A 142,796-nucleotide genomic window follows, 5' to 3' on the forward strand; every position below is an offset into this window, starting at 1 on the left:
GATATCAAGATATTACACAAATATAAAATTACAGTACCAACATTTTTCAGTCAGAACCAAGACTGAACTCCATCCCCAACATCAATGTAGGGATGCTGTGCTTTTTTTTTTGGTAATTGCAATTTTAACCAAATAAATAAACAAACACCTGTGAGTATATATGCAATTTGACTTAAAGTTTGAGAGAAATACATAATACATTATTCGATACGTTCTAAGTGCTTTGCAGTTTGCACCAATATTACCATCACAATGAAAGTGGGTGTGACTCACACTTGTGGAAGAAGTGTGCAGTGAAACCAGGCTCAGCAACTATCAAAACACCCAGCAGTAGTCGTAGTAGCAGCAGCAGTAAGAACCAGGAAATTACCACTCAAGAATATCTCCAGGCTCTCTTGTGCTCGTCCTGTTTTGAGAAGTAAATCAGGTTCAGATGCTGAAAGACAAACAACTTTACAATAAGGACCACAATGTAAATCAGTCATACTGGCTATTAAAAGATCTTCAAATGTGCTTTCAATGTAAAGTGATGGAGGACAAAATCCACAGTGTGTCCACACAGTCATTTAAAAGTAGATCATCAGCTTCTATTGAGCTTCATCAGTCTGAGTTAGTCATATCAAGTGATATCTGACACATTTACAGTCTTTTTAGCATCAAATTCCCTCTTAGTGTTTCCCTGTTGAGCTGTGATGGAAGTATAGTAACAAAAAGACAGAAAATTGTAGTAAACTGTCCTTCAAAATCTCCCAGAGCTCAAGTTGACACATTTAAATGAAGTCCACAATCAAAAGATATTCAGTTTAAATATCACACAAGATCATAGAAGAACAAGAAAAGCTTCAAACTGAACCTGGAGACAAGAAAAGGACTAAAAACAATTAATTTATCTGTAAAATGTTGCTTATTAATGTCCCATTGATGGAAAAACCAATAATAAATAATTTAATCTCTTTGTGTTTGTATCTTTATCTTCCTGTACTTGCATTTTAACTGTAGACGAACTAAATGCATTTAAAAGTAGATTATCAGCTTCTATTGAGCTTCAGCAGTCTGAGTTAGTCATATCAAGTGATATCTGACACATTTACAGTCTTTTTAGCATCAAATTCCCTCTTAGTGTTTCCCTGTTGAGCTGTGGTGGAAGTATAGTAACAAAAAGACTTTGCTACTAAAAACACTGTAACGTTGCAACATAGAAGACTTGATTTGACTCATTTTAGCTTCAGATCAACTTTTAATTTAACTTTTTTTTTTTGGGGGGGGGGGGGGACTGAAGGACGACTGTGGATTTAGTCCTCCATCACCTACATTGTAAGTGCATTATGAAGGGATCTTCTAAGGGTCAGTATGAACAAGAGAAATCATTACAGCAAGAAAAACATTTTCATTTTAGCCAAATGTAAAAAAAAAAATGTGTTTATGGGGTATTTTAGCACCTAATTAAAGTAATTGAGTCACTACTTTAGATGGAAGTTCTTCTAATTCATTTATTGTATCTATATAGTTTTTGGGAATCTTACAGTATCTTCAGGGTTCAATAGTTTGCATGACGCTTTGATATCATATCTTCTTTTATGTTGTCTGTATTCATCATTGTTGCTGCCTCTTGAAAAGTTGAATAAAGCTTTTTAAATAACTCATATGTGTATGTGTTAGAGCAGTCAAAAATAAATGCACTGGATTTAATGTATAAATTGTAATGCTCCTTTAAACTGCACTTCATTCGAGAACATGTACTTATGGTATCGACCTGATCTGCACTGCTGCTTGTAAGTAGATTAGGAAAAAACCCTTTAAGTGACAAATGGAGCTATCATCTGACTACAATGTGACTACCCCACAAATTAGCATGGTTTTTGGACAGAAGTGTATGAGATGCAAACACGCCCTTCAGAGTGGGGAGGGGTCTGCAGACTATAAACAGCCGACACGCAGGAATGCAGCTTCCTCTCCATCCATCACTGTTCATGGCGGGACTTTAACTCAGCAGCACCTCATCACATTTCAACCTGTTGCATCTGCAGACACAGAGGCAGCTGGGGAAAAAAATAAATAGACATTACTGTTATTATCAAGCGGCATTGGTCATTATTAGCAACTATGGCCATCAATAAATCTAAATTAGCTATTGGATTTATGGTGACAGGGACTCTGACGGTGATTTTTGGAGCGATTCTTCTGTTTGTGGGATCAGCAGTAATGAAGGACCAGATAACTAAAGTAAGTCATCATCGTATTTCCTGCATTTGGATGAATAATAATTTCTTTTTTGGTTGTTTTTTGTAATTTATCCACTGAAAAAAAAACTAAAAGAGCATTCAATAGACTCTGAAGTTGTAGATTTGCAGGTTTTGCGCTCAATCTTTGCGCATTATAGACTAAAAATAAGATCAACTCATGTGCTGAGCTTTGAGATTTCTGCAGATAGCAGCGTGGACTTCCGCACCTAAAAGTAAATGTCTGTTTGTGTGTCTGTGTGTAATTCATCCACTGAAAAAAAGCAGAGGAGCATGTTCCACTCTGGTGACGACGCAGATTTGCAGGTTTTGCGCTCAATCTTTGCGCAATATAGACCAAACAAAAAAAGATAAATTCATATTCTGCGCTTTGAGATTTCTGCAGATAGCAGCGTGAACTGCTGCACCTAAAAGTTAATGTTGACTGTTTGTGTGTCTGTGTGTAATTCATCCACTGAAAAAAAAGCAGAGGAGTATTCAATACACGCTGGTGACGACGACGCAGATTTGCAGGTTTTGCGCTCAATCTTTGCGCAATATAGACAAAAAAAAAAAGATAAATTCATGTGCTGCGCTTTGAGATTTCTGCAGCTGCACCTAAAAGTAACTCTGTGCAAGTCATTTGGATCTATTGTTAAAATGTTATCTGTGACAGCATGGTGCCTCTGGATGAAAAGCGCAACTTTGACTAATATTTGACTAAATCCCATTGAGATATCCTCCTGCTCAAAGCAATGCAGCCAGAAATGGCGAACCTTTAATATAGATCCTCCTTATAATAATAATAAGATAATCAAAATAAGAAGTTTTAAACAAAATAAGGCTTTGTTGACATTTGAATTAGGATGACATGCCATTTAATATCACTTTCTTAATATTATGAGTCATTAAGAGTCACACAGTCTTGTACTAATCTAGAACCGCTATAGTTTTTTGTGAAGAGTGTTTGCATTACAAGTAAAAGTGTCTTTAAAAATACATTGGTGTTTTCATTAGTGGTGGAAGAAGTATTCAGATTATTTACTCAATTAAACTCAATTCCATTAAATCCTGCATTACTTTTTTTTTTTTAAATTTAAGTAGTAGCAACAAAATTCACTTAAAATGACACATTATGCAGAATGAGTTCTCGGTGTTATATTACAACAACATGTAAACAGAACTTTCATGTTGCAGCATTGGAGAATGAGAATAAATGCAAAGCAGCAGTTTTTCAAAGTCTCACACTGTGGGTCTACCCTCAGGAAAAGTTTGGAAAAAGGCTCCGTCCCCCACCCTTCCTTTTAGTTTATCTGCTTTGTGTTGGTCTATTCCAGGGTCAGGATAATGTTACTTGATCCAACTCAACAAATCGAGCTAAAATAGCCTGATATTGGTATGCCAAACTTCAGACTACACACAATAGTGTTTGACTCCCCAAAAACGTCTGTATCTCTGAACTGTCTCTTCTATCAAATCACATTTAGGCTCAGAACCAATGATAGTATATAATATAATATTCAGATTATAAAATGAAGAAGAGGGCATGTTTTTGTTTGTTTTTTTTAACGGAAAGTTCACATTAAAAAACAAAACTCTACTCAGCCATAACAATTTGTTTATTATTGATGTTTATTATGTGAATTTGAAAGTGTCATAGTAAACAAATGCATAATAATAATAATAATAATAATGATGATAAGGTGCGATCTAATGTGATCCAGTACAACAGCTCTGCCATAAAATCTACTTTTATGAAGCTTTTTTTCAGTTTGTGTTGATGTCAGAAAGGTGATACTTCTATTTTGTTTATCTCTGAAGTCGTGGTGGTGGTGGTGGTGTTGTACTGGAGAGCATTATACTGAGAGTGTTTTTATTTAATTGCATTAAATTGCACAGATGTTTCTAATAAAGTCCTCAGTGAGTGTATAACACTGAAGGAAAGGCTCATTCTGTGTAGACACTACAGCTCTTATTCCCAACACTTTTTAAGTAAACTGATTTTACTTTACAAAAATTCACTTAATAAACGTCAAAAATCCACTTAGTAAAGGTCAAATGTCAGAATTTACTTAGTAAAAGTCAAAAATGTGATCATAAGTAAAATTCACTTGGTAAAAGTCAAACATTTACTTAAAAGTAAAAAAAAGAAAACTTAGTAAAAGTCCAAAAAATTTGATTAAAAGCAAAATTCACTTAGTAAAAGTCAAACACTTGCTTAGTAAATAGATACAAGATTCAAGATTCAAGAACTTTATTTGCCATTTTCTGCTTTCACACATAGGAACTTTTGTGCGGTTTGTTCAGAGAGTCAAGACAAAATTTAAAAAGACACACAATAAGTACAGTATGATATGCTGTGAGGTAGGTCATTTTGTTTTGGCCAAGAGTCTCACTGTGGCAGGGAAGAAGCTCTTAAAAAAGCGTATACTGTTTGTGGTGATGCTGTCCGCTTACAATACATTATTAAGTTAGAGGATTACTCTTCTTAACTCCCAGGAGAATCAGCATGGCCCTGTAATGGATGATTTCGTGTCCTGGTGTGATGATGCCTTTCTGCATCTAAACATCACTAAAACAAAAGTCCATAGATTTTAGACGCCTTCCCCCTGCCCCTCAATGTAGTGTAATTAAGGGACAGGATGCCGACTTGGTGACTTGCTATAAATATTGAGGCACTAAAGTTTGATTTGAACACTTCCTCTGTGTGCAAGAGAGGACATCAAAGACTCTCTGCACTCAGGAAACGTGCCAAGTTCCATGTGGAAGAATCACTTATGACCGTGTTTATAGAGCTCTTATTTTATTGAGTCAGTTTTGACATTTTCTGTAATTTGCTGTTATGGAAATCTCCCAATCAGAGATAAGAGTGCACTGATAATAGATTGGGAAGGTCTCCAGCAAGATAGTGGGAGTGGAGTTTAGCAGTCTTGCAGAATTTTATAACAAGCAGGTGTTAAACAAAGCAATTAACATTTATCAAGACAAAAGTCGCCCCCTGCATGGAGAGTATACGTTTTTACCATCTGGCAGGCGCTTCAGCACTCACATAGCTTTTAAACAGCGGTACAAAAAATCCTTTATCCCTCTTTCCGTCCAAGCACTGAATGCACTTTACAGAGGGAGATAGTCCTTGTCCATCCGGCTTGGACGTATTTATTAGTTTTTCTTTTATAAAATTCATGTTTTTAACTGCAATTAATTAATGTTGTTGTTGTGTTTAATCTGTTGTGTGGTCTGTGTTGTTTTTTCTGTATTCCTGCTGCAAACTAATTGCCCTTTTGGGACAAAGAATAAAATGAATCTGAATCTGAATCTAGTAAAAGTAAATAAAAATAAAAAAACTTAGTCAAAATTCACTTAGTAAAGGTAAAAAATGCGTTTAGTAAACATTTTCTTTTTCTTTGTTTTTGTTCCTTCATCATCTTTTTGTTTCTTTTCTTTATGTCGTCCCTGGTCTACAATTGTTTATGTATTATTATCATAAATACAGTTTGATTAATTGATTGATTGATTGGTTAATATTTAGTATTTTTTATTATGTAATACTTTGCTTAAGGAAAGGATTTGAATACTTTTGCATGTTAAACCTAAAACATTACAGCCAGATTGTGTCTATGTGTGTGTCTATGTGTGTGCGCGCGTGCGTGTATGTGCGTGTGTGTGTGTATGAGCCAGAGCCAGAGAGCGCGAGGAATCCTATAGTATCACCTAACACTACAACTCCCATAATTCTATGCGCGTGGAGGAGGCGTTGCCGGCCGACTATAAATACAGCGACAACAGAAGCAGGTCAACCTCCATCGATCAGAGAGAATAATGATTGATCAGAAGTGAAGACAGTAACTCAACCTGACGCGTGTTAGTGCTTCAGACACTGCTCAATCCTTTGACAGTCAGTTTAGCTATCTGTTTGCTGCGTAAGATATTTAAACGTCACGTAAACAAGCTCAGTGACATCAACATAAGAAGAAGAAGAAGAAGAAGAAGAAGGAGCTATGGCCATAAATAAATTCAAACTCGCTATAGGTTTTATAGTGGCAGGTGTCCTAACAGTGTCTTTCGGGTTGGTGCTTCTTTTTGTGGGACCTTTAATTATCGACGACCAGATAGTGAAGGTAAGCGGGGACTTTGCACTTCTTGTTTAGACGTTTTGAGCATGTTTAAAAAGGCTGTGTGTGTGTTAATGTGTGTGTGTTAATGTGCTGAGTCAAGTTGTTTTGGTTATCGCACAGCTGAGGTGTCAAAGGGCTCCAAACGAGCTCATGATTAAGGAAAACAGTACTTATATATATGATAATGTGTGCAGGCAGGGAGATAAACACCTGATGATTGTATTAGCTCACGTTATATATATATATATATATATATATATATATATATATATATATATATATATATATATATATATATATATATATATATATTATTGTGTTTTTCCTCTGTTTGAAGCACTTTGGAACAACTATGCTGTGTTTTAAAGTGCTATATAAATGAAGTTGAAGTTATCCTGCACAGAAAAGATGATCAAAACTGTGCATATCATCACTTAATTGCAAATGTCATTATGTAATGGTATGTGTCATGCCACAGAGTACATTCCTATTAAGTAATCAGATGCAAAAGAGCTAATTTTGTATTCTTAGTGCTGAAGATTTGTTGCTTTTCTTTGTTAAAAAAAAAAGTTAAATTAGGTTTCTTATCATTAGTCAAATGTTTTGGGGGTTGGGATATTAATTGTACAAAACAAACAATTTAAAGATGACACAGAAACTCTGAATGGGCATTTTCACATTTTTTTGACATTCTATACATTAAACAATCATTTACAAGCATTAAAAAAAGATGAATTGTAATGAAATCAAGTTCTAATCACATTTACTGTAGACTACTTATTGTCTTTCCACTATGGCTGATTTCATCAATCAATCAGGCTAGTGTCAATATTCAAAAAGATGCAGATTATACAAACGCTACTGAGGAACAGAGATGATTGTGGAAGAAAGAGGAATTTAACCATTGGGAAGTGAGATTGACTCGTGCTGACTGCTGCAGCAAAGGTCATTGACTCTGTCTGTGCCCAGAATCTTAAGGATCACATTGTTCTAATAATGTAATATAAGTGGATATTTAGTCAATAATAAAGTTGAATAATCCTTTGAGTTACTTTTTGAGCTAAAATGCCAGAAACCATCTGGTATCAGCTTCTTAAAAGTGAGTATTTTCAACATTGTAACATTTAAAACTGAATATTTTGCAGGTTTTTGACAGATTTCTATCAACAAAATGATTTATTTATTTGAGATGTGACACTGCTCAGCTCCACATATGTAAAAAAAAAAAAACAACAACATTTATTTAATGTTTGTTGGGTAGATATAATTATTTTTCTTTAATTATTATTATTATAAAAAATACAAAATTCACTTAGTAAACGTAAAACTTTTTCTTTTCTTTGTAATTTGTTCTTTGTTTTTGTTCCTTCATCATCTCTTTGTTTCTTTTCTTTATGTCGTCCTCGGTCTACAATTGTTTATGTATTATTATCATAAATAAAGTGAGGTTGATTGATTGGTTAATTGATATTTAGTATTTTTTATTATGTGATACTTTTGCTTAAGGAAAGGATTTGAATACTTCTGCATGTTAAACCTAAAACATTACAGCCAGATTGTGTCTGTGCATGTGTGTCTATGTGTGTGTATGAGCCAGTTTATGTAGATTTAATCTATTTTTCTTTAATTATTATTATTTTTCTCCATTTTCAGAACACCGTGATCGACCCAAACAACGACCTGTCCTACACCATGTGGAGGGACATTCCCGTTCCCTTCTACATGTCTGTCTACTTCTTCAACGTCCTCAACCCGAAGGAGATACTGAACGGAGAGAAGCCCATGGTGGAGCAGAGAGGACCTTATGTGTACAGGTATAGAGTGTGAACATACATTGAACCGTACATTATCTATACTATATTGATATTGCATTTCCCCCACTATCAGTACACTTTGTCCTGCAACCTGCTAATGCTGCAAGATGCATTTATCCAGTCATTCTCTCTTCTGGACTCCTTTTCTGATATAATTTGACTGAGCTGAGAGGCTGCATAAAGAGCCAGTATAAAGATAAATGGGTTAGGAGCTAATGGCTTTGGTGCTGAAAGCCCTAGGCTATAGGGAGAGTATTTGAGTGATGGACTAACACACTGTTGGTTGCTGACAAAAAGAAAAATATATAATAACACAAGCCTTTTCATTTAACCCTCCTGTCGTCCTCCCGGGTCAAATTGACCCCATTTCTTTTGACTGTTCCTTCTTTCCTTCCTTCCTTTTTTCCTTCCTTCCTCCCTCTTTCTTTAAATTGTCCTTTGTTCTTCCCCTCCTTCCCTCTTTCTTTGCTCCCTCCTCCTTCCATACTTCTTTACTCACTTCCTCACTTCCTTCTTCCTTTCCTTCCTCCCTACCTTCTCTCCTTACTTCCTTCCTCTTTTACTCCTTCCTTCCCTCCCTCCTTCCTTACTCCTTTCCTTTCCTTCCTTCCTTCCTCCTTTCCTTCCTTGCTTCCTTCCTTCCTCCTGTCCCTCCTTCCTCATTTCCTTCCTCCCTTCCTTCTCTCCTTACTTCCTTCCTCTTTTCCTCCCTCCCTCCCTTCTTACACCTTTCCATCCTCATTCCTTCCTTCCTTCTTCCTCTCCTTCCTTGACTTGAGGACAACAGGAGAGTTAAATAGGACATATAAGGTTTTTTTATTTTTATTTCTTTTATGATGTTGGACACTAAACTTGGTCTTAGTTCCAAAACTTGAGGTGAACATATTGTAGAAATACTTCTTAAGAGTCTCAGCTCTGTTTCAGAAAGAGGCTGAACTGAGCGGCTGCATGAAGGGACCGTATAAAGAGAAATAAGGAGTTTTTAACTGGAAATCATGCAAAGATATTCCACCAGAAAAAGTGCAGAATATGTCCCCTTTCATTCTTAAAAACATGTACATGCATGTTAAGCTTTTTATTTAACATTATGCATTGAATGTGAAGGTGAAAGTGAGCAAGAATCAGATGTATAAAATCTTTCTGTTACTGCTGCAAATTTTTTTTCACCCGCCTCATTATACAAGTTAAATAATGTAGGTCACATATGGTGAGCATGTTTTAGGTAACACCCCCCCCTCCAGCTCTCCACTATACAGAAAAATTCTGTCACAGTGTTTTGACTACATCGCTCTGTGTTAGAGGAGAAAGGTTATCAGAACACTTTGTCCTGTGTGTTGTAAGATGCATTTACTGAGTCATCTTCAATTGGAGACTTCTTGCCTGATATCTTTTTACTGAACTGAGCTGAGAGGCTACATAAAGGGTAACATTGCTAAAAGATATATAAGAGTTTTTAACTGTAAATCATGCAGATATATTCCAGTAGAGCTCCAGATTTAAAATATATACCTGGAAATGTTCAGTATATATGTGAGGCATGTTGCAATAATCATAATCAACAGATAAAAGCAGGTGCAACTTTGTATCTTGAGCTGGACATTATTGACAGAGATTAGCATCAAATATTACTTTTTAGATTCACAGCAGCCTGCTTAATATTATTTGATGAAGTTTTGACAATGACCTCAGACTGATCATCATTAGATTTAAAGAAAACTTTGGGACATCCAGGATTTAATGAACTCATCTTAAAGTGAGCAATAATCTGAATTACATCATCTTTATGTTACTGCTGGGACTTTTTTTCCATTGACATAACAGTAAAATCTAAGTCAATACATGCTGCCAAAAAGCTGTGGTAAGTTATGTGTTGTGCCCCCCACCCCCAAACATACAGTATAGTTATGTAACAACATTTGGGCAGCATCACACCATTTTACCTGACAGAAGTTCAATTGCATAGATCACCGTGTCCCACACATTTGCAGAGCACATAGTTTATGACACAGTTCTGACTAAATCTTTGCCCTTTTTTTTATTGCATCACATCACACGTTCGTCCATATGGCCCATAAGCTGCAGACTTTGCAAAGCGGAGTGCAATTTGTGTGCAATTGGCTTACTTTTTGGGAACACTATGTGCTTTGCTGCAGATGTTGGTCACTGTAAAGCCAATGCAAATTAACCTTTTCGCCACATCCAAAACATTGTCGTAACTATTCCATATGTGTAATGGAGGGGGATTAGGCTTGTCACTGTAAAGCATCATTCACCACATCGTAAAAACATTTGTTGACCTAGATTTGATAAGAATTGTACATTGTCGTAAATTTAAAAAAAGAAGTTCCAGCAGTAACACAAAGATTTTATACATCAGATTCTTGCTTATTTTCTTCTTCATGTTCATCTGCCTGCTGCAACTTGACTAACTTTGAGCTGAGTTCATTTCAGATGTTCAATTAAAAGCTTAAAGTGTGTGCATTTACATGTAATTTATAATAAAAATAATAATAAACTCTATTTCTATAGCACCTTTCCAAACCGACGTTACAAAGTGCTTCATCTAATACAATATTTTTTTTTTTTTTTAAATTTACAATTTTTATTCAATGCAAGGTACAGTACACATATGAAACATCCATTACACTTGTTAAAGGAAGTACATGTAAAGAACAAAGTCTAACAGTGGCGTACTGAGTATTTTCAAAACCACACAGAACAATTTATACTGTATTATTAACTCTGTAGTGCTTTTTTTTCTTTTTCTTTCTTTACCCCCACAACAATAAAATATTTAGTTAAGATATGGCACAATACCAGCAATGAAAAAATATATATATTTTTTTTAGTTAACTTCAATAGAACAGAAGAAACATAAGAACTGGGATGTATATTAGAAAAACACAGGTTGATTAGAGAATATCAACACATATGGGAGGTTGAACTAGCAGTAGTAGGCCTATATTCTTTTTGTGTGTTCAGATAAGGAAAGACCCCAATGTTTTGTTGTTTAATGAGGATCATTCTGTCGTGTCCCTTCAGTTAGGTCGTCTTTTTTCAACAAAGGAGATCCACTTTGACCATATTTTATTAAATCTGTCCATCTGTAGATTAAGTGAGTGTGTGACTTTTTCCATTCGATATATGTCGTCAACCCTGTCCATCCATTCACTCACTGTAGGAGGTTTGGGGTGAAGCCAGTGTCTAGTGATATTTTTCTTAGCTACAGTTACCATAATTATAAAAAGATATCTATTAGTGTTTCCAATAATAAAATCTGATTTGCCTAAGATAAAGGTTTCAAATTGGTTGGGTATCTGTATATGAAATATCTCCTCCATTGTTTTATGAACATCTGACCAAAAATTCTGCAACCCTGGGCATTTCCAAAATATATGCCAATGATTTGCATCTCGACCTCCACATCCTCTCCAGCATATGGGGTCTTCCCCTGTGTAATGAATTTTCATCTTTGGAGTAGTAAAAAATCTTATCAAACACTTCCACGCAAATTCCCTCCATGTATGTGCACTTGTGCATCTCCACAGAATTTTGCAGTAGTTAAGCCATTCTTCTTTGGTTATGTCAAGTTATCCTTCTTTTTCCCATTTATTTTTGATATATTCTGTGGTGTATGGTTTTTTTGTTATGAGGCCTTTGTACAACCTTGAGATGGCGCCTTCAATTGACTCATTTGAGTATGACCTCAAGAATTCTTTTACTATTGCATCCTCTAGGTCTACGGGAAGTGATTTGTTGCATTTATCAAAATAATTACGAAGTTGCAAGAATCTGTAAAAGTCCTGCTGTTCTAAGGAGAATTCTCTTCTTAGCGTTTGGAAGTCTTTTAGTATTCCTTTATTTGTAAGTGAGTAGAATGTTGAGATCCCTTTGCTTGTCCAGGTTTTGAATCTGAGGTCTAATTGGTTTGGTTTGAAGTCAGGATCATATGCAATCCATCTGATGAACCATAATTTATCCAGTAATTTATATTCTGTTTTGATTGTGTTCCAGATTTTAAGTTGGAACTTCAGCCATGGGTTTTTTAGTTTACTTATTGTTTGTTTTATTTCCTTATTACCTAACACTGCTTGAATTGGGGAATCCCTAATTAAGGTCTTTTCTATATCCTTCCATCTTGCGTTATATTCCTGATTACATAAATTTAATAATGGCTTGATCTGAGTTGAGTAAAAGTAATTTCTTAAATGTGGGACTGCCATTCCACCCTCTTTTTTGGGGAGTTGCAACGTTTTAAATCTTACTCTTGGTTTTTTCCCTTGCCAGATGAATCTTGAAAGTATTTTGTCCCACTCATTAAATTGTTGGGATTTAATTTCGACGGGGAGAGCCTGAAACAGATATAAAATCCTAGGAAGGATGTTCATTTTAATTGATTCTATTCTTTGTGTTAAACTCAAATGGATTTGAGTTCCATCTTGCAATATCTGCTTTTAATTTGTTTATAAGTGGGTCATAGTTAATTTTTTTAGTTGTGGTTATATCTTTTGGCAATAATATTCCAAGATATTTTATTGCTTCTTGGTCCCATTTCATATGGAATCTCTTTTGGAGCTCTATTGGTGGGTTGTAATTAAGTTTTAAAATTTGTGTCTTTTGGATATTTAGCTTGTACCCTGTATATTTACCATACTGTTCTAGTAATTTAAATAATTTGGGGAGAGATTTAGATGGTTCAGTTAGGAACACCAAGATGTCGTCTGCGTACAGCGCCACCTTGTGATTGTCATTACTTATGTTAATTCCTTTGATGTTGTCTGTCTGCCTGATCCATTGGGCTAGTGGCTCTATGAAGAGAGCAAAAAGAAGAGGTGACATCCCACAACCTTGTCTTGTACCTCGTTCTAGTTTAATGGTCTTTGATAGGTGCCCATTTATTTTAACTCTGGCAGTAGGGTTGTTATATAATGAATTAATTGCATTAACAAAACTCTTGTGAAAGCCGAATTTCTCAAGGACCAGGTATAAGAACCCCCAGCTCACTGAGTCGAAGGCCTTCTCTGCGTCCAAACTAACGAGTAAAGCCTGTAATTTCTGTTCTTGAATATGGCTTAATACATGTAGTGATCGTCTTATATTGTCGTGTGTTTGTCTCTGTGGAACAAATCCGGTCTGATCTGTATGGATGAGCTGGGGTAGAACTTTTTCAACTCGTCTTGCGAGAATCGATGTGTATAGTTTGTAATCGATATTGAGAATTGAGATTGGTCTGAACGAGCCACATTCTAATCTATCTTTTCCCTCTTTGGGTATGACTGTTATAGTGGCCTCCTTCCATGTTGGTGGGATTTTTCCTTCTTTCAAAGCTTTATTGAATATGTGAAGGAGATATGGTTTTAGTTCGGTCCTGAAGGCTTTGTACCATTCGGACGAGAATCCGTCTGGTCCAGGTGACTTGTTGGTTTGTAGCCTTGATATGGCTTCGTCTAATTCTTGTTCTGTTATTTCTGCCGTTAATTCTTTATTTTGCTCTTCGTTTAAGATAGGTAGGTTAAGAGAGTTTAAAAATGTTCTAGTATTCTGTTCTTCCTCTAATCGTGATTGGGAGTATAGTTCTTTGTAATATTTTTGAAAGGCTGATTGTATTTCTTCTCTTTTATATACCAGATCCTTTGTAATTGGATCCCTGATTTTGTGAATATTGCTGTCTGCTTTCTGTTTTTGTAGTTTTCTTGCTAACAGTTTTGCGAACTTTGAGCCCGACTCATAGTATTTTTGTTTTGTGAAGAACATTTTTTTTTGAGTTTCTTGGGTGTACCAGGTGTTTATCGCCTTCCTGGTTTCTTTAAGTTGCAACTCAATATTCCGATTTAAGTCCTTTTTGTGTTTTGTTTCAAGCTCTTCCAGTTCTCTAGTTAATTTTGCTAGACTTTCTTGTCTTTCTTTCTTTTTTTTTGCACAATATGAGATTATTTTCCCCCTGAAGACAGCTTTAAGTGTATCCCATACTATTTCTGAGGTAACTTCATTATTGTTGTTTTCTTGTAAAAACTGTTCTATTTCTCTTTTTATTTGTGTTTTGAATTGCTGATCATTAAGGATACTGGAGTTTAGTTTCCATAATGTATTTCTTGGGCTGTTGTTTATTTGAATTGTTAACAGGATAGGGGCATGATCTGATAAGTCAATATTTCCATGTTCACACTGCTGTACTCTATGGCGGTCCCTCTTATAAATAAAAAAGTAATCAATTCTCGAGTATACATCATGTGGGTTAGAATAATGAGTGTAGTCTCGTTCTGATGGGTGAACATCTCGCCATAGGTCAATCACCCCAAATTCTGACATGAGAATCTTAATTTTTTTATGGGTTGAGGTTTGTGTAAACATTTTGGAAGAGTCTAGCCTTGGGTTAATTCGAATATTCCAATCCCCTCCACAAATAAGAATGCCTGTTGCTTCTGACATTAAGTCAAATATTTTCCTATAGATTGCTATATTACTGCCGGGGGGGATATAAACATTCAGTATCGAAACTTCTGTGCCCTCTATTTTCCCTGAGACCAGTGAGTATCTCCCTTCTTTATCTTTAATCTCCCGGGTCTTCTCAAAGGGGAGTCTTTGAGACATTAGGGTGGCTACACCTCTTCTATGACCAGATTTGTATGATGAGTGGAACACTTTTGAAAAACCCAGCCTCCCCAATTTCTCATGTTCAATTGAGCTCAGGTGCGTTTCCTGTAACAATGCAATGTGTGCTTTTTCTTTTTTCAGTTTACTCAGAATCTTACTTCTTTTCACTGGATTCAGGATTCCGTTTATATTATATGAAATAATCTTAATATTTTGGTTGTCTGTCATTTATTTTGCAGGTTATTTGTGTCGTCTTTCTACCTGTGTTGTGCTGTGTTGTTTAAGACCTTAAACATCCCGAAAACATTCATGAACTTAGTGAACAAAACTTTGTACAAATGTAAAAATAACTTACATCTAAATGAGTCTTTTTTATTTACTTTGGTGTTTGTTGCCTCCATCGATGAGGCTCGATCGAATCAAGCCTTTCGGGTGCTTCTGGTGTTTAAGCACTCCTTGAGGGAAAGTCCTCTCCTCACAGAGAGAGGGGCCCTGGAAGATGGGCTCATGTCTTTGACATGCCTTTTGCGTTTCCGTGTCCCGACAGTGTTGTATAGATGGTTATAGGAGACCTTGATCAGTCACCGTAAGTGTTTGTTTTTTTCCTGATAAATCCCTTAATTCAAGACTGAGAGGCTTCACTCGTGACCCCATTTCTCAGTTTATGTAGTATCTGAGTCTTACATCATGGGTTGATCCTTCAGAGTTCAAAATCAAAATAATTAACAAAACTTAGAAGAGACTGGTCCCATTTAGTCCCGTGTTATGTGTTAGTCTTTTTTCTTTTAAATGTCTCAGATCCAGGTTAAGTCCTTTGGAGTTCAAGATCAAGTCAAAATAACGGAGGGGGAGGGAAAGTAGCTAAAGAAAAAATAAAAAATAAATAAAGTAAAACAAAAATAATGGGGGGGGGGGGGGGGGCGGTATGGGGGGTAAGGGTTTTCCTCTTTTCCTTCTAGATTGGGTCTCTGATTCCAAATCAAAGTAAATTAAATGTATCCCCCTTCACTTAAAACTGACTAGTCGCTTGCCGTCTCTTTCATCCCCTTTCTCTCTCTCCTCCCTCCATCTCTCCCCCTCTTAGCTTAAGTTATGTTTTACATATCTTAATTCCTGGTAAACTCTTTCTGAGACCAAAATAAAATAATATGCTATATGAAACTAAATAAACATAAGTTACTTATCTGGGATCATATGAGTACAAGTCATCGTTGGGGTTCACTTTGTTGAGTGTGTGTGTTTAAACTGCTGTAGCTTCTCTCTGTAAGATCTGTGGGAGGGTTGTCGTTGTGCTCCTGCGTCCGCGTCTGATGTTCCCCTCGGGTCTCCGGCCATCTGCCATGATGAAAGGAGTTGCAGCTCCCGGTGATCTGTGTCGATTGGGGCCGTGATGACGGTGACAGGGAGTCCTCGTTTCGCCATGTCTGCTGTGGCGTCCCCTGCGTTCAGATATGTCTCTGTGCCGTCGTCGTAGTGGACCCGTAGCTTGGCCGGATAGGGGGTTTGAAATTTAATTTTTTTCTCCCTCAAGATCTTTTTCGCTTCATTGTACTCATAACGTTTCTTAAGCACCGCGGTCGGGTAGTCGTGATCCACGAAGAAGCGGGTGTTCTTGTAATACACTGCCTTTTTCTGCCAAGCTCTGCGGATAACTTCTTCCTTGACTCTGTAACTCGTGAACTTTGCGATTATGGACCGGGGTCTCGCCTGTGGTTCCTCCGGTGCAGGTGCTTGGCTCCGGTGTGCTCGTTCGATCCTGAGTCCGCGGATATCCAGTGTATCACTCAGTAGTTTCTCCAGAAAGGCGCACATGTTGTCTCCCTCCTCCTTCTCAGGTATGCCGTGTATCCGGAGATTATCCCGGCGGGCTCGCCCCTCCTGGTCCGTTAGCTTAGCCTCCATGCTAGCCTGCCGTTTCATTAGCTTTTTCATTAGCGTAGCCATGGCCTGCAGTGCTGTCTCAGTTTCTTTGATCCTACCCTCAGCCTCATCCAGTCTGTTGTTGGTGCTGTGCAATTCCTGCTTAATCTCCGCGAGTTGTTGTTTGTTGTCCCGTCTGAAGTTCTTTATCTCGCTTAGGATGGAGTGCAGGGTTGTGTCTTCTGCTTCGTTTTCCTCGTGTAGCGTTGGGGAGCTACTTCGGCTAGGCTGAGTTAGCGGGGGCCATTCATCCTCATCTCCTACCGCTGCGGTGCTTCTGGTCTTCCTATATGGTCCCTTATTAGCCCTATTGTCCGTCATATTTGCTTTAACTCGTTGTTCAGGGTATTTTCAACTTTTTTAGGGCTGTTTTCTGTGTCGGTCGGGGAGCGTCAAAACTAGGCTGCCATCTTGTAGCTACGTGACCCCGGAAGTCTCCATCTAATACAATATTAATAGAATAACATGCACAGAAACACAATAAAAACAATATAATAAGTATTATATTTATTACATTTTCATGTTTTTTAATTATTTATATTATATTTATATAGCATTATATTTATATGGGACACATTCTGCACATTTCCAGGTATGTATTTTAAATCTGGAGCTCTACTGGAATATATTTGCATGATTTCCAGTTATAAAAAAGCTCCTTATTTATCTTTAAATTGGCCCTTTATGCAGCCCCTCAGCATTTCTACATATGTTCACCTCAAGTTTTAGAACTAACTGGTCTTTTCCATAGTGTTCTTTTTTAACCCTCCTGTTGTCCTCGAGTCAAGAAAGGAAGGATGGAAGGGAGGAAGAAGGAAGGGAGGAAGGAAGGGAGGAAAGAAAAGAAGGAAGGAAGGGAAGGAGGGAAGAAGGAAGGAAAGGAGGGAGGAAGGAGGGAGGAAGGAAGGAGGGAAGGAAGGGAGGAAGGAAGGCAGGAAAGAAAAGAAGGAAGGAAGGAGGACAGAAAGAAGGGAGGAGGGAGGGAGGAAAGAAGGAAGGATGGAGGGAGGGAGAAAAGAAAAGAGGAAAGACAGAAGGACAGAGGAAAGAAGGAAGGAAGGGAGGAGGAAAGAAAGAGAGAAGGAGGAAGGAGGGAAGGAAAGAAGGAGGAGGGAGGAAGGAAGGACAGAAGGAAGGAAGAAAGGGGGACGGAGGAAGGAAAGAAGGAAGGAAAGAAAGAGAGAAGGAGGGAGGAAAGAAGGAACAGTCAAAACAGATGGGGTCAATATGACCCGGGAGGACGACACAAAGGTTAAATAAGAGAAATATAGAATATCTTATCCTTGAATAATAACACAAGTTATAAAAGCACAGTGTCCTCACAGTTCAGGGGTCAAGGCAGTGGCGGCCGGTCAATGCGGGGCGCTGGGGCGCCGCCCCCATCAAATATCTGGCCAAAATCTACTTAAACATATTAAACATAAATGAATTAGAAAATGCTAAATAATTATGAAATAAATAGTATTTGTTAGCAAGATGGTCCTGTTAGCCTCTAAGCACCTGTCATCATTCATTTTAAATCGATTCCAAATGGTATTTTATTAATTTCTATATGTACTTCCTGTATGCGGGGCGCCGGACTAATGGAAGTCAATGCAAGCCCTCAAACTTTTGACAAGCATGTGACCTGAGGCTGCTCTCTCATTGGCCTGCGTCACGTTTCCCACGGGGCGCAGCTCAGTGCGCCCCGGACACGCCCACTTTTATTGGCAGCGAATTGTTGTTGTTTCATGCTTTTTAATCTACTGTGATTGGACAGTTCCGGCTGTCATTCACGCCCTCTCCGTCAGCTGCTGTCACCCAAACTCCTGCTGACGGTAGGTTCAGGAGATGACGTTAAAGTGGAGCCGCGGAAATTAAAGAAGATTATTTTGTAATTTCTCTACAAAAACAATAATTTCACAAGACTTTCACTAGAAGAGAGAAAGAGGATAAAGCAGCAGCAGGTGATGGAGGAGCTGAGAGTTTCTCCTGCTGCTGTTATGATAAACGGAGCTGGCTAGCTGGATGCAGTGTGAGTTATTCCTTTTATTGCTTAATCTGTTTTGCTGTTTCAAAGTGTCAGCACCGAAACGTTGTGGACAACGACAGGGGAACGAGACCTAAAACATCTCTCTGAAAAAAATCAAACAGAAAGCTGCAGCCATCGAGACAATAGCATGGAGCTAAGTTGTTTTTAGCAGACTTAGCATTGCTGAGCTCTTTCTGCAGCTGTTTCACCACATCTGGCCACATGTAGACCTCTGCTATGCCAAGCTCCAGAAGAGGAACATAGATTCAGTCAGTGGCTGCATCCAGCAGCTCCAACAGGACATATAAAAGATCAGGTAGTAGCTGCATTGCTGTTATTAATATTGTAAAGTGTTAAAAAATACTTTATAAAAGACATAACTATGAAGTGTAAAAAACTAAAATGCATAAATGCAGGATAAGAAATGATGGAACTAATTTTGACTATTACAGTTGATTTGGGTACATTTCATTATTAAAATAAGTTAAATAAGTTATGCTTAATCACAGCAGTGTATAGTGTTTAATGCGCCATCTATTGTCATGTTTAGGTATTGCAACAACTAACAGATTACAGTGAAATCAGGACTGAAGACACAATAACTAAAATATAGGTGGTGTCTCTTTTTAAGCATATTACCTTATTGGTAACTCTGCTTTAACTGCTGGTATCTTTAGGTGATGTGAGTGAAATGGGCATTTTATCATGTCTGGTTATAATTTTTTATTCCTCTCTCTGTGGGTCAGAGATACCATACTGGGACAAACCAGGGGACATTATAGTGTGTTGTGTTGTTTTTAGATTAGTTTTTCTTTCTTATTTATATTTTTTTGCTGCGGTATGAAGTGGTGCTACGGCTAATTTGACACTAACCCTAGGACCACCAACCATCAAACTGCGCCCCCCCAAACATTTTTGTCACCAGCCGCCACTGGGTCAAGGTAATGTTTTCATATCTTGTATCACATCTTCAGATAGCTTTTCTTTCGTCTTATCTAATTTCTGGCTGCAACAGAACACCATGAAAACACAAATATCCCTAAATGACTGACTGACTGAATGATGAGGTTACAACATTGGTCGGTCGAATGCTGCTACTTCTTGTATCCATTTCACTTAAAAACCCTCCAGAGTCCAGCTATAAACTTGGTTTTGCTGTAGTCTTGTTTAAGTTAGACCAGTGATGCCTTTTGCAATGTATATACAGATTCTTAGATAAAATACTATAAGGCAAGGCAGTTTTATTTATATAGCGCATTTCATACACAATGGCAACTCAATGTGCTTTATATAAAACAAACATTTAACAGAAAAAATTGGAAATAAAAAAAAACCCCATATAAAACATGGAATTTGAGAAATAAAAATAAAAAACAATAATAGTAAACACATACATACCCCCCCCCCCCCACACACACACACACACTAATAATAAAAACAAAGTACAGAAACATAGAATAAGAGAGAAATAAAATACTAGAATAGAGCATTAAATATAAGGTTGCAGCATAAAATAATGACTTGCTTTAAAATCATTAAAAGGACATACAGTGCAAATGAAAGATTAAAAGGTAAAGTGCTTTGAAAGAGCTCAATCATAAGCACAGGAGAAGAGAAGTGTTATTAACCTGGATTTAAAAATGATTTCAGTTCTGCTGGTAGTTTGTTCCAGTTGTGTAAAAGCTGCTTCACAATGTTTAGTCTGAACTCTGGGCTCCACTATCTGACCTGAGTCAGTAGATCTCAGAGCTCTACTGGGTTTATATTCTACTAACATGTCATTCATGTATTCTGGACCTAATCCATTCAGTGATTTGTAGACCAGTAGCAGAACTAAAATCTATTGTATAGCTGACTGGGAGCCAGTGTAAAGACTTAAGAACTGGAGTAATGTGCTCTGATCTCTTTGTTCTGGTCAAAACTCGAGCTGCAGCGTTCTGAATGAGCTGCAGTTGTTTAATGCTTTTTTGTGGGAGAAATGTTAGTTTTAAAAATGAGTAAAATTATATTTTTCTTAAAAAGGAAATGGTCCAAATCCACTGTTGAGGTACCAGTACAATTGTTATCCTTTATCATAACCATTGCAGCACAGGCACAGACATTTATAAGACAAATATCACATTTACATAAATACATAATAGTATAGAATTGACTCAAATAATAGCATTAAGCCTTATCTAAATATTGTTCTCCCTTTCATTTTACTTTTAGTAGCTGACTGAGCATTTGAAGAAACAATGTCAAACATACTCATCAATCCATGAAAACATGATTCTTATATCACAGTCCCTGCAGTAGTCCATTGGAGATGACAATGACCATTTAAAGCAAGTCAGGTCCCCGTCTGTTGATGTACTTAACCCACACAAAATACTTTTTACAACTTCTTTACACCTATGCAGTCATACCCCAACACCTGGAAACACAATTTTAAGGTGGAAAATCTGTTGAGTTCCCATTTTTAAATATTTAATGTCGTGTAAACACAAACAGCTCTACAAGAAGTATGTCTAAATATGTCTAACACCTTCATTTTTTAAATTAAATATCAGCAACTATCTGATCACAGAGTACATTTTGGTCAGTACCAAAAAGTATTTACATTTCCTTTCAAAAGTATTCATACCCCTTGAACTTTTCCACATTTTGTCACGTAACAACCAAAAACTTAAATGTATTTTATTGGGATTGTATGTGATAGACCAACACAAAGTAGCGCATAATTGTGAAGTGGAAGGACAATGATACGTGGTGGTCAAGATTTTCTACAAATAAAAATTAGAAAAGTGTCGCGTGCATATGTATTCAGCCCCCCTGAGTCAATACTTTGTCGAACCACCTTTCGCTGCAATTACAGCTGCGAGTCTTATGTATGTCTCTACCAGCTTTGCACATCTACTGCAATTTTTGCCCATTCTTCTTTGGAAAATAGCTCAAGTTCAGTCAGATTGGATGGAGAGTGTCTGTGAACAGCAATTTTCAGATTCAAACAGATTCTCAATAGGATTTAGGTCTGGACTTTGACTGGGCCATTCTAACACATGAATATGCTTTGATCTGAACCATTCTATTGTAGCTCTGGCGGTATGTTTAGGGTCGTTGTCCTGCTGGAAGGTGAACCTCCGTCCCAGTCTCAAGTCTTTTGCAGCCTCTAACAGGTTTTCCTCCAGGATTGGCCTGTATTTAGCTCCATCCATCTTTCCATCAACTCTGACCAGCTTCCCTGTCCCTGCTGAAGAAAAGCATCCCCACAGCATGATGCTGCCACCACCATGTTTCATGGTTGGGATGGTGTGTTCAGGTTGATGTGCAGTGTTAGGTTTCCGCCACACATAGCGTTTTGCATGTAGGCCAAAAAGTTCAATTTTGGTCTCATCTGACCAGAGCACCTTCTTTCACATGTTTGCCGTGTCCCCTACATGGCTTGTGGCAAACTGCAAATGGGACTTCTTATGGCTTTCTTTCAACAATGGCTTTCTTCTTGCCACTCTTCCATAAAAGCCAGATTTGTGGAGTACACAACTAATAGTTGTTCTGTGGACAGATTCTCCCACCTGAGCTGTGGATCTCTGCAGCTCCTCCAGAGTTACCATGGGCCTCTAGGCTGCTTCTCTGACTAATGCTCTCCTTGTCCAGCCTGTCAGTTTAGGTGGGCGGCCATGTCTTGGTAGGTTTGCGGTTGTGCCATACGCTTTCCATTTTCGGATGATGGATTGAACAGTGCTCCGTGAGATGTTCAAAGCTTGGGAAATGTTTTTATAACCTAACCCTGCTTTAAACTTCTCCACAACTTTATCCCTGACCTGTCTGGTGTGTTCCTTAGTCTTCATGATGCTGTTTGTTCACTAATGTTCTCTAACAAACCTCTGAAGCCTTCACAGAACAGCTGTATTTATACTGTGCTTGAAGTATACACAGGTGGACTCTATTTACTAATTATGTGACTTCTGGAGGCAGTTGGTTGTACTGGATTTTATTTAGGGGTATCAGAGTAAAGGGGGCTGAATACATATGCACGCCACACTTTTTAGATTTTTATTTGTAGAAAATCTTGACCACCACGTATCATTGTCCTTCCACTTCACAATTATGCGCTACTTTGTGTTGGTCTATCACATACAATCCCAATAAAATACATTTAAGTTTGTGGTTGTAACATGACAAAATGTGGAAAAGTTCAAGGGGTATGAATACTTTTGAAAGGCACTGTAAGTTAGGTACTGAGCTGTACTAATAATAGTAGTTACCCATCTCTTAATTAAATGGTTTATTCTGTCTTACTTTAGTCTATCTTATCTACACTAAATCTTCTTCACTTTATCACATTAGTAGTATTCTGTGAACCTTGAACCTCAGCTTTTGCTCTCCAGTCTACCTGAGCTGTTACAGAACAAAGATGTGTATCAATGTATTTTTTTATTTTATTCTTCTTTTTTTGTTTCAGAAAACGCTGTCAGAAAGACAACATCACATTTCATCCCAATGATACGGTGTCGTACAGAGAATACAGACAGTACCACTTCGAGCCTTCGATGTCTGTAGGAAACGAGTCGGACGTGGTCACGATTCCTAACATGTTGGTGCTGGTAAGATGATTATTTACACTCCGTTTGGTTAATTTGGTCACAGTCTTTTCCTCAGTCACTGTTTTAACTCATAAAAATTGCCCTCAGGGTGCAGCCGTGATGATGGAAAACCTGCCCTATGCTGTCCGTTTAATGATCAGCGCCACCTTCAAGACTTTCAACGAGGGGCCCTTCCTGACCAAAACAGTAGGGGAACTGATGTGGGGTTATGACAGCGGACTGGTCGATTTCCTCAATAAATATCTGCCTGGGATGCTGCCCTCAACGGGGAAGTTTGGCCTCTTTGCTGAGGTGGGTGCTTTAATGTGGTTCATGATGCTCTTAGGAGCCTGAATTTATGGCCCCTGTGCCAGAGAAGACCAAAGGGAGACTAGGAACATATGTCAAGTGCACAAAAGTGTTTCAAAGATGTTGTATAACCACATAAAAAAAAGACTGAATGCCTTAACCTTGGTGGTCGAGTGGTTGCCATGTAATCACAGCGTCCCTGGTTCAAATCCAGCCAGGGACCTTTGCTGCAGGTCATTCCCTTCTCTCTCTCTCTCCCTGTTTCCTGTCGGCCTCTCTGCCAGTTACTATATAAATAAAGACAATAAAGACATAAAATGTTAGTATGCATGCACTATTTTCCAATAAATATTGATTTTACTTACAGATAGACCCAGCTTGAGATTGTAAAAGTATTTCGGTAGTATTTCGATTTTTTTTTTTTTTTTTTGCTATTACAGGAACTGCGTGTTGCTTCAGGCATGGTATGAAGAAACAGTTATTATGTAATTTTTATTATTTGTTATTGAACCTTTATTTTACCAGAAAGGTTTAATAGAGAGACCTGGCCAAGATCAGCAGCAGAATATACAGTTTCAAGACATAAAAGGTTGCAACATCACAAAATAAAGAGTTCGACAATAGACATGTCAAAGTGCAAGTCAATTAAAGTGATTGGAGAAATACCATTATCAGTCAAAAACATTTGCAAGTTTATATAGACTCAACAACCATTGACTTGAGAATGCTTTTAAACTCTGTATATGAGACCAGGTCCTAGTTTAAGCTGATTCTGCAGAAAACATAAATGCCTTCTTGCTCATCTCAGTCCTAGCATTTAGGGACAGTCACAAAGGTAGTAGCCTGTGACGTCAAACCCTATGTGCCATACTTTTGAGACATAAAGACAGTTAAATAAGTTAGAACATATGATGTCTTTTGCAATGTTTGTGGTGATGGTTTCAGCTGAATCAGCATCAAAACTCATGATCATGTGAATAAAACTTGTGCTAAAGATGATTATGTATATACAGATGTTTAGATAAATAACCAAAAGGAGAAATTAAAGTTGTGAAAGTAAATTGTTCTTAAAAAAAGGAAATGATCCAAATCCACTGTTGAGGTACCAGTACACTTGTTATACTTAAATATAATCAGTGCTGCACAATTTTTCAGATATCACACACAAAAGGCTTTAAATTGATTTTTTTCATACTTCCCAACACCTGCAAACACAATTTAAAGGTGGAAAATCTGTCGAGTTCACCTTTTTAAAATGTTAAATATTCTTTAAACATAAACAACTGTACAATAATTATCTTACACTCAGGAAGTATCTGATCAAAGAATTCATAAACAAAGTACAGTAACAGTACATTTCGGTCAGCAAAAAGTATTTAGGTTAGATACTAAGCTGTACTAATAAGAGGGCAGTCTACCTTAAAATTGCCTTTTTATAGATAAAAACATACAAGCGACTAAGCTGACGAGTTGACAGAGAAGTCCAGTTGAGTGAGGGCTCTACAGTTTGGTATGAACCTCAAAGCCCCATGATACACAGCATACAGCATGTGCACACAGGATTTTACAAAACTTAAGTTATCATGACAACAATCAGCAGTTAAATCAGCAGTAGAAAGATGTTGCTAATATAACAGTAAACTACCAGGAGTCTTGTAGAAATGACAAATACATCACCTTGCCTGATGTTGCATTGTTTTGCCAGATGAAATTAAATTCTTTGCCAGAGCTTCTGCGTCCTCGCTTTGCCAACACTGCTGCTCTATTAAAATTAAAATTGATTAATTAAAGGAGGCTGACACATTGTGGTTTTCCTTTAGGTCTAATAAACCGGTTGAAGGAAGTTCCTTGAATTGAATTTCTCATGCAGATAAAAAAAAAAGTGTAATGTTCATCTGTGTATTTATTTGTTCAGTTTAACAACTCCAACACCGGCCTGTTCACCATCTTCACCGGAAAAGATAACATCAGGAATGTCCATAAAGTCGACTCCTGGAACGGTCTGACGGAGGTGAGAACACGACACCTACAGTTATTCATGGTCACATTACTTAACTTGAAGCTCTTCATTGATTTAGTAGATCATACTATCTAAAACCAGGCGGGGAGTTCCGGTCCTCTGAAATGAGGCCAACGCGGAAGTAACTTAAAACTGCATTCTATCAAAAGGCCACCAGGGGGCGACCGTTTTGGTGTCAACAGGACTTCCGTCTCTATACAAGTCAATGGAGAATTCACCAACTTCTCACTTGATTTCTAACCTCAGTAAACGTTTTCAAAATATGTTTATGGTCTCAATCGCTAGTTTAAAGCCTTTCTTTAATGCAGTATGATGTTCATTTGTGAAATTTTGGCCTACCTGATTTTATATTTGATGATAAAGCAGGGTATGCATTAGGGCGTGGCTACGTTGTGATTGACAGGTTGATTGGTTCACAGGTTCAGGAGGGCGCCTCATGCCCCGCCTGATGCCCATATAAGTACAATCCGGGTTTTTATTTTTCCCGGCATGCACCTGAAATGTTCAAGATGGCGCTGCTCAGATCCGATACTATTGGCTTCCGAGCAGCAGTCCACAAACCAATGGGTGACGTCATGGATGTTACGTCCATTTCTTATATACAGTTTATTTCTAAAACACATTGTAGGAGTTGCATGTTCCTACACATCGTCTACTGCCTCTGAATTGTGGAGCACCTCAAGGGTCTTTCCTAGGTCCCCTTCAACTTTGTATCTACATGCTTTTATTTTTCCCCAGAATTGATTATTATAACTCTCTCTTTACCTGTCTGAGTGGCTGAAAGACCACATTTTTGTCTCGTTGCATTGGCTTCCAATAGATTTTAAGGTTTGACTCATTACTTTTATTTATATAAAAGTGGTGCACTCAGCCTCAAATCTTTCAAGGAGACTCTGCTAGCTCTCCCCCAATTTAGATCTCAAACTAAAGGAGATTGTGCATTTACGGTCAGGGCCCCGAAAATCTAGAATAACAAATTTGTTAAAAATTTAGGTTTGTAAAATTCTGCAACTCTTCTGCAAATCTCTCCATACATCTCTGCATCAATTGTTCTTTATGTCACTTTTGGACTTCCACTTTGTGTTGTACCAATCATTTTAGAGCATGCTAATAAAAGTCAGTCAATTGATTACTGACTGATTGAACCGAAAAAATATTAATCAACCATTTTCAAAATTGATTTATGTTTTTTAACCCTCCTGTTGTCCTCCCGGGTCAAGGAAGGACAGGAGGAAGGAAGGAAGGAAGGAACGAGGAAGGAAAGGAGTAAGGAAGGAGGGAGGGAGGAAAAGAGGAAGGAAGTAAGGAGAGAAGGAAGGTAGGAAGGAAGGAAGGAAGGGAGCAAGGAAAGTTGGAAGGAGGGACAGGAGGAAGGAAAGGAGTAAGGAGGGAGGGAGGGAGGGAGGGAGGGAGGGAGGGAGGGAGGAAAAGAGGAAGGAAGGAAGGAAGTGAGGAAAGAAGGTCAATTCTACCTGGGAGGACAACAGGAGGGTTAAGTTGATGACAAAACTTTAGTCTGAGAAGTTTCTGATGTTAAAAGTCCACACGAATAATCCTATTAATGAATAATGAAAATAATAATTTCTTGCATTATTGTTTATTTTCAACATTGCTTTGTAATGCGATATAGAAATAAATGTTACTGATGTCCTTTCTGTCACTAGCTGAACTACTGGAGGTCCCACCAGAGTAACATGATCAATGGAACAGCTGGACAGATGTGGCCTCCATTCATGACCAAAGAAAGCACTTTACCTTTCTACAGCCCTGATGCCTGCAGGTAAAAATGTGTTTCACTCTTCTCTCAGTTCTTTCTTTGAGGTAATTCCTTTTATATATTTAACCATTGTGTCGTCCGTTTTGACTATTCCTTCTTTCCTTCCTTCTGTCCTTCCTTCCTTCCTTCCCTCCTTCCTTCCTTTCCTTCCTCCCTTCATACCTTCCTCCCTCCCTGCCTTCCTCCCTCCTTTTCTTCCTTCCTTCCTTCCCTCCTTCCTTCCTTCCCTTCCTTCCTCCTTCCTAAATGTCACTAAAGTGTTAAATTAACCCTCCTGTTGTCCTCCCGGGTCAAATTGACCTAATTTCTTTTGACTGTTCCTTCTTTCCTTCTTCCCTTCTTTAATTTTTCCTTCGTTCTTCCCCTCCTTCCCTCTTTCTTTGCTCCTTCGTCCTTCCATACTTCTTTCCTTCCTTCCTTCCTTCCTTCCTTCCTTCCTTCCTTCCTTCCTTCCTTCCTTCTTTCCTTCCTCCTTTCCTTCCTCCCTCCCTGCCTCCTTACTCCTTTCCTTCCTTCCTTCCTTCCTTCCTTCCTTCCTTCCTTCCTTCCTTCCATCATTCCTTCCTTCCTTTCTTCCTTCCTTCCATCTTTCCTTACTTCCTTGGCTCGAGGACAACAGAAAGGTTAAAATCTCTTCTTTGTTCCACTTTTTAGATCTATGGAGCTCGTGTACCAGCGTCCTGGTGATTTCAAAGGTGTCCCTCTGTATCGATATGTTGCACCCAAGACGCTGTTCGCCAACGGGACCGACTACGCTCCCAACGAAGGCTTCTGCCCCTGTAGACAGTCTGGCCTGCTTAATGTCAGCAGCTGCCGCCACAGTGAGTAAATACTCATTTATTTACACAAATAACAAAACACAAAAACCCCTTAATACATTTGAAAAGTAAAAAAAGGGTTGTGCATTAAAGTAGCAGGTTCTGACTGAATTCACACATACTTAAAAATCAAAGGGTTTTTTATTGAGAGATTTGAATTTGCTCCAGTTTATATCAGATGGCGTTTCATTTATTCTTTCACTGTCTCATTTTACAGACTCTCCGGTCTTCATCTCTCATCCTCACTTCTATAATGCTGATCCAGTGCTGCTGGACTACGTGCAGGGCCTCAGTCCCAATGAAGAAGAGCATGGCCTCTTCATAGACATCCACCCAGTGAGCATTTACACACACACACACACACACACACACATAGGGCCTGATTTACTAAGATCCCAAATAGAGGTACTAAATTGCGTGCACAGTGCAATAGATTGCGCGTTTCGTTTGCGTGCGTTTTGCAGGTGATCTACTAAGAATAACTAAATGAAAACAGGTGCAACAGGGTGGAGACAGCAGTATTTAAATAAGAGTTTTGTGTCTTTATGGAGAGTTTGGACGAGCAGAAAGCTGCAAGCGCAAAATGAAATGTGATCAGGTTCTAGTGGAAGAGGTTAACAAATATATTGAGTTATAACAAAAACAAATATTACCAGAAAAACCCACATATGGGAGAGTATTAGTGACAAAGTCAATGCTGTTAGTAAAACCAACAATATTCCACTCCAAAAATATTAACACAGGTGGAAAAACGTCCTGTGTGTATTCTGTCGTTGTGCCTCCGTCTCCTTGTCTCCATAGTAACAGCCGGTTAATACCTGCCCTTCAAAAGGTATTATTTGTAGACGCAGTTAGCGTCAGAAAAAATACCTTCAGGTTTGTTAAATCACAATGCGTGTGCTAAATAACATATTTGCATTTTTCTCCTCCCTGTATTTTGCACACTGGGGTTGAAACGCCCCACATTACATATTCATTATGGTAAACGTACTTAATGGACGGCACGTACTATCTTGCACAGTTGAAAGACGCAAACCTCAGCGCGCTGCGTTAGTAGATCAGCTTGCACATTTTTTGTGGGTGATGTCAAGTTTGCACACGTTTTTACACACGCAAACCTTCAGGCCCACACACTCTTATACTAAGTGATGCATCGTAAAAATCTCATCCAAAGAAATAAACACTATAAAACTTGGATGTAAAGTCCAGTGTTGCTTTAGATAAAATACTGCAGTATAAAAAGTGACCATTACGACTTCAAGCAGCATTTCTTCAAAAAATAAAGTAGCACACAAAACAAGAACATTTTTCAGATAGTTTTTAGTGCCTTAAGGTCTGATGTGGTTATCTCCAGCGGAGGTGGACTGATTGCATATCACAGACTTTGTATTCTGCTTCATGGTCAAGTGTGAGTTTTTATCTGCTGTAAACATGTAAGAAGAGTTTTCCCCTACAGTGGGTGAGGGATCACTTATGTTGCTTTTATAACTGACCTCGAACTCTAAAAGTTATAACAATATGACCTGTTTTATGAAATGTGTTTTGAATATTAAATTGTTTAAGTTGCTGGCTGCTGCAGGCTTCAAGTTGCCACATCGCACATAAGTTTAAGTTGAATTGAGATTGAGAAAAGGTGAAGCTCAGAGAAACTTTCCTCCAAACTCTTCATTTCACCTCTTCTCCACATCTAAATGATTTGATTTCTACACAAATTCATTTTGAAATTCTTCAAATTATTAATATTTATAAATTAAAGAATGCTTGCGTTGATTGGCTGTCAGCAATTCCATGTAAATAGTCATATTTTCTAGCTCTGGGTGCAAAAAGGATCGATTGCAGGTATCATTTGATGGGAGACGTTACTGTATCATACTACTTGGTATGAATTTATTTTGGTCGATACCTTTAAAGATATCGAGCACCAATACCCAGCCCTATAGAGGACTGAAGAAACCATAAAGTAATGTTGAATCAGAGAATTCATCAGAGATGATCAATAGATTTTTAGAATATAAAATGTCCAAGCAGCAATACCGCAATACATGGCACAAACATGGCATAAAGACAACAAACATAGAAATCACACAAAATACCTAAGAATATAAAAACACAAAAACACACCCTCCCACCCTCAGCATTGCTAGAACCGAGTATAAAAACGCAATGAGTATATAAATAAAAGTGCATGTAAAGGCACAATAAATACATATGTAAAAGTGCATGTAAAGTAGTTAGAGTCAGGGTGCATTTATGTTAGTGAGGCATTGGGTAAGAAGGATCTTTTGTAACGTTCTCTTGAGCAGCGGGGGAGTCTGAATCGGTTGCTGAATGAGCTCCTGAGATTTTCTAGTAATATGTTGTAACTTTAACTTTTAACTATGACTATAACACAGATTACCTGTTTTTGTTTCTCTGTGCATACAGTTTAAATATGACAATGCTGCATACTAATTTATGAAATTGGAAATTGCTGTAGTTTTATGTTACTCTACACACTCATACTTAAACAGACACACAGGTCTATCAGCTCGAGGCATGTTATATGTTTATTTGCTTTGCACGCATGTAAACGAGACGTTATCATCCTGCAATCTTACAATTATCAGTAAGTCAAACTAACACTGACAATCATTAATGTGAGGATGAGGTTCCATTTACACGAAAAGTCAGAGATAAATACTTAATTACTCACTTATTTTAATGCTGTGCAAGAACAGTAACATCAATGAACTGAGGATAATTATGTCACTGTTGCAGTAAAGTGGACATACAGGGAACTGATAAGCCCGATGTCACATGATTCAGCTCTTTCTAAATGACTTATGCAACTCTCCGGCAGTAGAGTTGGCAGTAAGCTAAGTTGTGATAAGGTAATTGGAAATTGAGCTATTTCGCCATAAATGTTAGATGTTTGTGAGTTAAGGGCTGTTAGAAACGTTATATAGTCTCAATAAAAGTAAAGAAAGATAATGCAGCAGTGATTCCCTGTGCAGATTAAAGACTGTGATATGAGAGCACAGCGTTCAGTCTAATCAAGCAGCTTGAGATCGATATCGCGTTAATCATTAAAGGGAAATTACTTGGCGTGGGATTTTATTACTTAACAGAAAATGACGAGATCATTTTCACTTCGTCTCCACATTCCTTAATGCATCGAGTATAAGAATAGATTTATTTATTATAGCACCCTCCTGTTGTCCTCGAGTCAAGAAAGGAAGGGAGGAAGAAGGAAGGAAAGGAGGGAGGAAGGAAGAAGGAAGGAAAGGAGGTTGGAAGGAAGGAAGGGAGGAAGAAGGAAGGAAAGGAGGAAGGAAGGAAGGAAATAAGGGAGGAAGGAAAGAACGAAGGGAGGAAAGAATGAAGGAAAGGAGGGAGGGAGGGAGGGAGGAAGAAGGAAGGAAAGGAGGAAGGAAGGAAGGAAATAAGGGAGGACGGAGGAAAGAAGGAAGGAAAGGAGGGAGGACGGAAGGAAGGGAAGAAGAAGGAAGGAAAGGAGGGAGGAAGGAAGGAAGGAGGGAAGGAAGGAAGGAAGGAAGGAAAGAAGGAGGGAGGGAGGAAGGAAGGATGGACAGAAGAAAGAAGGAGGGAGGAAGGAAGGACAGAAAGAAGGAAGGAAGGGAGGAAAGAAGGAACAGTCAAAACAGACAGAGTCAATTTGACCCGGGAGGACGACATGAAGGTTAATAATAGCAATTATCAAACTTCTTAGCAATAATAAATGCTTCACAACAGGATTAAAACACACAAAATTAGATTAAAACAAAGAAACATGAGTAAAGAGAAGCAAAGGAGTGCGGCTGGGTGTTGAGAAGATTGCAAGTAAATGGATTATGTAATCAGTGGTTCCCAAAACGCCCTAAAGATACATACTTTGACTTCAGGCGGAACGAAGCGGAGCGAGTCAGAGCAAGTCTCGATCAGTCGGCAAATTAAATCTTTTATTGTGTGATATGTAATTTTACCTGAAGACGCTGTCAGTCGTTCTTAAACCTGTGCACGTGCCTCCTCTTTTGATGAAGGGAGACTATTAAAATAAAGGGAAAATTTCAGTTTCAAGGTGCTTCACAGCTGATTGACGAGCTGATATAAAGACAGAACATACAGAAAAGAAATCAAAAGAAAAAAAATAATAGAGAACTTTCCTTTCCTCCTTCCTTTCTTTCCTTCCTTCCTTTCCTTCCTCCCTCCCTCCCTCTCTCTTTCTTTCCTCCCCCCATCCTTCCTCCCTTCCTCTTTTCCTTTCTCCCTGCCTCACTCCCTCCTTCCTTCTTTCCTCCTTCCCTCCCACCTTCCTCCCCTCCTCCTTTCCTTTCCCTTTCTTCCTCCTTCCCTCCCACCTTCCTCCCCTCCTCCTTTCCTTTCCCTTTCTTCCTTCTTCCTTCCTCTTTTCCTCCTTTCCTTCCCTCCTCCCTCCTTACTCCTTTCCTTCCATCCTTCCTTCTTCCTCCCTCCCTTCCTTCCTCCCTCCCTCCCTCCCTTCCATCCTTCCTTCTTACTCCCTTCTTTCCTTGACTCGAGGACAACAGGAGGGTTAACATTCATTTACAGCCCATCTCACACAAACTCTCACCCTCTTATTTTTTTCCTTTCAGTTACAAACTACACTGCTTTTATTATTTATTTTACCCCTGGATGTTTTTAGTAGAAGCAGCTGGTCGGCCGCCTCACGGGTTTCGCCCTCCATGTGTTGTTTTGTTGCAAAAACGCGATAATTGGTATCGTTCTTGTCCCACCAGAGCTCCAGTGGTTTACGGAGCGGAGAGAGCCTCAGTGTTGTTGTCTCAGCTGTAATCTTCATGTTCATGCTCTTTTCCTGAATGCCAAAGAATTAAAAAAAAAAAAGAAAAAAGCTGAGGCCAGTGGAGGTGGTGGTTGGTAGATTTCAGCTCGTCTATATTATGTCCTCAGCTTTAGTGACTTTCCATGTTGTGGTTGGAAAATAGCCCTAACCCTCCTGTTTTCCTCGAGTGAAGGAAGGGAGGGAGGAAGAAGGAAGGAAAAGAGGAAAGAAGGAAGGGAGGAAGGAAAGGAGGAAGGAAAGGAGGAAGGAAGGAAATGAGTAAGGAGGGAGGAAGGAAGGAAGGAAGGAAGGAAGGAAAGGAGGAAAATAGGAAAGAAGTAAGGAGAGAAGGAAGGGAGGAAGTAAAGGAGGGAGGGAGGGAGGAAAGGAAGGACGGGAGGGAGGGAAGAAAGGAGGAAGGAAGGAAAAGATGAAGGATGTAAGGAGGAAGGAAGGAAGGAAGGAAGGAAGATTAGAAAGGAGTAAGGAGATAGGGAGGAAGGAAGGAAGGAAGGTGTGCTCCAAATAAGCACACGTCATGATTTATTTACTAAATATGATACTAAATATTGATTTCAAAGAGTTAAAAACAGCAATATATGTATTCAGTAACATGTTAAATATCAAAAAATGAGGAAAAAACCTTCCTGAGCAAAATCTTAAAGGTCTGACTTCAGCGTCCGATCTGTCAGTGTGTAATATGTTGATTGTGTTTCATAGTGATGAACCTACAGATAATGATCAGAAACTCCACAGCTTTACGGAGCTTCATAGTGAGTCTCAGCTCATTGTTTAGTTGTCCAGCTGTAACTGTTTTGGTTCACTCTCATTTTTTCTCAGTAACTGTTACATTTATTTTCTAATTAAATTAAGTTACATGAAACTATTTACTCCCCAGCACTGCTCATTTTTTAGTTAACCCTCCTGTTGTCCTTGAGTCAAGGAAGGAAGGGAGAAAGAAGGAAGGAAGGGAGGGAGGGAAGAAGATGGAAGGGAGGAAGAAGGAAGGAAAGGAGGAAGGAGAGAGGGAGGGAGAAAGGAAAAGAGGAAGGGAGGAAGGAAGGAAAGAAGGACAGAGGAAAGAAGGAAGGTAATGGCGAGGAAAGAAAGACAGAAGGAAGGGAGGGAGGAAAGAAAGAAGGAAGGGAGGAAGGAACGAAGGAAGGAAGGAAGGAAGGAAGGAGGGACGTAAAAAAGGAGGGAGGGAGTGAGGAAGGAAGGACAGAAGGAGGGAAGAAAGGGGGATGTCGGAAGGAGAGAAGGAGGGAGGGGAGGAAGGACAGATGGAAGGAAGGAAGGGAGGAAAGAAAGAGAGAAGGAGGGATGAAGGAAAGGAGGGAGGAAAGAAGGAACAGTAAAAACAGACGGTGTCAATTTGACCCGGGAGGACGACACAAAGGTTAAATTAAGTTACATGAAACTACTTACTCCCCAGCACTGCTCATTTTTTAGTTAAGGCCTGTTGTTCTCCCGGGTCAAAATTGACCTGAGGACAATATAAGGATAAATACTTAAATTGCTTGAATCTGCAAAAAAAACTGCCAGTGCTTCTCTGTGTAATATCTGGACGCCTTTCCCCTCACTCCCCTAATCACACATGGACTGAGTTATGTCATCAGAACATAGCCCCCCCCCCAAAGCGCCTTCTTTCATAATTGTCCGTGTCCAAGCGCTGATTGTTGCTGCCCTGCGCCTCGTCTTGTGTTCCCCTCTGAAACCGCTGACCTCCTAAGTTTAGATAATCACAACTGGAGCGATTGTCTGTAGATTTGAGCCAGCTCGAAAGTCATTCTTTTTGTTTTTCTGAAAATGTCCTCATCCCAAGCTGAGCGCTCAAGTGTCTCTTTTAAAAAAAAAAAAGTTTTATATATAAATTCGACGCTGCTACAAATTAGTCTCAGTGCTGCAACGCTGGAAAGGAAATTGGTTCTAGCCGCTGCGTGCTTGATTGACAGCTCGGTCTTGAAATCGGTATTCAAAATGGATAAATGTTATATTGGAAACATACCAACTTTATCATCTTTTTTTATCATCTTTCACTCACATTTTTTCACAGAGGCATGTCCATGAAACAGATTTCAGAGCTCAGCTGTTGACATGTGGCTCTGATTTAAATAAAAGAAGGTTTATACAGGCTGAAGTTTGGAGGACAAAGATGATTGATGATAAAAAAAAAAGTGCAGCTGGTAGCAGTGCCACACAGCAGCAGTGAACATGTGATGACATATGACTGTCATAATTCGACAATATTGTTTAGGATATACACGTCTATACAGTCTCGTCTCCTCTGAACTCAGTTGTGACTCATTACTTTTATAAAAATGGCAGCTCAGCTCTTCTCTTGTGAATATTAAAAAGGACACATTCCCAGTTTTTTAAAGTCTGTGTAGAAACTGCACTGTCAGCTGCAAATCATGCAAATTATAAGCAAACTTCCGGAAAATCTGCTAAAGAAAATGGGAATTAATGCAAGTTTCTTTAGGGGAAAGTATGTTCATTTTGCTAATAATACTTGTGTACCTCTACTTCATAAAAGTGAATGCAGGACTTTGACATCTTTGTATTAGTACTTTTACTTAAGTAAAGGATGGAAGTACTTCTTCCACCACTGGGACTTGAGACTTTAATTTCCTGAAACAGTCAAAAGTTGATTTCCTCTTCTAACTTGCCTGAGGTCACCAAACAATGAGAGTCTGATGTTGTGTAAAGGAGAATTGTCGTATGAAGGAGCCGCTAGAGAATGTACATAATATCATCCATTGCTATTTATACCAAAGGCTCTTTCTGCTGTGAACAAGATTTATGGTCCTATTATCTCGTGACTGCCAGCAAACATGCAATAGAGAGATGAACAGAATAACTTGCATGCATGACGTGTTTTGTCAAATTGGAGAAAAAGAGCAGTGCCAGACACACAAAGCACACCCTGGTAATTAGTGCTTTCAGCCCGCTGGGTCTTAGCTGTAACTCTGGACTGAACCACATCACAACTTGTCCTGCCAGAAAAGCACTCGGAGTCAGAGGAAAAACAAAGACTCTTAAAACAGATTCAACCCTTCTTCTTCTTCTTCTTCTTCTTCTTCTTCTTCTTCTTCTTCTTCTTCTTCTTCTTCTTTCTTCTTCTTCTTCTTCTTCTTCTTCTTCTTCTTCTTCTTCTTCTTCTTCTTCTTCTTCTTCTTCTTCTTCTTCTTCTTCTTCTTCTTCTTCTTCTTCTTCTTCTTCTTCTTCTTCTTCTTCTTCTTCTTCTTCTTCTTCTTCTTCTTCTTCTTCTTCTTCTTCTTCTTCTTCTTCTTCTTCTTCAGTTGTTGTCAGTGGTAATTATGATGCAGCTAAAGAAATATCTGTATCAGAAGCAGCTGTTGATTGTTTCAGTTTAACAAGCAGATTTTTGATTTACACTGTTTTAGTTTTCTGCCTCTTCTAGATAGTTTTTTCTTCTGTTTGTGTGTGCAGGCTGGTTCAGATCCAAGAAGAATTGAACAAAAAGACATTTTAAATCCCACACTGGCACGGCCCAAATAATATGGACATACAAGTTACAGCACACAATGACATTTAGGATAATCCTCTGACTTTGTGTATGGAGGCTTTGTCTTGTTTAAATTGAAACAGCCCAAATATAAACTTCTACCACAAAGCAACCTCCATAAACCAAAGTGAATGTCTTTATCATCAAAATTTTCTTTACACCGCCTACAAATGTCCAAAATGCTGCTCCGAGGCTCTTAACTACCTGTTAATTTCATAAATTCATTTAAAATTTTGGGTGCTCACTTATAGAGCCATGCATGACTCCACAGGCTACACAGTATATTATAGACCTTTTAGACGCCCGCACCACGAGCCGAGCCCCTCGGTCTTCTACTCGGACATGTTTATGCATATATGAGTTGACAGTTCATAATAAGGATGGAGACCTTTGCCTGCACCTTTAGGATAAAGATGACATGTAATACTTTAACTACATTACTCATAATACTGCAGTACTTTTACTGTAATACTGCATACTACATCACTCATAATACTGCAGTACTTTTACTGTAATACTGCATACTACATCGCTCATAATACTGCAGAATCCTGATTTTTGGTGCTATTACAGCCATTGGACGACTGTAAAACCACACTCTTTTAGTCATGTACAGTAAAGATGTAGATACTGTTATTTAAGGTTGAACTCAAGTAACCTGCAGCAAAGAGATCATTCAGAGCCTTGACCTGAGTACAGACTTATACAACAATGCCGTTTCAGCACTGTCGCTTTCCTTCCATGACAGCTTGGGGCTTATTTGATGCTAAATTTATGTATTTTATAACCGTCCATCAAAAAATGGTCCCCAAAAGAATCATTCGCACACGCATAAGGATTTCCTCCTTTTGTTTCCTCTTGTTGTGGTTACATGGGAACAGGTTTTTATGGTTGACTCGAGACGTTCCCGAGCTCTAGTTGAGATGTCAATGTCATTTTATCCCCCCCCCCCCCCCTCCCCTATGTGAGGTTTGAATAACCTTTTGTGTGCGTCTCTTTGCAGCAAACAGGTGTCCCTCTGAACGTGTCCATCCGCCTGCAGCTCAACCTTTACATGAAGAGAGTGTCAGGAATTACGTAAGGAAGATATTCCCCAAGCTATTATTATGCCGTTAACGTTTTTAACTTGTATTGTGTTTTCTATCCATTCATCATTCAGTATGAAAGGCTGCTGGATATTTCCTGCTTTCCATGCCGTTCACTATGAAACCTTGGAAGTTGACTGACTGCTCTTGTCATTGTAGAGAAACTGGCAAGATTTCTGAGGTGGTGATGCCCATGATCTGGTTCGAGGAGGTGAGGAAAATAAGGATCAATTATGGTTTTTTTTGTGTGTCCATGTGGTTTAGTCAAATTTAAAGGGGTTAAAATAAACGTATGAATAACTTGCACACATTCTTTTTTTGTGGACCCAGCATCAAATTTCTGCTTTTAATATTTTGAGAGAATATATTAGAGGATTATGGCAAAAATGTCTAAGTGGTGTAACCATAAAAACTTTGTACCAAATAATTCAACTTGCTTAAAAACAGTAAATTCTCAATAAAACACCATATCAACTAGTTTGGAATGATCTTACATTATAACTTTTATATTAAATAAAGGTAATGGAATACAATTGTTCTAAATATTACATTTCATCTGGGGAATCATGGAGATCAGGAAACATTTAAGTAATTATTAGTATAAGTCCACTTAAATACACTGTAGGTGGATAAAATATGTAATATGTTTGTAATCATTCTTTTGTGGTTACCTCTGTTACTTTCCTTTTTTCTTTTTCTTTCTTTCTTTCTTTCTTTCTTTCTTTCTTTCTTTCTTTTCTTTCCTTTTTTCTTCCTTTTTCTTTCTCTTTCCTCTTTTTTCTTTCTTATTTTCTTTCATTCTTTCTTTTTCCTTTTTCTTTCTTTCTTCCTCTATTTTCTGTCTTCGTTTCTTTCTCTTTCCTTTCTTTCTTTCTTATTTTCTTTCTTTTTCCTTTTTCTTTCTTTCTTCCTCTTTTTTCTTTCTTTGTTTCTTTTTTCTTTTCTTTCCTTTTTTCCTCCTTTTTCTTTCTCTTTCCTCCTTTTTCCTCCTTTTTCTTTCTTTCTTATTTTCTTTCATTCTTTCTTTCCTCCTTTTTCTTTCTTTCCTCCTTTGTCTTTCTCTTTCCTCTTTCTTCTATCTTTTCTTCCTCACTTGTTTTCTTTCTCTTTCCTCCTTTTTCTTTCTTTCCTCCTTTTTCTTTCTCTTTCCTCCTTTTTCTTTCTTTTCTTTCTTTCCTCCTTTTTCTTTCTGTTTCCTCCTTTTCTTGCTCACTTTTTTTCTTTCTTTCTAGGTGGATAAAAATATGTAATATGTATCATTCTTTTGTGGTTACACCATTTGACATTTTCAGGAGCATTCAGTCTTACTTTTGGTTAAAAAATGTAAAACTGTTTTTAAAGATATTTTTGAATTGCTCATCTTGCCAACCCTTATAACTCTGCAGATAAGTGTTCTTAAAATGTGTTTGGAGTTACATTAAGGCAGTTTTGTTGCCCTGAAAGTAAGTTAGTACCTATTTCTATTAACACACCATAATTTACTTGTATTCTTTCTTGTTTTTAATCTTCAGAAAGGATATATAGACGGTCCCGTCCTCACCACGTTCCACACAAACCTGGTCATTCTACCGGCTGTGATGGAGTACATGCAGTACGGCTTCATCGCCCTCGGACTTGCGACCATACTGCTCGCCAGCCTGGCTCATTACAGACTGAAGGTAAAAGCTGCCTCTCAGCATGCAGAGGGGAGTGTTTATGTTGTTTATTGTTTATTTTAACTGCATGCAGCATGTCACACAGCCACGCACGTTCACCCACAAACAGATGAAAGAGGAGACTGTGCTGAGGATGCTCCGATTGATACTCAGGCTGAATTTATGAATTTATCTTGGATACAGCATCTTATACTTCTTAACCAGAGTTGGAGCCAGATGCATTGCTAGAAACATAATGCTGACTCAGCTGTTTTGTCTCTGCATAATGAGAAATTGTTAATGAACATATTGGGCAAGTTGCAAAAATACTGAACGAATAAGTGAAATGTTCTTTTTTTTTTTTAATTCTACTAAAATATCTTATTTTTGCAGCAAAATATCCAGAAACTATATTGTGCAATATTAACCTTTCTTATGGTTATTTTTAGACACTGGCAACACTTGGTAAAGGTTAGAGAAAGATAATCTTGGTTAACCCTCCTGTCGTCCTCCCGGGTCAAATTGACCCCGTCTGTTCTGACTGTTCCTCCCTCCCTCCCTCCCTCCCTCCCTCCCTCCCTCCCTCCCTCCCTCCCTCCTTCTTTCCTTCCTCCCTCCCTCCTTCCTTCCTTCCTTCCTTCCCTTCCTCCCTTCCTTCCTTATGTCTGTCCTTCCTCCCTCCTTCCTCCCTTCCTTCTTTCCTCTGTCCTTCTTTCATTCCTTCCTCCAATCCTTTCTCCCTCCGTCCCTCCCTCCTTCCCTCCCTCCCTTCTTCCTTCTTTCCTCCCTCCCTTCTTCCTTCTTTCCTCCCTCCCTCCTACCTTCTTTCCTTATTTCCTCAGTCCTTCCTTCCTTCCTTCCTTCTTTCTTCCTCCTTTCCTTTCTTCCTTCCTTCTATCCTGTCCTTCCTCCCTTCTTTCCTTTCTTCCTTTCCTTCCTCCCTCCTTTCCTTCCTTCCGTCTTCCTCCTTTCCGTTCTTCCTTCTTCCTCCCTCCCTTCCTCCCTCCTTTCCTTCCTTCCTTTCCTCCCTCCTTTCCTTCCTTCTTCCTTTCTCCCTCCCTCCCTCCTTTCCTTCCTTCCCTCCTTCCTTTCCTTCCTTTTTCCTTTCTTCCTACCTTCCTTCCTCCCTCCCTCCGTTCCTTCCTTCCTTCCTTCCTGTCCTTCCTCCCTTCCTTCCTCCCTTCCTTCCTTCTTCCTCCCTTCCTTCCTTCCTTCCTTCCTTTCTTCTTCCTCCCTTCCTTCCTTGACTCGAGGACAACAGGAGGGTTAAATACAGAAGCACAACATGTTTATTAACACTTGACTAAAACCTCCGTCTTTCACTGAGCTTAACCGAAGTTGCTTTCATTGTATAAACCCAACCACAGCCATGACTCAGGATGTGAGCTAACCCTCACTGCAGGATAAATGTTATTTGCTTTAGCGTAGTGTATTTGTTGAGACGCTTCCTGTGAACATAATCCAGGCAGCAATTAAGTAATATACAGGTGTGTTTTCCAGGAGACAGCTTAGCACCCGGTGCAGCGGTGCGGCTCACTGAGGTGTTTTTAATAGTTTTATATCTTTATATGATCTCTCAGGATACACACACAGTATTTGCAGATCACCTAATTGCTGGTTTTTAGTCTTTTTTTGTTGAGAATAAGAAGAAAAAAAAGGAAAAAAATAATATATAAAATCGCTAGTCATCCTTTAAGATAAGTAAGAAATTTGCATTATTACAGCAGCAGGTGGACAGTAAAAATAGAAGAGCAGCAGTAAGAAAAAAGAATAAAGAACAATAAAAAGTACAAAAAATAAGAATATAATAGTACAAATATATTATTAAATATAATCGTGACATTATTTACATTATTTGCAAGAGTAATATTGGTATTGAGTGGTAATATACCAGAGGTGATAGTCTTATTGCACAGATTAAAGTGAAATATATACATAGATATTTATTTATTGTCATTGCATATAAAACACTGACAATGAATAAATATCTATGTATATATTTCACCTTAAGCTGTGCAATAAAGTAATAAGGTAATATACCTTAATAATAAGGTATATTACCACTCAATACCAATTATTAATATATAATTACCAACCAGATTAAGGTGAAATATATATGTATATTATATGTATATTGCACAATTGAAATTAGTAGTATAATGTATAATTAGTAGTATACATTAAATACTATAAATTAAATTAAATAATAAACCAGAATTATCCTTTTAATATTTTATAGTCAAATGTTGTTTTCAGACTGATCAGTTCGAGCTCCTCCACACAGTCACTCTTCTCCTCTGCTGACATGCATTTATATATCAGCACCAGACTTTAATACTCACCACCTCCAACCTCTCACCGACTGGATGAATCTGTCAGCCGCAGCAGCAGCTGGACGAGGAGCTCCTTCTGTTTTTGCTTTCACACTGAAGGCACCGTCACCAGCCGTGGCATTATTGGTTATGACACATTACACAGCAGTGCTTATCAGTAAGGAGAAGGCAACAGGTCATCCATGTAGTGCAGTTTTTGGGTCATTCTGGTTGTTTTGAGTTAAATCAGCGAGTATTTAACCTCATTGACACTTGAACTGGTTGCTCACATAGATTCAACTGTTAAAATTGTTGTTGTTTTTTTGAGCTATCAGATGCATATATGAGCCGACTGTATCACAATTAGAGTAGTTATGCAGCAGCACTCAACGTTCTTAATAAGGCTCCTAAAAGATGACATGAAATCTTTAAAATTTCATTTTCCAGATGAATCATCAATGCAAAAAATGAACAACTATGTTAGAAAATATCAGCTTCTTAGATTATATAGTTTAAAGGCAAACGTTTGTGTAGTTAAAATCTTTCAGGTAGAAGTTAATTACGACTCCCAAGGTGCATTTTGGCAAGAAACAGCCAATCAAAGAGCTCTAAACTACTGTAATGTGCTTACAAGCAAGAGAAAGCTAAAACTGCTGTTGCTCTGATTCGCACCTCTGGACTGGTTCTATCGCCATAGCCACATCGACCGAGACTCATGGGTGATGTAGTATTTAGAGGCATCCACCAAACTGATTGGCAAAACATGTTTTTTTAGAAACTTAAGTGCCATGTTTAGTCCAGTTGAATGGCTTTTTCCAGGTACCAGGTACTATCCCTGATGAAAACGCAAAAAGAGCCGAGCCGAGTCGTGCTAGAACTGTTTTGTGGAAAAGCGCCAAAAGTGTGTGACACCATTTTCCTACTCAAGTCGACTTCCAGTGATCTTTACCTCGCTACAACCCCTAGTGTACTTTCTTTTTTTCATTATGTAGGCAGTTTTTTTTTATCAGTTTTTATTCTAAGCTAAGCAAACTTCATATTTCCCAAAATGTTGAAATATTAACCCTCCTGTTGTCCTCGAGTCAAGGAAGGAAGGAAGGAAGGAAAGGAGGGAGGGAGGAAGGAAGGAAGGGAGGAAGAAGGAGGGAAAGAAGGAAGGAAGGAAGGAAGGAAAGGAGGGAGGGAGGAAATGAAAGAAGGAAGGGAGGAAGGTAGGAGGGAGGGAGAGAGGAAAGAAGGAAGGACAGAGGAAAGAAGGAAGGGAGGAGGGAGGGAGGACAGAGGGAAGGGACGTAGGAGGGAGGGAGAGAGGAAGGATGGAAGGAAGGAAAAAAGGACAGAGGAAAGAAGGAAGGTAGGGGGAGGAAAGAAAGAGAGAAGGAAGGAGGAAGGAAGGAAGGACAGAAGGAAGCAAGAAAAGGGGATGGAGGAAGGAAAGAATGAAGGGAGGAAAGAGAGGAAGGAAAGAAAGAAATAGAGAAGGAGGGAGGGACGAAGGACAGAAGGAAAGGAGGAAAGAAGGAACAGTCATAACAGACCGGGTCAATTTGACCCGGGAGGACAACAAGAAGGTTAAATGATGAAAAGAAAACCACCAATGTTTACTACGACCATTTCAGAATCAAAAGTGTGTGTGTGTGTGTGTGTGTGTGTGTGTGTGTGTGTGTGTGTGTGTGTGTGTGTGTGTGTGTGTGTGTGTGTGTGTGTGTGTGTGTGTGTGTGTGTGTGTGTGTGTGTGTGTGTGTGTGTGTGTGTGTGTGTGTGTGTGTGTGTGTGTGTGTGTATATTAAGCTTGATGGTTGTATAAAACCATAAAGCAAACCAGTTAAAGTTAATGAGTACATGTGTTCTCCCAGCCGGCGCTCTCACTATCACAGCGGACCATAAAGCAGACTGAGGTGAAACTGTTTGCTCTGCCGTTCAGATTCCACTCTAATGGATTTTCAGAAAATAACGCTGGCAGATTTTTAAATGTCAGGACTGAATTTTGATTTTTTAAATTTATTTATTTTAATATTTTTTGTTTTCAGAGGTCTAGTAGAAACGCTGCGTTCACCTCCAATGTTATCGACGAGCCCAGGGTTTGTAAAGCTGTAAAACAGTTTGGTTCCAATCATCCAAAAACATTACTTTGATCCTCATTTGATTTTATGTGCATCAACTTGATTTTTTTCTTTTTTGACAATAATCAGCGCAGCAATAATATCTGCAACATTTATACCAAATTAAAAGTTTCAAATCAGAGTTTAAATTACATCAAATCTAACTTTTTTAGATTTACTGCTACTGCTCTCTGGTTGTTTAATGGGTTATAATCTGTAATAATTAAAATTATAATATATGTAAAAATATAATCTACAATAAAAAATCTTTATAGTATGTCAAGTATTTATTTTTTAGAATAGGTTTAGTTTTTCTGTAGTTTTGTTTTCCTCTTAATTACAGCTAATTGAAAGAAAATTAACAATTTTTTAAGGTAGTTTAATTTTTTAGGAAAAAATTGCTCAATATTTCCCATAAAGTTCTCTGGTTTCAGCATCTTAAATGTGAATATTTGCTCTCTATTTCTATTATAATAAACTAATTATCTGTGGGGGTTTTGTATTGTTTGTTGGACGATACAAACGATTTGATAACTTTGACTAAAATTGTAAAATTAGATTTTTTTCGAGGTAGTTTTTGCCTTTTTTAATAGATGGCAAAGCTGCCGTAATCGAATGTTGAGTGTATTCCATTAACTTAACCCTCCTGTTGTCCTCGAGTCAAGGAAGGAAGGGAGGAAGAGGAAGGGAGGATGAGGGACAGAAAGAGGAAGGGAGGAAAGAAGAAGGAAGGGAAGGAGGGAGGAAGGAAGGAAGGGAGGAAAGGAAAGAAGGAAGGAAGATAGGTAGGAGGGAGGGAGGAAAGAAGGACAGAGGAAAGAAGGAAGGGAGGGGGGAGGAAAGAAAGAGAGAAGGAGGGAGGGAGGAAGGAAGGAAAGGAAAGAAGGAAGGGAGGAAGGAAGGACGGAGGAAAGAAGGAAAGAAGGAAAGAAAGAAGGAAGGTAAGAGGGAGGGAGGAAAGAAGGAAGAGAGGAAGGAAGGAAAGAGGAAGGTAGGGGCGAGGAAAGAAGGAAGGAAGAAAGGAAGGAAGGAAAGAAGGAGGGAAGGACAGAAGGAAGGAAAAAAGGGGGATGGAAGAAGGAAAGAAGGAAGGGAAGAAAGAGAGAGGAAGGAAAGAAAGAGAGAAGGAGGGAGGAAGGACAGAAGGAAGGAAGGAACAGTCAAGATAGACGGGGTAAATTTGACCCGGGAGGACGACACGAAGATTAAGGAAAAAAAGACATTCACAATCACTAATTTATGTGTATAGAGAGTTTTTACCTCTTTTAAATGTAAAAATGAGTCAAATTTCACATTTAACAGTATTTAAGAGTTAATTAAAAATTCAAATAAATGGTAGTTGTAGGCTCAAATATGCAACATGTAAACCACTTTCTAGAAACGTGGGAGCAGATTACCAGAACAATTAGTAGTATTATGTTTCATATATTGAGGATTTTAGTCAATTTTGTAATGTTTTATGCTACAAAATGCTACTCACGCTACCACATCGTCATTTATACAGATGTTACTTCATTGATCTTCATCATGTGTCTTATTTCAGAGTTATTTGATGCTTTCTTATCTTTCCTATCTGTTATATATACACAGTGTGTGATAGTCAGTGCATCAAAAGGGCCGTCGAGACAAACAAATTAAACGCCTCCTCGTTTTAATTGTGTGTGATCATGTCCGAAAAAACACTGAATTAACCAATCGCATGTCGTCCTTTAATTAACTGCATGGTTGAATCGATCCGAAGCAGAAATGACTGCATGAAAAACATCACGATGTAGAATTAAAAACGTGCTGCTGCTGGTTTCACTGCACATAACAGCACCAATCAGACCAGCAGCAGCTTTTATTTAAAAAAAAAAAAAAATGTTTTAAATGTATTATATTTTTTGCTGATTGGCTGATGTTTTAAGACAATTTGGTCATCTTTTAGGCCTCCAATAATGAGCCGGTAAAAGGCTCACATGACCATGATACACAGGAGAAATGTAACATGACTAATTCAGGTGGGTGCACACAAAAAAAGGCACACACACACACACACACACACATATAAAATGCACACACATTCATTCCTTATGTTCATGTGTTCACGTTTAACAGAGAATTATGATTAAAATGCACAAATAATTGTATTTAAAATGTAGAAACAGCAGTGGTTAGGTGGTTTTAAAAAGGTTCAAACTGCTAAAAGGATGATGCGGTTTGTATGACTTTAATTTTGTGGTTGGTTTTATTTAAATACTGATTTATGACTTCATCCATTTGACGCTCATGTTACTTCTTTTTTTTAAATGCCTAAACGTTAACATAGTTTTTGTGGACTGAAGCTGTATAAAAGTATAATAATGTGATTTTTATACTTTTATTCTTTATTAGGAAAGTTGTTTTGGGGTTTTTTCACTTTAAAATCTGTGCACTAACAACATCAAACTAAGGTATATTATCATCCAACACCAATATTACTCTTAGTACATATTGTTTATTGCTTGTGTACTTATTATTTATTGTTCTTTATTCTTTTTATTGACACTCTTTCTATTTTTTTTTGTCCACTTTGCTGCTGCAATAATATACATTTCCCCACTGTGAGACTAATAATGGAATATATTATCTTATCTTTAGCTTCTACAAAGTAATCGCTATACTCTTTTCTGGAGTCGACTTAAAAACAACAGGAAGAACAAACAAATAAAATCATAGTGTCAAGAATAAAAAATAAAATAAAAAGGTAAAAAAGGCCAGAAATAAAGATCAGAAAAATAAATAAGTGGAAATAATTCTGCACATGAAACAATAAAAAAATAGTAACTTACAATGAAAAATAAAAACAACATTTTCACAAATAATCAACATCAAAAAGAGACAAAACAATAAAGACCACAATAATATATAATATAATAAGTAACTGTGAGAGAGTACAGTAAGATCAACAGATATAATTCATTACACATTAGACAACACACTTCTAGTTATCGTTGAGCTGCAGATTAAACTGAATTCAACATGTTTTTATAGACTAAATAAAATCACTGTTCCACTGATCTGCATCGTCATGTGACTATTTGCATGAGGCATGTTAGAAACACAGCCTCAGTAAAACCAGTTTAACAAGGATAACGAGCTGTGTTGAGTCACAGCAGACTTCTGGCTTAAATAAGTGAAGTCTACGATGTGTTTATTATCTATGAAGTGCATTAATGAATAAGATAAGATAAAATATTCCTTTATTAATCTCACAGTGGGGAAATTTACATGATTGCAGCCGCAAAGTGGAGAGTAAAAAAAGAAAGTTGCTTTAACCCTCCTGTTGTCCTCAGGTCAAGGAAGGAAGAAGGAAGGAATGAGGAAGGAAGGAAGGAATGAGGAAGGAAAGGAGTAAGGAAAGGAGTAAGGAGGGAGGGAGGAAAAGAGGAAGGATGTAAGGATAGAAGGAAGGGAGGAAGGAAATGAGGAAGGAAGGAAGTGAGGAAAGAAGGAACGGAGGAAGGAAAGGTTGAAGGAAGGAAGGAATGAGGAAGGAAAGGAGTAAGGAGGGAGGGAGGGAGGAAAAGAGGAAGGAAGGAGAGAAGGAAGGGAGGAAGGAAATGAGGAAGGAAGGAAGGGAGGAAGGAAAGGTTGAAAGAGGGATGGATGGAAGGAAGGAAGCGAAGGAAGGAAAGGAAAGGAGTAAGGAGGGAGGGAGGAAAAGAGGAAGGAAGGAAGGAGAAAAGGAAGGAAAGGATGAAGGAAGTGAGGAAAGAAGTATGGAAGGAGGAGGGAGCAAAGAAAGAGGGAAGGAGGGGAAGAACGAAGGAAAAATTAAAGAAAGAGGGAGAAAGGAAGGAAGGCTCAAAACGTCACTCTGAAGTATCTGCATCGGGAGCTACAGTGTGCAGACTTTCGTTGTCTCTTGTCCAGCACCTGGTTTAAGTTTCTTGTTCGGGATGTTTGCATCTTACCACACAAGTTTTTCCAGTTTTTCAACCACAAAAAAAATTTCCCACCGAAGAAAAGAATTTGAGCTTGTTGCTGTCAGAAAGCATCAGACATATTTTTTTAGTGAAACATGTGAATCTATCAGAGCAGCTGGAACGCTTCGATGTGGAGTTAGATGCTAAAAAACGCTCCGTGAATAGTATGAGAGGAGTCATGTGACCATCACAGAGATATTAAAGGGGGAAAATATTACAGCCTATTATAGTAGGTGATGTTACAGTCAGCTGCAACACAACATCCTTCTTGCATGAGGCCCAATATCTGTTAGGTCAAATGACTCCACGAACATGTGGTGAATATTTGGCATTATTTTCTTATGTTTATTAGAGCATGTTTAATGAAATAATCAATATATGTGTGTGCAAAAATACACAAAATATGAAATAATTACGTTATAAAACAGATAAATTTGATTTGATTTGAGTAAAAACCATTTCAATGTAGGAAAAAAAACATATTTAACCTTCGTGTCGTCCTCCCGGGTCAAATTGAATCCATCTGTTTTGACTGTTCCTTCTTTCTTCCCTTCCTTTTTTCCGTCCTTCCCTCCTTCCTTCTTTCCTCCCTCCCTCCTACCTTCCTTCTTTCCTTCCTTTCCTCCTTCCTCCCTCCCTCCCTCCTTTACTTCCTTCCTTCCTTCCTTCCTCCCTCCGTCCTTCTCTCTTTCTTTCCTTCACTCTCTTTCCTCCCTTCCTTCCTTGTTTCCTTCCTTCCCTCCTTCCTTCCTTCCTTCCTTCCTTCCCTCCTTAATTCCTCCCTCCTTTCCTTTCTTCTTCCTTCCTTCCTCCCTCCCTCCCTCCCTCCTTTCCTTCCTTCCTTCCCTCCATCCTCCCTCCCTCCTTCCCTCCTTCCTTCCCTCCTTCCTTCCTCCCTCCCTTTCTTCCTTGACTCGAGGACAACAGGAGGGTTAAAGGAGATACAAGAAGGGACATAAAAGAAATTATTCGTCCTGAACATCTAGATAAAATATTAAAATATTTTCTATTAAAGTGTGAGCTGCGATCTACTTTGATTATATTGAATTTTAAAAGTTCATAATTAAAAGTTTAATATTTTAAGCTGCACCAGACTCCAGGAGTTTGTGGTGAATATTTGGCACTATTTTCTGATGTTTATTAAAGCAAATATTTAATGAAATAATCAATATAGGTGTATGAAAATGATCTAATAATGATAAATAACCTTTTTTTTTTTTTAAAGTTACAAAATGCTTCACATGGCAGCAAAAATACACAAATCATGAAATAATTAAGTTATAAAAGAGAACAATTGGATGAATTTGATAAATGAACCATATTCTAACCCTCCTGTCGTCCTCCCGGGTCAAGTTGACCTCATCTTTTTTGACTGTTACTTCTTTCCTTCCTTCCTCCCCTTTCTTTAATTTTTCATTTGTTCTTCCCCTCCTTCCCTCTTTCTTTGCTCCCTCCTCCTTCCATACATCTTTCCTCACTTCCTTCCTTCCTTCCTCTTTCCCTCCCTCCCTCCTTACTCCTTTCCTTCCTTACTCCTTTCCTTCCTTCCTTCCTTAGTCATTTCCTTCCTTCCTTCCTCTTTCCCTCCCTCCCTCCTTACTCCCTTACTCCCTTCCTTCCTTTCTCCCTTCCTCCTTTCCTCCCTCCCTCCCTTCTTACTCCCTTCCTTCCTCTCTTCCTTCTCTCCTTACTTCCTTCCTCTTTTCCTCCTTACTCCTTTCCTTCCTTCTTTCCTCCCTTCCTCCTGTCCTTCCTTGACCTGAGGACAACAGGAGGGTTAAGGAGATACAAGAAGAACTAGCTCATGTTTTGTTATGTTCAGTTTTAAAAGAAGTGGTAGAACGTTTAAAAGTGAGTTTCAAGCTGCACGTTTTTATCTTCTGAACACTTCTTAAATACTTTCTCTCTTCTTCTTCCGACACAGAGAGATAAACACGACGGTGACATCACACCAGATGAAAACGAGAGCACTTCAACCGAAGAGAAAGACCCTCTACTCCACGATGAAATGGACTGACCTGCACACACATTTATATATATATATGTACATTATAAACACTCAGCTGTTGTCGTCGGACCGACAGTGTTTCAGTTGAGGAAGTGAGATGAAACACTCCCTCAGTATATTTTAATGATACTTTATACTGTAAAGTTTATGACACTCTCAGCCTAAAGACTCACTTCATTAGACAGGTTTTGTGTCCAGGCTGTTCAGGGGAGTCGAGACTGTCTCTGAGTGGAGCGAGGGAAGCTCAAGTCACACACACACAAAAAAAATAAGAAAATAAACACTTTTTTTGTAGCAACCAAAAAAATCATTGTGCTCTGCTCGTCAGTGTTTATGGTTTTATCACTACATCAGGATCAGGAGCAGCAGTAGACGAACTACTGTGGTGGATTTTTTTTTTCACTTTTTTTTTTTTCAAGAAATGTTTCTGTATAAACCCTGCTGTTGTCCTCCCAGGTCAAATTGGCCTCATCTCTTTTGACTGTTCCTTTTTTCCTTCCTTCCTCCCTCTTTCTATAATTGTTCCTTCGTTCTTCCCCTCCTTCCCTCTTTCTTTGCTCCCTCCTCCTTCCATACTTCTTTCCTCACTTCCTTCCTTCCTTCCTCCCTCCCTCCCTCCTTTCTTTCCTTCCTTCCTTCCATCCTTCCTTCCTCATTTCCCTCCTCCCTTCCTTCTCTCCTTACTTCCTTCCTCTTTTCCTCCCTCCCTCCCTCCTTACTCCTTTCCTTCCTCATTCCTCCCTTCCTTCTCTCCTTACTTCCTTCCTCTTTCCTTCCTTCCTTCCTTCCTCCTGTCCTTCCTTGACCTGGGAGGACAACAGGAGGGTTAACAACAAGGGAACTAACTAACTAACAGACAGAGAAGCTCTTTGTATGTCTAATGACTGCCAGGTGTACAGTATTTCAATACCAATGTGCCTTCATTAAAGGGGAAAGAAAAAGAAAGAAAAAAAAGAGAGAATTAAACATTCCTCGGAGCGAATGTACTCCTATTTGTATACTACTGTCTTCTCTTAAGGTGTGAATGTATTTCATGAGATGGATGTGAATGATGCCGCTTGGTGTCAGTCGCCTCTTTTATGATAAATAAGTGATTTAAGAGAAAAATAAATAAATAAATGTTCCTTTGTTGGAAATTCAATTAATCAGTGTGTGTGATCTCATTTTATTTTTTAATGATAATGTCCACGAAATTTAACCTTAAAGTCCATGTAAAGTAAGAATAAATATGTGTTCTGAGTTTGACATACCACAGAAAAGTGTGTTGTTAACCACCCTGCCAAATTTGAATGATTAAAAAAAATCGCCAAACATATGAAATTAGGCTTCAAAGTTGTGTAAAAGTCATCCTTTTTCTCAGCTCCCAAACGCTGTGGGAGTGCCCACCTAGTCTGCTGAAGCCCCGCCCCCTACCAAGTGTCACCTGTCAATCAAAGTCACCACCTCTACCAGAAACATGGACGCTAGGCCTGAGAGCTTTCTGCTGCTAATGTGGCATACAGAGCCATCAGTGGGTTAATATACCTACATTATTATTATTATTTACATGTTTAATATAATTTACATTCAGTACAGCTCATGTTTAGAGTGTGGTAATAATTGTGTGTGTTTATGGTGAGAAAAGAGTGGTTTATTGTCTGAAAAATGTAGTTACCTAGCAGTATGCAGTACCTAACTCCGACCAGCAGAGGGCGCGTTCGCTACACGGTGTGTTCAGGAATAAGGAAGTCACGCGTGAACCTGTTCAGTGAATGAGAACACACACTTGAGTCTGAAGTTTAACATGTGTGTGTGGCGAACTGTGATGATAAAATACCTATTTTTGCTCTTTGCAGGTAAGAAGGGAGAGTTAGAACTGTGTAACGAGTGGGTGAATGTGTTATGTGCTGGTTTATTATCCCGTTCGAGACGTTATGTATTGTTGTTTATAGACGTTACTCAGCCAATGTACCGTATGGAAAACGGTTAGCCTGTAGTTAGCACTGGTTGCGTAGTTACCCGCAAGCAACAGGAAAACTATGAGCCGGTCAGCACGGACTGCTCGTGTAGTTCATAAATAAATACATAAATAGGTTAAAATAGATACATGATTAATTGGACAATGTTTAGACATGATTGATACTGTGTGTTTGCTAAGTAAGTTGATCTTGAATGTACATGATGAAACTGGTTAAGAATAGTGATACAGCAGTCACATGATTTATTGTTTTGAATGTTGGTACAGATGTTAATGAATTTTTCTGTGTTAAAACAGTGAATATGTTCAGTGAATGAGAACACACACTTGAGTCTGAAGTTTAACATGTGTGTGTGGCGAACTGATGATAAAATACCTATTTTTGCTCTTTGCAGAACAAAGTAAACAACTTTCAAATTAAATGTGTAGTGGAGGGTAGCTTCACTCTGCACCACGCTACACTAACTCGACGGCTAGCTTGGCGGCTAGCTCTGCGGCTAACTCAGCTAACTGGCTACCTGTAGACCAGGGGTAGCAACCTTTTTGACATAGAGTGCCAGTTTTAATTTTCTTGATAATGAGTGTGTCATAATCAACAATAAGTTAAAACCTTAAGTTAAATTATGATACAAAATACAAAAACATCCATAAAGGCCACATGGATGGAAGAACATTTTAAATATATTTTTCCATTATTTACAACAAGGGTTTAGGAATTATGTATGGATCCCATTTTCAAAACACTGCTTTCAGTAACTCATTTAAAAACATATTGCATCGGGAGGACATGTCAAAATGGAGACCACAGTGCATCAAACAAAAAAATTATATTATATCAGAATGCTGCTATCCACATGAAACATCTACATCAACATTTTAACTTTGGAAGCTGACTTATGAAGAAATAAATAAAAAAAGCTGCACTGCTCAAAATGTTAACTTTTCTGTCTTAATTTCTGCCTTTATGTTTCATTAAACTAATAAAGTCATACAATAATCATTTACAGGATGATTTTAATGATACATAAACTGTAAAACTAGCACAAAAAGAAATTAAATCTGCAACCTGTTCTTTAAAAGGAATTCACTTTTTGACCACTTTTGACTCTTTTCCTTCACATTTTGACCGACCACTGCCCGCTAAAGATCTGCCTACAGGAGTCTGCTGGTGCTCCAACGCCCTGCTGATCTCTGCTAACCTGCTGCGTGCATTACATTTCCTGTCTGAAACTCCTCTTTTTGTGTGTGTGTGTGTGTATGTGTTTTCAGAGCTATGAGACGATATTTTGCTCCTGAATACAATGACAGGCGCCCTGGGGTTTTTGATTTTTGTAAATAAGAAGCTGACAAGGAATTCCTGCTGGGTTTAATGAGTGACACACAGCACTTTAACATCCAGACTGTGGAGGTCTGCAGAAGTTACGTTCCTGTTATTTCTCCCCGAAGCCAGATTTTAAATCAAATCCACATGAGCGCATTGAGACTGAAACACTGACACAGCAGGAATGTTGGCGACACTTCACAGCAACAACACATAAATCGTCCTCTGGTTTCATCCAAACAGCAGATCCATGAGAGATAGAAACCTATGGAGCGCCTGTGCTGCTTAGTTTAACCCTCCTGTTGTCCTCGAGTCAAGGAAGAAGGAAGGAAGGGAGGAAGAAGGAAGGAAGGGAGGGAGGGAGGAAGGAAGGAAAGGAGGGAAGAAGGAAGGGAGGGAGGGAGGGAGAAAGGAAAAGAGGAAGGGAGGAAGGAATGAAATAAGGACAGAGGAAAGAAGGAAACACGGGCAGGGTAAAAAAAAAAACCAACAAAACCAACAAGTAATGTGGAATCTTTTGCTCCTCTGCTGCCACACTTGTTCTTCATTATAACTGATTCGCCTCATGCCAAACGTTTCTTTCAGCAATGCATTCGTACTCAATCAGTTTTATAGGCCTTGTCAACATTTCGACAGCTTTCACGTGGAACTAATTTCACAGATCACAACACATTGTAGACGACGTGGGAGTGAATATAAAAAAAATCCTATTGATCTGTCTTTTCAACTGAAACTTAAAACTCTATACTATCAGTATCAAAACTGTCTTCATGCTTACTTATTTCCAAATCAAATCATGTAGACAGTTTTTAAAGGATTATTTGTTCATTTAAAGCATCCCTTCCCTTCATTTCCACTGCTCCCCTGTGAGCCTCCCATGTTAAACGTGTTATATATAAGCATACAGCTGCACACAGAGGTAATCTGATTTAGAGGAATTTGACCTCTTTATCTGCTCTACAGCCTTTATCTCATGTCGTGATGACTTCTACATGGGCGTAGGTTTGGTTTTAACTGTGGGGCCAATTTGGGTCAGACATATGCACACAAACACACACACACACACACACACATATATATATACACACACATATAAAGAGCCTATCTCTGCAAAGTGTTTACTTTACTAAATATGCATTAGCTGACTTGCTGAAATCAGACTTGAATCATGATTTTTTACATTTTATTTTATTTGATAGACAACTTAACTATAAACCTGAGACCAAAATTAATATTTAAAATAATGTGTCATGAACATTATGTCAATGTTTATGATTTTTTTCATTAAGTGTCATTCGGTTTTTGTAATGACAAGTTGACATTGTTTGGGTTGTCTTGATTATGACAATTTGACATTAATCAAAATGACATGACCAGAAAATGTCTTTCTCATGACAACTTGAAATATGCACCTATTGTTGTGTGTATGGCAAGTTGACATAATGATTATTATAATTAGATGTGCAAGGTTACAGACCAATTCTAGCACTTGGTCATAGATGTTTGACAGGATACCCAAAACTGACTGTCATGACACCATTATGACAGTGTAATGAAGATATTCTTTGACCTCAAGTAAAGTGGCACACACACACACACACACACACATAGAAACTGCACATCTTGAGTAAGGCCGAAGCCACATCACCATCCAGGTAAAGTAAGTAAATACAGGAAAGATTAGGAAAAAGGACAGAAAATGACAATTAATTACAAATCCTACAATTTTATAATACATAAAATTTTATAACAACAACCCCAAACTATCCAAAGATCGATCATTCAAATCAAACCATACATAATAATATTTTTTTTTGTTGCAGTTATTCTTTTGGTTATTTTAAATGGACTGTGGTGTAAATTTGGTGCTACGACAGCACAAATGTCCTCCAGCTATCTGTCACAGCCTTTGGTGTGTGTGATTAGGTGTTGATAAGGATCTTTTAGATATTAGGTATTTTAATCTACAAAAAGATTTAAAGGGCAGAACAGTCACCCTGAAGTGTCACCTTAAAGATCTGATGTTTTGTGTCATGGGTCTTAATGAGATTTCAGTGTGGGGAACTAAGTGCAGGTTGAGAGCTGGATGTTGATGTTTTTATGCTTATTTTGCACTTTTCTTTTGGTGTGTGTGTGTGTGTGTGTGTGTGAGTGTGTATGTGTGTGCGTGTGTGTGTGTTCGAATGTGAGCAATGAATATCTGAGTAATAGTCTGCAGTCTGGGATTTAAGAGCTAGATGGAGCTAGATGTGTGCTTTTGTGGTGTCTGAGGTTGCAGTTTGCAAATCAGTGAGATCATCAGTGGAGGATGAGATCATGGAGAAGATAAGATGGTAAATGGTAAACACACGTCTCTTGTTAAAGACAAGAGAGAAAAATAGCATGACAGCCTTTCACATAGCTGAGATTATATCGAGGATATCAGAGGGTGTTTCCCCCTCTTGTCCCATAAAAACAATTTTAACCCTCCTGTTGTCCTCGAGTCAAGGAAGGAAGGGAGGAAGAAGGAAGGAAAGGAGGGAGGAAGGAAAGAAGGGAGGAAAGGAAGAAGGAAGGAAAGGAGGAAGGAGGGAAGGAAGAACAGGAGGGAGGAAGGAAGGAATGAAGGATGGAGGAAAGAAGGAAGGAAGGAAGGAGGGAGGGAGGAAAGAAGGAAGGAGGGAGGGAGGAAAGAAGGAGGGAGGGAGGGAGGGAGAAAGGAAAAGAGGAAGGGAGGAAGGAAGGAAAGAAGGACAGAGAAAAACAAGGAAGGGAGGAAGGTAGGGGGGAGGAAAGAAAGAGATAAGGAGGGAGGGAGGAAGGAAAGGAGGGGGGAAAGAAGGGGGATGGAGGAAGGAAAGAAGGAAGGGAGGAAAGAGAGAGGATGGAGAGAAAGAGAGAAGGATGGAGGGAGGCAGGAAAGACGGAACAGTCAAAACAGGAGGACGACACGAAGGTTAATTCTTCTACTCCACTATATTTATTTGATGGCTGCAGTTGCTTTGTAGATGAACCTTTTACATGCAAAACATATAATCATCCTTTAAAATAATGCATAGACCAGTAATTGTCAGGGGTAAATGTTACTCCAGTAGTTGCCAGTATATGGAAAGACTGTGGAGTAGCTTAATTAATAAAAATAAAAAAAGAAATTATAATTTGATTTTAAAAATATATCCATATATTTGCATTAACCCTCCTGTTGTACTCAAGTCAAGGAAGGAAGGAAGGAAGGAAGGGAGGAAAGAAGGAAGGAAGGAGGGAGGGAGGAAAAGAGGAAGGAAGTAAGGAGAGAAAAAAAGGAGGAAGGAAATGAGGAAGGAAGGTAGGAAGGATTGAAGGAAGGAAGGAAGTGAGGAAAGAAGGAAAGGTGGAAGGAGAGACAAGAGGAAGAAAGGAAGGAAAGAAGGAAGGAAGGAAGGAAGTAAGTAAGGAAGGAAGGAAAGAAGTATGGAACGAGTAAGGAGAGGAAATGAGTAAGGAGGGAGGGAGGGAGGAAAAGAGGAAGGAAGTAAGGAGAAAAGGAAGGGAGGAAGGAAGTAAGGAAGGAAGGAATTAAGGAAGTAAGGAAAGAAGTATGGAAGGAGTAAGGAGAGGAAAGGAGTAAGGAGGGAGGGAGGGAGGAAAAGAGGAAGGAAGTAAGGAGAAAAGGAAGGGAGGAAGGAAAGGAGGAAGGAAGTAAGGAAAGAAGTATGGAAGGAGGAGGGAGCAAAGAAAGAGGGGAGAAGGGGAAGAACGAAGGAACAATTAAAGAAAGAGGGAGGAAGGAAGGAAAGAAGGAAGGAAGGAAAGAAGGAACAGTCAAAAGAGATGAGGCCAATTTGACCCGGGAGGACAAGCATCCAAATAGTATTACAATTTACTGTGATGCAGATCTTCAGTAAATGTGTTGCTACAAGCTACAAGCAGGCTGACCGTACACACCTCCAAACAACCTGAGTCAGTTATAACACCTTCAGGTCATTCAGTGTGTGTGAAATCATGTCAGCAAGCAAGCTGGGAAGTTGAAATATAGTTCCCAAAAAGCAGTGAATAAATGGTTTAAATAAATCAAGCTCAGAGAAGATGTATGTTTAAAATACAAAAGTAAAAGATAAATAATTAGAGGAAATCTATGAATAAAAGTTGTAATGTCTCCAGTGTACAGACCTTTGACTGATATTGCTATATATATAACGTGTGAATATACAGTATAATTACACCTACCAGAACCATTATTTCTGCACATATTTTGCACATTTTTTCTATAACGCTTATAATGTACATAGATTAAATTCCATTTACTTGACTTTTAATGTTATTATGTTTATTAAAGGACAGATAGATAGATAGATAGATAGATAGATAGATAGATAGATAGATAGATAGATAGATAGATAGATAGATAGATAGATAGATAGATAGATAGATAGATAGATAGATAGATAGATAGATAGATAGATAGATAGTCACTTTATATATATAAAAGTAAAAAAGCATGAACATCGGACAGTAAAAAGATGAAGAATAAAATAGAGGTGTAAGAGTAAAATAAAACTAATAGCTAGATAAGAAACCATATGTAATGTCTATAAATAAATAAGGATACTAAAATATGTTATAAAAACACATGACCTAATAAAGTTCAATTTAAAATAAAAAAAAATAACATTGTACTGGTTAAAAGTGCAAATTGAGGATAAACCATTATTATTCCTACTTTTTATCTGTTCCCTTGTTTCATGCATTTCTCCCCTCAGGTGATCAGTTAAGTATTTTCTTATCTTATTAAAACACATGTTCCTGCTGACATCTAGTGGTATTTACCTCTCTCTTTCTCTGTAGATGCAGATGGTTGGGTTTAATGTGTCATGGTTTTGGAATATCTGTAATTTAGATGTCTGCTTCCATCCTGAGGAGATTGTAGAGATTGCGAGAAATTTGTAATAATTATTCTTTAATACTGTGAGCACCAGAAAATCATTTATTATACTGATCTTGTTCAGTCTTACGATTTTGGTTTGTTTGTTGCATTTTCTGATTTGTCTCTTTGCAAACATCCAGTTAATTTGGAGGCTGGTTTATCAGTATTATAATTAATTTTACTTCATGTTAGCGAGTTATAGTATTACTATTTCTATCATTATTATAGTAACTAGTCATAAATTCATCCATTTTCCTACACTTAACCAGGATTAATTTGATCTCATGTGGGCTGGACCACTAAAAAGATGGAAGGAAGGAGGGAAGAAAAAAGAAGAAGGAAGGAACGAAAAGGAGACAGGAAAGAAAGATGGAAGGAAGGAGGGAGGGAAGAAAGATATGATAGACGGACAGAATGAAGGAAGGAAGAAAGGGAGGAAGGACAGATGGAAAGACAGAAGAAAGGAAGGACAGAAGGACATGAGAAAGAAAGTAAGGAAAGATGGAAGGAAGGATAAAAGGAAGGAAGGAACGAAAAGAAGACAGGAAGGAAAGAAAGGGAGAAAGGACAGATGGAAGGACAGAAGAAAGGAAAGACAGAAGGACATGACCAAACCACCTCAGCTGGCTTCTTTCAATCTTCTATCTGAGCTCCAAACCCAGACAGTGAGGCTGAAACCAGACACTGTAATCTCATGACCACAGGTGAGTGTAGGAATGTAGACAGAGAAGGTAAATATCCAATTATGTAAGAAATAATGTATATTTTATTATTTTATTTTATCTTGAATACACATTAATAAGCCCATGTCATGGTAAAACTGGACTGCATGAAGAAATATTGTATTAGCAAATGAGTTTTAAACAGTCACATTCTTCTTATTCTTTTTCTGCTCTGATATAATATTGTTATGAACACATAATAAAAACAGAATAACGCTGTGAGCGGTGCACCGTGACTTTTATAACAGCAACATGAGCAGCTGATTCCCCGCTGCAGTGTGGGAGAAATGATCTACTTGTGGTAGAAGAGGTTCAGAAAGAAAGTCTCTCATTTCATTCCAGCTCTCTGTCTGTCGGTTATCTTGTGAAACTGATGAAGTTTTTTGCTGAATTTGGAGGCACGAACTGATCACAAGCAGCAAAATGTCCCACACACAACAACCAGACATACCCCGACTTCCAGTTTAAGCGAGAAGTTAAAAGACAAAACAACAAAACAGGAGCATTTCCTTTTTGCTGAAACACATGAAATCAATAGAGCTGCATTTTCCACATTCTGTATTCCCACATCAAATGTTTTCTTTTAACCCTCCTGTTGTCCTCAGGTCAATTTAACTAAAGAAATGTAGGTATAATTTCATTTAAATGAGGCCGAATGACCATAATTTAACCCTCCTGTTGTCCTCGAGTCAAGGAAGGAAGGGAGGAAGAAGGAAGGAAAGGAGGAAGGAAGGAAGGAAGGACAGAGGAAAGAAGGAAGGAAGGAAGATAGGAGGGAGGGAGGAAAGAAGGAGGGAGTGAGGGAGAAAGGAAAAGAGGAAGGAAAGAAAGAAAGACAGGAAAGAAGGAAGGGGGGAAGGTAGGGGGGAGGAAAGAAAGAGAGAAGGAGGGAGGGAGGAAAGGAAGGAAGGAAGGAAATAAGGAGGGAGGGAGGAAGGACAGAAGGAAGGAAGGAAGGGAGGAAAGAAGGAACAGTCAAAACAGATGGGGTCAATTTGACCCGTGAGGACGACACGAAGGTTAAAAAAGAAATGTGTAAAATCTGTTGTAATAAGTTGGAATTAAGTTGCCTAAAAAGGTCTAACACAGAATTTGGCGATAATTTATACTTTATAATTTAATAATTATTATAATTATTTATTATTTATACCTGTGAGAACAAAAGCTGCACAGTCAACGGGAAGAAAAAAGGAGGGTTAATGGGTTAATGTCACCCTCAGAAATTTACCTCAAAGACAATATAACTAATAAGGCTATATGTTGATGTTGTGGCCGCCAGTTTTAATCATTGCAAATTTAACTCTGAGAAATCCTGTTTTTTTCTAGTAGTTTTAGTGAGGACTCAAACCCATGAGCCTCAGCTGCCATTTCTATGTAGAATAAGCCAATTAGAATAAATTAAAAAATGCTTTGTTGCTGCAGTTGTGAATAAAACACAAGCTCATAGTTGCTGAATTAATCCAAAATTACTTCAGGATCATTAACAGCACATATACATGAATTTAAGTTTTGTGATTGGATGGTTCATTGTGAAATGCATCATGGGAATAGTAGTTAAGTTCTACTCTGAAGGTTTTATGTCCACAGGCTTGTAATTCTGACTTTTTAATGCAGTTATTTATCTTTTGTACTTTTGATCCAGGAAATGTTCGTGTCCATCTAAACAGCAGAACAGAACTCAAACCACTGTATGAGTAATTTAAACCTGGCTTGTGTCTGGCAGTGGCAGCAAACATCTTGCAGACTGAAAGCTAATAAACCTGCACAGTGCACATATACATTAAAATACAAACAATCTGCATGCGTACATACCACATTAAAAAACTTTTTTTTTTCAATTCGGGTGAATTGACCTTTAGAAAAAGCCACTATTAGAGCACAACTGTTCTGTAATGGAAACAGCACTGACTGAACCAATAAATGAAACGATGTCTTTGTACAACAACATGACATCATAATATTTGGTCCTCACACACTCACACAATAATAAATGAAGCAGTTAAACAGTCCAGTAAACTGTGAGTAGACATTCATCGCTTTGTTTTTAGCAGCTGTCGTCTGCGAGGCTGAAATAACATCATTCCTAACCAGTGACCAACTCCCCAAGTAAAGAGAGATGCATTTGATGGCACGGTAATCAGATCATTTACTCAAGTAAAAATACCAAAACCACAATGTTAAAATACTCCAGTGTACTCCAAAATAAAAGAATTACAGTAAAAGGACTTGCTCCTGTCCCCTCTGACTGATATATGATTAGATTATTAATAGTGAAGCATCAGTGTTAGAGCAGCATGTTACTGTTGTAGCTGCTGGTGGTGGAGCTAGTTTACACTACTTTATATACAGTTAGATAGTTTAGTCCAGTGGTTCCCAACCTAGGGGTGGGGCCCCTCCAAAGGGTCAGCAGATAAATGTGAGGGGTGGTGAGATGATTAATGGGAGAGGAAAGAAGAAAAAACTAAGTTCTGATTCACAAATGTGTTTTCATTTTTTGGACTTTTTCTCTAATCTTTGATTTTTGCTGAAATATTGGATCATTTGAACATTTATTGAAATGAAACCATGTGAGAAGTTTAGAGGGAAAAATCACTATTTGGTGGAGCTGTCAACAACTCATAGACATCTGAAATGTGAGCCAGACTACACAATGCTGTCTTATATAAGGTTGAAATCCACTGGCTTAAAAGTTAAGTCTAACAACTCTCTATATTTTTCTTAATATCAACAAATCTCATGTTTGGAGACAAACCAATGATGAACAGATCTACTTGTGTTTTCAGTCTCTGGAGAGTAGTTCTGTGAGTGTACTACACTGTATAGTATATTTTTCAAAGAACTTCAGTACAAAGTGAAGAAGTTGTGATATGAAGCACAACAAGTTAGTGAAGCTATAAACTGAGCTGCCTTCCTTCACATGCTCAGTGCCGTCTGCTTTACACAGAACTACTCTCTGGAGACTGAAAACATGATCACTTTTATTAGTCTTTGGAGCCGTTTCTAAACAAACTAACATGACTAAACTCTTCATAATGAAGGAACAATTCACCGGTGACATGTTCCTTCATTATGAAGAGTTTGTGACTTGTTTTTAATAGTTGTTTGGACAACAAACAAGGTTTACGGCACAGAGGAATAAGATATATCAGACATTGGATACACACATAATACTTGTTAGTAGATCAGTTCATTGTTGGTTTTGAACTGCACACAAGATTTAAAGTGCATTATGTTTTTTTCATGTAAAAAGCAACTTCTAACTAAAACTGTCAAATAAATGTAGTGAAGCAAAAAATACAAACACATTTTCTTCTGAAATGTAGTGGAGTGATAGTATAAAGTAGCATCACATAGAAACACTCCAAAATGTAAGTATAGTGCTTGAGTTAATGACTTAGTTACCACTCGCTGTTTTCCTGTCCACATCTCTCCTCTAACACTTTATCAATCCCTCTATATGTGTCTATTTTCCCCCTGCACAGTCCTCTATATTTAGTCGGCCTGTGACCTGCCTGCCTCAGACTGAACTCTGCTCTACACATTGTCAAAACAAGGGGCTAATCCTGCCCAACAGGTGCTAGCTCTCGCTCTCTTTCCACACACACACACACACGCACACACACACACACACACACAAACACACAAACACACATACACACACACACACACACACACACACACACCCTCTGTCTGTCTCCCACTCAACACAAACACAGCGTCACGAACTCGACTTGATGTGACACTGTTGCCAAGGGAAGCGCAGGGTCACGTTTTCCCCAACTGGCTCGTGTATGCCGGGGGTCGAGTGTCGGCGCCGAACACACACACACACTCACGCTGAGTGATGAAGCGAAACCAGTGTGTGACTTCTTACTGTTGTGTTTCTACTGCTGCTGCTGCTATCAGACCTCTTTTATTTTTTGTTTTCAAGACATCCACTGACGCTCCAGGCATCTGCTGGGTATTAATGCACTTGTCCGGCTTGTTAAAACACAACAACTAAATAATGCACTTGACCTGTACAACAGTAGATGACAGTAACACCAAATTTGAGCCACTTCTTGTCACACATCAGCACTTTGTTTCCACGCTGAGTGACTCGTGATGGTGTCGGTTGGCTCTAATGTGAAGGGTTGCTCGGACCCCTCGTGAATGTCTCTGAGCCCGAGCCGTTGGACATGACTTCTGCGTGAGGCCGGCCGTGAGAGTCGCAGGACGGCAGCTCGGCACTTTTTTTCTCCGCTGGGTGGACGGCGGTGGAAACGACGGTCTCCATCCGACTGGCTCGATATAAGCTCACCTAGAAAACAGAGAGATGGTGAATTCATGAGATCAATTTAATTTCTGCTGCCGAAATCAATAGTTTCAAATCAAATATTGATCAAATGACTGTGTGGTGTGAAGAGAGTTGCTCATATGACATCATGAACATACAGAATTATCAGTTTTAGTCTCTTTTAGCTCTTTTTAAACATTTTACAACCCACATCTTTACTGTTTCTATTCACTCGCACTGCTCTCACTTTTTTCTGAGCTATTTAAAAAAGTCACTGTACACTGCCTGCTCAGCACCAATCAGCAAACAGACCCAGTAAGCTGTAGACTAGCTGGTGGTGAACATATGGCGCTTTTCCACTATACAGTTCTAGCACTACTCGGCTCAACTTGACTCTGTTTGGTTCCAGGAACGACCTTTTCCATTACAAAAAAATTACCTCCTCAACGTGGGCGGGGTCATCATAGCACAGCTCTGCGAAACTGCCGTGACTTCGTTTTATACGCGACACAAATACATAAACAATGGAGGACATGGAGGCTATTGTGTACTTGCTGCTGTATGAGGCTTTCTGTCACACACAAAGCAAGAGAAGAGAAACGAATCGCTGTAACGCTGTTGCCGGTATTTAAAATGCCGGGTTTGATTCTTGTGTGGGACGGCTCATGACTCTTCCAGTGACTCTCTGACCAATCAGTGGCCGGCAGTCTGTTGACGTCACATTTAGTATCGGCTCGGCTCACTTGGAACCTCACCAGAGCAGATACTAAAAAAGTACCAGGTACCAGGTACTATTACTAATATCCCTGATGGAGACGCAAAAAAAACGAGTCGAGGCGAGTAGTGCTCGAACTGTGTAGTGGAAAAGCGCCAATAGTGGAGCATTTACTGTAACAGCTAAAGATCCAGATATTTCCCTCAGGAGTTGGTAGAGAGTAAAAACAGAGCTAAAAGAGAGTGAACATTGGACTTACATTCAGCAGGTGGACAGAAACACAACTCCAAATGAGCCACATGAATAATAATGTCTTGGCTTTGTGGGATTTTGGACTTTTTGTGTTTGCTCTCTTAGCTTCCAGTGTGTGTTCCTCCTGTTCTTCAGTCAATTAGTTTTGCTTGTTCATATTTGGGTTGTATGTAAGTGTGTTTTTTGGGTTTTTTTCCTTTCTGTGATCCTGCACTCCTCCCCAGCCCATTTCCCTCTCCACACCTGTCCTGTATCAGCCTCATTAGCCCTGTTCACTGGTTTCCTCCCAGCCAATCAACTCCTGTTCCTTATCAACATATTAGCTCTGTTTGTATTCAAGTCTTGGTTTGCATTTCAGTTTCGTTGAGTTTAACAAGTTCTGTTCAGTTCATTTGTTTTTTTTGTTGCACATATCATCAATAAAGACCTTTTTTCTGCACCCCTGCTTTCACCTTCAGTTTGCACTTGGGTCCACCCGCTCCGCTCTTCCATGACAGATAATGATGCTCCGTGACGGCTGGATGTGGAAATAAGCAACTGTTTGCTAACAAGTTCAACATATAAAGTTAAAAAAGCTGATGATATGTCAGAGTTGTGTTCACTTGTTTGTTTCTGCTGAAAACTAAAGGCCAAAAAAGTTATAATTGCAGACTTTTGTCGAGATACGTTCAGTGAAGCAAATTCACACCAAACTGATGCTTACAAAGGACACACACCAACCCTGTCTGTGTGTTTGAGTTCATCTCAGCACAGACTGCAGTTCCTTCTGTTATTTCCCTCCAGTCTCTCTCCTTTAACTCATCTCTGTACATTCATAAAGCAGATTCATAAAAGCCCCATTTTTGGCTTAAATGCAAAGATTTTTTTAAACTCATGCACTTATTCTCAATTAGCTCCTTCTCTGGCAAATTTGCATCTAATTTAGTCTTTCAGGTTTTTTTCTATGCAATCTCTTTTACATCTGTACACTCACTCAGTGTCAGTCATTCTCTCACACACCTGTGTTTGCAGGTAGCGGGGGTGATTTGAGCTCGAGCTCCTCTTTGGCGGCGGTGGGAGCGCAGCAGCAAAACACCTGCTGGAAACCTGCTCTGAACCTGCCGAGAGGTTGAGAAACACTTCATATCAGGATGGATTTAACAGGCAGACAAGATTATAGACACAGATACTGATTACCTACTACATGAGCAGGTCATCTACACATACGATATCCACACCAGACAGATGAATAACCATTTTGTAAAACTCTACCTGATGTTGAGGCAGTAGTAGATGATTGGGTTGTACATGGTGGAGCTCATTGCCATCCACATGATAGTGAGGTACACCTGTTGGATGTAGCGCTGCTCGAACAATTCGGGGAAGAACTGGTGCAGTAAGAAGTAGATATGATAGGGCAGCCAGCACAAAGCAAACGTACACACCACCACGATCATCATCTTCACCACCTGCCACAGAGGAACCAACCGGGGAGGAGGAGACAGAGAGGTGCAGCGGGTTTAAAAAATAATCCTTTCAATTGTGGTTTTGTTTTAATGTGGGGGATTAAAAAGCCATTAAATGAAATGTTAGTGTTTAGTGATGCTGCACCATCACAGTAACAGTGTGTGTGTGTATGTGTGTGTGTTTGCGTAACCTTGCGTTTGGCAATAAGCTGCTCTTTGTAGTGTTCAGACGAGTCTCCGGGAATTTGGCTGGCCCAGAGGGTGATGCCCACGGCCGTGTACGCCCATCCCATGACACCAAGGGGCAAGAAGTAGATCAGTAGTGTCACACACACATAGTATCTGCATCAAGTTCATGAGGAAATGAAGCGAAAGAGGGAAAATAAGAGATTAATGATGTGTAAATACAATTATTCAGGGAGCTGTAAGCACACTGATGGTGCACAGCGCTTAATGCTGTTTAGTTGATTGTATCCAGTCTGCTTGAGATTAAATATTAACAAACTACTTGTAATTATAAGAATATATTTAACCCTTTACATACTGTTCATATTATAACTCATAATTAGTCTCTACGCCAATTGACATTCATTAATTCCCCCATCAGTCATTAATACATGTTTGATTAATCATTCAGTTTAAAAAAAGACATTAAAAATCACTATTTTAATGATCCAGGTGAACATTTTATAGAATATGATGAATACAACATGTTTGAATGTTGATTTGGGATGTTGTTTAACCCTCCTGTTGTCCTTGAGTCAAGGAAGGAAGGAAAGATGGAAGGAAGGAAGAGAGGAAGGAAGGACTGATGGAAGGAGGGAAGGAAGGAAGGAAGGAAGGAAGGAAGGAAGGAAGGAAGGAAAGAAGGAAGGAAAGATGGAAGGAAGGAAGGAAGAAAGGAAGGAAGGAAGGAAGGAAAGATGGAAGGAAGGAAGGAAGGAAGGAAGGAGGGAGGGAAGGAAGGAAGGAAAGGAGGGAGGGAGGAAGGAAGGGAGGAAAGGAAAGGAGGAAGGAAGGAAGGAAGGACGGAAGGAAGGAAAGATGGAAGGAAGGAAGGAAGAAGGAAGGAAAGGAGGGAGGAAGGGAAGGAAGGAAGGAAGAAAAGAAGGGAGGGAAGGAAGGAAGGGAGGGAGGAAGGTAGGAAGGGAGGGTGGAAGGAAAGGAAGGAAGGAGGGAAGGAAGGAAGGAAGGAAGGAAGGAAGGAGAAAAGGAAGGACAGAGGGAAGGAAAGAAGGAAGGAAAGAAGGAAGGAAAGATGGAAGGAAGGAAGGAAGAAAGGAAGGAAGGAAGGAAGGAAAGATGGAAGGATGGAAGGAAGGAAGGAAAGATGGAAGGAAGGAAGAAGGAAGGAAGGAAGGAGGGAGGGAAGGAAGGAAGGAAGGAAGGAAAGGAGGGAGGGAGGAAGGAAGGAAGGGAGGAAAGGAAAGGAGGAAGGATGGAAGGAAGGAAGGAAGGACGGAAGGAAGGAAAGATGGAAGGAAGGAAAGATGGAAGGAAGGAAGGAAGAAGGAAGGAAAGGAGGGAGGAAGGGAAGGAAGGAGGGAAGGAAGGAAGGAAGAAAAGGAGGGAGGGAGGAAGGAAGGGAGGGAGGAAGGTAGGAAGGGAGGGTGGAATGAAAGGAAGGAAGGAGGGAAGGAAGGAAGGAAGGAAGGAAGGAAGGAAGGAAGGAAGGAAGGAAGGAGGGAAGGAAGGAAGGACAGACGGAAGGAAGGAAGGGAGGAAAGAAGGAACAGTCAAAACAGACGGGGTCAATTTGACCCAGGAGGACGACACAAAGGTTAAATAAACACAAGTCAAATTTGTACATTTGCATATATAAAAATGTGTATCGGCTGCATGAAAATACACAGAAGAACAACTGGCTGTATTACATATTTTGTGTTTGTTGTGACATACTGGATAATTCATCCTTGTTTAGAGGGGAAATGTCTCTTTGGTGGAACTCACAGACATGTGAAATGTGACAAGGAGCCTCAAATAGACGCTGCTTTTTTGTAAGATGTCCCAAGAGAAAAAAAGGCTGAAAACCACTGGATTAAACTTTTAACGTTATTATCATTTGTGCTGTTCTATTAAGTTTCCTGTGGACTAAATGTTAACACATTTATTAAAACACAAACACACATGGCTCAGTGACAAATAAGGGTTGGCAAGATGAGCAATTCAAAAATATGTTAAAATAGTTTTAAAAGCAGCATCAGGTTTGTTAAAATGTACATTTAGTATTTTTGTTGGTTTTATGTCATTTGAAATGACATTTGCACCATTTTTTACCAAAAGTAAGACTGAATGCTCCTAAAATGTCAAATGGTGTAACCACAAAAGAATGATACATATTACATATTTTATCCACCTACAGTGTATTCAAGTGGACTTATACTAATAATGACTTCATTTAAAACATGTAAATGTTTCCTGATCTCCATGATTCCCAAGATGAAATGTAATATTTAGAACAATTGTATTCCATTACCTTTATTTAATATAAAAAGTTATAATGTAAGATCATGCCAAACTAATTGATATGGTGTTTTATTGAGAATTTAGTGTTTTTAAGCAAGTTGAATTATTTGGTACAAAGTTTTTATGGTTACACCACTTAGACATTTTTGCCATAATCCTCTAATATATTCTCTCAAAATGGATTAAAAGCAGAAATTTGATGCTGGGTCCACAAAAAAAAACAATGTGTGCAAGTTATTCATACATTTATTTTCACATTTTAACCCCTTTCAATTTGACTAAACCACATGGACACAAAAAACCCTCATTGACCCACATACACAGTTGAATACACACACCAACATTAAAGTGATTCATCTTTTTCTTCAAACTTCATGACATCAGTACCGCTAAATTAAAGATGCTTTAATATGCTCAGATGTTGAGAAGGTGTGTTAAAGAGGAAGAGAGGGGGGGCGATTATCAGGCATTAATTTTAGAGGTAAATTTATCAAATGCCTTATCTTTTCTCGGGAATCAAGCACTCACAGACAGACTGATCGCTGGAACAGGCCTCATTTCAGCCACAGGGTTATTTCCTCATATACTAAATTAATCCCTCCAGAGTATGGTTATTGCTCCATGTCAGTCTGGCTGAGGTAAGGCATCCTGTCCAGTGTGGGATAACAAGGGATCAAACTTCATTATCCACAAGTGTGCGTTGTTGCCAGAAGATAAATAAAGTAAGCAGGGAATAATAAGATTACTGGGCATCAAATTCTTGAAATACCAGCAGTCAGAATAACTTTCTTTATTAACCTTCATGGCGTCCTCCCGGGTCAAATTGACCCCGTCTGTTTTGACGGTTCCTTCTTTCCTACCTTTCTTCTTTTCCGTCTGTTCTCCCTTCCTCCTTCTCTCTTTCTTTACTTCCTCTCTCTTTCCTCCCTTCCTTCTTCCATCTTTCCTTCCCTCCCTCTTCCGTCCTTCCTTTCCTTCCTCCCTCTTTCCTTCCTTCCTTCCTTCCTTTCCTCCCTCCCTCCTTCTCTGTTTCTTTCCTTCCTCTCTCTTTCCTCCCTTCCTTCTTTCCTTCCTCCACCCCCCATTCTTCCTTCCTTCCCTTCCTTCTATCCTTCCTTACTCCCTCCCTCCCTCCTTCTTTCTTTCCCTCCTTCCTTTGTTCCTCCCTCCCTCCTACCTTCCTTCCTTCTTTCTTTTCCTTTCCTCCCTTCCTTCCTCCCTCCTTTCCTTCCTTACTTCCCTCCTTCCTTCCATCCTTCCTCCCTCCTTTACTTCCTTCTTCCTCCCTTCCTTCCTTGACTCAAGGACAACAGGAGGGTTAAGGTTTAACCCCAAATGAAGTAGATGACCTCCCAGAAGAGTTTAACACCTGTGCAGCCTGAGGAGGAGCCAGAAAATACTGTAAGGAAAGCTCAACAACCCACTATAGTTTATTAGGGACCGAGCCAAAAGGCAAGACGGCGAGGACTCCAGAAGGGAGTCTTGCCCTTGCCTGGAGGCAAGGACCCTATTGTACTTGTGTCGTTTTTTTTATTATTCTACCGCCTCTTTGAACCTTAATTTGACCCCCTAAACCTGCTCCAAAACTCACCAAATTTGGAGCGCACATCAGGTCTGGCGAAAAATTCAATAAAATGGAAAAACAAACAACGTCAAACTCTCTAGCGCCACCTAGAAACACTAAAACGGCCACTACGCCTGATAGAAATGTCGTAGAAAGATCAAACCAAAATTCTTTTTTTTTGTCTTATCAAGACCTACAAATCACGCGCTGACACCCCTGACCTAAATCCAACAGGAAGTGCACAATTCGCTGTTACATGTGGGATTTTGGATGATTCTTTGCCTCCTACAAACGTTATCTTGTCTGAGGGCGTGCATCGTGGCGGCTTCAAACTTAAATAGCTGACAAAATTTCTGAACAACTTTTTCATTACTCGTCCGGTTTGAATTTTAGAAGCCCTCAAAGGTCAAGTGCCCAAAAACCCTCACCAAAACGCTCCCATAGACAATGAATGGGAGGAGAGTCTAATGCCACTTTGACCCTGAATTTGACCACCTAAACATGCTCCAGAACAGACCAAATTCACCACGCACATCAGGTCTGGCCATAAATTTAACGGCCACTATGCCTGATAGGAATTTCGTAGAAAGATCAAACCAAAACTCAATTGTTTGTCTTATCAAGACCTACAAATCACGCACTGACACCACTGACCGAAATCCAACAGGAAGTTCACAGTTTGCCGTTACATGTGGGATCTTCAACGATTTTTCAGGCTTTTCAAAATATATATATATTATTCCTGCATACTTTCAGTTACAGACTCCATTCAAACGTCAAAATGTAGCCACAAGTCTCATCTATAGGTGTGTGTAATTTGGTCTGGCTATGTTTTATACTTTTTGATCTGCGGCCCCACATGTGCACCATGTTCCTCTCCCATTCAATCCCGAATCTCCATTCTGTCTGTGCATGCTCTGTTGTCATGCTCTCCAGTCGTTAACTACCATGGCAACGACTGTGTGTGTATGCAGCTGGCTCAGGCAGGTTCATTTGTGGTATTAGTGTGCCACCGAGTGGAGAAAACTTGTCATGATACCTGATAAGGAAAAGGTGCCTCAGTTTTCTGTTTCTAGTTCAACTTTATTGACTGTATTATTATGTTTTTATATATCTGTGCAACTGTCTGTCAACTATTTCACTGACATTGCTGTCACACGAATTACATGAGCATGACCTACAAACATATGTACAGGTTTCACTGGAAATAAGTTCTTCTCCTGTTTGACTCATCAAAGTGTTGGCAGTTCATTTCAGTTGCTCAGTCTAAATGTCTACACAGACAGACAGAGGCAGAGAGAGAGTGTGTGTGTGTGTGTATGTGTGAGTGTGTGTGTCTGTGTGTGAGTGTGTGTTTGTGTGTGTGTGTGTGAGTGTGTGTATGTATATGTGTGTGTGTGTCTGCAGTATCCACTGTTTCAATCTTGAATCATGAATCTCTACTGTATGTTGCGGTCTTTAGTTAACCCTTACATACTGTTCAGAATCAAATATGACCCATTTTTACATTTGAGAGCTGTAATCTAATGTGACCCATAGTACACACAAATCTTAAATAAATGTATACTTTTTTCATTTTTGTTCAACTGATATGCAGTTTTATATGTGAAAATGTACAAATTGGACTTGTATTTATTAAGAGGATTCAAAAATCTGTATTCATCATATTTCATAAAATGTTCTCCAGGATCATAAAATAGTGATTTTGAATGTCTTCTCTCCATTAGATTAATCAAACATTTATTAATAATCACTGATGGTGTAGAAACTAATTATGAGTCAGAATATGAACAGTATGTAAGAGTTAAGCCTGTGTTAGAGGGATTGTACCAAACTGTGAAGCAATTATGTAATGTAATAAGAAGCTACTGATTATTAGGGACCGAGCCGAAAGGCAAGAGGGCAAGGACTCCAGAGGAGTCCTGCTTTTGCCTGGAGGCAAGGACCCTATTGTATTTGTGTCGTTTTTAAAAAAATTTTATTAGTGCCACGGGTGCTAAGCTCCGAGGCATCTATTAATCTTCCTCATACTTATTAGTGCCATGGGTGCTAAGCTCCGAAGCACTCCATCTACAGCAGTAAAGCTGTAGAAGGAGTTCCTCAGGGCATTGAAAATGAATGGGAATTCATAGCTCGTAGCTCTCTCATACCTGCACGTAGAAATGTGATTCAAACTTTAAAACGTCTGCACAAAATTTAAACGAGGGGCCGAGACCGGCTGCATTACCTGTCTCACTCCCCATTGACCCTAATGTAATCGTCTTTTTTTTCAAAAGAATCTCACTCTGTCTTCGCACTGAGCTTACGCGCTCATTTTAAGGAATATCCAAATAAAATGAAGGCTGTCAGAATCTGCCGGCTTCTGTGTCTCTCATGGTGTTTTCGGTTTTTGGACAGTAGTTACAGTTTTCTTACAGTTTGCAATTGTCAGAAGCCAAATTCTGGGGCATTTTGAGAATGTTTTCCAAGCAGATTCACCAATCGCCGTAGCAACCGTACAGCCTTTGCTGTCTTTGGCAGCCTGTTGCTGGGCAGAAACTGACCTACTTTTTTATGATTGGCTAATTCCTGCCTGTCTATTTTGCCAGTTAACCGAGCTTGCTCTCAGCAATAGCATCCATGTTTAGGGTTGAGGTGGTGCTCCCACGGTTTCTGATTGATGGCATTTCGTTGATTTAGTATACATATTATAATACATTTTCCTTAAACACAAACTATTTTTGCTCGTGGCTATTTGGGATTTGGGGAAGATGGGGCTTATTCACGTTATGCCCTAGGCACCCCTAGACTGGGGCATAACAGCTGCTTGCAGCTTTAATTTATTTAGGTTATTATTCTGGTCCATGATGGAATATGAGAGCACATACAAAACGGGCACAAGCTTTACAACATGCCCACCAAACTAAATCAATACTTTAACCTTTTTATTTAATGCCAAAACTAGCCCTGAATTTGATGGCATGTTGGCTGAAAAAATATTATTAGAGTGCCAAAGGAAAAGTTAAGTATTATTAAGTATTTATTATTCATTAGGAGTTGTGTTTCTGTCCACCTGCTGAATGTAAAGTCCAATATGCTCTCTCTCTTCTAGCTCTGTTTTTACTCTCTACTAACTCCTGAGGGAAATATCTAAATGCTCCACTATGTTCACCAGCTAGTTTAAAGCTAACTGGTGCTGAGCAGGTAGCGTACAGTGGCTTTTTATTTTACAGCTTTTTCTTTCTGAAAATGACGCTATGAGATCGCTGAGAGTGAACCAGAACAGTAAAGTTGCAGCCGGACAGCTAAACAATGAGCTGAAACTCAACTATAAAGCTCTGGAAAGCTGAAAAGAGCTGCAGAGTCACTGATAATTCTCTGTAGGTTCATCAAACACATCACACACTGACAGATCAGATGTTATTACTATACAAAATATCAATTATAGCCGCTCTCAAGATTTTGATGAAATACATATAATTACTTTCTTTCCATGAATGAGATGATCAATACTAGTCTCATGTCTGAATGTTCAGTATAGAGCTGGAATCAGGAGCCGGTTAGCCTAGCTTAGCATCAACACTGAAAGCGGGAGGAACCTGCTAGTCCGTATATGTCAGATGTGCAATGTGCAAAAAGATACCTATCAACACCTCAAAGCTCAGTAATTAACTTGTTAGACATAACAATTGTTTATTCGTCTTTCCAGGACTGTACCTGCCTGTTCACTGAAAAATAGCTCCAGCATGTAATGTCCCCTAAAAACCATACTTTGGTGTTTTCACTTTTCTATTTGTGTGCAGATTAATAAAAAAACATTAATTAACGAGTTTCAGAGTTATTCTTTCTGCTTCCATTCTTAATGCTAAGCTAAGCTAACCACGTCCTGACTTAAGTTTCATAGTTAAAGTTGTACTAGTTAATAGCTCCAATATGACTGCAGCTTTCTATGGAGCCAGAACAGTCTCATAATGGATAAATGCACACAGAAATGAATTGTGATTGGCTGTAAAGGAGCGAGACATCTGATTGGCTGCAGACGACCCCCTTGTAGAAAAAATGCATTTGTGGATCGGAGTCACGTCAGGAGAGTCTCAAAAATCCACACAAATGCAGGGAGGTCTACAAATTAAAAGCACTCAGACAAATGCGCGTTTGACAATTCATATATCAATGTAACAACTTCCAAATATGTATTTGATGAAAATTGCAAATACCTCACAATTTGTGCATTTTTATTGCACATATTAAAAACAATAAATATTTGTGTGTGCATCACAAATATGTTTACAAATCTTATTTTTATATGTGATTTTTTTTAAACTTATATATGGATTGAAGCATAATTGTGTGTGTGCATTGAAAATGCATTCGTGTATCGAGTCATATATATATATATATACACAACTCCCCAAATACCAAATACATTTGTGAGTCCTTTTTCGTGCATTTATTCATTTCTGTGTGCATTTATCCATTATGAGAGTGTACACTATACACTACACACTGCTCATATACAGCTGACAGATAAAGTTAGAGACTAGCTGGTGAACATACACTAAATCTCAGAGACTGGAAGTGACCAAAACAGAGGTATAAGAAGATTATTGGACTCAAATTCATATGGTGAACACAAACACAACTACAAATGAATGATAATACTGCTCTATTTTAGCTGGATGTAAATAATTATGTGATGTGTTTATTGTTTGTTGAACACTTTCCACCATATTGCACTTCTCTGTCACAGCTTCTCAGTAAAGCCTGTTGGTTCAGGTTTATAGAGGTTTCATACTCTGCTCTGTTGCCCACAGGTACTCACATCTTCTTGAAGTCCACAGTGGTGTATTCAGGCCAGTCTATGTAGCAGACGGTGCGTCCAGGCAGCACGGTGGTAGACGAGTAGTAGTACTGAGGGAAGGTTAAAAGCAGAGCCAGCATCCAGATCACGCCAATCACTACACGGGTCTCTGTAGAGGACAGCCTCTGCTGCAGGGGATGGATGATAGCCATGTATCTACCAAACACACACACACATACACATACACACAATCATGTTTCCATCACCTCAGAGGACATTACATCAACTTACATTCATTTCATGGAGACTGTAACCTTAAACAAAGTCATCACCCACCAATTTAATGAATTACGTTATGGGGACTTTTTTTGTTCCCAAAAGGGAGGGGAGTCCCCACAATGTGACAGTATTTATCCCAACAGTTAATTGTGAGGACATTCATTGACATATTGCATGCTAGCTGTTAACACTAACTTTAACCATCACAAATATATACCTAACCCAACCTGAACCTAATTCCAGAATTAAATGTAAAACTAAGTCTTAACCCTCAAACAGTTTTTGATGATGTGTCCTCACAATGCAGAAATGTCCTCACTATGATGGTTTCACACCAAGATAGACATGTTCTGTCAAGTTATGTAATAACAATATGTAATACTGAGTATTTCACATGATTAGTACCCATTTCTCAAAGCTTTAATTTCCTTGGTACCTTCCAAGCTGCCAAATTTTGGTATTTGATGCTGGTTTTGTGTAACCACCAGTGTGGGCTCACAGTTATATGTTTGTGTTAATGTGTGTTAGAGAGTGTGTGTGTTGGGGGGGAGGGGGTAAAGGGGCAACAGGAGGCATGTTGATTTAGTTTTCCAATAAAGAAGAAAGAAAAGGTGAAAATGGGGACAACAGCATGTCTCCCTTTTTCTTCAATCTTCTTCCCCATTCAACAAGTAAACACGTATTGAGGGTACTTTGCTGGCATTTGTACAAAACATCCTTTTACAGGCCTGTTGGGAAAATCACAATAGTGGAATTTGTTGTATTTTGTATTAGAGGGAATAACTCTGGCCTAACCACAGTATAATCTATAAACACTTTACTTTAAATGCTTTTTACCACTCTTGGCTCCAGAGATTGAACTCAGTTGCTTGGTCCAGCACTTTGGGCCAGACTGGAATATCTTGACAACTCCAGAATATGTTGGATGGATTGGTCTGAAAGACATTTATGGTCCACAGAGGCTAAATCCTAATGACGTTTTGTCAGTATCCTTGCATGTTCATTGACACCTGCTGGACATTTTGTGTGTTGCAACCATGTGCTTTTGTTTATTTTGGGTAATGACTCTGCCCTCACCTGTCATGCTTCCATGTGGTCATTGTCGGCCATTTTGTGCTCACCTGTTCTCTGTTAAGTCCTAATGATTAGGCCTACTTATTCTGTGCTCTGTCAGCCCCAGTTTGTCAGATTGTCCCAGTCTTTTGTTCTGAGCATATCAAACCGTGTTACCTGCTTTGCCTGTCTGCCAACCTGCTTGTTTGAACTCCAACTTAAAAACTCCGATTTGGATTATCTGCCTGTTTGGACTGCTTATTTGGACCTGACCCTTGCCTGCCTCTAGACCACTCTTTGGACTGCCCTCTGGTTTGTCAGCTCTTCTCCTGTTTCAGTTTTGTGGCCAAGGGCCTACATTTTGTTGAGTTTTTTCACCGTTTGACGGGACATTCTTTGTTGGAGTTGTTTTTTGACTTTTTCTGTTCAATTAAAAACTCTTGAATTTGAACTTTTTGCATTTGGGTCCGAACTTTCTACAAAACCTGACACGTTTGTAGTAATGCAGTGCTGTCATTAAAATTTCAGTTGTTTAATACTTTGGTCGGATCCAAAACCGTATACTACATATCACTGTCCTCTTTTCAGCCAAAGATCCGCTCATAAATTATGAAGAATGTCAAAATTACAAACTCACCATATGGCAGACAATCTGTATCTGTAAGCTGGGGAAAACGACAGCTGTACAGTAGCAAAAGACAAAGAGAAAAAGAAAAGGTCTCTCCTATTAAAGTCAATACAGAAAATCGATGGAGCAGGACCTCTTCCTCAGTAGGTGGCAGCACTGAGTCCTCCATGAGAAAGCATGGATGTATTAACCCTCCTGTTGTCCTCGAGTCAAGGATGGAAGGAAAGAAGGAGAGAAGGAAGGAAAGGAGGGAGGAAAAAGGAAGGAAAGGAGGAAGGGAGGGAGGAAGAAGGAAGGAAGAAGGAAGGAAAGGAGGGAGGAAGGAAGGAGGGAAGGAAGGGAGGAAGGAAGAAGGAAGGAAAGGAGAGAGGAAGGAAGGAGGGGAGGGAGGAAGAAGGAAGGAAAGGAGGGAGGAAGGAAGGAGGGGAGGAAGGAAGGGAGGAAGAAGGAAGGAAAGGAGGGAAGGGAGGAACAAGGAAGGAAAAGAGGAAGGAAGGAAGGGAGGAAGAAGGAAGGAAAGGAGGAAGGACAAAGGAAGGAAAGGAGGGAGTAGGGAAGGAGGGAGAAAGTAAAAGAGGAAGGAAGGAAATAAGGACAGAGGAAATGAGGAAAGAAGGAAAGGAAGGAAGGGAAGGAAAGAAGGAGGGAAGAAAGGGGATGGAGGAAGTACAGACGGAAGGAAGGAAGGGCGGATGACCCGGGAGGATGACACAAGCCTTTACAGATAACTAAGAAAATATCCTATTATTTGTTGCATTTGTACTGTCATCATTCTTCTCTTAACAAATTTAATGAGCAGATCTGTAGCTGAAATGTCCGAAAACCTGCAAAACGAAAGACATCAGTCTCAGCTGTTCTGGAGCTTATTATAAAATGTTACCATGTTAGCACACTAAACTAAAATGGTGGACATGGTTAAATATGTTCTGCTTAACATCAGCATTTTAGTATTGTTATTGTAAGCATTTTAGCATGCTGATGTTAGGATTAAGCTCAAAGCATCACTGTGCTGTTCTAGCAAGTAATGTCTGGACTGTGACAGAGGTTGTGGTCGGACGCCAAAAACAGCAACATGCAAGTAAAATGCAAATCGTGAAACATATTGCTAAATATAGATGAAGACATGAATGTGTAAGTGTCAGTTTCTCCTTCCAATGGATATCAGGTCTGGTCCAGTTTTGGTTTAAAAACAGTTGTGAGCAGAGTCATAGTGTTTAGTTCTTTGAAGTTCAATAAAGGTCCACCTGGATCTGACTTCAGCAACAGTTCAAATACTTCTCAAAGTTTCACTGTCCAACATGTCTGTGCATTTTTTTATTTATTCTTTAATTGTTTAAGAGCAGATGTTATACAGTAGATGTGATAATCTGGGCGATTATGGCAAAAATCAAAATCACGATTAATTGAACTTTTAACCTTGATTACGATTAATGAACGATTATGTATTTTCACAGTTTCTTTTGTTTTGTATTTTACACTGCTGCCCTCACACAATAGTTTGTGATATTTTCGCACATGAGTATCTTTAGGGAGTGAAAATAATGCTGTTTTAAGGTGTGACACTGTGGTTAATGTCTAGTTTACTTGATTAGAACTATGTAAAGATCATGGTTTGGGTTCAAATGATCACTGGAGAAAAGTTTTTAAATTCCTTAAAGATATGCAACCTTTACTGTCATGGCAACAGTGAACACCACGATTAATTGACAAGAGGAAGATTAAGTCGATTAGAGTTTCTAAATGTCGGTTTCGATTATTTTTCGATTAATTGCCCAGCCCTAGCAGATTGTCATAAAGAGACGTCTTCTGGACATACAATCATCACTGGGCATTATAAGATTTTAACTGTTTAATATGACATACACTTTATCTGGGTTGCTAAAAGTTAAGAAGGATTTATTATTGAGCCACATATATTCATAATAACTGTCTATTGGTCCGACAGCCTATTATTCCAAAATCCCAATAGCCTGAAAAATGTCATAATAGACCATAAGCCCAGTCAGACAGCCTGTTATCCCAAGAACGAAAGCCCACTGCTCCAAAGGCCCGTTGCTCCAAAAATAAAGCTGGAGCCTTATTACCTCCGTAAACATACTGAAATTTAACAGAGCTGAGCTTACCAGTTATTTATGGTTAGCACGTTCTGATTAGCGTGCCTGTCGTTTTTGGCCTTTAATATATTAGTGGATTTTTAAATGTGCTTGTTAAAAAATGATTTTGTTTCATGGTGTGACAATGCTGTAGCTAAAATCTGATTAGGTTCAGGCATGAAAACCACTTGAAATCACTTTTGCTTTTGAGATAACGGGCGGTCACACTTTTGGCCTTAAGGCCTAATAGGATATTTTTCTGACTTTTTGGGGTTTGGGAATAAAGGGGCCATCGCTAATACCATGGCACCACTGCAGAAAAAACAAGATAAAATAATAAAATAAATATATAGGATTTGCAAATCTGCAAATGAATACTATGTACATAAACTTGAGCAGAATTACTGAATAGGCCTGAACTGAATAACGCTAGAACACCCAAGAAGGACAACCAGCTGATGGCCCAGACGTCGGCACAACTTCCATCTTGGAACAATGTTTGTACCTTAATGGGAAGTCTTGATTGGAAAAACAGTCATTCAGTGTCTCGATGTTTGGTGGGTTAGTACAGCCTCACTCTTGTTTTCTTTTTCCTTTCGCAGAACCATGTGAGTAAGAACTGTGAGCCAAGCCTTTATATTAAAAAAAACATTTCCTCCGTGTCACAGCCTCAAGGTACCCACACTCATTTTAAATTCCAGTCCTGTGGTAGTGAGTCGTAAAGATCTGTGAGCTGTGGGGGATTAAAGACGATACTGTTCAGAACGCCTATTTTAGTATATAGACAAACCTTAACCCTGCTGTTGTCCTCCCTGGTCAAATTGACCCCATCTCTTTTGAATGTTCCTTCTTTCCTTCCTTTCTCCCTCTTTCTTTAATTTTTCCTTCATTCTTCCCCTCCTTCCCTCTTTCTTTGCTCCCTCCTCCTTCTATACTTCTTTCCTTCCTTCCTTCCTTCCTTCCTTCCTTCCTTCCTTCCTTCCTTCCTCCTTTCCTTCTCTCCTTACTTCATCCTCTTTTCCTCCCTCCCTCCCTCCTTACTCCTTTCCTTCCTTCCTTCCTTCCTTCCTTCCTTCCTTCCTCCTGTCCCTCCTTCCACCTTTCCTTCCTCCCTTCATTCTTTCCTCACTTCCTTCCTTCCTACCTACCTTCCTTCCTCATTTCCTTCCTCCCTTCCTTCTCTCCTTACTTCCTTCCTCTTTTCCTCCCTCCCTCCTTATTCCTTTCCTTCCTCATTCCTTCCTTCCTTCTTTCCTTCCTTCTGTCCTTCCTCCTGTCCTTCCTTGACCTTAGGACAACAGGAGGGTTAATACAGTGTAGTAGAAAAAATACGACATCACAGTCGGAACCTTTGTATAACTAGCCTTGTATAGCCTTACTTGAACATGCAGAGCTGCTCTTCCTAAACAGGTGGACAGCTTCTGATTGCACCCAGTACATGTGACCCAGTACATCCTGACTCTGCTTCCTTTGTTTCTTTGCTGTATAAAATGTAATGAGCACTCTTTCAACCAGCATCAGGCTACAACTGCACACTCTGTCGTGACTGTACACTGATTAACTTTGGAAGCTAGGGGAGAACTGGATTGGTAGACACACTTTTTTACTTTCCTTTGAATTCCTCATAAACTGGATCCTGAATAGATTCTCTTTTAATGTGTAATATGAGCCTAAAGTGCCAGGGAGTATTGGAGCTGTATTTCTGTCTTCAAGCTGATTCTGTTCAACCACAACAAACAAGACCGCATAGTGGAGAATAGATAAGGAGTGATTTATCCCTTGAACATTTGACTGATAGTGAAAATCATACACACAGTGTTGCCAACTCCTCAGTAAGGAAAGTAGCTATTGGCTGTCCTAAAAGTCGCTAGAAGTCGCTAAATGACATCATCGCCTAATTTGCATAATTTTCGATTTGAGTGTAATTGAAATGGACGCTGTAGGAGAGAGGAATAACATCTTGGGAGAGAAAAAAACTGAGTAAAAAAAACCTAAATATGTTTAGAACTACAAATTAACTTTCTAATGTTGATTATTGGTTTGTTTTTTAAAATTTAAATCAATTTTGTTCTGTATTGTTAAATGTTAGAATATTACATTTAATCAAAAGACTGTTATGCGGGGTGGAATTGCGCAATTTATTTGCAGTTTGGACGCGGAGTGGTGTGGGTCTCCTCTCTGCTCTGACTGCAGCTGAGTCTGCTGCGCGAGGCTACTGTGAACCTGACTGCCTGTGAGTGCTTTGGGACGGGGGAGGGGCTCACGGCAGGACCCGCAGTTCATTGAGGACAGTAACTGCAGAGTCTCAAAAACACCAGAAAAGTCTCCAATAACACCAGAAAAAGTCGCTAGATTTGCCGCTAGTCGCTTTTGAGGAAAAAAGTCGCTAAGAGGGTTTGGAAAGTCGCCAGATTTAGCGAGAAAGTCGCCAAGTTGGCAACACTGCATACACATTTGCGTTGTGAGTTTGCTGTGCTCTGCCGGCTAATGTTAGCTTACAACAAAGGCTAACGTAACCATCTCAATTCTGTCGAGCAGCACAAATATGTTGTATCTGCCGTGTTTGGATGCGAGCCAGGAGCTGTACAAAGTAGTCTGCCATCGTTGTTGTTGCTTCTTCTTCTGCTTTGTATTATTATTGCTTCGAAGTTGGCGCGAGTCTTTATGGGAAAGCAGAGACGTAACTGACGTATACAGTGACGTAATGACGTGGCTCCCTAACCACCTCGAGCAGTGGAAAAGCAAATTGGTTCTCAGCTGGTTCACAGTTGAACCGACTGTGAACCAGCACCAGCACTAGAACTACTTTGGTGGAAAAGGGGTAATAGTGGGCCTATATGGGTCTCACCCAGTTGGGCCCCACCTAAAACCTAGACAGAACCAACTTGAAGCCCATATGGGGTAGAGCCATCATGGAGACTGTGGACAAACCAACTTGGGACCCATATTTGCAGCCCACATCTAACCCTATGGGGCCCACATGGACACGCTGGCTGGGAACAGTCACTCACCTGTCGAGCGCTATGGCCGCCATGGAGTATATGCTGGCGAATATGGCGGCGATGGGGAAGAAGTTGTGGAAGCGGCAGTACACCAAACCAAAGTACCACTCGTTGTGAACGGCGTAGGCAAAGTTGATCACTGTGTTGAATGCTGACATGGCGGCTTCAGCGAAGGCCAGATTCACCTGCAACAGAGTGATATAAATTACTGCAACACTCAAAATGACTTTATCGTGTGTATATTTAAATGTGGAACCTATAACCAGCACCGCCAGAGGTGTGCAGTCTCTAGTCAATAATGCAGAAGGTATCGACTAACCATCTCTCTGCATTACCTGGCTGGAGAGGCTTGTGATGCATTATTGCAAAGACACTCGCAATAACCTGCTGCATCCATACATAACAGTATAGCAGAATATGTATGAGGCTTTTTTCCCCCCCTGCCAAGACACACTGTATGATCACAAGCCAACACATGTCATTAATATAGCTTGGAAGAAAGAGAGCTGCCCGAGGGAAAAATGTAACAAGGACTCAGCTGATATCACACTGATGTAAAATATACTCTGATATACTGTATATGCATGAGCCTGTATTGTAAAGTAGAGGATCAAGCTCTTTCTTTAGTAATAAAATACACTAATTAACTGCATTTGCATCCTTTTCCCCCCAAATAAATACTGTTGTGAATATATGCATTTAAAACAGATTATAAGCCAATAGGGTCAATGATTTTTTGACTTGGAAATGAAGCTGAAACGTTTAGTTCATTTATCAATCAGTTGATAATGTTTTAAATTCATTTTTTAAGCTAAATTCCCAAATGAACTGTTTAAAGCTTTGTGAATGTAAGGATTTTCTGCTTTTCTTTGTCTTGTGATTATGAGCTGAATATCTTTTGTTTTTTACTGCTGGTCGGATGCAGCAAGCATCTTGTCATCTTAGCTTTAGGAAATTCTGATTGTGGTATTTCTCACTATTTTCTAACATTTTATAGTCCAAACTACATAAATAATAAGCAAAATTTCAATATTTTCTTACAGAGAAGCTGAATCCTACAAGGTCTAAATGTTAGACTCTGCACCACCTTCACTTGAAATTGAAATTTGAGTGCTGATGATACTTCTTGAATGGAGATATACAAATCAGTGATTCCATGTGTTAATATCTGCCAGTCAGCCAATGCAATGTGTTTATTAAGTGTACAAATGAATAGAAAATGTACTTATATCACAAATAGATTCAGTTTATCATCAGCTCTATATCAAAGGTCATGATGGATGCACCTGATACACCTTCATTTCTCAAAAGTACAGTTGCTTTCATGCAGCTGTTGGTTCATTGTTCAATCCATTATTGTGTGGACAAATTCAATAATCTTTCAATATCTCCAAAAGGCAACACAATTAGTTTTAAAAGTTTGATCATTTTCACAAACTTAACATTTAAACAGACCCAGGTATAATACTCCCTCGTGCTTATAACGAACAGTACTTACTAGAAAGTAGTTGGTGACGGTCCTCATGCGTTTATGCGCCAGAATAATCCAGATAACAATCATGTTACCTACCACAGACACCGCAACGATGCTGCAATAAGCCACAGCCCACAGTGTGATCTGCCACACCGGCTGGATGAACTGGTTAAAGTCGTCGCTGGAGTTGGCGGAGACGTTTGTCCCGTTTGTGGCGTTAAAATCGGTGGCGTTGTAGAGAGAGTCCATCTTCTGGGCATCAGGCTGTTTGGTGAGTTGGATGTTTAAAAATAGATTAGTGTCCTGTTACTGGAGTGGATTCCGCTTGGAGGGAAAGGAGCAGCGGGCGTAAAAATGCAGTTCATGGCAATTTGTCGTAAAACTGCCTAACCCTAACCCTAACCCTAACCCTAACCCTAACCCTAACTGCCTTTACGCACCTGAGGACATCACCGCACCATAACGCACGACGCACATCACCAACCGTTCACGTTTTTCACACGGTTTACAACCCCCTCCCTCCTCCATCCGTCCCGCCCCCTCACACACACACACACACACACACACACACACACACACACACACACACACACACACACACACACATGCCCCTTCCCTCTCAACACACCAAATGATTAGTCTTGGTCGTGCGTGCCCAGTATCAGCTATTGGAAAACAGTCCGTGTGAGCCTGACAGGCGACATAAGTTATCTGGATCATAATACGATTTCAGCAGGATTAACCCCGAATCATTCTGGGTCAATCTGATGATACTGGATTATTTAATGTCATTGGTTTTAATGCCCAAAACAGGAAACCTTTGATTTTAACCCTCCATTTAGCGTTTATAAGCACACTGTGATGTGGGTCTAAGTGTATTTTAAGTGTTTATTGATGTATTCTTTCACCAATTACATCATATAGCCTATAAGGGAAAAGCAGTTATGTAATACTGTGATCAAAAATTCATTAAAGTCGGTCTTAAAACAACAGTAAGGTGTCCATATGAGCAGTTAAACAGGTTTCCTTCGCTGTAATCATTCCTCCTGTTCATACTGACTATTAAACGATCTTCAAATGTGCAATGTAAAGTGATGGAGGACAAAATCCACAGTCATTTAAAAATAGATGATCAGCTTCTATGAGCTTCAGCAGTCTGAGTTAGTCATATCAAGTGATATCTGACACATTTACAGTCTTTATAGCATCAAATTCCCTCTTAGTGTTTCCCTGTTGAGCTGTGGTGGAAGTATAGTAACAAAAATACTTTGCTACTAAAAACACTGTTACGTTGAAACATAGAAGATGAAGATTTGACTCATTTTGGACGACTGAAGCTTCATATTAGCTTCAGATCAACTTTTAAATACCTTTTTGCACATTTTGGTCTACATCACTTCCATTGTAAGTGCATTATGAAGGGATCTTCTAATGGTCAGTATGAACAGGAGGAATGATTACAGCGAGAAAAACACACTTAATGTTCATTTGGGGTCCTGACTGTTGATTTAAGACGGATATGAAAACTGAGAGCCTGTTCTGTAAGCTAATATGATCACTATAAATTGAAAACACTGTCTGTGACTGACTGTTTAATGTTTCAAGTTTACTCTTTTTAAGACAAAAATCATGCAATAAAAGGTCTGAAACATGCACATAGTGGCAAAAACTGTGCATAATAAGCATAGGCTAAAACTGCATGTTCCTGACATAAGTTAAAACCCAAATGATCCATGTAGAAGATCTTTTTTCGGTTTTGGAAAAGCTAAAGCAAAAATCTTTTTAAAAAATCACCTTCCTGCCTCTTTAAATGCTACGTATCTCTTTTACTACATCATGCAAACTGCTTTAACCTTCGTGTCGTCCTCCCGGGTCTAATTGACCCCGTCTGTTTTGACTGTTCCTTCTTTCCTCCCTTCCTTCCTTCCATCTGTCCTTCTCTCTTTCTTTCCTTCCTCTCTCTTTCCTCCCTTCCTTCTGTCCTTCCTCCTTTCCTTCTTTCCTTCCTTCTTCCCTTCCTCCTTCCTTCCTTCCTTCCTTCCTTCTTTCCTCCTCCTTCCTTCCTTGCTTTCCTTCCTCCCTTCCTTCTTTCCTTCCTTCCTTCCTTCTCTCCTTCCTTTCTTCCTCCCTCCCTCCCTCCCTCCCTCCCTCCCTCCCTCCCTCCCTCCCTCCTTTCTTCCTTCCTCCCTCCCTTCTTCCCTCCCTCCCTTCCATCCTTCCTTCCTCCCTTCCTTCCTTGACTCAAGGACAACAGCAGGGTTAAATGTGGGAAAATTCATGGCATTAATTGTAATGTTCAAGTTTTGCAGTCAATAATTGACTCATTAACACTTTTAAATGTCCTTTCAGGTATATCTGTTAACAACTATTATACATTGTAATCCTTTATATACTGCTTGAATACCAAATGAGGATGAAGGAAAGTGTAAATCCTAAAAAGTCCACATAAATTACTCACTGGACTCATTATTCTAGAGTCAGTCAGTTTGTTAATTAACTCATGTTGTTGTTTATTGATTTCACATTTTCAATGTTTGATCCCTTCTAGACAAATTACGTCCATTTAAATGAGCACAACATACATCTGAAGCTCTGTTGTCTTGCTGTGAATTAAAGCCTCATCGAGTTGAGGTCAGGAGTTGTATTAGATTGTGCCCAAATTGCATGTCAGCCCACCAAAGTAATGGAAAAACAGATACGTGGCTCCACACACACACACACACACACACACAGACACACACACACACACACACACACACACACACACACACACACAAATGGAGAGTATTTGTCTGTCAGCTCCTCTACCACAAACTCGGCTGCCTGCCTGCCTGCTTGTCTGTCGCATCACATCGGAGCTATTACAATCCACTGCAGGGAAAAAAAGACAGGAATTCAATTTCATTTGTCACCTGCTCCCCGACAACAGTTGCAGGTACTGAGAGCTCAAGTCCCAACAAGTGATGAGGAAAGGATGTGACATGAACAAAGAGAGAGAAAGAGGCAGAATTCAGCCGAGAATGACGTTCTTCATTTATCTGTTGATCAGCCTCAACACCTGGTTTCATATAAAACTGGGGGGGGGGAATTCAGGGACAGGAACATGTCGAAACACATGAACGACAAAAAAATGATGAAGGCGATGATTTAAATCTCACTGCAAATTGAAAAATAAAAGTGAGAAGAAGAGAATTACAGGAGGAGGTGAGGATGAAGGAGGGAAATGTGAGAATGATATTTCGATGTTTAAACATTGTGTCTGATAGAGACTGATGTATATGAAACCTCTTATATGATTCAGAATGATTAATTATCTTGTGATTTTAAAACTTAAAAAAATAAATAAATAAAGCAGCAACTAACCTGCCATCTATATATCCTTTCTGAAGTTTAAAAACATGAAAGAATACAAGTAAATTATGGAGTGTTAATAGAAATAGGTACTAACTTACTTTCAAAACTGCCTAAATCTGACTGCAAATACATTTAAAAGTTATATGGATCAGTAAAAAATAAGGGTCGGCAAGATGAGCAATTCAAAAATATGTTAAAAACTAGTTTCAAAAGCAGCATCAGGTTAAACTGTACATTTAGTATTTTTGTTAGTTTTATATCATTTGAAATGACATTTGCACCATTTTTTAACCAAAAGTAAGACTGAATGCTCCTGAAAATTTCAAATGGTGTAACCACAAAAGAATGATAAATATTACATATTTTATCCACCTACAGTGTATTTAAGATGACTTATACTAATAATTACTTCATTTAAGTTGTCCTCAGGTCAAGGAAGGACAGGAGGAAGGAAGAAAGGAAGGAAGGAAAGAAGGAAGGAAAAAAGGAATGAGGAAGGAAAGGAGTAAGGAGGGAGGGAGGGAGGAAAAGAGGAAGGAAGTAAGGAGAGAAGGAAGGGAGGAAGGAAATGAGGAAGGAAGGAAGGAAGGAAGGAAGGAAAGGGAAGGAGGGAGGGAGGGAGGAAAAGAGGAAGGAAGGAAGGAAGGAAGTGAAGAAGTGAGGGAGCAAAGAGAGAGATGAGGTCAATTTGACCCTGGAGGACAACAGGAGGGTTAAAACATGTAAATGTTTCCTGATCTCTATGATTCCCCAGATGAAATATAATATTAAGAACTGGAATTGTATTCCATTACCTTTATTTAATATAAAAAGTTATAATGTAAGATCATGCCAAACTAGTTGATATGGTGTTTATTGAAAATTTAGTGTTTTTAAGCAAGTTGAATTATTCGGTACAAAGTTTTTATGGTTACACCACTTAGACATTTTTACCATAATCCTCTAATATATTCTCTCAAAATGGATTAAAAGCAGAAATTTGATGCTGGGTCCACAAAAAAAGAATGTGTGCAAGTTATTCATACGTTTATTTTCACATTTTAACCTCTTTAAATTTGACTATAATCCACATGGACACAAAAACACCTCATTGACCCAGATGCCAGCGGTGTCAAACATATTGCCCTGGCCCACTGGATAACTTTGCAAAGTACAACAATTGCAAAATTGCAGTAATTCCAAGAATATTGTTTCACTAATTTTTCCTAAGACATTTCAGGTTGTTCATCTGTTCATTTATTTCATATATTATATATTATTTATAGATTATTATGCAATGGTTTTAAATGGTCTGGCCCACTTCAGATAAAATTGGGCTGAACTAACATTTTTTAGTTACACCCCTTGTTTTTACTTTATATTTAATTTTTTCAAATGTAAAGCAAATTTTGACCAAATTTCCATATAACAATGTTTGTTTCCATCCACTCTCTTTAGGCTGTTATATGATGGGTTAACATTACTATCCATTTTGTACTCTGACATTTGTTGTATCTCATTGTCGTGAGTAATTTAGTCTTATATAGAAATGTATAATTATATTCATTTTGAAAGAAAGAATCACAGTTGTTGCCTGTTGTTTGCTTTTTATAAGTGCATTTGGACTCTGACTCTGAAATGTTGAAATAATCCAAGCGAGAGGAGATAAAAGCATGGATTATTGTTTCGAAATAACAAAAAAAAAAAAAAAAAAACTAAACGTGCTTGACTAAGATTGGGGTCAAATAAAATGCCAATATTTTTAGCAGTAAGGTTAAACAGGTGAGCTGCCCTCGGTTTCAACATCAGGTGAACCAAAAAAAAAAAAAAGGTGGAATAAAACACACACGCACACACACACACACACACACACACACACACACACACACACACACACACACACACACACACACACACACACGTAAGAGCTAAATGCATCAGTGGGAAGAGAAATTGGAGAAAACTGCAGTAAAAATCAGCTTCCTTTGCCCTGAGGTGTCAACATCAGATATGAAAAACTGTGTGTGTGTGTGTGTGTGTGTGTGTGTGTGTGTGTGTGTGTGTGTGTGTGTGTGTGTGTGTGTGTGTGTGTGTGTGTGTGTGTGTGTGTGTGTGTGATGGATTGACACGGTCACGTTTGATTATTCTACAGAGGACTCTTCAAACAGAATGATGATGCCTTATCTATCTGATATGCAAATGACCTGATTCATTAAGCAGCGCAGCAGAAATGAATGTCAGGAAGGAACTACAGGTGACACGATGACAGATTGAGACACTGAGGCGATGAACAGATATAAACGCCCGGAGAGAAGGAGCAAGGGATTACACTCCTGAGATACAATTGAATACAATAACAGAAAAAAAGATTGAATACACAAAGAAATCTATAATTAACCTTCATGTCGTCCTCCCGGGTCAAATTGACCCCGTCTGTTTTGACTGCTCCCTTCCTTCCTTCCTCCCTCCTGTCCTTCCTTCTTCCTCCCTTTCTTCCTCCTTTCCTTTTTTCTTTCTCCCTTCCTTCTTTGAATCGAGGACAACAGGAGGGTTAAATAAAAGAAGACAGTGACCATTATTCAACTTCAACTCTTCTTTTGGACTCAACATCTTGATTCTCCGTTGGTCGCTCTGTTGTGTTACACTCCATCAGGTTCACAGCTTGACCTCTGACCCCCCCCCCCCCCCAAGACATAGTAAATAAAAATGATTTACAGGTTCAGGAGCTGCCATATATCATCCTTAAATAAAATATAGAACCTTGAACGTTGAGAAGAATGGGGCCAAGGTTGGTCAACAGTCATCAATCGGCTCATCTATTTTATCGTAACTCGAATATCGTGACTCAACATCTGCTGAGCATGGCCGTAGCTACCATTGAGGACACCGAGGTCATGTCCTCGGTATTTTTTTCTTGAAGTTTCGTTTCATTGTGAAGTGAAAATAGCCGACGAGACAATTATCCAAGCGTCAACGGACGCGAGGATAAGTGTCACGTGACACTTAAACTTCGTCAAAAACGAAAGTAGTCGGCTATAGCCAGCGGCGGAGTGATCACTTCCAGAAAAAAATATTTGCTGCAGTAGATGTGAACTGCAACTTGAAAATTGCCAGAAATATGTTTTATATTGGACCGTTTATGCAAACTGTTCATTCATTGGATGAGCCCTTTTCTCCATTTCCCAGCAGGCCGTGCTCCATTCCACATTTTAAGAACAAACAAAGAAAATAATATATTGCAGTTATAATTTTTAAATATACAACCATGGAAGTTGTAGAATACTGAAATAGGAGTTGATTTAAGTTGCAAAATTGGAAGTGATAAGAAAGAACTGGACCACAAGAGTGACCATGAGGCGGTACATTAGTTCTGGTCTAATTAATTGAAAAATCCTGGCTACGTCCTTGCTGCTGAGAATACCTTATACCGTATAGTAATACCTTATAGTAATCTATATTGACATTTTTTAAAAAGGGCTGAGGCGGTGTTTAGATAGACGTCATGGTGCATATGACGCTAGGTCGAAATTATGCCGAACCATCACTTTAAAGGACAAAGTAACTTAAACCCATCACGACATTTCAAGTGATCAATTTACCCAAACTCCTGAGCAGCTCCTGAGGTCATTCTACTGCTGCTCCATTAAGAGTGTCCTCACTAACGGCATCCTGGTGTGGTACGGTAGCAGCTCTGCAGCAGACAAAAAGTCCCTGCAAACAATCATAAAAAACTGCACAGAACATCATAAGACTACAGCTACCTGCCCTAGATGACATCTTCACCTCCTGTTGTCTGAAGAAGTCACAAAACATCTTAAAAGACTCATTCCACCTTAACCCATCAGCTGTTTGAACTGCTGCCCTCCAGGAAACGCTACAGGTCCATCAGAACACGCACCACATGCTTTATGAACAGTTTTTAACCCAAAGCCATCAGCAAACCCCCGGAACACCCCACAACAAAATATGCAATAATTTGTTAAAATAGTGTGCAATAATATCCATATGCACTTTCTTTTTATCCCATTTTAACTGCATACGCTGGCATGAATGAGTGTATGGTCTGTTTGCTGTGAAGATGAGAGTATAAGAGTGATGGATGGATGCATTTTATTTATTCTTAACTATTTCTGTTTATTTATTTATTATTTTGATTTATGAGTCCGGTCTTGAGCGCACCTGAATTTCGTTGTATGTTTGTACAATGACAATAAAGTAATCTTTAAACTTTCTCTAACCTGCTGTTATTTACGACTAAATCTAACCACATTGTTATTTTTCTACAATGATTTGTGACGTATAAAATCAAAAATGTTGTGTGGTAGACGCTCTGTGATGAAATGACAAGGAAGGTGATTGGCAGGCAGACTCAGACTGTTGTTTGAATGAGTAAAAACTGATTTATTCAGTCCGGTGTGTTGAAAAATGTAAAGAATACAAACAATCAAAAACTGGATTAACTCAAGATACACAACTCTGAGCTCCTCTAATCCTACATCTCTTCCCTTATAAATAGGCCCTCCACTCAATTAGGCCGAACCATTACTACTGCAGGACAGGGGTTTCTTCTCCCTTTTAACTAAACAATGCTACTTGTATCAATCAACACCTTTTAACACACATAATTCCCAACATTATCCTTATAAACCAAAACAAGAATAAATCATAAAGATATGAAATCAAACATTTAACCAAGTAAAATAAATCCCCCCCCCACCCCCCCCCCCCCCACCCCCCATACTTAGTCCAACCCACTGACATCATCAGTGTATGAATACAGGAAGAAGTTGGGTGGTTGTTCCTTTTGTTTGTTAAGCACATGGTGGGTAAGTAACAAAGAAAGACAATGCATAACTTAATATGTGTTTGTGTTCTACTTCAACCAAAAAATTGCTGAATGTAAATTGTAACCAAATATAATGCAAAACACAAACAAACCCAGGATAGTATGCATTTGCACATGATTACTGGTAAACTAATGGTTTAACCCTTACATACTGTTCATATTCTGACTAATAATCAGTGTCTACACCAATTCACATTCATAAATTCCCCCATTAGTCATTAATTAAGAGTGTGTTCTATTTATTTATGGGAACAAAGACATTTAAAATCACTATTTTTATGGTCCAGGAGAATATTTTACAGAATATAAAGAACACAGCAACATGTTTGAATGGTGATTTTTGAATTTTGTATTAAAAACAAATCAAATTTGGACATTTTAATACACGAAAATGTGTATCAGCTGAACAAAAGTTTTAAAAATGATGCGTTTTATCTCCATTTTTGTATATTCAGGGTCACATTAGGAAAACTCCACCTAGAGGAAATGAGTAGTGGGTGTTTTTACAGCTCTTAAATGTAAAAAAAAATTGGTCAAATTTGACCCTGAATAGTATGTAAGGGTTAACAAACAATTAACAAGCATAGTCAAATTAATAAGATAGCTGGTGTTGATGTTGAAAAAATGGTGATAATTGATTTCACCCACTTTGTCACACGATCACATCTGGAACAAAAATATTAAATCAGGTGCTGGATTAGAGAACTAAATCTGTAAAAGGCAGAAGAAAGTCTGCCCACTGTAGCTCCCCATGCAGATGTAGTTTTAATGTGATATCAAGAGAACAGGATATGAATCCACATTAACAAAAAGGAAAAGCTGTGTCACTGATAAGAGAGATGATGTGGATCAGCAGTGCAGCATATCTGACAGCAGCAGTAAGGAGTCACAGTCACAGGAATAGTCTAATATTAAAATCTTCATTTAGACCTTGAGGTGTCAAAGTGTTGAGTGTGAAGATCCAAAATAGTTCTCTCCTCAGGAATATAGAGGCGAGGGCACTTTATGGCTTCAGTGCCAATTTATCTGTGAGTGGATATGTTGTTTTTGTTTTGTTGTTTTCTTTAAATATCTTGATATCACATTAAAACTACATCTGCACTAGCGGCTACAGTGGGCGGACTTTCTTCTGCCTAAATCAATCTACAGTATATGTGGTTGTTTAATTATGAGGACATGCTGCATTAAAGGAATATAGGCTATATCAGGGGTGTCAAACTCCTTTTCATTTAAGGGCCACAAACAGCCCAATTTGATATCATGTGGGCAGTATCATTAAAGGGAAGGGAGGAAGGAAGGGAGGGAGGAAGAAAGGGAGGAAGGACAAATGGAAGAAGGAAGGAAGGAAGGATGGAAAAGATAGAAAGAAGGAAAGACAGATGGAAGGAAGGAAAGAAGGAAGGAAAGAAGGAAGGAAGGACAGATGGAAGGAAGGAAGGTTTGAAAAGAAGGAAGGGAGGAAGGTTTGAAAAGAAGGAAGGGAGGGAGGGAGGGAGGGAGGAAGGAAGGAAGGAAGGAAGGAAGGAAGGAAGGAAGGAAGGAAGTGGGCCGGATTGGACCCCTCGGCGGGCCGGTTCTGGCCCACGGGCCGCATGTTTGACACCGCTGGCCTATATGCAGGAGGTTTGACATATTAAATATAAACATATTAGAAAACGCTCCACTTGGTTGTTCTGGGTTGCATCATAAATCAATCTACAGTATATGTGGTTGTTTAATTATGAGGACATGCTGCATTAAAGGATTAAGCAGCTTCCTGCAGCGCTGTTTACACTGTCACACCGTCTCACTGTAGTTTATAGATGTAAAACATCTCCTGACAGCTGCAAATACATAGAAAAAAACTACAACTTCTGCAAATATTGCACTTTTAAATTTAAAGTTCGATCGGACTGGACCAATAATATACGAGTAATCAATTAATTTTGCATTTTTAAGAATTCACTATTTAACTTTGTCAAAAAAAATCATGCAACTGCTTTTAATGGTAATGTTCTGTTTACCCCTATTATTAACATTGCTATTATATACAGTATTTATGCATAATGTATGGTATAATGATGAATATTATTATTAGGGCCCGAGCGGCGACTGCAAGTCGCCTGGCGAAAGCCCTATTGAAATTGTAATGTTTATTATTATTATTATTATTATTATTATTAGGGCCCGAGCGGCGACTGCAAGTCGCCTGGCGAAAGCCCTATTGAAATTCGTTCATGCCCCAACGTGCAAGTGACCCCAAAGTGCAAGTGACCCCAGAGTAATCAAGTAATCAAGTAATCATGTGGTATGGAAGACCCCCGGGGAAAAATGCTATATTGAAATTGTAATGTTTATTATTATTATCATTATTAGGGCCCGAGCGGCGACTGCAAGTCGCCTGGCGAAAGCCCTATTGAAATTGTAATGTTTATTAGGGCCCGAGCGTCGACTGCAAGTCGCCTGGCGAAAGCCCTATTGAAATTGTAATGTTTATTATTATTATTATTATTATTATTATTATTATTATTATTATTATTATTATTCTTCCGACATTTCGTGCCCCAATTTCGCCCCTTTCCCAAATGCGAAAATGCTTATACTTTTGCACGGACGTCCGGCCTCATCCGAAATTCGATATTTTTGGGTGGTCGCACATGGTCGACGCAGAATGGCGGAATAGCGCCCCCTACAAAGTCCAAAAATGCCCATAGGGAATTTTGCTAACTTTGTCCTATGCTCACACAATTCGGTACACATATGTATTATACCCACATATGCAAAAAAGCCTCTTGACCTCATGACCTCAACCCAACAGGAAGTTGGCCATTTTGGTTTTGATTTTTCCCGCCTAAAATTAACTCCTCCCACAGCGTTCGCCCGATCAAGTTCAAATTAGGTACGCAACATCTCCAGACCTAGCTGAGCTTAAGTTGTGCTCTGCGCATCCGTAGGTCAAAGGGCGTGTCTGCCAGGGCTCAACTAACTTTGGCGTGCTCGCCATGTACATACGAGTGGCTCTCACGCCCACATACTTCATCCAATCAGCTTCAAACTTGCTGGACATGATGATGGCTCCGCCCCGAACGTCCCGATATATTTACTTCCCACTTAACTCATAGCGCCCCCCGGTGGTAACAGGAAGTTAACTAAGATTCATTAAAATTACATACTTTGCCCCATCAACTTCATTCAGAACCAGTTGGTGAAGCTACATTATGAAGACTGTGAAGCTACGAGTAATGGCGTCCGTGTGGCGACGCGGCGACCATCAATTCCTCGCCATGAAAATACGTTTGGCTTTTTGATGGCTTTATTGAACTCGTATCATCATGAAAATTGGTACACAGGTCCAGGGTGCCGACCTCAACGTCTCCATTCGCTCATAGGCGATCTCACTCGTGTCGCCCCCTAGTGGAAACAGGAAGTGCCATATTTTACATCATCATTGTGCGATTTCCACAAAACTTCACATGTGTAATCACTGTCCCACCCTGAACGCAACCGCTTGTGTTTTGTTACACTCTACTGCCCCCTGGTGGATGAACCATCAACCTCTCTTAACTCCTTCATGCTTTGTCCAATTCACTCCAAACTTCACATGACTGATGAGTGGCCGCCCTGAACACACCTGTGACTGCCCCCTACTGGATGAACGAAACATTGCATTTTTGGCCTCCTTCCAGGTTTTTTCTCACTTTCTGCTTCACGCCACAGCCCCGCCATGCCTCAGGCCCCGCGGTGGCATGGGTGAGCGAGGGCCCGCCATCGCCGCTTGCGGCTTTAATTATTACTGTTACTGTACTGTGGATAATAATGGCATGATTTAGTGGTGGTGTGTTTTTTATATGGTGACATTTGATATTGTATCATGTTGTATATATTAAGATTGATAACATTATTTAGTATTATTACTCTTATTACTCTAATTATTCTTATTCTTATTAATACTATTGTAATTTTTATTAATATTAATATTAATATCATTATGATTGGCATTACATTATATGCCCTGTGGTATTTATTCTTACTCATTTTGTGTGGGTACTGTGGGTTTACAGGAATGATGTGTGGGTTGGTTAGTAATTGAGAGCCTTATGCATGCTGTATGTGATTGTGTTGTAATATGTTTTATGTTAGACCCCCTCGAAAACGAGACAGTTCATCTCAAGGGGCTATCCATTAATAACATTTTTTGTTTGAATGTTCATGTCCACAGCAGGAAAAAGAGAATATTTAAGGCTTTTAATGCCCTCTGCAGTCTCTTTTTTTATGGGAAACAACATTTAATACTTTGTGTACGCTGGGAAATGCAACAACATATTCAAGTTAGCATAATTACGACTTGTAATTAGAGTTCAATACACTATCCAAGGTGTAATTGTGACTGGCAACGAACTGAAAGCTCAGATCCGAAAGCCAAACAATCGTGGACACCTGACATGAGCCAAACACCATTGTTCAGTGTTAATGGTTAATGGTTAGGTTTATGGATATACTGTCAAACTGTGGCAAACTGTTTTAATCCTCACACAATCAACTCTGTAATCACACAGTTGTCTAGATGATGTGAAAGCTCACAAGTTAACATGCAAATCTCAAATCCAATAATCCCATATATGATGTGAATGTGTCATATCACCACAAGACACACACTCAATATGCAGAAACATACAGTTACGTTTAGTTTATTAGGATCCCATTTGTTCCTGGGGTCTGAACGTATGCATAACATTTTACAATACATAATACATAACAATAATATAAAATATATTATAATATAACAATATATAGCCTATATGCAGGAGGTTTGAAATCATTCAACAAAACAGACACACCAACTAGTCAACTGAAACTTGTATTCAGTTTTCTGTATAATGCAAAATGTGTGATAAATAACAAACTAATTTTTCCTTCGTTCTTCCCCTCATTCCCTCTTTCTTTGCTCCCTCCTCCTTTCATACTTCTTTCCTCACTTCCTTCCATCCTTCCTTCCTTCCTTCCTTCCGTTCTTCCTTCCTTCCTCCTTTCCTCCCTCCCTCCCTCCTTATTCCTTTCTTTCCTTCCTTCCTTCCTTCTTTCCTTTCTTCCTTCCCTCCTCCCTCCCTTCCTTCTCTCCTTCCTTCCTACCTCTTTTCCTCCCTCCCTCCTTACTCCTTTCCTTCCTTCCTTCCTTCCTCCCTTCTCTCCTTCTTTCCTTCCTCTTTTCCTCCCTCCCTCCCTCCTTACTCATTTCCTTCCTTCCTCCCTCCCTCCTTACTCCTTTCTTTCCTTCCTTCCTTCCTTCCTTCCTTCCTTCCTTCCTTCCTTCCTTCCTTCCTTCCTTCCTTCCTTCCTTCCTTCCTTCCTTCCTTCCTTCCTTCTTTCCTCCCTTCCTCATCCCTTCCTTCCTTCCTTGACCTGAGGACAACAGGAGGGTTAAGAGGATTACTGGAAACATGAAAGACGCATTGGTTATGTACTGTTCAGCACCCTCAGTAATCATCCACTGCTCCTCTACTCATCTGGGAAAAAAGAAATGATAGCTTTACAGAGCCATCTAGTGGTGACACGTGCAGCCACAGCTCAGGTTATGAGCACAGCGCCACCACGTGGTCAGTACATGAGATCAGATTCATAGATCTCATAGTATAAAGCAGGGGTGTCACACTCAATTTAGTTCAAGGGCCACAAACAGCCCAGTTTGATCTCAAATGGGCCGAACCAGTAAAACCATTCCATAATAGAAATGTCCTGTACTCTGGCATTAGAAAAACTAACATACATTGTAAGGGGCAGAGCTGAAGAGACCTTTTACAATTTATGAATAACTTGACTGTACATTTGTGAGTTAACAAGACAATGAGACCTATGGCTAATACCTCCTCTTCAAACTAGATTATATATTCCTCCTCTTTACTTGATTTTTACAGCTAGGGCAAGCTTCTGTAATTGAAACTAGGTAATAGAAAGACCCACCTTTTTAATTTTTTATTAATTATTTATTTTCTTATTTAATCTATTTATGTAGTTGTATTATTATTATTATTCATTTATTTACTTGTTTATTTTATTTTTTATATATATATATTATTTTTTACTCTTTATTTTTATTTATTTTTAAATTTTTTATTTCCACTATTTTATTTATTTATTTTATTTGAATTGGTAATTATTACATTATTAGCACAATGATAAATATTGTTCATTTCTGTTAATACTACTATTGCTAACTGGTAGGGTATAGGTGTGTATGTATGTGCACGTGTATATTTCTTGAATATATGTTAATACTACGGTTATTTATATGGATGCACTGTGTGTGTATGTATGTATGTATGTGTATATGTACATATTATTATCATTATTTATTTATTTTTCTTATTGCTGAGATTGTTGGGGGATGTTTCTATGTTGTGTTTGTTTTCATCTTGGAAAAATTAATAAACAGAGCATTGAAAAAAACCCATTCTAGAATAACCTACAAATAAATATATAATACATATATTATATCTTTACTATAATAAACCATCTATTTGTTTTAAAATGAGCAGTTTCAACAATATAACAATTAATATTACATTCAGAGAGCAGAGAGTGTATTTTTTAGGTTTTACACCACTACTATCACACAATATCATGTCCTATTTTACCTAAGACATGAATATATAATATGGCAATAATGATGTAAATGTTATTTTATTGAAACTGAAAATTACAAGAAAAGAAATCCTCATAACTACTTATAAAACTATTTATAACATAATCTTTTTTAAACTATTAATTTAACAAAAAGCCAAACATTTGTAGCATCTATACACAAAAGTATAACATTTTAAAATATTTTTGTGCATTTTAGTAAAAGACATTCAGGATGTTTTTACAGCTGTCAAATGTTTTGTGTTGAATTATATTCTGGTCACGATGTAAACAACGTCTGAAGCAGCAGAAACATTTTAATTACTTTTCTGTAATTTTCACACTTTGCAAAGTTATCCAGCGGGCCAGATCGGACCCTTTGGTGGGCCGGTTCTGGCCCATGGGCCATATGTTTGACACCCCTGGTATAAAGGGTGATATAATCTTATTTATTAAGTATTAATTATTGTGTGTGTATCCAAAGTCTGATATATGTTAATCCTCTGTGCTGTAGAGCTCCGCTGTTGTTTAAAAACTATTAAAAACCCGTCAATAAACCGCTCTGCTGCTCTGAGTCACACACACAAACACACACACACACACACAGTACTGCTGCCAGGGATACACACCAGAGCACCAAATATGGAAATGTGGATTCATCCGCCGCTGAAAATAATCCCCACTATTTCCTCCTATTTGTATGTTTTAAAAGTAGACATAGTGAGTATAACACCACTACTTTTACACTACTGTGCAATATCAGTATTTCAGATACACTATTATTTTCAGTTCAACTGTGCAATATATTTTTCCACTTTAAAACATGTGCAATATCAGTATCAAACTCAGGTATATAATTATTCTGACACCACCAATATTACTCTTATGTATAATGTTACTATCATTTTACTACATTTTTTTTAAACTATTATTGTTTTATTGCTTGTGTACTTACTTTTTATGTATTGTTCTTTATTCTATTTTTAGCACTGTAAATTTCCCCATCATGGGACTAATAACGTGTCATGTTATCTTACTCCATGTCTTCCTATTTAGCGTTTATTGCCAGTCTATAAGCTGTTAATAAATGGATTATAACACTATAATGTGGTTATAAACAGACTTAAGTGTGTATTAACCTTCGTGTCGTCCACCCGGGTCAAATTGACCCCGTCTGTTTTGACTGTTCCTTCTTTCCTCCCTTCCTTCCTTCCTCCTTTCCTTCCTTCCTTCTTCCTTCCTTCCTTCCTTCCTTCCTCACCCCCTCCTTTCCTTCCTTCTTCCTCCCTTCCTTCCTTCATCCCTCCTTTCCTTCCTTCTTCCTCCCTCCTTTCCTTCCTTCTTCCCCCTTCCTCCCTTCTTCCTCCCTTCTTTCCTTCCTTCCTTCCTTCTTTCCTTCCTTCCTTCTTCCTCCCTTCCTTCCTTCCCTCTTTCCTTCCTCCCCCCTTTCCTCCCATCTTCCTCCCTTCCTTCCTCCTTCCCTTCCTTCCTTCCTTCCCTCATTCCTTCCTTCTTCCTCCCTTCCTTCCTCCTTTCCTTCCTTCTACCTCCCTTCCTCCCTCCCTTCCTTCCTTCCTCCTTTCCTTCCTCCCTTCTTCTTTCCTCCCTTCCTTCCTTCTTTCCTCACCCCCTCCTTTCCTTCCTTCTTCCTCCCTTCCTTCCTTCATCTTTCCTTTCCATTTTACATTGATAACATACTGAAATATCTACTTATATATGTGTCTAACTATATTATAGTGTGGTATAAACCATGTCTTAAGTGTTTATATTGCTCATGATGCTAAATACTGTAGCATAAAATATTAATACTGAAGTAAATTACAAGTATCTAAAAATTCAGAGCTGAATAAATTTGAATGGATGGATTATAATGAACTGTCCTCTCTCTCTCATTGACCCGCCCAAACACACACACACACACACAGGACACGCCAGCAGCAACCAATACTCCAATAGTCTGTACAGTCATTGAGAGTGTTGGTCTGTTTGTTGGTTGTTCAGTGTCAGCGTTTTTTGCTCTTTAGATGAAACAAAACAACCTGAAATCTTTTTAATTCTGACTTCTTTTTTGCTTTGTTATTTTACTTTATACTGACGTCATAAAAAACTACGCCGGTAACTTTTAGATTTTGGTTTTCTCAGCTTCATCTGTCCCATCAGGTAAGATAAAAAATAAAAAAATATTTACAGCTTTTATTTTAAAACAATATATTTTAATATGTTTATCTGCTTTTGTTTGATACTTGATTTACTTGTTTACAGTCATGACATAACAAAGAGCGACACTGAACATGTATTTTTCCCTCATATTTCTGTATTTTTCTGGTTTGAGCTACTGAATTAGATTTAATATAAAATCTGAATAATTAAAATCGTTTTTAAACATGTTTTGGAGACGTGCAGCAAACTCTCCTGTCTGTCTACAACTGCATAAAAAAATGCCAAACTTTAAAGATGCACTGTAAAATAGTCATCTGTATGACTTTTAGTTTAGTAATTTTACTGCACACTCCTCTAAAATCTAAATATTGTCACTTTATTGAAAAAAGAAGCTTTGTGTTGATTACAAATTTAACTTATTATGAGAAAGAGACGACAGGATTAGCCAAATAGCTTGTTTGAAAGGATTTCGCTTTACTATTTATCACATTATACTGTTAGTTAGTTAGTTAGTTATTTTATTTTTTAAATATGCGCCTCAAAAACTATACAGCAAATAATTTGTGCCATTTTGTAAAAGCTATTTACAGAAGCTGAGAATGGACACATTTGCAATAAAAAGAAAAAAATGCTATTATCTTGAGATCACTGGTTAAATATTTCCCATTATCATGAAAAAAGGTAGTTTATTCTTATTACTTATAATGTTTATTTATTGATCAACACACCAAACTGTACTTTAGTCAACAAATGTTTCTTTTACAACCTCTATATTCGTCTATCTGTTTATCTTTATTAGTAAAACAGGATTTTACATTCCAGTACAAGGATGAATAAGTAGATAAGTAAGTAAGTAGGTGTAAAGTCATTACTGTTTATTCTGTGTGTGAGCTACATAGATTTTAATTGTTGGCTCATTAAGATGGACTTCATCATCTTTGAATATTATACAATTTTAGTGTGCATCTTTTTAGAGGATGTTGGCCTCCTCCTCAACCAAAAACTGATTAAAAATGCTGTAATTATGAGGCTTAGTTTGGCTCAGCTTTGAAACGGTGTAGACTGAGGTGTATTAGGAGTCACATTGAGTCTGTTAAAGGAGAAATAATGAATCATCAATATTAGTTTCACAAGCAAGGACGGGTAGACCAGGTTAGAGGTGAATGAATCAATTATTTAACTAAATTTTGCTTTTTTTAACCCTCCTGTTGTCCTCAAGTCAAGGGAGGAAGGAAGGAAGGGAAGGAGGGATGAAGAAGGAAAGAAAGGAGGGAGGAAGAAGGAAGGAAAGGAGGGAGGAGGGAAGGAAGGAAGGGAGGAAGGAAGGAAGGGAGGTAGGAAATGAAGGAAGGACGGAGGAAAGAAGGAAGGAAAGGAGGAAGGAAGTGAGGAGGAAGGAAGGAATGGAGGGATGAAGGAAGGAAGGGAGGAAGAAGGAAGGAAAGGAGGGAGGAAGGAGGGGAGGAAGGAAGGAAGGGAGGTAGGAAGGAAAGGAGGGAGGGAGGAAGGAAGAAGGAAGGAAAGGAGGGAGGAAGGGAGGTAGGAAAGGAAGGAAGGACGGAGGAAAGAAGGAAGGAAGGAAGGTAGGGGGGAGGAAAGAAGGAAGGAAGAAAGAGAGGAAAGAGAGAGGAAGGAAAGAAAGAGAGAAGGAGGGAGGGAGGAAGGACAGACGGAAGGAAAGGAGGGAGGAAAGAAGGAACAGTCAAAACAGACGAGGTCAATTTGACCCGGGAGGATGACACAAAGGTTAAACTATATACCATCCTTATCTAAACATATGGAGTAAACAACACAATATACTGTTAAAAAGTTTGGTTATGATTTTTAGTTATTTGGATTATTAAACATGTCAGTGTGATTTTTGAACAGGTTTGCTGATATCTGGAGCAAAAGTCACAAGTTCAGATTTGCTCTATATAACAGGCAGGATAATGGAGATGGCTGAATGTCTGATGATGTCACTATACCTCCACATTAGCCATTCATTGTCCTAGAAATTACATTTGCTGTCGTAATTTTTGTTGTGTAAATATAATGTAATGTTAACCTTATTTAACTTTTAGTCCATAATGCCCACTGCTGTGTTTGAGCTTATGTTGGTGGTGGGTATCATAACTCTCATGATCTAATTGGTTGGATGTATCATTAAATCTGCAGCTGTATGTCTGTAGGACTCATTGGAAAACCTGCTCATCTCTCTCCAACACACACACACACACACACACACACACACACACACACACACACACCCACACACACACACACACACACACACACACACACACACACACACACACACACACACAGATTACTGAAGCATTTAAAAAGGCTTTACAGTGAAAAAGCCTCAGACTGTGGGGTCTCTGTACATTTCTGTACAGAGACGCTGTTTTTGCTTTTCTCTCGCTGTATTTACAAGCTTCCAGATTTACTTTTTCACTACTGTGTGTGTGTGTGTGTGTGTGTGTGTGTGTGTGTGTGTGTGTGTGTGTGTGTGTGTGTGTGTGTGTGTGTGTGTGTGTGTGTGTGTGTGTGTGTGTGTGTGTGTGTGTGTGTGTGTGATTGTGCGCATGAGCGTGTTTTTGCATGACTGCACTCATGTGACTGTCCTTCACAGTCAGTGATCAGGCTTCAGGGACTCGTTAGCGATCAGAAATGACACATATTGATCAGCCTAGAAAACTCAACCCAACCCAAAATCCGCTTTAGAAAGAGAAACCAAAGTCATGAGCGGCGCAGCAGGGACACACTGATCAGATCAACATGTACGCATAACATTTGCAAGAGTATTATCGGATGTGTTAGTTTGGTTAGTACTGAAAATGCATTGATATCCTTAGATTAACCACGTTCGTTGATACTGAACTAAGGAAATATTTAAGCAGGAAGGTTTTTTTTTTAATCATGTCTGAGTCAGTCCTGGAAAAATAATAAGTCAGATAAGTTTGTGCTTACAGTATGACCTCAGTGAGTGTAGGCTGGTGTGTGAATATCAATCAATAAATCAAACTTTATTTATACAGCAGCTTTCATTCAGGTTAATGTAGTTCAAAGTGCTTCACAGTTGATTAACAAGCTGATAATGAGACAGAAGTGTAGTATAGACCGAGGATAAAATCAGGACAACATGTGACAAAAAAGATTTAAGTAGGCTATATTTTTTTTAAAAAGAGAGAGAAAAAAAAGAAAAGAGAAATGTTTAATAAAAAGTAGTAACAATGAGCTTAAAATGGCAGCAAGAAGATTGTTCTAAATATTGTTCTAAATATTGTTCTAAATATTAAATTTAATCTGGGGAATCATGTAAATCAGGAACCATTTACATTTTTTTTTTTTAAGTAGGTAAGTAAAGTAAGTAAAGTAATTATTAGTATAAGTCCACTTAAATACACTGTAGGTGGATAAACTATGTAATATGTATCATTCTTTTGTGGTTACACCATTTGACATTTTCAGGAACACAGGTCTTACTTTTGGTAAAAAAATGGTGCAAATGTCATTTCAAATTATATAAAACCAACAAAAATACTAAATGTACATTTTAACAAACCTGATGCTGCTTTTAAAACTAGTTTTTAACATATTCTTGAATTGCTCATCTTGCCGACCCTTATTTGTCACTGACCCATGAAAGAAAATCAAAGTTGAATTATTTTTAAATGCATCGATTTATTATTTTCCATGATTTTAAAATGAATACAATCTACTGTAATAATAAAATCTGTACTATAAATATTGTTATTGATTCACTTTAACTAATTACTATGTTAATTAATTGTTATTATGCTGTATCACTGGGCGACACACCTAATCATTATAAAAATGTTGTCATCACTATGTAGCAAGATGTATAAAATGAAATAATGACAATAAATAAAGATTAAACAAAAGGAAAATGAGATAATATGGTACACAAAAGTACAGTTTATCATACATACAATCATCTTTAAAAATCTAAAATGTGAGATGTTTATTTCCAGCAGCAGTTTGGTGGGAATTCCTGTCTGTTTCCTTTTTCGTCTCTGTGGTTCGCTCTGCAGCTCAGCCCCCCTGAGGGGCTGCAGGGGTTTTCCATTGAGTTTTCCTCTTGTCATACATTGATCTGCCGAGGTGACAGCGGCACATGCTTTGCCATGCGGACTGGCAGCTAACACAGTACAGTGAGAGTCAGTGTGAGGCCCCGAGGATTCCCTGACCAAAGAAATCAGAGACGGCAACGTAGGATAAAGATCAAGTGTGACTGTTTATTTTAGTTTTTGCTGATGCAGGTTGGAAGTTCCCTTAGCAAAAAGTAGTATACTTGAAGTTCATTTTATTAAGTATGCTTGAGTGTAAGTATAAGTATAGCAAGTATACTACGGACCATGTACTTGTAGTGTACTAGAAAGTATACTAATTTAATACCTCTTCGGACTAAATTGGAACATTTTTAAGTTTATAAAAGTATACTTTAAGTATACTTTATAAGCTCATTTTAAGTTTACAAATGTACACTTTCAAGTATACAACAAGTACACTCATCTATATACTACTAGTGTACTAGGTATATACTTCTAGTCCACATTTTAGTTTATTGAAGTATACTTAAAGTATAGCACAAGTACACTCTTCTATATACTGCCATTGCACTAGTTATATACTATATGATCTTGAACATATAAGTTTATAACAGGGGTAATACCTCAAAGCTAATGTGTGTAGTGAAAAACATTTTCATTCTGCTAAATTAAATGTAAGCACGAGTCAATGACTTGACCTTATTCTGTACTTGGATCAAGATATACTAAGTATTAGTACTTTGTGGCCGAAAGAAGTAAAAAGTATACTTAAGTACAAGTATAAGCTTTAGTATTAAAGTATAAGTGTAAGTCTTAGTATTAATGTACTTAGTCTTAGACTTTTCTTTATACTTTTCAGTATAAGCCAAGTATACTTCACTATACTATTCTTAAGTATATAAAATATAGTATATAAAAAGTCAACTTCAAGTATACTGCCTCAGTTTTAGTATAAAATAAGTATACTCGTAGTACACTTGAATAAACTACTTTTTGCTAAGGGTTATCTCTCTCTTTTATTTGTACTTCCTAAGTAAACCTCCTCCTCCTTGTTTCTGTGTGACTTCAGTATGGATCATCATGACTGGCAGCATGGGAGAAGAGGAGGTCACCGACACTACGATGAAGATGAAGGTGAGATTAACAGAAACCCAACATGGGCAACATGAAATCAAAATGTACTGTAGATTTAAAACTAAGTCAATTGTGCAAATTCCTAAATTTATATGCATTTAACCCTCCTGTTGTCCTCAGGTCAAGGAAGGACAGGAGGAAAGAAGGAAGGAAGGGAGGAAAGAAGGAACGAGGAAGGAAATGAGTAAGGAGGGAGGGAGGGAGGAAAAGAGGAAGGAAGTAAGGAGAGAAGGAAGGGAGGAAGTAAATGAGGAAGTAAGGTAGGAAGGAAGGAAGTGAGGAAAGAAGGAAGGGAGGAAGGAAAGGTGGAAGGAAGGAAAGGAAAGGAGTAAGGAGGGAGGGAAGGAGGAAAAGAGGAAGGAAGTAAGGAGAGAAGGAAGGGAGGAAGGAAAGAAGGAAGGAAGTAAGGAAGTGAGGAAAGAAATATGGAAGGAGGAGGGAGCAAAGAAAGAGGGAAGGTGGGGAAGAGCGAAGGAAAAATTAAAGAAAGATGGAGGAAGGAAGGAAAGAAGGAAGGAAGGAAAGAAGGAACAGTCAAAAGAGATGGGGTCAATTTGACCTGGGAGGGCAACAGGAGGGTTAAATAGTAACTGAACTCCAGATGGGTGTGGTCAGAGGTTTGCTCTGTTGCACCTGTAACCGCCCCCGCCCCCCTTGACTACACCATTACATCACTGCAGCATGATGAGAAGTTAAACAACAGTAGGACAGCAAAAAGAGAACTTTTAATGGTCGCCACCTTCCCCTTCGTCCCCTGTGGAATTATTTAGTACATACATTGAGGATAAAGTTAATGAGACCAAAGAAAATCTATAGCGAAATATCAATACACATGAATTGAAGCATGAATGTCAGATGAACATTTGCATGCATAAAAACTCTCCTCTGAACTACAGACAATGCTATTTTAGTGAATGAAGACTTCCACAAGTTGTCACCGTATTTATCCAACCCTTACGTCCAACCCTGTCTCTCAGAGGCCCCACCGGTCTACATCGGCGTTCCAGCTTCTCACAGACGTAAAAGGCGCAGACATCACTCCAACGCCAGCGAAGCCGAGCGTGAATCGAGGCGCTCGCACTATGATCACCATGCACACCACGAACACTCACACCGGGGATATTACCACGACAGAGAGGAGCACTATGACGACGACGAAGGCAACACAGAGCATCAACAACCCGCCGATCTTACAGGTCAGAAAAAAACATACAGGCCATGTTCACACTGTGGCCATTTTACTCTGATGTCATTCTCAGGGTGGGAAGCTGCAAGTTGAAATTCGATAGTTCTGACAAATCTATCTCAACTCTCAAATCTCAACTTCCAATCTACACTGTTGCCCATAAAGTTGGAATCAAATATTTTTTACTTCTTCTCATGAAATGATTGTGACAATGTGATTTATTCAAGACAGATTAAGTGTATATATTCTCAAAATTGTATTGATCAATCTCATTGCACCTCTTCAAAGGTGATTACTGATGTGTATAAATAGAAAATAAAAAGAGGAATGTGTCTGAAAACAAAATTATTCCAACTTTATGGGCAACAGTGTAAATGTGTCCTGGTGCAGCTGCATGGGAAAACATGGACACCTGCAGTAAACTGAAGAGACATGCAGGGTCTCATTCCAAACCAACACTACAGCAGCGGATTACCACATTTTGCGTACTACTTGCTTGCAAATGTTTCTATCAAACAAATCAACTGGATGGAAATGGAAATGGGAACTAAAAAGTTGTTAGAGCACATTTCACCAGTGTTGTGCCTGAACGCGTTCAATGAACGATCGTTCATGAACTCGTTCATATTTTGGCCGAATGTGAACTGAACGTTCTGTATTTCTGCCTGACGAACGTTATTGTGAACACGTTCATTATGGCGTTTGTGAACGGCGCTCTCTCACAGTTTAACTTCGTTCAAGAGAGTGCCAGATTTCCATAGAGCCTTCCAGGCGAAAACCCGGCTAAAACACACCGTAAACAGGCCTTAATAAATAGCAGGAAAAACCCCAATCTGGCAACACCAGCCACCACTGAGCAGCACCGCTGCATGTGCCATCAAAATGCGAAGCATGGAGGCAAAAACAAATGAAGGCAGCAGCACTACCTCAGACTCTGCCTCCATTAGTATTGGAGGCAGAGTCTCCAATATGCCATTAATACGGCATCTTCGTATTATTACTTAAAACAATTTTAAAATCTGACGCATAGTTTCAGTGTTAAAACTGATAAAATAATTGCTGTCTGTGGTTCTATATGGGCTGTGGCAATAATTTTGAAAAATAATAGCTTGCAGCAACATATTGAAAAAAAGAGAAGAACTATGAACTAGTTCATTTTTGGAAGTTAGTTCAACATTTTGAATCATGAACTATGAACTGAACTAGTTCATGTAGAAAGTGAACTTTCCCAACACTGCATTTCACAACATAAAAACTACATAAAGTAGTAGAGCTAGATAGATCTTACCCAAGTTTCTGACTTGGAATTAAAGACCTGAGACTTAAGCTGTGTGAAAGATGCCTGATTTAGCCCCGATCTCTGGTATGCAATAAACCCACTGCTAAATCTGCTGTAGAAACATTTTAAGACAAACTACCAAATACGTGACACACATTCACTGACAGCTCGAAACAGTTTACTGACAAACACCAACCATACAGAACATCAGAGCATGTTGGGGGATTTTCCTCATACTTGTTGCTCATGTTATTGTCGCTGTTTGAGTCTGTGAGCGCTCAACAGTTCACAATAACTCTGATTTTAATCCTTAATCCTGCTGCTTTGATAGTTAAACTGTCACAGTCACATCGATATAAAGAGTCGTCTGTCAGGTTTGATCTTAGTAGTTCTGCACACAACAAGCTGGTGCACCTTTCTAACCCAAAGCAGTACAGTTACAGTAAGATTAAAAGGGTACAGGTCAGGTTGAAGCTGTGATATATTTTTGTTTTCTACTAAACTATTTCTTGAATTGGGGCCACTGGTATGAGCCTAAAAGGAAAGTTACTGAGAGAAAGCCGATGTTCCTCCATCCCAGCTGTAGAGTCTGATGCCGCAGAGCAGTGATGCACTTTCTCTGCTGTCATATTACTGTATCATTGATGGAAGTTCATCATGAAACCATAGCCTATAACTTATTTAAATTACTTTTTGATGTTTGCATAAGCCAATGGATTGATTGGTCATCTGTCAACTTTAGTGTTTCCAGTGTTCAAGCTTCCCACCCTGAGCGTGAGCCGTGTAAATATGGTTTGCCTTCCATAATGCATCCATAAAGTTATCCACAAGGTTTTTAGTTTCCTGCAGTCAAGTTAAACGAAAAAAAGATGACCTCTGCAAAACATCATTTTGAAGTTTTAATGGTTTGGTGGACAGAAACACGACTCTAAATGAATGATAATGTTGCTCAATAACTGCTTGCTGTGGAAATAACTGGTTGCTAACAAATCAACTTAAAATATGGAGATATACCTTCATTGTCTTCACTTGTTTCCGCTGACCGCAAGTGGCCAAAAAATGAGTTAATGCAGGTTTTAAAGGAACCATTACATTGTCAACTGATGTTAAAAAAAACTGAATCACATCACAGTAGTGAGAGGTATATGACCAAGTTTGATCTACGTCCTGCATTATGAGTGTGTGTGGAGTTAGAAGTTGCTGGTGCATGCATGTATGCAATGAATATTTTGCAGCGTGGTCTCTGTTCCCAAGGGGCCATGAGGTCTGAAGCCTGTAAGCTGATTAGAGCTGAGGAACTCCAAACTGCGTGTGCATGCATGTGTACTATTGTGTTATTTGGGGGTGACTGTGAGTGATTTGCCTTGTTTTTTTATGCCTATTCCAGCCAGGATTCATATTGAGTGTGTAGATCAAACACAAGACCTTAGGTGGATAGTTAGAGGCACTGATGCAGGACTGTCGAGGTCATCAGAGCAAAGAAAGTAGAAGTTATGTTGGTGAGGTTTGACTTACTTTTCTTGCGTGTGTGTGTGTGTTTGTGTGAGAATGTGTGTGCATGCACGTCTGGGAGGAGAGTACTAGAGGGCCCTGTGGTGTGTGTCAACCCTCTTATAGCCTCGGGCTCTTTACTTCTCTGGAGATTTCAGTGGATTTCTGCCACAGCTTAGAGAAGACCTTTTCCGACTGGTTGAAGTGGTGCAGCTCTGACCGCTTGTACCGATTGCACACACCAAATGGTACATGGCTAATTGAAATAAAGAAACTGGCTGTGGAATAACTCCCTAAAGAAGACAGACAGCCTTAAAGCAGCTGGGCGGAGAAACAAGCAAGAAAAGGACTTCTGTGAGAAGGAGTGAAAGTGTGTCACTTCTCCTCACTCATGGTGGAGAGCGAGGAGTGGTGAGCTAAGGACTCTCAGCCTCCACAAGAGGACAGGAAATCAGAGGCCTTTTCTTCTTCTGGGCCCAAAGCGGACCTGAGATCTTTCTCCATTATCTTTCGCTCAGAAGGTCAGAAGATCCAAATGTGCACGCAGGGACCAGCTGCCTCTTATCACTCAATTATGGCTTCCCGCTGGACCCTACCTGGCTCTCCAATAGGTAAAGATGGCATTAGTGAAGAGGGGAAAAACCTGAAAAACAAGGATAATTACAGGCATATTATAGTGTAATGGTGGCCAAAATGGAGCCACAGATCTCTAAATACATGTTAATTATATTTATTTCAGTGTTATTAATCACTTAACTCTTTATTATCTCTCAATATACAGTACAGTCTGCCAAAGTCTGATGGGAACATTACATGTTTAGGATCTTAAACCTAATAGAGTAGATACATTTTGTGTATTTAATGGTCAACATAGATTTAGAGGTAGAAATATTCAGTTTTCCCCCCAAAAAAACCCCCAAAATATGCAGAGTATTCATGACTTTTAATGTCCACCACACCCAAGACACAATTTAAAAATAGCTTGAAAATGACGTTCTACAGTCTCATAAATGGTGGAAGTTTGTGGTGTTAAAAACACACATCATTGAAAGGCAGATATTTAAAGCAGCATTCATTGATGGTTTGGTCACTTGGGGTTGTTGGAAAAAGCTGTAAACATATCTTATTGCGAATGTGTGCAAACAATGTTCACATCCAGCAGCTAAGGAAGAACAATGTCATTCATTTAAAGTCATTCTTGCTCACTAATGAACATACAAATATATTGGAATATAATTTTAAAACATTATATAAAAAGTCCAATATTAGCGCTGTTTTTTAGCTCTGTTTTTGGTCTCCACCAGCTCCTGACAACAATATCTGACTCTTTAGCTGCTAAATGCACCAATATATTCTCTAGTTTATTATTTACAAACAATGAATAATATGTGCACAGCAGCTGAGGTTAAAAATACATGTCGATAACTAATCCATGAACATTTCTAGTGTTCAGAAATACAGCAACTTGATTAGAAAGAACAGTAAAAGTATAGCCTATTTTAGAGGTAACTTTATATGTAGCATTAAAATACAGACAGTTAATTCAGTTTGTGTGTAGTTTTCAGCCATTAATGTTGCTTAGAAACTAATCTCTACTGTGTTTGTATGTAGTTTTTTGTTGGATTAGTAATATAGAGTAATATAAAAGTTTATTTGTGCTCTATTACTGGAAACAACTGCCTGAGAACTGAATTTGAGGGCTGGAAAACCAAAGCAATGAGTGACCGCTTTTACATCACAAATAAAGTAATAACAATTAGGTCCATTTTTAACCCTTATATCCTGTTCATCCCGTTTTGACATTTGACAGCTGTAAAAACACCCCAAATGTCTTTTACGCTGAAATTTGATGAATTTTCCTAAAGTGCCCCAAAATGCACAAACATGAAAATATATTAAAATGTTATAGTTTTGTATAAGTGCTAGAAATGTTTGTCCATTGAGGCTGTTCTGGGTCAAATTATCTCCGTATCTATTGGCATGTGTTTTAGTGAAATGAATAGTTAATAGTTTTAATAAAATAGTAATTATGAGGATTTATTTTTATGATGTAGCAGTGAAGACTGATGGCTCTAATGGTTATACAATAAACCCCACAGTTCCATAAAGTTCTGCTCATTTTCACTTTACATATAAAATAACATTTCAATCATTATTGCTATGTTATATTTTCATGTCTTAGGTAAAATAGGACATGATATTGTGTGATAGGAGATGTTTAGTGGTGTAAAAGCTAAAAAATACACTTTCTCTGCTCTCTGAAACATTAATCAAGGTTTAATCACATTTGTTGATCAGTCAGATCGACTATTGATGCTTTCTACACATCTGTGGTTCAACATTTGGTAGAGACACTTTTTATGATGGGAACAAACTGCGAGGGTGTAGAATATAAACAGTATGTAAGGGTCAATATAAAAATATTTATTAGAACTAGACAGTAGTGTACAGTATATTTTACCCAATGGCCCACAAATTGCCCAAACATTGGAAACTTAAAACGTCAGCTGGTCAGAGATCAGACACACATAGGGACACGAACTATACATAGTCACATACGCAGATCTCCTAACGTGACCCGACCTATCATGACAGAGCTGAGATCATCAGATGGAAAAAGCAACTGATTCCCTGTTTGGAGTTGAGCACCTCGTGGAACATTGTATTGTATGTTAACAATTAAGCAGCGTGCCATAGTCAACACGGATTACATAATTGTCCCCTGTACGTGCAACTGTTGATTGGGATTGTGCATGTCACGGTCACATGACGCTTGTGTTTCTCCCAGTTAGCATGGACAGCCATTCGGGTCCATGAGTTCACGGCCTATTGAGTTTTTGTAGCTTTTGGATCACAAGGAGGAACAACTGAGACCAGCGACACACACACACACACACACACACACACACACACACACACACACACACACACACACACACAAACAGCGATGGGTTGCAACTGCACAGCGCTTCCAGGCTTGGATGTTAATGGAGATTGATCTGCTCAGAGTAAAATTAGAAAAAGGTAGCGACTGATAGATTACACCTCTCTATCAGACAGTCATTAGAGGAGCTGATTTTCTTGTTCGCTCATTAAAGAAGAATAATGGGGCTTGTTTAGATTTAATGTGTTTGTTTTCTAAAGTCTGGGCTAACTAAAAACCTCCAGCCGTGTCTTGTTGGCCCAGTGGATTAAGACGCATGCTGTCTGATTTGTTGCTTTGTAGGATCGAATCAAACAAACCACCACAACGCTCTCCACTGGGCATGTAAATGAAAATAAATCCAATTATAAACTATTATAAACAAGACAAGAAGTAGCAGTAATTTATTCCATTAGTAGAGAAGAACAACACTAAAAATGTGCAGCTTTGAGACACAGTTAATTAGCAGAATAATTCATGAATATAAATTTAACCTGCAGCCTTTATGTACAGTACTCTCTGCCAGAGGCCAGCAATTAGATTCAGCCAAGTGCCAGCTTTTTCAAGTCAAGTCCATATCTATTTGTATAGTCCAATATCACAAAGCACAAATTTGCCTCTTGGGAGCTTTACAATCTATACAGCAATACAGCATCCTCTCTCCTTTAGCCCCTCAATACAAAATAAGGAAATTGTCCCCCCCCAAAAAAACCCTTAAACCAAAACAGGATGGACAGACATGCAATAGTTTTACATGGAAATTACAGCGTGTAAAAACAGGATGACAAAATTATAGATGCATTGATTTCATACACAAGAGCAGTTCAAAGTGAATAACAGATGTATTTTTGGGGGCTGTTAATGGGTGCAGTCGAAATACAAAGCTATATGTTTTGTTTATTTCTTCATTTAAAGTTAGTCAGTTCTTGTGGAGGACTTGTGTGCAAAAGATTTCATGGTAATCCATCCAGCAGTTGTCAAGACATTTCCATCAAATGTGGATGGATCGTCTAAAGGATCATGAATGTGAATGCATTTTTGTGTCTATTTATCTGAACGAGTGAAAACTTTGAGACCCAAGAGGAAAAGCCAAAGAATCACCAGGAGAACATACAGGAGGATTCATCCATGTGGATAGACTCACAGATCAGTCTCTAAAGGCTTCGCTCAGACTGAGGACAATCTCTCAGGTTTCATTGTTAAGACTGTGCAGAAACATCTAGAGGTTTAAAAAAAACAGCATTGCAGAACTGATCCAAAGTCTTTAGGGTGGCCCTTCATAATTGGGCGAAGAGCATCATTGCTGTTAAGGCAAGTTCTTTTTGTTGGTGGTTGTTCAAACGAGTACTCTGACTACTACACTAAACTATCCTCTGGAATCAATTAATGTTTTCTACAAAATATCATGCAATCTAATAGTTATTGAGATATTTCAGTCTGGACCAAAACAGTGGACTTAGCAACTAACATTGTCGGCTTTGGAGCCATGCCACTTGCAAGGCTAAAAATGATTTATCTTAATGGTGGTGCCTTAAAGAATGTTGATTTTGCTAGTTTTCATGTTGATGTGGACAGCTGTTATTGGATCAAAGTGTTGTGGAAACAATTAGAGAGTTAAAGCACTGCAGAACCAATCCAAAGTCTTCAGTAGGCAGAGATCTCTGACTATCTGGTATCACTAAACTATCCTCTGGAGACAATTCATGTTTCTACAAAAGATCATGCAATCTAATAGTTATTGAGATATTTCAGTTTGGACCAAAACAGTGGACTTAGCAACTAACATTGTCATCTTTGGAGCCATGCCACTTGCAAGGCTAAACATGATTTATCTTAATGGTGGTGCCTTAAAGAATGTTGATTTTGCTAGTTTTCATGTTGATGTGGACAGCTGTTATTGGATCAAAGTGTTGTGGAAACAATTAGAGAGTTAAAGCACTGCAGAACCAATCCAAAGTCTTCAGTAGGCAGAGATCTCTGACTATCTGGTATCACTAAACTATCCTCTGGAGACAATTCATGTTTCTACAAAAGATCATGCAATCTAATAGTTATTGAGATATTTCAGTTTGGACCAAAACAGTGGACTTAGCAACTAACATTGTCATCTTTGGAGCCATGCCACTTGCAAGGCTAAACATGATTTATCCTAATGGTGGTGCCTGAAAGAAAGTTGATTTTGCTAGTTTTCATGTTGATGTGGACAGCTGTTATTGGATCAAAGTGTTGTGGAAACAATTACAAAGTTAAAGCATTGCAGAACCAATCCAAAGTCTTTAGGGTGGCCCTTCATACTAGAGTGGAGAGCATCATTTCCAGTAAGGCATATCCTTGACAAAATATAAGAGCCGTAGGTTTGTTAGTGGCTGTTCACGATGCCAGGCAACTACTGCTACTACTTCAGTAGGCAGAGATCTCTGATTGTCTGGTGTCACTAAACGATCCTCTGGAGAACATGAATGTTTCTACAAAATTTCATGCAATCTAATAGTTACTGAAATATTTCACTCTGGACCAAAACAGTGGACTCAGCAGCCGACATCTTTGGAGTCTACCAAGGCTAAAAGTGTCAAATTTATCCTAATGGTGGTACCTGAAAGAAAGTTGATTTTGGAAAACTGTTGTTGGACCAAAGTGTTGTTAACATTCATAATATTGCACAGATAAGCCTGCTTGATTTTTGTTCATGTTCATGTCAGTGTGGTTGATATAATTATGGTTTTAATATAAATCTGAAACTGACTCTGTCTCTTATTTTTTCCTCCATCTTGCAGTGTCTCCTGCAGCAGAGCGGCTGCGTCACATACTGGGGGAGGATGACAGCACCCCGACACCCACACTGTTCACTGAGATGGACACACTACAGCATGAGGGGGATGAATTAGAGTGGAAAGAGTCCGCAAGGTACACACACACACAAACACACACACACATGTGGCGGTGCCAGTGTGTCACAGCCTTCATTAGTTTAGGATTTGGGGTCACTTTTGATTGGATTCAGGGGTTGAAGGTTGAATTAAATCATCATGTGCTGGTTGACAGGACTTTCACTCTGCGGTCATTCATGTCATTGAAGCCACAGTTTAAATTACATAACAGCATCCTGCTGCTCGGCACCCCCAGACCCCAGACAAAATCAATCACTCTGTACCTCGTTAAACAGCTGAACAACACCTTCACATTTAATGAATTCCTCTCTGTAGGTGGGTGAAGTTTGAGGAGAAGGTGGAGGAGGGAGGAGAAAGATGGAGCAAGCCTCACGTGTCCACGCTGACCCTCCACAGTCTGTTTGAGCTCAGGACTTGTCTGCAGACTGGGAGCATCCTGCTGGACATGGAGGGCTACTCACTGCCACAGATAGTGGGTGAGTCCAACACAAGAAACACACAGATCAAACACCTGCTCACCAGTTTGAGTTCAGTTTGAGACTGATTTTCATACCTTTGATACCACAGTTGGTTTCAATTACTTTCAAAATCAACTTATAGACACTTGAAATGCAGTTGAGATAGATAGTTGAAGATGTTTAATTATGCATATATCACTTACAGTAGGTGCAAAGTTATTTAAAAAGCAGTATTGATGAAATAAACAATGCCTGACAACATTTTGACCCAAGTTGGATGGCTGCAAATAGCTTTTATTTTCATCACTGATTAATTGTTTAGTCTATAAAACACACAACTCACAACTTTTTAATTTACTGTCACACATGACAAACAGCAGCAAAAGCAGCAAATCCTGACCAGAAAATATTTGTCTACATACACTTTTACCTGATATAGATCCCACCTGGATCAATATGTTGTGCATTTGAAAACATTCAGTTGTTTGGAATCCACTAAGATAATAAAACAGTGAATAATTAATTGCCTTTACTTTTTCAGTGAACATTCCAGTCGTTGGTACCTGAAAGTGGGATTACAGCTAACTATTATTTTCAGTGTTGATTAATTAGCCAGTTATTTTCTAGATGAATTGTTTAGTTTGTTAAAAGTCAAAAACAAGTAAAAACTTCCAAGAGCACAAAATGGTGTCCTTAAATTGTGTTTTTATCCAACCAACAGTCCAAAACCCCAAAATATTTAATTCATTGTTATATTTCATTAATTATTTATTATTTCATAATTTTTGCTATTTTTAAGCAATCGATTATAATCATTGTAGTTCCACCTGAAACCACTGCATGAAGTTATCCTACAGTAAAATGCCAAAGACAAACAAGGCATGCACACAGTGTCCGACTTCCATACTACACGGTCGCCCATAAAGTTGGAATAATTTTGTTTTCAGACACATTCCTCTTTTTATTTTCTATTTATACACATCAGTAATCACCTTTGACCAGGTGCAATGAGATTGATAAATACAATTTTGAGAATATATACACTTTATCTATAAAGAATAAATCACTATTTTCACCATCATTTCATGGAAAGAGGTAAAAAAATATTTTATTCCAACTTTATGGGCAACCGTGTATATATTAATAATAAAGGATATGCACTAAATACAGTGAGGTTGGTATATGAGAAATAAATGGGGCATAGAGAAAATGATGCAATGCTGTGTTAATGGGGATCAATCAAAGTGTCGCTACAAATCAAACTTCCCAAAGAGAAAGGAAAATGTTTTTGTACTTTTTAAACTATGTTATTGCAGCTTGTCTCATCCTCAAATTTAACCCTCCTGTCGTCCTCCCGGGTCAAATTGACCTCATCTCTTTTGACTCTTCCTTCTTTCCTTTCTTCCTTCTTTCCTTCCTTCCTCCCTCTTTCTTTAATTTTTCCTTCGCTCTTCCCCTCCTTCCCTCTTTCTTTGCTCCCTCCTCCTTCCATACTTCTTTCCTTCCTTCCTTCCTCCTTTCCTTCCTCCCTTCCTTCTCTCCTTACTTCCTTTCTTTTCCTCCCTCCCTCCCTCCTTACTCCTTTCCTCCCTTCTTTACTTCCTTCCTCCTGTCCCTCCTTCCACCTTTCCTTCCTCCCTTTCTTCTCTCCTTACTTCCTTCCTACTTTCCTCCCTCCCTCCCTCCTTCCTCCTTTCCCTCCTCATTCCTTCCTTCTTTCCTCCCTTCCTTCCTTCCTTCCTTCCTTCCTTCCTCCTGTCCTTCCTTGACCTGAGGACAACAGGAGGGTTAAGATGACTCCCACAACATTATCTCACATTTGGGCACAGTGTGGTATTTACTTGATTTGTAATAAATGGTTTAAAACAATGCAAAATCACAGATGTTGTTCAAGTTAAATCAACTGCGTTGTAAACTTTGACTCCAGAGGACATCGTGGATCGGCAGATAGCGGATGGTCTCGTTTCTCCGGATCTGAAGGAGAAGATCATCTTTGTGCTGCTCAGGAAGCATCGTCACCAGACCAAGAAACCGATCCACCGCTCGCTGGCAGACATGGGGAAGTCCTCCAACACTGCTACCAGTAAGTGTCACATACAAAGCTTTTTCTTTCTGTTTAAATCTATTTATGAATCAATTTTTTAACCAATCACCAAAATTCTGTCACTCAACTTTCTTTCTTGATCTAAGCTTCTAACATCATCCTAATGCTTCCTTTGCTTTCTGCCACTTCGATCACCTGTTTCACCCCTTCTCTCTAAAAAAAATCGTCTCTTCTGTGCTTCATCTGCTGCTGCTGCTCTGTCAGACCGTAGTCCTCAGGTTAATCTGAGTCGTAGTACTAGTTCAGCTTCTGGGATCCATCGCTCCACAGAAGACCTACGCTCTCGGCAGTCAAGCAGCCTTGGCCGACTGCGTGAGTCTGAACATGCACACACACACACATGCACACACACACACACACGCACACACACACACACACGCACACACACACAAACACTACTATAAAAAAAGAAAGAAAGTCTATTACTATATAAACACTAGTGGTAAAAGAGTGCATTTACTGAGTACTTCAACAAATCTGATTTGCAGTCAAGCCAGCAATGAACTGATCTACTAACAAGTATTGTGTGTGTATTTAAAGTCTGATATATATTATTCCTCCGTTGTTGTTCCAAAAACTATTAAAAACACGTCACTGAGTCACATTGCTGCACTGGGTGTAATGTTCCCTTCATCATGAAGAGTTTGGTCATGTTATGGCGCTTTTCCACTACACAGTTCCATTACGACTCGACTCGGCTCGCCTCAACTCGAAACGGTACCAGGAACGACCTTTTCCATTACAAAAAAGTACCTACTCGATGTGGGCGGGGTCATCATTTATACGCGACACAAACACATAAACAATGGAGGACATGGAGGCGATGGTGTACTTGCTGCTGTTTGTGGCTTTCTGTCACACACGAAGCAAGAGAAGAGTAACCGAATCGCTGTAACGCTGTTGTTGGTATTTAAAAATGCCGGGTTTGATTCTGGGAGAGAGGAAAAGAGGAAGGAAGTAAGGAGAGAAGGAAGGGAGGAAGGAAATGAGGAAGGAAGGAAGGAAGGAAGTGAGGAAAGAAGGACGGGAGGAAGGAAAGGTGGAAGGAGGGACAGGAGGAAGGAAGTAAGGAAGGAAGGAAAGGAGTAAGGAGGGAGGGCAGGAGGGAGGAAAAGAGGAAGGAAGTAAGGAGAGAAGGAAGGAAGGAAAGGAGGAAGGAAGTAAGGAAGAAAGGAAGGAAGTGAGGAAGTGAGGAAAGAAGTATGGAAGGAGGAGGGAGCAAAGAAAGAGGGAAGGAGGGGAAGAACAAAGGAAAAATTAAAGAAAGAGGGAGGATGGAAGGAAAGAAGGAACAGTCAAAAGAGATGAGGTCAATTTGACCTGGGAGGACAACAGCAGGGTTAATCATCTCACAACCCCTCCAAATTTTTATTGTGACCTTTTGGAGCGGCTGGCTAAACTAGCTAAGGATTAACAATCTAATAATGTTATATATAATAATGTATCAGTGGCAGTACTTTTACTTCATTATACTTTTGGGAATATTTTCCTGATAATACTTCTGTACTTTTACTTGTACTTTAAATATAAGATTTAAACATGTAACGGAGTACTTTTACACTGTTTTGTGTACTTCAGTAAAGGTTCTGAGTACTTCTTCCATCACTGATACACATTAAAAACTGCCTTTTCGTCTTTTGCTTTATTTTTCTTTACTTTCTATGTTTTTAATCAACACGTATCCCAGCTAACTCCTGAGCTACTGCATGATTTCAATACGTCAGGATGCGTTTTTCTACATAAATATAATGTGTTGGATATAATTTGTAGGGCCGGGACTCGATTAAAAAAATTAATCTAATTAATTAGAGGCTTTATAATTAATTAATCGAAATTAATCGTATTTTAACCGCATATAAATATTTGACCTGAGAACAGTGAGAAGTAATTTTTTTCACATGGATTTTTAGTATACCATTGAATAATGACTGAATACATAAGCTTAAGCAACACAAATATTGTTTATTTTTGTTCAAGTCCAACAGACCAGTGCAATTTTTGCCATTAAGTGTAGCAATAGCATATTTAGAAATATAGTACATTTCAGAAATTAGCTAGCTACCACACTAGCTTCCATGCTAGCTGCTATATGTTTTGCATTGAGGTGATACTTGAGGCTCGATGTGCTGCGGTGATATGTGAATTCCTTGTTGCATAGCTTGCACACAACCATGCTCTTATCCACACTCCCATCCACGGGGCCAACCAAAGCAGTCTCATCAGCTACTTTCATGTTCACTGTGGTTTGTTGTTGTCTGAACTACGCTAGTTAGAAAGCCCACATTGTTTTGAGTGATATTTACCTGTTTATAGTCTGTTTGCATTGTAGGTTTCATTTGCCCTACGTTATTGAATGCAGCTGAGTTTTACCGACGTTCTTGAACGCACCACACCTGTGCAATTCTCCTTCTCCATGCGCTAGAGAGCTGACGTTTTTTCCCTTGCCTTTTTGCATCTTGCATCCTTATTGCCCTGATTTCCTGCTGTGTGTGAATGTATAAGGACCACAGCTGTAATAAAGCAGATAAATCCGTACATCTGTATCCGTGTTCTTTAATCGGGACACACTCACCATACCTTGCCACTCTAAACCAGTTAACTTCCTGGAGACCCCCACTATCTCCTTTTTAACGCTAGTTGGTGCTCCAGTATAATCGGTCCGCCTGAAACTCATCCAGTGAGAAACGTTCCGCAGTGCAAAAATAAGTGTGATTAAAATGCGTCCATTTTTTAACGTGGTAATTATTGTGTAATTAATTAATCTTAATATCCCGGCCCTAATAATTTGTGTTTATTTAAGAGATTTCGGTCCTATTGTGTGCCCCCTTTGCTGATTTCTTCTCTGAATCTATATGAATGAAGGGGATTATAAAAGGATTTTTTCTTTTTTGGGAGGGCTCTACATGGTTTGTTCTTGTTCTCACTCTGTGAACTTTTGTTCCCAAATCTGCTTTGAGGAGGGAAAAGAAGTCATTAAACTATAATCCTCCACTGAAACAATTGGTCTTGGTAATGCTCTCGCATATTTTGAACAAACAAACTTGAATACACCCTTTGTTGCTCTTATCCCTCCTGTTGTCCTCGAGTCAAGGAAGGAAGGGAGGAAGAAGGAAGGAAGGATGGAAGAAAGGAAGAAGGAAGGAAAAGAGGGAGGAAGGGAGGAAGGGATGAAGAAGGAAGGAAAAGAGGGAGGAAGGAAGGAAGAAAGGAAGAGAGGAAGAAGGAAGGAAAGGAGGGAGAGAGGAAGGAAGGAAAGGAGGAAGGAAGAAGGATGGAAAGGAGAGAGGGAGGAAGGAAGGAAGGAAGGAAGGAAGGAAGGAAGGAAGGAAGGAAGGAAGGAAGGAAAGAAAGAGAGAAGGAGGAAGGGAGGAAGGGAGGAAAGAAGGAAGAGAGGAAGGAAAGGAAAGAAGGAAGGAAGGAAGGAAGAAAAGAAGGAAAGAAGGAGGGAGGGAGGAAAGAAGGACAGAAGGAAGGGAGGAAAGAGAGAGGAATGAAAGAAAGAGAGAAGGAGGAAGGTAAGAAGGACAGACGAAAGGAAGGAAGGAAGGAAGGGAGGAAAGAAGGACAGAAGGAAGGGAGGAAAGAGAGAGGAATGAAAGAAAGAGAGAAGGAGGAAGGTAAGAAGGACAGACGAAAGGAAGGAAGGAAGGGAGGAAAGAAGGAACAGTCAAAACCGGAGAAAAAAATTTGACCCGGGAGGACGACACTAAGGTTAAAAGCCTTTAATTGGAACAAATGTGCATCTTTACTCAGTTATAACAGCAAAACTCAACCTTTGAAACACTTCCCCCCCCTGTCTTTATTGCTTAGGATGGCGTATTGTGTGTTTCAGATATCATATGTAAGTGTGTGGTTCATTTACAGATCCTGCCCAGAGCCGAAGCATGAATGATATTTCAGATACGCCCAGCACAGATCAGGTAAATGTTCATTATTGTTGCTTGTGTGTGGATTTATGTGCATTTTTGTATATTTCCTTATAAAGGATTCAAAAAGATTATACTGAGGACTAAAGCTGATGATATTCTATATTTTTCTTATTGTCAGCTAATCTCATTAAAACCCCAAACCCAGGTGCTAGTCCATCTCTCAATATTTTCTGACTTCCCTACTCCACCCATTGGTTCCTACCAAAGAAATAAATCTTTAAATACACCTCACTAATATAAAGTTTAATTTTAGAGGAAGATATCATAGCTTTTTTTGCAGGGGACTATTTCCAGTGGCAGATGAATCAACATTATGTTCCCTAGTGAGTATCGCAGTGGAGCCCCTTTGATATTTATTGCTTATTATTTGTGTTTTAATATATTTGAACAAAAAATATTAATGTCTCCTCAGTTTAAAGTGGAGAAATGATTAAGAAATGCACAATAAATGTAGAATGAGATGAAAAATCTTGCAGCAACTTTGATCTGTCTGAAAAGGATCCAAGTTGGGGAATGTAAATAATGCAGCTATTTCAAATAATAAAATAAATAAAATAAAATCAGAAAATATCAGAAATAAGTCAATATTGTCAAAAATTGTAAAAATAAATAGGTTCAAGGTTCAGTTTTACTGTCATTATACAATACAGGATTGTGTCGCTGTACCCCCTTAGCAAAAAGTAGTATAATTGAAGTTCATTTTATTAAGTATGTTTGAGTGTAAGTATAGCAAGTATACTACGGACCATGTACTTGTAGTGTACTAGAAAGTATACTAATTTAATACCTCTTCGGACTAAATTGGAACATTTTTAAGTTTATAAAAGTATACTTTAAGTAGACTTTACAAGGTCATTTTAAGTTTACACAAGTACACTTTCAAGTATACAACAAGTACACTCATCTATATACTACTAGTGTACTAGGTATATACTTCTAGTCCACATGTTAGTTTATTGAAGTATACTTAAAGTATAGCACAAGTACACTCTTCTATATACTGCCATTGTACTAGTTATATACTATTTGATCTTGAACATATAAGTTTATAACAGGGGTAATACCTCAAAGCTAATGTGTGTAGTGAAAAACATTTTTATTCTGCTAAATTAAATGTAAGCACGAGTCAATGACTTGACCTTATTCTGTACTTGGATCAAGATGTACTAAGTATTAGTACTTTGTGGCAGAAAGAAGTAAAACGTATACTAAAGTAGAAGTAGAAGCTTTAGTATTAAAGTATAAGTGTAAGTTTTAGTATTAATGTGCTTAGTCTTAGACTTTTCTTTATACTTTACAGTATAAGCCAAGTATACTTCACTATACTATTCTTAAGAATGTAAAATATAGTATATAAAAAGTAGACTTCAAGTATACTGCCTCCGTTTTAGTATAAAATAAGTATACTCGTAGCACACTTGAATAAACTACTTTTTGCTAAGGGCCTCCATACTACACACAATACATTTACAAATATTAAAATATAAGTATTAGTATAAAATATAATATAAGAAGTATAAATCAATAGAATAGACAATAAAACAGGACAAACTATATGTATACAGTATAAAAAGGACAACCTAGTTTATATTTACGAGGAATATCATATGGTACTGAACACAAGAAGGTCCATCAGAATTAAAATGTCACACAACTTGTCTCCAGGACACTAAACTTTATTCACCAAACGTTTTCAGCTATCTCACCTTCATCAGGGTAACAGGGGAAAAACTGTTTATAAAGTCACCGACCTAATTAAGGCCAGACATCGGACTTTGACGCTCACACTGGTCTGAAACTCGCTGTGTGTGCAGAGAAATGTGCGCAAGAAGAACAAAAAAGACAGAATACTTTAATGTTAATGTAAGAAATATATGTAACAATGTGCAATCTAGACACATGTAGTCTGTTTGTTTGATATTTGTGAGTAATTGCAACAAATGGAAAATGAAAAAAACATAAAAACTGCCCGAAAAATGCAAACAACAAAGTAGAATCTACTATTGATTGGATATCAACTCATCTCCTGTAGCCTGAGGTAAAATAACAGCATTGATCCAGTTCTGTGCAGTGATAACAGACGGCGTGAAGCAGCACGTCCAAATGTGTGATTCTTTCCATGTTTTTGTGTTTGAGTTTTATGAAAAGTTGAGCCTCGTTTTATGAGAAAAGCGTACAGAGTCGGCAGAACTACTTAATCCTTCTAATCCACACAGCCTGGTAGCTAAAGTGGGATTTTACTCAACTGTTTGTGTGCATGTACCTGCACACGTGTATGTGTTGATGATGTGTGTGTGTTTGTGCAGATTTCTAAGCTTCTGCTGTTTCCCTGAGCTTAGTTGTTTGAATCTCTCCCCAAAAAGTGAGACAATGCTTTTCTTATTGATTCGTGCCAAAGCAGGCAACAAAACCCAGAGGTCCATTTTGCTGCATTCATTGTTAACCAGCAGCAGTAATCTAATGTGTGTGTGTGTGTGTGTGTGTGTGTGTGTGTGTGTGTGTGTGTGTGTGTGTGTGTGTGTGTGTGTGTGTGTGTGAGTGAGTGAGTGAGTGAGTGAGTGAGTGAGTGAGTGTGTGTGTGTGTGTGTGTGTGTGTGTGTGTGTGTGTGTGTGTGTGTGTGTGTGTGTGTGTGTGTGTGTGTGTGTGTGTGTTATTCGGGTAAATATCTTGACGAGAACTTCAAAGCAAGCCAGAAATGAACAGACATGTGACCTGAGTCTGGTTTAATTAGTTGTTCACGGAGGCTGACATGGCACCTCCGGCTTTCTTTGATCTGACCAACATGCACAATCGTTCAGTACCTGACATCATGACATATAAAGAGTTAAAAATTGCTATACTGCTGCAGATGGCAACTAAAACTTGTGTATATCAGAGAGCGGATTATTCTTTAATTAGTTCACAGCGCTGTATGTGAGATTGAAATGTCTTTTTACAGTTGAACCAAGAAGTTAGGAGCGAGTGAAAGAGGACCAGTGAATTGACTCTGAAAGCAGCATTAACAGATTACGGAGAGATTTTAATTTAAGCACCCACCACTTCACTGCCACGTGCTTCCTCGGTGAGGAGGAGAAGGAGGGGTGCAGAGAGAGAGAGAGAGAGAGAGAGAGAGAGAGCTGCTACACAGTGCTGTGTCATTTAATACTGTGAGAAACTGTTCAAATCACTGCTGAAAATGTTGACTGATCGTTGAAAACAGGAAACAAACCTGTGATCTACTGTGTTTAAAATGACATATTCTGCACATTTTCAGGTCTATATTTATATTCTGGGGCTCTACTTGAATATATTTTCATGATTTCCAGTTTAAAACTCCTTCTTTATCTTCTATTGGTCCTTTACGCAGCCCCTCAGTTCAGCCTCTGTCTGAAACAGGCCGTTTTAGCTCCTGTCTCTTTAAGTGAGTCCACTCTGTTCTGATTGGTCAGCTTCAGTAAGCTTCCTCCGGCTCCAAAGGCTATGTAAACTAACTATAGTAGCACGATTTCACTTCTTTTTCTCCTTCTTTACTCCAAATGTTCATCTTCTCAAATCCATCCATGTTGGAGCTGAATCACATCTGAGATATGAGAGTGGAAATGCCTTAGCAACCACCTTAGCAACCGCCTTAGCAACAAAGATTCCGGAATGGATGGTCGTTGCTTACGAAGCGTTCAGAGCAGGTTGAAGCCTACATGGAAACACCTTAGCAACCACCTTAGCAACAACCTCAGCAATACAGAATAACATAAAAGGACACATGATCTGATTAGCCACTGACACACCTTTTCTGTTCCTCTATCTTCTTCCAGCTGAAGAATAAATTCATGAAGAAGATTCCTCGCGATGCTGAAGCGTCCAATGTCCTGATTGGTGAGGTGGATTTTCTGGAAAAACCCTTCGTCTCCTTCGTACGTTTGGCTCAAGCCACAACTCTGGGAGGCCTCACCGAGGTCCCTGTACCGACCAGGTATGTGTCTATTACTGATACGTCTCTCTTTCTATCTCTCTTTAGAGTGTGTTTCTCCTCACATAATCTCTTAACCTCGTAGGTTTCTCTTCATCTTGCTGGGTCCTCAAGGCAAAACCAAGTCCTACAATGAGATCGGCAGAGCTATCGCTACACTCATGGTGGATGATGTAAGTGACCATATCACCCTGATAGGCTGCACTCATTGACATTGTTTACACCTGGCATTAACATGTGTCTCAGGTGATCTGATCACAAGTGGAAAGTGCTGAATACAGACGTGAATAACCAACTAGGACGCATTGTGATCCGATCAGTCAACCTACTATGAGGAAGTAGTCTGGGATGAATTTGACTGCATATCTTTTGTAAAGTAAAGGACGTAACAGGATAATATGTCATCAAGGCAGGATGTGGTGATTGTTTTAGTAAAAGCATGCTAGTGATCAAAAAAATAGAGAACAGCAGTACTCTTAGCAAAAAGTCGTTTATTCAAGTGTAGTACGGGTATACTTACTTACTAAAGCTTATACTTGTACTTTAGTATACTTTTTACTTCTTTCGGCCACAAAGTACTAATACTTAGTATATCTTGATCCAAGTACAGAATAAGGTCAAGTCATTGACTCGTGCTTACATTTAATTTAGCAGAATAAAAATGTTTTTCACTACACACATTTGCTTTGAGGTATTACCCCTGTTATAAACTTATATGTTCAAGATCATAGAGTATATAACTAGTACAATGGCGGTATATAGAAGAGTGTACTTGTGGTATACTTTAAGTATACTTCAATAAACTAAAATGTGGACTAGAAGTATATACCTAGTACACTAGTAGTATATAGATGAGTGTACTTGTTGTATACTTGAAAGTGTACTTGTGTAAACTTAAATGACCTTATAAAGTAAACTTAAAGTATACTTTTATAAACTTAAAAATGTTTCAATTTAGTCCAAAGAGGTATTAAATTAGTATACTTTCTAGTACACTACAAGTACATGGTCCGTAGTATACTTGCTATACTTACACTGAAGCATACTTAATAAAATGAACTTCAAGTATACTACTTTTTTGCTAAGGGTAATCAGTTAACCTTTGGATGCTGTCTGAAAAAGTGAGTATAGACTTTGGTTCAGCATGTTAGATGGGCTACATTTACTTTTAGTTGTTAAAGGAAATTACACCTCAAATCTATGTTTTAAGTATCAATTACTTAATGTCTGACGGTGTCAAGTGTAGCTACATCTGGATAGAAACATGGCTGCTGTGCTTCTACGTAATTGAGAAGACAATCTCTTGCTTATTAAATGTTCACAGTTTTTCCTTAATTGTCTTTAATTTAAGTAATATTGTGTTTTTTAGCTCTGCGCTGGGCTTCAATGTTTCATGTCTACTCGCATTTGATCGCATATGTTTTGTTGAGTAAAGAACGTAACAGGACAATATGTCATCAATGCAGGATGTGGAGGTTGTTTTAATAAAAGCATGCAAGTGATTGAACAAATAGAGAAAAGCACGAAGTCCATTTATGATCAGATCACCTGAGATGTTAACGCCAGGTGTCAACATGTCCAAACATATCCAATGTGTTGATTCTATGTCTTTATTTCCCGCCAGCTGTTCAGTGATGTTGCGTATAAAGCCAGGGACCGTGACGACCTGATTGCAGGTGTTGATGAGTTTCTGGACGAGGTGATCGTCCTCCCTCCAGGGGAATGGGACCCCAAAATACGCATCGAACCTCCGAAGAAGGTTCCATCAGCAGAAATGAGGCACGAACATTGAACCACACCACATGTCTCCAACCTTCAAGTTAGACTTGTCCTTCGCTTGAGGCCTTATTCTGTTTGTGTACTATGTTTTATTCTGTCCATGTTTTACTTCAGGAAGTCAGTGCTGAACCTGAACGAGCTGGGACAGATGAACGGCTCGGCCGGCGGGGCAGCTGGTGGAGAAGATGAGGAGCTTCCGGCTCCACATGAGGTTGGAGAAGAGCTGAAATTCACTGGAAGGTATGAGAGGACTGGAGAGGAACATATCCTTAACCCCGAGGAATTATGTCCATGTTAGATGATTTTGCACCCCAAATTTTACAATATAACATTCGGTGTCAGTGCAAGATGTGTCCTTTATTCAGCACACAATAATCAGTAGTGACTCAGTCTAACAGTTGTCTGTCAGTCATGATGTTCTCTACCTTCTCTTGATAGATTTTGTGGTGGATTATGGCTGGACATCAAAAGGAAGATGCCATTTTATTGTAGTGATCTCTACGATGGCTTCCATATCCAGACCATCTCTGCTGTGCTCTTCATCTACCTGGGCTGCATCACCAACGCCATCACCTTTGGAGGACTGCTGGGCGATGCTACCGACAATTACCAGGTGACGGAAAGAATAACTTTAACCCTCCTGTCTTCCTCCCTGGTCAAATTGAACCCATCTCTTTTGACTGTTCCTTCTTTCCTTCCTTCCTCCCTCTTTCTTTAATTTTTCCTTCGTTCTTCCCCTCCTTCCCTCTTTCCCTCTTACCTTCCTTCCCTTCCTTCCCTCCCTCCTCCTTCCATACTTCTTTCCTCACTTCCTTCCTTCCTTCCTTCTCTCCTTCCTTCCTTCCTCTTTTCCTACCTCCCTCCTTCCTTACTCCTTTCCTTCCTTCCTTCCTTCCTTCCTTCCTTCCTTCCTTCCTTCCTTCCTTCCTTCCTCATGTCCTTCCTTGACCTGAGGACAACAGGAGGGTTAATACCACCAACATGCATGGTGTTTCTGACCTAAATAACAACATATGGCCTGGTTAAAGCATGTTCTGACTCCCCTTAAAGCCTGTAACTAAAGAGCTTCAAAAAGGAGCAAGAAAAACCTCGGGTCCAAAGGATTAAGAACAAGCATTGCTGAAAGTACAATGAGCCAGTAAAGAGAAACCCTCCAACCAGTCTTACATTTGACAAAACGTCTCTTTATGCCTCTCTGACTGGCCTATCTCCTTCTCTCAGGGTGTGATGGAGAGCTTCCTTGGCACGGCTTTAGCAGGGACTGTCTTTTGTGTGTTGGGCGGCCAACCTCTCATCATCCTCAGCTCTACTGGACCCATCCTTATCTTTGAGAAACTGCTTTTTGAATTCAGCAAGTAAGAAAAAAAAAACACACACAGCACAAATGTCCAGGACACATAATAACAGGTAAAAAAGAAGATAGATGACTCTCTTCTCTGTCCTCACAGGAATAATGGTATAGACTACATGGAGTTGCGTCTGTGGATTGGCATTCACTCGTGTATACAGTGTTTACTGCTGGTGGTGACGGACGCCAGCTACATCATCCAGTACATGACGCGCTTCACTGAGGAGGGATTCTCCAGCCTCATCTCCTTCATATTCATCTCTGACGCCATTAAGAAGATGGTGGGTAACAAAGGGTCATGTGACATTGACGATCACCAAATTGTTTGACAATACATGAACTCAGACAAGCAGCACAATAACTTAACCCTCACATACTGTTCATAATCTGACTCATAATTAAGTCTCTACACACTATTTCTCATTCATCAGTCATTAATAAGTGTTTAATTAATTCTGTTGTCCTCGAGTCAAGGAAGGAAGGGAGGAGGAAGAGAAGGAAAGGAGGGAGGGAGGGAAGAAGGAAGGAAGGCAAGGAGGGAGGAAGGAAGGGAGGAAAGGAAAGAAGTAAGGGAGGAAGGAAAGGAAGGAATGAAGGATGGAGGAAAGAAGGAAGGAAAGAAGGAAGGAGGGAAGGAGGGAGAAAGGAAAAGAGGAAGGAAGGAAAGAAGGAAGGGAGGAAGGAAAGGAAGGAGGGAAGGCAAGAAGGAGGGAAGGAAAGAAGTAGGGAGGGATGAAGGAAGGACAGAAGGAAGGAAGAAAGGGGGATGGAGGAAGGAAATAAGGAAGGGAGGAAAGAGAGAGTGTATTCTATTCATTTATCACTATTTTATGATCCAAAAGAACATTTTATAGATTATAAAGACTCCAACAACATGTTTGAATGCCGATTTTTGAATTTTAGGTCCAATTTGGACATCTGCATAATACAAAAATTTAAAAAATGATTTTATTTCTTCATTTTCGTATAATCGGGGACACATTAGGAAAAGTCCTCCAATAAGAAATGTGTATATGGTGTTTTTACAACTCTCAAATGTAAAAAAATAGGTCAACTCTTACCCCTGAACAGTATGTAAGGGTTTAGATTCAATATAAAGTTTGTTAATACTGTTCATATTCAAGCATTTCACAATATCACCTCACAATTAGTCTCTATACATAATTTCTGAAACCACAAATCATTCATGTCATTCAAGTCATCGGTCTTTAATAAATTGATGATTAATCCTAATTGAAGCTTTCAGAGAGCAGAGAGAGTGTAGTCTTTAGTTTTTATGCTTTTTGTCAATTGAGAAAAAAAATCTACTATTTAGTTTAGTTTAGTTTAGTTTAGTTTAGTTTAGTTTAGTTTAGTTTACACAAGTTAAAATGTACACACATAATATCCAGTGCGGGGAGAAGCAGAAAACCCAAATGGGATTATTTAAAGCTTCCACCTTAACCTTCGTGTTGTCCTCCCAGGTCAAATTGACCCTGTCTGTTTAGACTGTTCCTTCTTTCCTCCCTTCCTTCCTTCCTTCCTTCCTTCCTTCCTTCCTTCCTTCCTTCCTTCCTTCCTTCCTTCCTTCTTTCCTTCCTTCCTTCCTTTCTTCCTTCCTTCCTTCCTTCCTTCCATCTTTCATTCCTTCCTCCCTTCCTCTTTTCCTTTCTCCCTCCCTCCCTCCCTCCCTCCCTCCCTCCCTCCTACTTTCCTTCATTCCTTCTTTCCTCCGTTCTTCCTTTCTTCCTTCCTTCCTTTCCTTCCTCCCTTCCTTATTTCCTCCCTGCCTCCTTCTCTTTCTTTCCTTCCCCCACTTACCTTCCTTCTTTCCTTCCTTCCTTCCTTCCTTCCTTCCTTCCTTCCTTTCCTTCCTCCTAACTTCCTTCCGTCCTTCCTTCCTTTCCTTCCTCCCTTCCTTATTTCCTCCCTCCCTCCTTCTCTTTCTTTCCTTCCCCCACTTACCTTCCTTCCTTCCTTCCTTCCTTCCTTCCTTCCTTTCCTTCCTCCTAACTTCCTTCCTTCCTTCCTTTCCTTTCTCCCCTTCCTTATTTCCTCCCTCCCTCCTTCTCTCTTTCTTTCCTCCCCTTATCTACCTTCCTTCTTTCCATCCTTCCCTCCTTTCCTTCCTTCTTCCTCCCTTCCCTCCTTCCTACCTTCCTTCCTTCCTTCCTTCTTTCCTCCATCCTTGCTTCCTTCTTCCTCCCTTCCTTCCTTGACTTGAGGACAACAGGAGAGTTAAACAATGTTAAAATTACACATTACAGAAAATAATAAGACTACATAGAACAAAATAATAATAACAAACATTATATAAACACTATATAATGGCCCAACGTTATATAACACTGGAGAACATAATGCTATCAATGAATGATGAATAAACTGCATTTTTGAATGGTGGTTTTTGGATTTTGGGATAAATATGAGTCAAATACTCATGTCATATCATATGTGCATTCATAGAACATTTAAATATTTCCATTTTTGTATAATTTTTTGAGAATTTGTATAAGGATAAGTCATCAAATTTCTGTCTAAAAGTAAAGTTTTTAAGGCGTTTTTTCTTTTTCTCCAAATGTAAAAATGGGTCAAATTACAGTAGTTAAAGGAAGAAGATGTTTTATTTTCTTATAGGTTGGATCTTTTAAGTATTACCCAATCAACCGTGGCTTCAAGCCTGATTACATCACGTCCTACAGGTGTGAATGCCTCGCTCCAGACCAGGGTGAGTCTTCAAACTCTGTTTCTGATTTCTGGGTGTTTGTGGAAATGTGTGATCATATTAAATTGCATCACATTAGTGAGATGAAAGTCTTTATTCTTCTAAAACTGATACAAATAGCCACTTGAATTACTCCTTTCCTTTCCTTCCTTCCTTCCTTCCTTCCTTCCTTCTCTCCTTACTTCCTTCCTCTTTTCCTCCCTCCCTCCCTGCTTACTCCTTTCCCTTCCTTCCTCATTCCTTCCTTCCTTCCTTCCTTCCTTCCTTCCTTCCTTCCTCCTGTCCCTCCTTCCACCTTTCCTTCCTTCCTTCCTACCTTCCTTCCTTCCTCATTTCCTTCCTTCCTTCCTTCCTTCCTTCCTTCCTTCCTCCTGTCCTTCCTTGACCTGACGACAACAGGAGGGTTAATTATGTAAGCAATAAAATCATTTATTAAAACACAGCTGAGGTTGACTTCATGTTCATATAAATGTAATGAGTTCACTCTGAAGATATTTCATATTTGTGTGATTAGATGAAAATATTTGATCTTTACTTTGTGATTTATATTCTGTTTCTGCCTCATTTTTGGATGCTGTCTGAAAAAGTGAGTATACGTCTGTAGACCTTGATAGAGCATGTTATATATGTGTTATATTGGTCAGTTAAAAATAAGGGTTATAAGATGAGCGATTCAAAATGTTAAAAAATAGTTTTAAAAGCAGCATCAGGTTTTTTAAAATATACATTTAGTATTTTTGTGTTTGTGAATGTGTGCAAGTTATTCATACGTTTATTTTCACATTTTAAACCCCTTTAAATTTGACTAAACCACATGGACACAAAAACACCTCATTGACCCATATAGAGACGGTTGTTAAAGGTTGTTACTTTCAGTTATTCAAAGTAAAACTGCACCTCAAACCAATGCTTTAAGTATTTAACACTCATTGTCTGAGGGGGTCAAGTGTAGCTCTAAAAAGTTAGACATTTGTATGAGTACTTTTAGTAGTTCTGCTACATCTGGTTAGACACGTGGCTGCTGTTCATCAAAGTAATTGAGAATAAATGACAATCCCTTGCTTATGAAATGTTCTCAGTTTTTCAGTCATGTTACCCATTATTTATTCAGTTGTTTTTTTTTGGTCCTCAGCATCTGCGCTGGGCTTGAATGTTTCAGCTCCACTCTCAGATGATAACATGACTCTGATGGTAAGTGAAAGACGATAAAAGGAGCTTCAGATTAGCATCACTTATTATGAATTATTGTTATTCCCCTTTATGAAGATAACTAGAGTAAATGAAGAGTTCCAGATAACAGTAATTGCAGAAAGTATAGAAGATTATGGCTCCTATTTTTCTGTTGTTCTGTATTTTTTTCTTCTGTTATCGCTTGTCTTTTCTCTTTTTTTCGGTTGTGCTTCTTTTCCACGTCTTTACCCACTTTACCTTTTGTTCTCGCTCTTCGACTCCATGCCTATACCACCTTCACCAACTCCCCCCCATCCCTGCTTTCCTCCTCCTCTTCTCCTTCTTCCTCCTCCTCCTTTTGTCTCTGTCTGTGCAGTTTAACATGACAGACCTGGACTGGAGTCAGCTGAGTAAGAAAGAGTGTGTGAAGTATGGCGGCACGCTGATGGGGAAATCCTGTAAGTATGTTCCCGACTTGGCCCTCATGTCCTTCATCCTCTTCTTCGGCACCTACTCCATGACCGTCTCTCTCAAGAAGTTCAAGTTCAGCCGCTACTTCCCAACAACGGTAAGAGTTAAGAGATTTAAGAGCTGTTGGCGCATGTTGGCTTCAAGGCTCTCCCACCTAGCAAATGCATGTGAAATGCTTCAATCCAGATGTTGGTGATTGTGCTCTTTTAACCCTCCTGTTGTCCTCCCGGGTCAAACTGACCCCATCTCTTTTGACTGTTCCTTCTTTCCTTCCTTCCTTCTTTCCTTCCTTCCTCCCTCTTTCTTTAATTTTTCCTTCGTTCTTCCCCTCCTTCCCTCTTTCTCTGCTCCCTCTTCCTTCCATACTTCTTTCCTCACTTCCTTCCTTCCTTCCTTCCTTCCTTCCTTCCTTCCTTCCTTCCTTCCTTCTTTCCTTCCTTCCTTCCTTCCTTCCTTCCTTCCTTCCTTCCTTCCTTCCTACCTTGCTTACTCCCTTCCTTCTCTCCTTTCTTCCTTCCTTTTTTCCTCCTTCCCTCCCTCCTTTCTCCTTTCCTTGCCTTCCTTCCTTCCTTCCTCCCTCCCTCCGTCCTTCCTTCCTTCCTTCCTCCTGTCCCTCCTTCCCCCTTTCCTTCCTCCGTTCCTTCTTTCCTCCCTTCCTTCCTTCCTTCCTTCTTTCCTCATTTCCTTCCTCCCTTCCTTCTCTCCTTACTTCCTTCCTCTTTTCCTCCCTCCCTCCCTCCTTACTCCTTTCCTTCCTCATTCCTTCCTTCTTTCTTTCCTCCCTTCCTCATTCCTTCCTCATTCCTTCCTTCCTTCCTTCCTTCCTTCCTTCCTTCCTTCCTTCCTTCCTTCCTTCCTTCCTTCCTCCTGTCCTTGACCTGATGACAACAGGAGGGTTAATGGGATTTGCTGAGAAATACTGAATACCCCCCTTACTCATTTTTTTAAAACCACAGAATATGTGCATGAAATGAAAGCTTCATCTTGTTCCCTCCTCTTGACCCAAACCTCTACCTTAAAAAACCTCCGTTACCCTTACCTGAATGTCCTCTCCCATGTTCTCTCCTCCTCCTCCTCTGCCTCCTCTCCCTGTTTGCGCTCCCAGATCCGAAAATTCATCAGCGACTTTTCCATCATCATTTCCATCCTGCTCTTCTGTGGGTTGGACCTCCTGCTGGAGCTAGAGACCCCCAAACTGCACGTTCCCACTGAGATCAAGGTCCACGTCTTCCCTCAGTACCTCCTTTCATCTTTCCCCGACTTCTTATGTCACTGCTCAGATGCATTTCTCTCCTCTAGGATGTCGTTTTTAGTCACTTTTAACCAGAAATTAGATTTTTTTGTGTGTGTGTGTGTGATTTATTAATAACGTAATAATTATGTTACAGAGTCTCTCTTCTTTTTGTCATGTCATCCTCCTTCCTTCCTCCTGTACGTTTATGTCTCTCTCTTTCTCTGTCGTACTACACGTCTCTTCTTCTTCTTTTCTGTGTGTGTAGCTGAGGAAGCTAATCAGTGATTTTGCCATCTTCATGTCAATCATGTCCTTTGTGGGTCTGGATATGTTGGTCGGGTTAGACACACCCAAACTAATCGTTCCAACTGAGCTCAAGGTATTTGATTTCTCACTAAATCATGTGTGTGTTTATACCATGAATACGCTCGCATATATCATACGACTCCCCTTCTGCATGTTTATGTGTTTGTTTGTGTGTTTATTTTAGCAGTGGTGGAAAATAAGTAAGTACATTTACTCCAGAACTGCACTTAACCCTCCTTTTGTCCTCAGGTCAAGGAAGAAAGGAAGGAAAGAAGGGTGGAAGGGAGGAAAGAAGGAAGGAAGGAATGAGGAAGGAAAGGAGTAAGGAGGGAGGGAGGGAGGGAGGGAGGAAAAGGGGAAGGAAGTAAGGAGAGAAGGAAGGGAGGAAGGAAAGGAGGAAGGAAGTAAGGAGAGAAGGAAGGGAGGAAGGAAAGGAGGAAGGGAGGAAGGAAGGAAGGAAGGAAGGAAGGAAGGAAGGAAGGAAGGAAGGAAGGAAGGATGGAAGGAAGTGAGGAAGGAAAGGTGGAAAGAGGGACAGGAGGAAGGAAGGAAGGAAGGAAGGAAAGGAAAGGAGTTAGGAGGGAGGGAGGAAAGGAGGAAGGAAGTAAGGAGAGAAGGAAGGGAGGAAGGAAAGGAGGAAGGGAGGAAGGAAGGAAGGAAGGAAGGAAGGAAGTGAGGAAAGAAGTATAGAAGGAGGAGGGAGCAAAGAAAGAGGGAAGGAGGGGAAGAACGAAGGAAAAATTAAAAAAAAAGAGGGAGGAAGGAAGGAAAGAAGGAAGGAAGGAAGGAAGGAAAGAAGGAACAGTCAAAAGAGACGGGTCATTTTGACCCGGGAGGACAACAGGAGGGTTAAATAAATAATCTAAATATTTCTTCCACCACTGCATAAGTAGTTAGTATGTTTAGATGTTTTCGTGCTGCCATTATCAGTGTGTAAGTTGGATGTAAGCTGTTGACCTGTTCTGTGTATTTAAACATGATTATAATGTGTGTATGTATGATGCAGCCCACTCGTTCTGACCGTGGCTGGATAATTATGCCGTTTGGTAAGAACCCCTGGTGGTGGTACGTGGCCAGCTTTGTTCCCGCTCTGCTGGTCACCATCCTCATCTTCATGGACCAGCAGATCAGCGCCGTCATCGTCAACCGCAAGGAAAACAAGCTGAAGGTCTGAAAAACGGCCATTTCTTCAATAGATGAAGTTTAGTTAACCCTCTTGTTGTCCTCAGGTCAAGGAAGGACAGGAGGAAGGAAGGAAGGAAGGAAGGGAGGGAGTAAAGAAGGAAGGAAGGAATGAGGAAGGAAAGGAGTAAGGAGGGAGGGAGGGAGGGAGGAAAAGAGGAAGGACGTAAGGAGAGAAGGAAGGGAGGAAGGAAATGATGAAGGAAGGAAGGAAGTGAGGAAAGAAGGAAGGGAGGAAGGAAAGGTGAAAGGAGGGACAGGAGGAAGGAAGGATGGAAGGAAGGCAGGAAGGAAGGAAGGAAGGAAGGAAAGGAAAGTAAAGGAGTAAGGAGGGAGGGAGGAAGGAAAAGAGGAAAGAAGTAAGGAGAGAAGGAAGGGAGGAAGGAAAGGAGGAAGGAAGGAAGTGAGGAAAGAAGTATGGAAGGAGGAAGGAGGAAAGAAAGAGGGAAGAATGGGAAGAACGAAGGAAAAATTAAAGAAAGAGGGAGGAAGGAAGGAAAGAAGGAAGGAAGGAAAGAAGGAACAGTCAAAAGAGATGGGGTCAATTTGACCCAGGAGGACAACAGGAGGGTTAACTTTACTCTAACTGACTATAGAAACAAGATACGTTTGTAAGATATATTTGATGTAGACCTCAAATACCAGCCAATAGTTGGTCAAAAAGAAACACAAGATTTTAGATAATTTCCTCAAATCCTTCAGCTGTGAATGTTTTGTCACCTGCTGTAATTTTGACACAATTGCAGAAAGGTTGCGGCTACCACTTGGACCTGTTCTGGGTGGGAGTCCTGATGGCTGTGTGCTCCTTCATGGGTTTACCCTGGTACGTAGCAGCTACCGTCATCTCCATCGCCCACATCGACTCTCTGAAGATGGAGAGTGAATCCAGCGCTCCCGGAGAGCAGCCCCAGTTCCTTGGAGTCAGGTAAGAGTGTCCTGACACTGTGTATATATATATGTGTGTGTGTGTGTGTGTGTGGATATTTTACACTGTATGCATTCATAATATATTGTGTGATTCTTCATATTTAGGGAGCAGAGGTTGACGGGCATTTTGGTGTTCGTTCTGACCGGACTCTCAGTCTTCCTCGCTCCTGTTCTCCAGGTTAGTTAGCAGATGAGCAGTGAATGTTGCTGTAATCTCTGCAGTCTAAAAATGTTCAGTCCTCTGTCCTACCTTCATCACAGAGATGTCTGAACTAGTCCCAACCCTCATTTCACCAATGGGCTTTCTTCTTTTATCAAGACATGATGTTTAACCTGCAATCCCTTAGCAAAAAGTCGTTTATTCAAGTGTATTATGAGTATACTTATTTTATACTAAAACTGAGGCAGTATACTTGAAGTTTACTTTTTATATACTATATTTTATATACTTAAGAATAGTATAGTGAAGTATACTTGGCTTATACTGAAAAGTATAAAGAAAAGTCTAAGACTAAGTACATTAATACTAAAACTTACACTTATACTTTATTACTAAAGCTTATAAATGTGCTTGTACTTTAGTATACTTTTTACTTCTTTCGGCCACAAAGTACTAATACTTAGTATATCATGATCCAAGTACAGAATAAGGTCAAGTCATTGACTCGTGCTTACATTTAATTTAGCAGAATAAAAATGTTTTTCACTACACACATTAGCTTTGAGGTATTACCCCTGTTATAAAACTTATATGTTCAAGATCATATAGTATATAACTAGTGCAATGGCAGTATATAGAAGAGTGTACTTGTGCTATACTTTTAGTATACTTCAATAAACTAAAATGTGGACTAGAAGTATATACCTAGTACACTAGTAGTATATAGATGAGTGTACTTGTTGTATACTTGAAAGTATACTTTTGTAAACTTAAAATGACCTTATAAAGTAAACTTAAAGTATACTTTAATAAACTTAGAAATGTTCCAATTTAGTCCGAAGAGGTATTAAATTAGTATACTTTCTAGTACACTACAAGTACATGGTCCGTAGTATACTTGCTATTAGGGATGTCCCGATATTATCGCCCGTCCGATATTATCGGCTGATATTCACTTAAAAATGTAAAATCGGGAAATATCGGTATCGGGTTTTTTATAACCAATATTTGTTCTGTAGGCTTCAGCATTTCCAAGCCTGCATGAACGCAGCATGGGACGTTTACCGGCGCGCGCTTGATGACGTATAACAACAACAACGAGCTAGACTCGTGGGTTGCTAACCGTGGCTAACAAGTTAATAGCGTCCACCGCCATGTACACGAACACACAAACAGAAACGAGGTTTACCTCCTCGTTGTCATTTTCTCTGTTATGCTTTCGGCGAGTCGCCCCTGTGACGTCACCGTCAGAGTCCGGTGGGTCTCTGCTATGGAAACACAACAGCTGAGAGGACCGAGTGACGAGGACGTTCCTATAAAAAAGGTCCCGCCTCCAGAAACTGCAAAGCAGCATAATAAATATGGCAGTGCCATATTGGCACTTTTTTCCATAACTTCAGTTGAAGTTGTTCTCTTATTTTGCACAGACAGTGTTTACATTTGGAAAGCCATGTTGCATTTATGTATGCATCCAGTGGGTCCTCACAATAAAATTAGGCATAATGTGTTAATTCAACAGTAGGAGATATGTTATGTTGTTAACTAATAGTTTTGGTTTAAAAAGCCTGCAAATATCGGTATCGGGTGATATCGGTATCGGAAATTAAGAGTTGGGGAATATCGGAATATCAGATATCGGCAGAAAAGTCAATTTTGAGCATCCATACTTGCTATACTTATATTTACACTCAAGCATACTTAATAAAATGCACTTCAAGTATACTACTTTTTGCTAAGGGATAATCTGTAGATTAAAGGGGAAATGGTGTTTGTTAAACACAGCAAAAAACTAAAATATTAAATAAAAAATGATATTAAACAACAACAACAACAAAAAGTACCATCCTTATCTAAATGTACAGAGTGAAAAACACAACAAGTTATTTTGTGTTATTTCAGGTGTCAGTGGGATATAAAGACACATTATCATAATAACACAGTCAAAAGTTCAACATATTAATACACTTTTAACATTTTGAAATGCCAGATCTGAGGAAATATTGCTATATAATGCCATTTGTCTCTCCATCAGTTTATTTTACTTTACACTTCTTTATTTACACCTGTAAAGTTTCAGTTACATCTTTTTAACAGCTGTTTGTTTCCTGCAGTACATCCCGATGCCGGTCCTCTATGGAGTGTTCCTCTACATGGGAGTCGCCTCACTAAGCGGCATCCAGGTAGATTAAAGATGGCTGTCAGATTTTATGGTGAAAATGTTGCTACCACTTTACAATAAGGCTCCCCTTATAAAGGCTTTGTGAATGGTTTATAATTGGCTTGTTTGTTAGATTGTGAACCTATTTGTAACCCTCCTGTCGTCCTCCCGGGTCAAATTGACCCCATCTCTTTTGACTGTTCCTTCTTTCCTTCCTTCCTCTTTTCCTCCCTCCCTCCCTCCCTCCTTACTCCTTTCCTTCCTTCCTTCCTTCCTTCCTTCCTTCCTTCCTTCCTTCCTTCCTTCCTTCCTTCCTTCCTCCCTTCCTTCCTTTCTTCCTTCCTTTCTTTCTTCCTTCTTTCCTCCCTTCCTTCCTTCCTTCCTCCTGTCCCTCCTTCCACCTTTCCTTCCTCCCTTCCTTCTTTCCTCACTAACTTCCTTCCTTCCTTCCTTCCTTCCTCATTTCCTTCCTCCCTTCCTTTCTTACTCCTTTCCTTCCTCGTTCCTTCCTTCCATCTTTCCTCACTTACTTCCTTCCTTCCTTCCCTCCTTCCTAATTTCCTTCCTCCCTTCCTTCTCTCCTTACTTCCTTCCTCTTTTCCTCCCTCCCTCCCTCCTTACTCCTTTCCTTCCTCATTCTTTCCTTCCTTCTTTCCTCCCTTCCTTCCGTCCTTCCTTCCTCCCTTCCTCCTGTACTTCCTTGACCTGAGGACAACAGGAGGGCTAATCATGATCCCATATTTATCTGCATTGCTAAATCTCAGATTGGATTCTTAGTATAATCGTACAATCACTTTAAACATTTGAGACCTCTTCTGTATTTTCTGTCTCAGTTCTGGGAGCGTATCAAGCTGTGTCTGATGCCGGCCAAACACCAGCCAGACTTCTCCTTCCTGCGTCACGTTCCTCTGAGGCGCGTCCATCTTTTCACGCTGGTCCAGATCCTCTGCCTGGCTGTCCTCTGGATCCTGAAGTCAACCTTCCTGGCCATCATCTTCCCAGTAATGGTGAGTGTGTCTGCGACCGGGTGTGACTGAATATCTTATCTTTGTTTTTCTATTTGCGGTATTTATCAATGCTTCAGACATTAATCTAAGGGTTGTTTTTTTTAACCCTCCTGTTGTCTTCGAGTTAAGGAAGGAAGGGAGGAAGAAAGGAGGAAGGAAGGGAAGAAGAAGGAAGGAAGAAGGAAAGAAGGGAGGGAGGAAGGGAGGAAGAAGGAAGGAAAGGAGTAAGGAAGGGAAGGAAGGGAGGAAGAAGGAAGGAAGGAAGAAGGAAAGAAGGGAGGGAGGAAGTGAGGAAGAAGGAAGGAAAGGAGTAAGGAAGGGAAGGAGGAAGGGAGGAGGGAGGGAAGGAAGGAAGGGAGGAAAGGAAGGAAGGAAGGACGGACGGAGGAAAGAAAGAAGGAAGGTAGGAGGGAGGGAGGAAAAAAGGAAGGAGGGAGGGAGAAGGGAAAAGAGGAAAGGAGGAAGGAAGGAAAGAAGGACAGAGGAAAGAAGGAAGGGAGGGGGAGGAAAGAAAGAGAGAAGGAGGGAGGAAAGATGGAATGGAGGAAGGAAAGGAAGGAAGGAAGGAGGGAGGAAGGGAGGAAGGGAGGAAAGGAAGGAAAGAAGGAGGGAGGGAGGAAGGAAGGAGGGAAGGAAAGAAGGAGGGAGAGAGGAAGGAAGGACAGAAGGAAGGAATGAGGATCCTCATAGTTACATGATATTAAATATGAGGACCAGCTCGGTTTAGACATACAGTCAGCTGTTTAGGGGGGAAATGGTAGCCTGTAAAATCACATTCATTGCATTTGGGTAGTATTAACCCTTACATACTGTTCATATTCTGACTTATAATAACATCAATTCACATTAATACATTTTTGATTCATCCTTCTGTAAATGGGAAAAAACCCATTTACAATCACTATTTTATGATCAGGAAAAACATTGTATAGAATATGAAGAATACAACATATTTTAATGCTGATTCTTGAACCTTTTTTAATAAACATTGGTTAAATTTGTACATTTGCATATATAAAAATGTGTATCAGCTGCACAAATATTTAAAAAAGATGCATTTTATTTCCATTTTTGTATATTTAGGGTCACATTAGGAAAGTCTGCCTTTGGCAGTTTTTTGCTACGGATGTATAACATGCTGTATGTCCATGTTAAATGGTTTAGTTGACGCTATGGAGCCTTGAGAGCACACTTTGACTTCACTTTCACTTGATCTTTGACTGTGTTTGCTGGTACATGCTTATTAGTCTTGCTGTGCTTACTATGCTTGTGTACTATATTTTTATTGTGTACTTAAAGAAGAAAATCTTCAGTTAAAGATTAAAACGTCTGCCTTGACCGGTTGGAGTTGCAATTTGAAAAACACAAATTTCAAAAGGCATTTTTTATTTTTTGTCATGGTGAGGGGCATAATGACTTGTTTAAGACTCGAAACACAATGTTTTGGCTTGGACTTGACTTGGGCCTTTATAGCAGGACTTTCAGGAGCATGATGGTGACTTGATGAACTTCATGCAGACTGTTGATATGGACTGTGCACATTTCCAGCACCTTGACTTTAGGTTTTAATAAAATAATCTTTGTATAATACACTATTTTCTGTTCTGAAGGCAAACAAGAACCTTTCTCACAGCTTCTTATAACTCCTATTTGTCGAGGGTTAACTTCTTTTCCACTGTTTCCAGATTTTGGGTCTGATGGTTGTCCGGAAACTGCTTGATCTGATGTTCTCACAACACGACCTGGCCTGGCTGGATGACATCCTGCCAGACAAAGACAAGAAGAAGAAGGAGGATGAAAAGAGGAAGAAGAAAGAGAAGAGGGTGGTCGAGCCAGAGAGCGACGAGGAGGTGAGGAGGGAAATGTCTTTAAACGAGTAATTAAATGCACACGCAGATACTACTGGGGGGGGGTTTACTGTCTATTTAAACGTGTGTCGCTCCATCTGTCGTGGTTGTGTCGCTCCTGGGTTTGTTTTCGCTGACTAATATTGTGTGTTTCTTCCTCTCTGTCCCACAGTGCTGCTGAAAAGGCACTGTATAACACTTACTACAGTCTTTTTGTGTGTCCGTGCTCCTTTTTAGTGTATCTGTCAACCTCTCCCACTGTGCTCCAACACTTTAGAAACACTCTGACAGCATCTGTGTGCTCACTTACTTTATATATCCTCACTGGCAGTGTTTCTACTGATGATTGTGGTAGAAGGATGAAGCTGGGTTGAATCTATATTTTCTGTCAACCAATCCCAAGAGAATACCAAAACCAACTATAGGTGTGTTTCTATCAACCTGTTTTTATTCATATTTCCAATTTGTGCTTAAAAATACTTGAGCGGAAATGCCTGAAAATTCGTACAAATATCGACATATTTCAAAAAAGGTTTTAAGATTGGGTGAGGTGTAAAAATAAGTAAGGAAAGGAGGGAGGAAGGGAGGAAGGAAGGAAGGAAAGAAGGACAGAGGAAAGAAGGAAGGGAGGAAGGTAGGGGGATGGAGGAAGGAAAGAAGGAATGGAGGAAAGAGAGAGGAAGGAAAGGAATGGAGGAAAGAGAGAGGAAGGAAAGAGAGAGAGAAGGGGGAGGAAGGACAGGCGGAAGGAAGGAAGGAGGAAGGGAGGAAGGTAGGGGGATGGAGGAAGGAAAGAAAGAAGGGAAGAAAGAGAAAAGGAGGGAGGAAGGACAGACGGTTGAAGGAAGGGAGGAAAGGAAGGAAAGAAGGGAGGAAAGAAAGAACTGTCAAAACAGACGGGGTCAATTTGACCCGGGAGGACGACACGAATGTTAAATGGTCAATAAACTCCATTTACATTGGCTTTGTAGTCTTCTGACCACTCAAAGCACTTTTTTTACACTACAAGTCACATTAATTAGGTAGTAATTTCGGCACCTTAGGACACTTCAATATGTAGAGTGGAGAAATCGGGAATGAAACCGCTGATCTTTGAGTTGATGACCTGCTTTACAAAATTAGCCCCACCAGATGTTTATATTGATGAACCAACTCCTAAGATCTGTGAAATTGCAGTGAATTTATATTTTGTACATTTGTTTTTTTTTAAATACACTAAATTTGGATGCAATCTTGGTTAATTTGTTTGTCCATCTCTCAATACTTTCAATTTAATATTATTTTTTGACACATAAGCATCAATGACAGTTGGTCAGTCCACCACTTTAGTCCAGCCTGAAATATATCACCAACTATTTGATGGATTAAGATGAAATTGTATTCAGTCGTTCTTGTTCTCCAGAAGAAGAATCCTACTAACTTTGGAGATCTTCTGACTTTCCCTCTAGTGCCACCATGACGTTAATCTCAATAACTGTTGGATGATTTGCTGTGAAATGTGATTCAGACATCCATGTGCCTTAACCCTCCTGCTGTCTTCAGGTCAAGGAAGGACAGGAGGAAGGAAGGAAGGAAGGAAGGAAGGAAGGAATAAAGAAAGAAAGAAAGAAAGAAAGAAAGAAGAAAGAAAGAAAGAAAGAAAGAAGGAAGGAAGGAAGGGAAGGAGGAAAGAAGGAAGGAAGGAAGGAATGAGGAAGGAAAG

The 142,796-nt window shown here is 39.2% G+C and overlaps 3 protein-coding genes across 5 annotated transcripts; 2 read left to right on the forward strand and 1 right to left on the reverse strand.

The window, feature by feature from the left end:
- Nucleotides 1-6,008: 6,008 nt before the first annotated feature.
- scarb1 (scavenger receptor class B, member 1) lies at nt 6,009-50,693 on the forward strand. 3 transcript variants are annotated; one of them, XM_062434530.1, is made up of 14 exons: nt 6,009-6,337; nt 7,988-8,148; nt 23,118-23,259; nt 23,347-23,550; nt 25,463-25,558; nt 27,232-27,347; nt 27,999-28,165; nt 28,380-28,498; nt 37,475-37,548; nt 37,716-37,767; nt 39,068-39,214; nt 43,533-43,583; nt 45,532-45,604; nt 49,476-50,693. In XM_062434530.1, the coding sequence occupies exons 1-14, from the start codon at nt 6,218-6,220 to the stop codon at nt 49,481-49,483; spliced, it is 1,530 nt and encodes a 509-aa protein (XP_062290514.1). In that variant the 5' UTR covers nt 6,009-6,217; the 3' UTR covers nt 49,484-50,693. The 3 variants fall into 3 exon arrangements, with proteins under 3 accessions (XP_062290514.1, XP_062290517.1, XP_062290515.1); XM_062434533.1 differs by lacking the exon at nt 43,533-43,583; XM_062434531.1 differs by lacking the exons at nt 43,533-43,583; nt 45,532-45,604.
- An 11,868-nt stretch (nt 50,694-62,561) lies between these two features.
- tacr1b (tachykinin receptor 1b) lies at nt 62,562-82,717 on the reverse strand. Its single transcript, XM_062435220.1, is given in 8 exon segments — nt 62,562-62,741; nt 64,684-64,704; nt 64,706-64,781; nt 64,936-65,132; nt 65,321-65,471; nt 73,961-74,155; nt 81,004-81,179; nt 82,493-82,717. Coding segments are annotated over 8 exon segments (1,221 nt in total).
- A 21,815-nt stretch (nt 82,718-104,532) lies between these two features.
- slc4a5b (solute carrier family 4 member 5b) lies at nt 104,533-141,382 on the forward strand. The gene is made up of 26 exons (XM_062435222.1): nt 104,533-104,596; nt 105,574-105,825; nt 114,250-114,379; nt 114,679-114,839; nt 116,749-116,904; nt 117,130-117,237; nt 120,790-120,845; nt 124,647-124,804; nt 124,887-124,974; nt 126,426-126,580; nt 126,695-126,820; nt 127,019-127,193; nt 127,802-127,935; nt 128,029-128,209; nt 130,545-130,635; nt 131,765-131,823; nt 132,179-132,370; nt 133,379-133,492; nt 133,773-133,886; nt 134,820-134,981; nt 135,742-135,920; nt 136,028-136,100; nt 138,194-138,262; nt 139,074-139,247; nt 140,933-141,097; nt 141,332-141,382. Exons 1-26 carry the CDS (start codon nt 104,533-104,535, stop codon nt 141,380-141,382), a joined length of 3,387 nt encoding a protein of 1,128 aa, XP_062291206.1.
- Nucleotides 141,383-142,796: the final 1,414 nt, after the last annotated feature.

Source organism: Scomber scombrus, chromosome 15 (genome assembly GCF_963691925.1).
Source record: "Scomber scombrus chromosome 15, fScoSco1.1, whole genome shotgun sequence".
NCBI classification, from domain to species: domain Eukaryota; kingdom Metazoa; phylum Chordata; class Actinopteri; order Scombriformes; family Scombridae; genus Scomber; species Scomber scombrus.

Excerpts from the sequence above, each read along its gene's own strand:
- scarb1 (XM_062434530.1), top strand. The coding sequence starts at position 6,218 with ATGGCCATAAATAAATTCAAACTCGCTATAGGTTTTATAGTGGCAGGT. Across the intron at positions 6,338-7,987 it reads TCGACGACCAGATAGTGAAG|AACACCGTGATCGACCCAAA; the intron begins GTAAGCGGGGAC and ends CTCCATTTTCAG. Across the intron at positions 37,768-39,067 it reads CCATGATCTGGTTCGAGGAG|AAAGGATATATAGACGGTCC; the intron begins GTGAGGAAAATA and ends TTTAATCTTCAG.
- slc4a5b (XM_062435222.1), top strand. The coding sequence starts at position 104,533 with ATGGATCATCATGACTGGCAGCATGGGAGAAGAGGAGGTCACCGACAC. Across the intron at positions 117,238-120,789 it reads AAGCAGCCTTGGCCGACTGC|ATCCTGCCCAGAGCCGAAGC; the intron begins GTGAGTCTGAAC and ends GTTCATTTACAG. Across the intron at positions 134,982-135,741 it reads GCAAGGAAAACAAGCTGAAG|AAAGGTTGCGGCTACCACTT; the intron begins GTCTGAAAAACG and ends ACACAATTGCAG.